Source organism: Periplaneta americana, chromosome 15 (assembly GCF_040183065.1).
Source record: "Periplaneta americana isolate PAMFEO1 chromosome 15, P.americana_PAMFEO1_priV1, whole genome shotgun sequence".
Classification (NCBI taxonomy): Eukaryota; Metazoa; Arthropoda; class Insecta; order Blattodea; family Blattidae; genus Periplaneta; species Periplaneta americana.
This window is the reverse complement of record NC_091131.1, coordinates 104546555-104690733: the sequence shown is the minus strand read 5'-3', so window position 1 is coordinate 104690733 and position 144179 is coordinate 104546555. Positions and strand designations below refer to the sequence as shown.

The window sequence follows — 144179 nt, the reverse complement described above, 5'->3', positions numbered from 1 at the left end:
CTCATGGGGAGACTTCGAATATATATTCTAAAGTTGTCAGAAATTAAACAGCTAGTGTCGTGCAGTGGGATGTAATGCAATTATAATGCTGTATTCCAGACTCTGCATTTCCAGACATATATTCACAAGAACTTTTTTCTTTCTTTTCCTTCCAGGAATCACTTCCTGAAGTTTGCCCCTATAGTTCTTATTCAGTCTGTATTATAGAAGTGATATTCCGTAAAAGTAAATTTATTTGGTGTAGGCCTATATCGGTGACAAGACAAAAGTGACAATATGTAATCGATAAAAATGCAGTGAACTGGTACACGAGCGAAACAATCTGCAAGATTTAACAACATTTAAATTGCTATCTAAGTTAGATTGCAGGGCTATATTAATTATTTATTTTACATGAATTCTTCTGCTTATGTACAAGAATTTGAATGATATTGTGTGGGTAACACTGGTCTAAGTGCAATTCGACAAGTCCAGGAGAGGTAGGTAATGTAAATTGCCTCCATGTTTACCTTTTTATAAATACGTAAATTGCCTCCTATTTGCATAGAAAGTCGTATAATCAAATCCGCCTTGAGTGTAACTCACACAGTAGGGGCCTACTACTTATTCCTCCGCCGAAATGACGTCATTCCATAGAAAACCTAACAGTCTTTTCAACGCCAACCATCCGAACATTTTTATCACTTCATTGAAGTTTTAAAACAAATATAGAGCAACGCCCATGTGTCGCTTAGAAGCCTGGATGAAATAAATAAATCTGTTTTGCACACAAAATTATTTTCACGAAATAAAATTACTTGCACTTCGACAAAAACAGATTACTCGACTTGAGTTTGTAAGGGCTATTTCCATTTTCAATTTTATGACGAAGTTTCTCTAACCGAAGAAGTAAAACATTATAATCATACTGAACTACATTTTCAACCTTGCCAGTAATATGTGCGCATTATGCACGTAAACGTATATTACTGACAGTTCTAAGTCTGCAATTGGGAAAGAAAATGTAGGTTATAGTGGCGTATTTACAAATGGGAAGCACGTTAGCTTTCTCATGTAAAGAGGAGGCAATTTACGTACCGCAAGCGCATGTAATTAGGAGGAAATTTACGTAATATTTGACCTGGGAGGCAATTTACCGTATCCGGTCCAGGACAATGCTATTTTGAAGTGTTTTCCAAACGACTGGCTCATGGAAGAGAATATGAAATATTGGTATACTTACTTCTTATTGAACAACGGAATGTAAGGCGACTCCTTGTCTACAAGTACGCTTCCATATGTTGTCACACCGATCTGAGGTATTTCTACAATCTCACAAGTTAAATCATTTCTGTACACCTTCACGAAGAAGTCAGCAGTCATGAACGCGTACTTCTCAGTGCCGCATAGACGTAATAAGCCTTCCTTCTCTGTTTTTGGAAAGTTTTGAATGTCGTCTTTAATCAGCTTGTCATACACATTTTGCAAATTCCTGTCTGAAGCTTCCTGGAGGAAAAAAATGAAACATATAATATGCATATCTACTCGCTGAAAGAAAAACGTGCAAAGAGGCGTACATTAATCAGAACCAAACTACAAGGGTCATCGAAAATTGGTGGCAACACTTTAATTAAGAACAAATGCTTATTTATTCACGATTGGCATACTTGTGATATTGAAAGTAATCTCCTCCATTATCACGTACCCGCCGTCGCGTCTCTGGAAGGTGACGAATACCATCCAAAGCGTAATTTTCCTCTAAGCTTCTAATTGACTACTTTACAACTGTTATAATGACCTGTCTATTTCTAAAACTTATCCCTGTCAGTGGTTCTTTCATCGTAGAGAAAAAAGTCGTAGGCGCTGGGACTCATAACCAGAGAATTCGGAAGATACTCCAGAATTATCAAATTCTATCTGATAGTAAATTAATCACTTGAGCAGTCACGTGACAACGAACACCATTGCGAAGGATAATGGGATGGGTATTCAATGGGTTCTGCTCATGTCTACATTTTTTGCCTTAGGTCACTACAGATGACAGTCTTATTATTGCAATCATTGCATATGAAGTATAAATGTGATTTTTACCTTACAACTTACAAATAACATATGTCAGACACCACTACATCTCATATTACCAACTCACATTTGTCACTGCTAGGAGAGCTGAATACTAGGAATGTTGCCACTAATTTTCGAATGACCCATGTATTTGATTTGAAATTTCTGCTGGCATTTGCTTTTCATTAATTTATAGTATAGATATGCGTAACACAATATTCGTAATATAAATTATGGACTTCAGGAAATGTCAAAACGAGGAAAGTATGAAAGTTGGGAAGAAGGAATGATGAAGAGAACAATAACGGTCTTACTAATAAAAACTCTATATACAGACGTTTAACTGTGTTGTACTTATACAATGAGTAGCTCATTTATACGTAGTGTGTAAATTCCTTACTAATAATCACTACATACGTCGCGTATAACAGTACAACTGTTACACAGCTACGTCATAGTTTCGTCATTACTTCGTTACGAAAGATAATAGAATATCTGAGGTTCTCTATTGCATCCGGTAGAGCGCTTTAGTGTGGCGTGTTAAGTATCGTTAGTACAACTGGCTCTAATCGATTACCATACTATATTTTGGTCAAAGAGTATACAAGCTACAGTAATATTATTCTAATTATTCTCTGCTCTTTGGTTTGTTCTTCTTTGGTTACTAGGCAACCATCATCATAAAGTGACAGTCGATACGAACAGCTGTTAGAGGGGCGACCATTTTTTTCTCTATATACAACGCTTAAACAAGGGGTTTCGTGTATATAACTACTGCAAAGCAATTCCCATTGTATAGTTACAGGCTGTTTATACGTCCCTCGCTTCTGCATGGTTTATTAGTAAAGTTTTCTGTCTCAACTCTGCATAAGTCTGGTATAAAAATTATACACGGTTTATTAGTAAGACTGTAATAGTATATAGGAATGAAGTTCCCGGCCTCAATGCTGCTACGAAAACGTAAAACGTACCAAAAGGCGCAATGAAAAGAAGATTGGATGGCACTAACATGAATTTTGTTCACCACATTCGGGCTTTCGGTAGGACTTTAGACCTTCCGAAAGAAATTGAGGACGAACTGGCCAAGCACGCACTTCTTCTAGAAGAAAGATCTTCCGGCTTGACAAGAAATGACTTAAAACGCTTAGCATACCAGATTGCGGAAGCAAATAATATACTATATCCTTTCAATAGAGAAAATAAAATGGCAGGAGATAAGTGGTATTATGAATTTATATATCGTCATTCAGAAATCTATGGCAGCCTGAAGCTACTTCCATAGCAAGGGCTCAGGGCTTCGATAGAGAAGGTGTGACAACATTTTTTAAGTTATTGCAGATGTTGTTGACAGCAATCATTTGGATGGCACAAGAATATTCAGTATGGACGAGACCGTCCTGTCAACGATCCAGAAACCCAGAAAATCCTAGGGATGAAAGAAAAACACCAGATTGGAGGAATAACAAGTGGAGAAAGAGAAACAAACACCATCTGCGTGTGTTGTATGAGAACGTCAGGAATATATGTTTCACCGGTGTTAATTTTCAAGAGGCTGCGATTTAAGCAGACACTTTCTGAAGGCGCTTCTCCAGGTACCAAATTTGCTTGTATCGAAAATGGATGGATAACATCTAAAGTGTTTGTACAATGGTTGCAACGTTTTATTGATTATGCACAACCAAAAAGAGAGGAAAGTTTTCTTTTGATATTGGAGCGTCATTCTACCCACACAAAAATCTAGAGGCATTTAATTAACCAAGAATAATGGTCTGATAATGATATCGATCCCAGTTCATACCACACATAAACGCTAGCCTCTGGATGTTGGCTTCTTCAAACCTTTATCGATAGATTTCTACCAGAAGTGTAACAAGTGGATACGCACTCACCCTGAAATGACATTACCAAACTCTTTTGCATATGTAAGATCGTCAAGCATATAAGTTGCCATTAACAGTTTCAAGTAGTGCGGAATTTGACCAGTTGATCCAGAAGTCTTCAACGACAATGGCTTTTCAGCATCGGAAGCAGTCTCCAGTATGCAGAATTGAAGTGAAGACGCCGAAGACCCTCAAACAGACAGTTCCGGAAAGTAATATGACTCCTGGACCTTCACTGAAAACAGGACACTTCACGTCTGTAAAGACATAATATCACCTCCTCCTAAAGGAGAAAGAAAGAGGAGAATAGTTTCAACACCTGCTGCTCTGTTCTGACAAGTTCTCCTTACAAGGAAACTCTTAAGCAGAAACAAAATGTTCAGAAGCTCAAAAAAATAAAGAAGCTTATTGTAGTCCCAGAAGAAGAAGAAGAAGAAGAAGAAGAAGAAGAAGAAGAAGAAAAAGAAGAAGAAGCAACATAGTATTGCAAAAACTGCAAATTAAGTGTGGCGCCAGAGATATGATTCACTGCACGAAATACAAACAGTGGGTCCATACAGACTGTGCCAAAGTGCGACCATTCGAAAAAAATTACTATACCGGTACTGTAAAGATTGTATCTAGAATTAGTTGTTGTTTAGTCAACTGTCCGAAGACAGATCTGAACCTCACAAGTGATATCAACAAGGCATCACTTATGAGACAACTAGACCAAGAGATAATGGGGTGGGGTGACTAGTTCCTTTCCCCCCTCCATTGCATACATCGCCGACTAGTTATATATTATACTAGTCAGACTTCAGGCGTTTTTATCTGATGCTTTTCCAATTCACTGAGGTCTAAAGCAAGGAGATGCACTATCACCTTTGCTTTTTAACTTCGCTCTACAATATACCATTAGGAAAGTTCAGGATAACAGAGAGGGTTTGGAATTGAACGGATTACATCAGATTCTTGTCTATGCGGATGACGTGAATATGTTAGGAGAAAATCCATGAACGATTAGGGAAAACACGGAAATTCTACTTGAAGCAAGTATTTAAAGCAATAGGTTTGGAAGTAAATCCCGAAAAAAAAGTATATGATTATGTCTTGTGACCAGAATATTGTACGAAATGGAACTATAAAAATTGGAGATTTATCCTTCGAACAGATGGAAAAATTCAAATTCCTTGGAGCAACGGTAACAAATATAAATGACACTCGGGAGGAAATTAAACGCAGGATAAATATGGGCAATGACTGTTATTATTCGGTTGAGAAGCTATTATCATCTAGTCTGTTGTCAAAAAATCTGAAAGTTGGAATTTATAAAACAAGTTATGTTGGTTGTGTATGGTTGTGAAACTTGGTCTCTCACTTTGAGAGATGAACAGAGATTAAGAGTGTTTGAGAATAAGGTTCTTAGGAAAATATTTGGGCGCTAAGAGGGATGAAGTTACAGGAGAATGGAGAAAGTTATGCAACACAGAACTGCACGCATTGTATTCTTCACCTGACATAATTAGGAACATTAAATCCAGACGTTTGAGATGGGCAGGGCATGTAGCACGTATGGACGAATCTAGAAATGCATATAGAGTGTCAGTTGGGAGGCCGGAGGGAATAACACCTTTGGGGAGACCGAGACGTAGATGGGAGGATAATATTAAAATGGATTTTAGGGAGGTGGGATATGATGCTAAGGACTGAATTAATCTTTCTCAGGATAGGGACCGATGGCGGGCTTATGTGAGAGCGGCAATGAACCTTCGGGTTCCTTAAAAGCCATAAGTAAGTAAGTAAGTAAGTAAGTAAGTAAGTAAGTAAGTAAGTAAGTAAGTAAGTAAGTAAGTAAGTAAGTCAGGCTTCAGATGCATACAAACAATTGTTCTTCCCCTGACACATATCGTCAAGCGAAATATCCTACTGCCTGATAGATGTAGGTACTAGTTTTAGTATATGTAAATTGGCATGTTTAAGTTTTTAGTGCAAAAATGTCTAGATTTCTTTGTCTTCTTTCCATATGGTCCAATATAATCACATAGTGATCCAAATTAAGACCATAATATATTCCTAAATTGGACTTTTGTAATAGTAGCCTATAGCGAAACACTTTTTTTTTTTTACTTTTGTACTACATATTAAGAATTGTTAGCGTTGTTACATGTTTGTAATGGAACAAAGAGTTGTATTCAAATACAATTATGTATAAACAATTTTATTACTGTTACGTATAAAAGTGTTTAAAAATTAGGTAGTCCATATAGGAGGTCTTCTCCTTTATAAGTTGTGAGAAAATACAAATAATCGTTAAACATTCTGCTTTTACAAAATATTGAGCTTATAGTTACCCGAAATAAAATGATGTTGTAAGCAGCGACTCCAAACTTATACTCTCCACCTATAAGACCTTCGAAATCTGTGAACGGCAGTTGGATTCTGTTGACTGTCAGAAAAGAGATAATGATGGCTGAATAGGCTTCGAGCACTATAACAGCAGTGAGAAGTGCCACCAAGTTCACTATCCGGCCTGCCTTGGAGTGAGGGGTGGCATTAATACCTGCGAAGTAAGTTATCAGATTCTGTAAATAATCGATAGAGTTCTCTTATGCAGAAAATAGTTCGCTTTAAATTTTGAGTAAACATTAAGGAAGTTATGTTTCCCTCTCTAAACAGGAAGTTAATATGAGTATCTGTTACTAAGATAACACATACTTCATCATTTATATTTTTAAATGCTTTTTAGCAGCAATGAATTATTCTTTTATCATGTTGTGAATGATATTGCTGTATATAGTTTTTTTTTTAATGTTAGGCCTATTCAAAAACATACATAGATACGTGAAATCATTTCATACACCGAAATAGGAAGATGCTGCCAAACTTTTTAGGCTCTCGGATCGTGGGCAATGCCACTATTACTAAATAAGAGGGAGAACTTTCGTTGTCGCAATTGCAAACGGAAGGCATTCTTTATAGTTAATAAAATTAAGACGTTTAACTTCAGTTATACGGTTTGAATAGATATGTGCAATAAAGGTATCGCATAGTCGTGCATATATTGTAATTATTCATATTTGCGAGAATTTAGGATGATCAGCAACATATGACACCATTCAGAAATCTTGAATTATCATCAGCCTAAGTATAATTTTCGTCTACAAGTGAAATGTTAATGTAACGAAGTTAAGCTTCACGGACAAAATTATTTTCTGTGCTAAAATGCGACGTTTACTTTCCGACGACAATAGAGAGTTTTTGCCCAGCTTACTAGCATTTACGGTAAACGTTAACGTCAGTTGACTGATGTTATACGCATGCGTCACTTTTCTGTAACGATAAACTAAGAAGGTGACACGCAAAAAGTCCAGGTGGACTGACGTCTGGTGATCGCGGTGCCCAAGGAATTGGGCCTCCTCATCCAATCCAACGTTGAAACAAATAACCTATAATCGTACAGCATACTGACCGTCTTTATTCTACTTAGGAACTGAAGTCTTCTCCATCTGAACGGCAGATATCGAATCTGCACACGACTCGTGGTTGCCATGGAGCTCACCTTGCTTGCAGAATATAGCGAAAACGTAGAACCAGGAGTGAGTGAGGCTGAAGCTGTCTGGACCCGTGCCCTCCAAGCCTCCGTGCTTGCAGCCCACGTGCCACGTGGCGACCAGCGCAACGACCAGCACGCACATGGACAGTATCACGGCCAGCCACATACCACGCGAGTACGGCGCCACCACAGCCTCCCCCATCGAGCCGAAGATGGATGGCTTCTTAATGTACGTCGACAGCCTGCAATAGTGCCAACAACAGTAACCTTCCTCGTATAAAATCTCAGTGGATACAACCAGGGCCTCTTCCACAAAAGTAAAACCTGAGACACTCCGCGAGACGGAAGAGCTTTGCATACTGACTAAAGCGCCAGGCGTTCAATAGCAATATATAATTTCTATTTTTCGTAATCGGTTGTGCACGACTCTACGACCTACACCCCGCCAACCCAGAGCACTAGCTGCCGATTCTCAAGTGAGCAAAACTGTTCGTAGGAATGACATCACGGAGCACGAACCCTGCCGACTAGAGATGAACAACGCTCGAGAAAACGAGACTAACAGCGCCCGCAAAACCGAAAACCGCACGACAATGTTGTATTACGTCGCGTCCTTGACGTAAAGACTGGTTGTGAGTTTTTCGAGACTCGATGTTGTCTGACTCATCAATATCATATTGATATTGATATATTGCTATATCAATATCATATTGATGAGTCCCGACATCCCGAAGTTAAGTAGTCTTGAATCGTCACAGTTCTTTATGTCTGACTGAACTTTTATCTACTTTGGCAACTGTTATATGTGTATAAACAATTACGTAGCCTATTTGAAACATCAGCTCTACCTTTCAGTGTATAATAATCCGTTCCCCAGTCTTTATTTAATTACTACGCCCTTACTAAAAGGCTACGAATTTTCTTTTCATATGTTTAAGATCAAGTGTGCAATCTCAAGTAAAAATATATTCATGTCATGTTTTATGTTTCTTATAAATGCAAATTTATTTGAGAATTGTTTTTTTTTCTATTTATATAACCATAGGTAATATCATATAATAGAACCAGAACATTTTGATAACTAAGATGCTGTTCTGTTTTGTCTTTTTATCTCATTTAAACATTTATGTTATTTATTTCAAAGGTGCATGTTATTCAAAGTTACGAAATCTTTCCACGCCGACCAAATGCTATTTCGAGAATGACGAGCGAGACTCGAAGCGCACGAGAATGTCGAGCCGAGACTCGAAAGGCAAATGCAGCGAACACAGCGAGCGAGAGCGGCAGTTAGTTTTGTTCATCTCTACTGCCGACTACTGCGATAAAGATTCCAGAGGAAGTTGAAAATATTTATACCATGCGAATACCTGAAGCTCCAAGTTGGGTATAAGAAACTGATGTATGGTAGATAATTCGGATTTATAGTTGTTGTCTCGAGTCCAATCTGTACTTCTTTCTTCAGAACCATCTCGAATATTCCTGTTGCTGACCCGTTCTTCTCGATCCGGCCTAAACTTTGATCAGGAGTGAAGAAACTTTCTGTACTGAAACATTAAAATCAGAGCGATTTGAGTGAAATACATACTGTATAACATATAGAAGTCTTAAAACAATGAACAAATGAATAAGTAGATGAGTGGATAAATGAATGAATGAATGAGTGAATGAATGAACGAACGAACGAAAGAATGACTGAATGAATGAAAGAATGAATGAATTAATTAATTAATTGATAAAAGAGTAAGCATTAGTTAATAGTAAAATGAAAGTTCTTTGAATTATTTTATGGTATGCATTAGAAATGTATAAAACATCAATACATAAACCAGTGGGTAACAATAAACTGATACAATCTTACCGAAAATTTGCAGCTTTTTGTACAACCGTCCAAATATCTCCTGTGTATCCTGCAAGACCCGAAGCCTTTGTTCTGTTGCCAACTTTTATACTTCCCAAACCCTAAAACATAACATTGAACAAGGCATATAGTTTCATATTTTCATATAAATACAGGTTTTAAACATCTTTCGTTCAAATATACGCTTTTAGAGATTTTTTTCAGTATCCCTGATTCGAAAAAGTAGTTTTTGGCTTCCTTTCTGTTATTTATAGCTTTGTGTAGAACTATTGTGGAAATTTTTGTTAATATTCAAAATGCATTAATCAATTAACATGGAAGATGTGCACACGGAATATGATAATAATAATAGTAATAATAATAATAATAATAATAAGAATAATAATAATAGCAATAAGGACAATAATCATCATCATCAACCACAGGGATTAGGCCTATTGGCCTGTTCCATCTTCAAAGTTTATGTCGTCTATCCATCTTGTTCTTGATCTACCAACATTTCTGTGTCCTCTTGGTTCATAGTTCAGTATTACTTTAGGTAACCGGTCGTCATTCATTCTTCTTATATGTTGGTACCAATTATGTTTTTGTCATTGTATTATATCAGTCAAATTAAAAATATTTAATTGTTGTCGTATATTTTTGTTCTTTTGATGATCTAAAAGAGTGAGACCAGCAACACTTCGAAGGGATTTCATTTCGCTGGTTTCAATTTTCTTTTTAGTTGCTCGGTTTACAGACCAATTTTCTGAACCATAGGTTAATAGTAGGACAGCTAACGTTGTATAAAATTTTAGCTGTGTTGAACGTTGTGTTTTATTTTTTAAGGTCCTTCGTATTGTTCCACACATCTGGTGGAATTTACTCATTTTATTTTTGACATCTTGTTCTTTTACGTATGATATATTGCAGCCTAAATAGTTAAATGAGGATACCTGTTCTATGATTTCATGATTTAAAACTATTTTACATCTTCTGTGATCAACTCCTTCAAATGCCATTGTTTTTGTTTTATGATTAGAAATTTTAAGATTATATTTTTCCATTATTAATTGTAGTTGATAAGCTGCCACCTGTAAGTCATCCTCCGATTCTGCCATCAAGATCTGATCGTCAGCAAAAAGCATGGACTTCAATAATGTCGTGCCTATATTTATGCCGGTTGTTATTTTATTCTGCCATTCTTCTGTGGCTTTATCTATGTATATATTGAATAATGTTGGAGATAATGGGCAGCCTTGCTTAACGCCTTGATTTACAATTATTGTATCACTCGTTTTGTTTCCTATTCTTACTGATATTCTTGTCTCGTATAAGCTTTTAACCATTTTCACTAGGTGTGTTGGATATCCTTCTTTGGACAATATATTCCATAACTTATTTCTTAAAACCTTGTCAAAGGCTTTTTCGTAATCCACGGGGGAGATTAAATTCTCTTCTTTTCTGGATTATTTGTTGCATCACAAACACACAATCGGCACAGGACCGTCCTTTCCTAAATCCACATTGTATTTCGTCTAATTTTGTTTCACTAATGGTGTTCAAACGGCGAGTAATTATTTTAGCGTAGAGTTTGTAAGTGGTGTTCAATAGACTAATGCCTCGATAATTGTTGGGATTTTCGCGGTCACCTTTTTTATATATTAGGATTACTATTGCTTTTGTCCATTCTTCTGGTATTTTATATGTTATCCAACAGTTGTTTAATATATTCAGTAAGCGTTGTTTTATTCCAACTGGGGCATATTTCAAAAGTTCTATATTCAGATCGTCGCTACCTGGAGATTTATTATTAGACAAAGACTGTAGAATTTGTTCCATTTCTTCATATTCTATAAGATCAATATCACTTACAGGTACAGAAGTATCTTTGTCGACATGTAAATTTTCCTCATAATGTTGAGTTGTCCATAATAAGGACAATAATAATAATAATAATAATAATAATAATAATAATAATAATAATAATAATAATAATAATAATACCCGTGTGGAGTTGCTGATCTCCCATCGGGCGCCTCCCCAGGTGGCGGATAGGGGAATGTTCACCAGATATGGTGGGTACTGGGGAAATAAAATACCCAGGGTGGACCAAAATCAGCACTGCTGCCATGCAGTTAGTAGTTGTCTCTACAAAGGCTAGGGGAAGAAAACCCTGATGACAAACTACCTGGCCCTCCAGGTTGGGGGTTGATCATAGGGCCGACTACCCTATATCGGAAAACAAAAATTGTTGAGAATCCTCATGAAAGTAGAAGCCGGATGGATAAATGGAAACGACCTAGGCATAGAAATGGACTGATGGAAATGGCAATATGGAATGTAAGAAGTTTACTCCAGCCAGGAGCAAGTAGAGATCTGGAACAAGTATTAGTTAAATATAAAGTGGATATACTTGCGCTTCAAGAAATAAGGTGGAGAACTATGGAAGTGGTTAAATTAAAGGTATATACAATATTTAATAGTGGTAGTAAGGAAAATAGGAGAGGTACAGGTTTTATGGTCAGAAATAGAATAAAAAGCTCTGTAATAGGTTATAGACCGGTTAACGACAGGATATGTTTGCTGAGAATGAAAGGTAAAGTCTTCAATATGTCTCTAATTAGTGTACATGCCCCAATTGAAGATGCTACTGAAGAAGAAAAGATATTTTCTATGGGGAACTTGAAAGAACGTATGATCAGATACAAAAACATGACGTGAAAATGGTGCTAGGAGACTTCAATGCGAAAATTGGTAAAGGGAACTCACTACGACCAGTAATAGGAAAATATAGTAAACATAACATGACAACAGAAAATGGGATGAGATTGGTAGATTTTGCAGCCGCAAGAAGTATGGTAATAAGCAGCACTTGCTTTGATCATAGAGAAATACATAAAGAAGCTTGGATATCCCCAGACGGAAATACTAGAAATTAGATCGACCACATAATTATGGACAAGAGACACGCAACGGACATAATTGATGTTAGGAGCTACAGAGGAGCACAGTGCGGATCCGATCATTTTTTAGTAAGAGTAGCTTACCAGCAGAAGATAATGTCAAGAACAAATCACATAAAGGATAAAATTAATCCATATAACATGGGAAAGTTAGAGGAAGAAGAAATTAAGGATAAGATTAGTAAGAAAATAACTGATAAGATAAAAGAAAAGAGTGGAAATGACATCGAAGAAAAATGGAAGAATTTGAAAGACTCATTGCAATCTGTTGCAGAAGAGATCTTAGGTTGGAAACAGATGGAAGTAAAAAATGAGTGGTTTGATGAGGATTGTAAGCAAGCTATAGAAGAAAGAAATCAAGCACGCATAAAAATGTTACAAAGGACCACTAGGGCAACATCAGAAGACTATTCACTGAAGAGGAATATGGCAAAGAAAATGTGCAGAAAGAAAAAGAGGCAATATGAACTAGATAAATTGACAGAAATACAACACCATTATGAAGCTAGAAACACAAGGAAATTTTAAAAGGAAATAAAACAGATTAAGATTGGTTTTAACAGCATAGTTAACATTATAAAAGACAAGGAGGGAAACATTTTGGCTGGTCAAAAGCCAATATTAGATAGATGGATGGAACATTTCAAGGAAACTCTTAATAAGGAGAGAAATAGAAATGATGAAAAGAGCTGGATAAGTTTTGAAGATGATGAAAATGATGAAGAAACTCAACCACCAACTAAAGAAGAAATTGGAGGACGATAAAATGCTTGAAAAACAATAAGTCACCTGGGTGTGATAGTATTCCAGCAGATATGTTTAAGTATGGTGAGCAAGGAGTTATAGAAAGCCTACATGAGTTGATTTCTGAAGTGTGGGAAAAAGAAGAAATGCCACGTGAGTGGTCTAAAGCTATTCTGTGCCCAATATACAAAAAGGGGGATAAGTTTGACTGTTCCAACTACAGGGGGATTGCACTGCTCCCAGTAGCTTATAAAATTCTGTCTATAAAGATCTATGATAGATTAATGAAATGGGTTGAAAAGATTATTGGAGAATACCAAAGTGGATTTAGACCTGGTAAATCAACAATTGGCCACATCTTTTATCTTAGAATGGTTTTGGAGAAATTTTATGAAAATGATATAGACCTGCATCATCTATATATTGATTTTAGACAAGCATATGATACCATAATAAGAGAAGAAGTCTTGGAAGCAATGTACTGGCTGGGAATACCTAAAAAGTTAATACGGTTAATAAAAATGACGTGGAAGAGCACTACATGTCAAGTGAAAATAGGGAGAGATTTATCGGAAGAGTTTTATGTGTATAATGGTTTACGACAAGGTGATCCACTCTCCCCAGTCATATTTAACTTGGCTCTCGAAAAAGCAATTAGAGCCATCAAAACAAACCCTGGAGGTACGATATACAATCGCTTAACCCAACATCTAGCATATGCAGATGATGTGGCCATAATTGCAAGAACAAAGGCAGCACTATCAGGGTCACTACAAGAATTTGAGGAAGAAGCGAAAAAGCTTGGTTTGGAAATAAATGAAAGGAAAACCAAGTATATGAAAACATCCAGAAGAGAGGTACAGAAGCAGGACAATGTGGTCTTTCATCACCATAATTTTGAAAATTGTACAAGTTTTAAATATTTAGGTACTATGATTACAAACAATAATGATACATCCTCAGAAATAAAGACAAGAATAATGGCCGGTAATAGGTGCCTGTTTGGGCTTGGAAAACTATTTAAACTCAGTTCATTATCCAGATGTGCAAAGAAAATAATTTATAAAACCATTCTAAGACCAGTGGTTACATATGCTAGCGAAGCTTGGGTTTTAACAATAAATAATGAAAATATGCTAGCAGTTTGGGAAAGAAAAGTTCTGAGAAAGATATATGGTCCCCATTTTGAAAATGGTCAGTTTAGAAGTAGAACAAATAAAGAACTAATGGAACTGTATGGAGAACCGAGTATAGTTTCCTTCATTAAGAAAGGCAGACTAAGATGGTTGGGACATCTTGAACGTATGCCAGAAGACCGATTACCTAAACGGGCATTATATGGACACCCAGGAGGATTAAGGAAGAGAGGAAGACCAAGGCTGAGGTGGCTTCAGGATGTGGAGGATGATCTGCGGAGAGTTGGATGCAAGAGATGGAGACAACGGGCTCAAGATAGAGATGAATGGTTTCTACTGATTAAGGAAACCCAGGCCCTTCATGGGCTGTAGTGCTAATAATAATAATAATAATAATAATAATAATAATAATAATAATAATAATAATAATAATAATAATAATAATAATTTATTTTTTTGTTCTCTAGTATTATAATCAGTTTTTGTCGTTAGTGAAAATCGTTCATAATATGTCACATTATTGTACCAGAGCCACCTTGCCAACTAAAACGTCGTGACTTCTATTATGACGGCATAACTCGTGTCATAAAGTTAACATTATGAAACCATTTATCATGCTATAATATTTAGTACATCTCTTCCTTCATAAAACTACCCATCAATACAAATCTGATGTTATATTTTCTTTAGTAATTGTTTTATAATGCTGTCGTACAAAAAATAACGTACCGTATCTATGAAACACGTTTAAAATGTTATACAGTTATTGCATTAGTCAAAATTAGAAAACTCGCTTCGCTCGTTCCCTAAAATTTGATTAATGCCATAAAGTATAACATTATAAACGTGTTTCATAATTAGAGCCAGGAATTTTAGGTGCTAAAAGTTAATATTGTTCCTCGCTATAGTTTATAAATATAGAAGCCATGCCCCCACTTCTGTGATATGTCATTCTTGTCATTCAATATTTTCTCTTTGGTACCGTTAATGGTCTTTAATCCTCGCAACTACCACTTAAAAATTAGCGCAGGGTTTACAAGATCCATTGCCCAGTCCTTGTGATTCTCTTGTCGATTATTATTACATATCGAACTCTTGTGAACTAGACTGTCACGGGCACTACATCTTTTCATCTACACCCAATGTCATTCTTAACTTTTAGCACCTAAAATTCCGGGCTCTATTCATAATATACTATTATGTAATTATTATTTATGTATTATTAATATTAATGTGGTAACCAACAGCGCTTATTTGATGGCACATGAATTACAATAATAACACAACAATATTAATAAAAATGATAAAAACTAAATTAATAAAAGGCCTAATTATGATGAATATTTTATAAATATGTAAATTATGCTGTAACTTTGAAATACTGGTGTGTAATAATTGTTATTCTGCTGTATAATATGCACAATGACACATTTAATGCGTCATTTTTAAGAGAAATAGTATCAGCCCGTCGGGGCAAGATAGCCTAATGGTTGCCATCAATTGGTCTTCAGCATAAACTTAGGTTGTCGTTAACCTATTAATAAGTAAATTTAAGAATGATAATTGATATATGTTTTACCACTAACTTTTAGTTATCAAACAATTTCTGAACATAAAGTTTGTTTACTCTTGTTGCAAAAGCACTTTAAAAAGCATGCTGAAGTAGAAAGTGGGTTACCATTATCTTGCCCCAGTGGACCGTCCATTTATATTTCACTTGATATCTAATTTCACAATGTACAGAGTCTACATTTGAAAGAAGTGGATAGTTACGCTTGACACAACAGCTGCCGTTAACTGGATACCCTGTAAGTCGTCTCTCATCTCATTCTGTGGCCTGATGGTCCAAAAGAATCCTTGGTGCTGACTCCACCTTCCCAGTCGATGCACTTGCAGAGGTAGAGAGGGGTGGATGTAATAAATCTCGGTGAGGACTACTTCCAAATCGGCTTTTCCAGATTCAGATAATTCGGCCACAAGAAACTCGCAGTTGTAGAGAACGCTGATATTGCGGAAGAACTCTTTCATTGGTGATACTGGGTTCATGAACATCAGCCACCTTCCGTAAGAGAGACTGGACTTCGACGGAAGCTGTAAATATATCACCCTTAAAAAGTGATAATCGCTAATGTACGAGGCGCTTCCATAAAGTAACTTGCCCACTCGTCCCACAGCTAGCAAACCCTATATTGCGCGAAGCGACTGCGTGTACGTGGTAGAGTAATGTCCTGGCATGGCTCATGCGCTAGTGGAACTTCCTGAGTGCTCTCAGTAGCTTCGTTGCATTGGTTGAAGATGGACGTTCCTATTCCAGCTCCCGCCGCCTGTGAAGTGCGGTCAGTGATAAAGTTTTTGAATGCACAGGGCATAGCGCCAATTGAAATTGATCATCAGCTGTGCCAGGTCTATGGGCCTAACGCCATGAGCAAGCAGGTGCTGCGTTGCTCCACAAGGTCGTCTGTGATTATGGTTGGCCTCCCACTGCGCTCTTCGTTATGCACATTTTGGCGTCCTGCTGATAATTGTCTATAGCAGCAACGCACCATCTGCTTGCTCATAGATCTGGCACAGTTGATGATCAATTTCAATCAGTGCTATGCCCTGTGCATTCAAAAACTTTATCACTGACCGCACTTCACAGGCGGCGGGAGCTGGAATAGGAACGTCCATCGTCAACCAATGCAACGAAGCTACTGAGAGCACTCGGGAAGTTCCGCTAGCGCATGCGCCATACCAGGGCATTACTCTATCACGTACACGCAGTCGCTTTGCGCAACATGGTTTGCTAGCTGTGAGGCGAGTGGAAAAGTTACTTTATGGACGCGCCTCGTATGTCGTATGTGCTGTATAAACCTGTCAAATTGGTGCAAGTGGTACATTGTTGGAATAAAAGAAGTCTGATAAAGTTTTCTTGTAGGCCTAACACTCACTTTAATTATTTTCATTATCATCATCATCATCATTATCATCATCATCATCATCACCATCACCATCACCATCACCATCACCATCACCATCACCATCACCATCACCACCATCTACTGCATGGTAGATCTCCTGGCCAGTCACAACTCAGAAGTCATCTTGCAATCAGCGTCGTGTTACCTTATATCGAGTCTCGTCTTCTTTGTGGCTCGCATTGTTGTAGGGAAATGTAGGCCTATAACTTTCGTGCTATCAGAAGTCATACCTGAAACGTGTTATATTTAGTCATTTTTTAATTTAAGGTAACAATTTTGAGTTGCTTCCATAATATCGTTTATGACGTTTATGTGATCATAACGGGTACACCCAGCCAGGGTGCGAATTAAGATTTCTGATGGGGGGATAGAATCCTAGATAGAGAATACCATACATAAAATTATTATTATCCTCATTCTATACGGCTCAACCCTTGGTCGCACTGAGTTGCTTGTCTTGCATCTTGATCATAATAATGATAATTATATCCGTGTGCAGGCTTAAGATAAGATGTGTAATTCCTAAGTTATTGGTTGTTGTCAGCTTGCCAGTGATGATAATACAGAAATATTATTTTCTTTGCTTACTTTGTACTTCATAAAGTACATATACTCATATACATATACTCTTATACTCGTATTAAAACAATTATATTTTGTGAGGGGGGATAGAAGTTATCCCTGGCAGGGATGTTCATATGAATTTATGAGGGGATAACTTCCAACAGGGGGGAAATCCCCCATCCCTCGTTAATTCGCACTGTGCACCAAGCAATGTATTCCAGAAACTTCATTTCAGCTGTTTCTTTTATCAGCCAACTCTGTTTCTTTTCCAATTTTCTGAACCGTACTTCAAATAAGTATGGCCATTGACTATGGAACTACAACATTGTTTCTTTTCTTGTATTGTTTTTCTTAGGATACGTTTTATTGTTTCTCATAGGGTAATATACTTCGAAATTTGGCCTTTTTTATACCGTGTGACACAAAGTTATATAATGGAGAAAACAATGTTGTTCTGAAATGACAGATGTAAGTAGCAAATTATTTTCTTCGGAATAAATCTCTTAATCTCTTAGTAATCAGTAATCTACCATGAAATATCATACAGCATAATATTACTACATTACTGAATTGCATTACCCTCAGCTAAACTTGACTACCAGTAGGTTTGCATGTGTCAATGAAATCGTGGATGTGTTTCCCTCTATTTGTGAAAATCTAGTGTAAGTTTAAGTTCAAATTTCTATTAACAGCAAATAACTGGCAGAATGCTTTCCTTAAAGTGGTTGATGATGATGATGATGATGATGATGATTTTTTAGTTGGTTATTTAGTGACACCGTATCAACTACGTGGTTATTTAGCTTCGATGGGATTGGTGATAACGAGATGGTACTTAGCGAAATGAGATCTAGGATTCGCCATGGATTACCTTACTGTTGAGATAAACCTCGGAAAAAACCAAACCAGGTAATCAGCCCAAACCGAAATCAAACCCGCGCCCGAACTCAACTCCGGATTGGAAGGCAAGCGCCTCAGCCGATTGAGTTACGCCGGTGATGATGATGATGCTGATGATTATGATGATGATGAATAAGAAGAATAACTTAAAGAATGAAAAATTCACCTGCTCCAGAGATTTCTTCACTTGATTGCTACTTGAGAGAATTATGAAGAGAGGACTGTAGCATTCATCTGCGACCAGTGTTGCATTCAGACCTTGGAGGGGCTGCGTTATCACAGTGATGAGGCGATTCACGACTGTTTTTGCAACGTGGAATTCAAGTTCACGATTTCTGGTTTCTATAACGAATAACATGTTATCAACAGTAGGCCTAATCTCATTAGAGGTTTTGATTTATCTAGAGAAAATCAAAACTCGAGTGAGATTTAATTGACTATTACACGATTAGAAGAAATTATATAAAAATTAAAAGAAATAAAGTACTCTAATACAATAAAATATTAATTGACTTACTAAAATTCTATTTCACTGATGTTAGCTTCACCAAAACGTTTGAACGGAGCTGCCATTTACAGTTGACTATCTATGCAGTGAACAAATGATGATCGCAAAGCATGTTTTATAGTACCGTCAACGCGGGATACTTTGACCCTTAAGGTGTCAACCCAGAAGAAAAAAATGTTTTCGTCGATGTAAAATAACAAATGTAATCTTCATCTTACGATGTTTGGTGACGTATACACGTCCGTTGATGTGACATATTAATGAATTTAAATACTATTATAGTCACAATCATGCCATGGTATGAAATTTTTCTTTCATACCATGGCATGATTGTGACTATAATAGTATTTAAATTCAGTAAAATAACAGTTTGGTGTCGAAAGTTGTGTTTTTTTTCTCTGCAAACTTTCATCTGTACAAATATTTTCACCTAAGTTACTCCAATGATAAGTAAACATTTTTTTCTTCTGGGTTCAAGTAATACCTTAAGGGTCCAAGTAGCCCGCGTTGACGGTACCGTAAAGAATTTGCAGTCTGAAATGTTGACAAACAAAGAAACAGGTGGTAGGGAGCTGATAAAAACAGAAGAAAGTATAATAAAGATTAGAAGAAATGAAGTAGTCTAATACAATGAAATAGATAGGTATTAATTGACTTATTAAATTATATTTTACTAATGTTAGCTTCACAAAAACGTTTGAATGGAGCCGTCATTTTCAAGTGACTATCTACGCGGGAAACAAATGACGATCGCAAAGCATGTTTTATAGTACCGTAAAGAATTCGCAGTTTGAAATTTTGGCAAAAAAATGCCAGGAAAAATGATAAAAACAAATGCTAGGGAAGTGATAAAAACAAACGCTAGGGATGTGATAAAATTGTAGCGATAAACAGCCATTATTGGTTGAAACACGTCCTTTCCAATCCGTTTTATTGCTCAAAAGTAGTATGACATAGTAAAGGTGTAATAGTCACATTAAAAGCCGTATGTTGTGAGTTAAAATATTAAATAGCAGTAATACACACAATGCCAGTTGTAAGCTATGCAAACAGGAAAGTTGTGTACTGGCAAAAGTCGGTTTATTATTAATATAAATCTATTAACAACAGTTTTCTTCAGTTCTCTCCCTGCATATAGGTATAACTGATTCCTGAGGAGTGTATTTAATCTAATATATATTTATCTACAAATACATGTAATCAATATTTACATTACTGTTTGTGGATAAAAAATAGTGAATGAACTAAGAAAGAAAGAAAGAAAAAAGAAAGGAAGGAAGAAAGAAAGAAAGAGGAAAATAAGACAGAAAGAAAGAAGAAAGAAAGGAAAAAGAAAGAAAGAAGAAATGAGAAAGAAAGAAAAAATAATAAAGAAAGAAATAAAGGAGAAAGAAGGAAAAAGAGTATAAATAAAGATAGGAAGACGAAAGAAAAAACAAAGAAAGAAAGAAAGAAAGAAAGAAAGAAAGAAAGAAAGAGAAAATTTGGGCCTGTGGGGAAGAATTTATATGAGCTCCAAGTCTGTTGACTTCTTGTGTCACTCCGTAAGAGAAGGGTAAAAGCCGCAAATGGACGTAACATAATAGCTACTACATAAGGAATAGGAATGTCATACTTATAAGCAAGATCAGCAGCACTACTGAATAGCAGCAGGACAGAATAACGCAAAGAAGATATTAAAAGCCCAAACAGAGCGATTGGTGAGAGGGAGCGTTGCTATCTTTGCTGTACAAGGGATCTGTGACATTAGTCTCTGCGAGTAACAATGGAGTAAGCTCGCCCTGAAGTACCCAGGCTGGCACACGAAAATTAAGGCTCCGATTTTTATGGAAAACCTCGAGGCACATTAGGCCTAAATAGAGAATTAAACGAGACAGGTCGCGAGAAAAACCACGATGCACGAAGTCCATCTCTTTCACTTATTTTTTCATGGTACCACGAGTGACGTCAGAGTAAACGTTTTCTGTAAAAATGTGTTACAATTTTTCCCTCTTTGTACATTGTATATATGTGTATATATATATATATATATATATATATATATATATATATATATATAGGTGTTCCAAATAAAAAAATGCTCCTCATGCCTTCCCTTACTGTATTACTGTATTATCTGAATATGCCACTAAGCTGCCACCTATCCTTATACATTTTTTTCAGACACATGTATATAATTCGAGACAATGCACCGTGTGTTGTGAAGGATTTTACTTTCTCATGACGTATAAAACAGAAGTACGAAAAGTAAAGACACTAGTAATCAAATATCAAGATGTAATCGTGCTTAAATATTAGCAGAACACAAAAACAAAAAGTGAAATCCCTTGGATTGTGTGCAACATCTTTATTCTTGATATGCAGGGTTTTTAAAAAATACGGGGCATAATTTCAGGTATGTATTTCCCACATGTAGACAATCAAAATAGTTCATTACAACATGTGTCCGGAAATGCTTTATTTCCGAGTTATGGCCTTCACAACATTGAAATTCACCGGAACGTTTTTCTTTCCGCAGGTCGTTGCCGTCAAAGGAGACATTAAGAGGGCACTCTGACAGTTCATTCCGAGGCGAAGGTTACTTTCAGTGTTGTGTAGGCGTTTGACTGTGCGACATGTATTCAAATCAAGACTTGGCAGAGATACACTTAATGTATAGTAAGGCGGACGGCAATGCTGCGCTGGCTCGTCGTTTGTACCAGGAGAGGTACCCACAGCGACAATGTCCAGATCGGAAGACATTTGTACGTCTCCATTACCGTCTGTGCGTGTATGGAAAATTTAATTCTCCTGGCTTGGGAAGGGGACGACCAAGATCTACAACTCCAGAAGTACAGGAGGAGATTCTGGAGGCTGTGAACATGACTCCTTCTATCAGCACACGAAGGGTAGCATTGCAAGTCAATGTTCCTCATACGACTGTCTGGAGACTGTTGAAAGAGTATCAATTGTATCCTTATCATTTGCAACGTGTACAGGCCATGTCACCAGCAGATTACCCTGCACGAGTTAGGTTCTATCAGTGGTTCTTGCAGCAGTGTGGAGTAAATCCGAACTTTCCTGCCTTAGTATTATTTACAGATGAAGCACAGTTCACACGAGATGGCATAACAAATTTCCACAATCAGCATGTATGGGCGTATGAAAACCCACGTGCAACTGTTCCATCTCATCACTAGGTGCGGTTCTCCCTCAACATGTGGGCCGGTATCATTGGTGATCGATTAGTTGGACCCCATGTACTTGTAAACAGACTTACGGGGCAGGCGTACACAAACTTCCTGGAAAACACCATACCTCATGTTTTAGAAGACACTCACTCCACTGATCAATCGTCAACACATTCACTTCTTGCATGATGGCGCTCCTGCACACTTCAGTCGTACGGCTCGCCGGTACTTGGATCGAAGGTTTCCTGATCGATGCGATGGATAGGTAGAGGTGGCCCAATTGCTTGGCCTCCACGCTCACCTGATCTGAACCCTCTCGATTTCTACTTGTGTGGCCATTTAAAATCATTGGTTTATTCGTCTCCGGTGCCTGATTTGGAATCCCTTCGGAATTGAATTGTGGCATGTTTTGAGGACATACGCAGTACTCCTGGACTTTGGGATCGTGGTCGCAGGTCAATGAGACATCGATGTGAGGTCTGTATTCAAGCAGGAGGTGGACATTTTGAACATCTTCTGTAATGACAACGACCTGCGGAAAGAAAAACTTTCCGGTGAATTTCAATGTTGTAAAGGCCATATCTCGGAAATGAAGCATTTCCTGACACATGTTGTAATGAACTATTTTGATTGTCTACATGTGGGAAATACATACCTAAATTATGCCCCGTATTTTTTAACACCCTGTATAGTTTTAGATTGGTAAAGATCAAAGAATTTAATAAATACCACCACAGGCAGGATAAGTACACCCTAACCAATAATTAGATTACGGAGTGAAAAGGACCACGTGGAAAACCTCGAGGCACATTAAAAAGAAAATAGAGCGAAGCGGAGAACTTGGAAATCCATTAATTCATTTTACACTTACAGGTTTCCATGGCGTACCACGAGTGACATTAAAGTTTATTGTCAAAACGTTACATTACATCTCTCCTTGTAAGTATCTATGCGTTTCTTGTCAAAAATGAAACAATTGTAGAGGCACAAATCAAATTTTATAAAACGACGACCATCAGCACGTGTTTATATAGAAGTAGAAATGGGTTTTAAAAGAATCGGTTAGATAAAGACTACAATTCGCAGAGACTACTGTAAATAACTATAGCAAAAATTGACGTTAACGTACACTGTGTCCTAAAAGTCATGGTGGAGTTTCAGAGGATTATATTGTATTTTTTAATGAATAGTGGTAAAAATGTAATATTGGTGCCAGATGATAATAAAACTCTCAAAGTTTTTCGTCTGTAAGTTTGAAACACTGAAGGAAACAAAAGAGGGTAACAATCTAATAAATGTAATAATTTTCAATCTTACAATATATTATACAAGATGGCTGTCCGAAGAAAAGTGCAATGTGTTTTGTGGCTGTAAAAATTAGAATCTGTGACTCGTGTACGACATGTCCAGAAACGTGATAAGTGGCCTCATCGCTGAACAGCACACCATCTGAAACTGTTCGTCGTTGTTAATTTCATTAAACATATCCACATCAAACTTATACCTTTTGTGATAATCATCTGAAGTGCATCTAAGAATTGAAATTTATAAGGAGTCAGATGAAGATGTTTCTTTAAAGCTCTATGAACTGTTATAGGACGTCCTAATTGTCGGGAACATTTCCAAATCGTTTTCTATGGAATCTGAACAGATGCTCTTCGGATGGCTTCTAATATTTCATCATATTTGTCGATAGTCTTCCAGTACGTTTTTTCTCCAATAGGCTTCCAGTCTCTTTTAACTGTCTAATTCCAACGACGAATGTTATTCTTGTGTGGTGTTTCTTTATTAAATACGCGACGACATTCACTCTTCTTTGGACATCCATCTTGTATAATTAATTATAACCATAAAAATGATTACATTTGTTTGATTGTTACCGTCTTCTGTTTCCTTCAGTGCCTTAAATTTACAGACGAAAAACTTTGAGAGTTTTGTTTTCATCTGGCACCAATATTACATTTTTACTTCCATTCATTCAGAAAATATATTTCTCTGACACCTCACCATGACTTTTGGGACACAGTGTACTTTAAAAATGAACCAAAACAGACTTACAAAATACATTAATACATTAGGAAAGATAAGCTGAAAACAAGTAAATTCTATAGAGTGACCAAGGAAAAATTGGAATGGTCCAGTGGTGCCGTAAAAGGTTTAGTCAAGACTAATACGTGAAGAGGGAAACGCGTTAACATGTAATGTGAAAATGTAGCTTCTTCAAGCCACAGATTTTTAATAATTTAGCTATGAAGCCGGAAGCAAAGTAGCCTACTGTATAACGTCAATCACGAAAGTGAGGCCTGAAAGCGTTGGGTTACGTAGCAGAAACTTCAAGTTCAGCTATTAGCCCAGATCACATATAGATTGATCATTCCTATGTTAAAATCGGTTGCACTTTGAAGAGAACAACCGCCAGGATCGCCACCCGTCCGCCGTAAACGAACACGAGATGTCAGTACAGTTGCTAATGCAATTCAAATGGGAGTTATGACGCGACTCCTTATGTTACAACTAGATGGCAGCATAGTATTCCTGACAAAAGTTGTTACCGTCAAAACCTATAACGCCGAGCAATCTGGGTATATATGATCTAGGCTATTAGTTACAAAATGAAAAATGTACAACTGTATAACCATACCTTCCTGTTCAGTACACAGAATGACACAAGTGGATTGGAACCTATACAGTACACCTATGCTAACTTCTGTAAATATTATAGACTTCTGTTTAACAGAAATGAATTGACTAGCGGTCACAGGCATCAGTAGTATGACTAACCAATACATTGCGAACTAACACAAATCTATATCTATAATAGACTAGCACTACTTACCTACGTTAGGATAACAGAATTATGTTATTGTTTGTATCGTTGGTAGTAGGAGTGATCGATGGCATTAACGTTTGTTTACTACAAACCGGCACAGATACTTATCGCATGTCTCCACGTGTATGCGCCTCATCTGATTATCTAGTCATGTTTGTCACTATTGTTCGCATTGATTTTCTATTAATAGAAAACCATAGTCTCTTGCTAGTGATGAGATAAACTGCCCTTTTGTGATCAATGTTCGACCTGTGATTGCTCATTTATGATCACGGTGAACTTAGACAGTGATAAACAGCGAACTTGTTCGAGGTGAACACTGAACAGTTCTTTCTTCCCTGCTCATCAAAGCATCTCACTGCGATATTTCAATGCTCTCGATATTTCGCACATGATAGGAGAGGGCGAGAAAATGTTGAGGTTATGTGTTTGTACTTCACAGAAGTCAAATATAAGCACAATTCTGAGACGTAAATATAGGTGTTTCATCATTTTAAAAACATATTAAAGATTTAAAAGTCAAATGACATCATGTGCGTCAGGAATCACACCGACAGCTGAATTGCCACGAGAGGTGACTGACCAGTAGTGTGTGATTTCATAATCAGAGTGCACGGTGTATCACAGTAGCAATGCCCAAGAAAATCGAGCCTTTTTAGGAGGGGTACATAACAACTCTTTCCGATGCCAAGTACAGTTACGTGAAAATCATAGGAGCCTGCAAAACACGTGGTTTCATTATATCCAAGAAAGGCATCTTATGTGTACCTAATAAGACTGGCGAAAGCTCGGATGCGATTAATTCCAGAGTGGAAAAAGCAAGCAAAGGCGCCGCATCCCGCGAGATGATACAAATTAATTCCATTCGAGCTTTACCATTCTTATTAAGTACACAGAAGATGCCGTTCTTGGAAATAACGAAACCACGTGTTTTGCAGGCTCCTATGATTTTCACGTAACTGTACTTGGCATCGGAAAGAGTTGTTATGTACCCCTCCTAAAAAGGCTCGATTTTCTTGGGCATTGCTACTGTGATACACCGTGCACTCTGATTATGAAATCACTCACTACTGATCTGTCACCTCGCGCCACAGTTCAGCTGCCGTGTGACTCCTGACGCACATGATGTCATTCAAATTCGTTATCAGAGATCGGAAACAACTCGGTATAAGTTTGAATGAATAAATATATTGATAATTAGTAAAAAAAGGATATTAATATTAAAGAATTTGCTTAATTTTGTTCTTAAATTTATCAAAATTGAAATTACCTACGTCTGGATTTATTATTATCAATATGGAGTTGTATAACCTTGGTCCGAATATCTGATTGTGCTTTAGTCCAATGCTTGTGTAACATAAGGACATGTCAAATTTCTTCTGGTGAAATACACATGCGGTTCTTCTTTATATTTCTGACGATTTTATGATAATATTTTAATCATGTAGATTTATGTATTTCTTTAATTTGAAAAGCATTAAATTCTGGCTCAATCAAATTTTTGGATAACCAATTGACTTCTTTAAGTAAATTTTAATTATCCACTTTTGAGAAAGTGTAAACTTTTGTTGTTCCTCCCATCTGATTATACTATACTGAATTATATATTTAACCAAACCTACATAAACTAATCGCAGAATATTTGTGGGGTCTTAAGAACGAAAAATAGCAAAGTTTTAATTTTTTTTTAGTCTGTTACATAAAGAAGAAACACATTTATGTCACCTAAAATGCTGGTCCTAATTGTATCTCACTTGAGTAGATTCCTTCAATATAGGTCATTTGCAATCATCAAATCAGCATTATGAATTATGACATTTAATTTATCACAAGATTGTAATTGTTATAAACAACTGCCAGTTAAGACAAATGGAATCAAAGTAGTCTCGGAAACATTATTTAGCTTTGTTCCAAAACATTGCTTTGAAATACAATTTTTAATCTCATTGGATAAAGCGCTACAACTCGTACTCTAAATATTTGTTCACAGTTGCTCCTTGATCGCATAATGATTAGATTCAAATGCTAGAGGATATAATTATAATTGTAAACAAGTAGTGCCTGTAGGCTACCTTTCCTAATGTTGTTTACAACGTTGGATGTCGTGCAGCCGCATGAGCGTGTCTGACGTATGCGACAAGTAATATTTCATTTTATTGAGTATTGACTTGGAGCTACTGTAGAACAATTTAGTACTATAAGTTATTGTTCTGCTGCACAATTTCTAGTCGTGTCGCCATTTCGACATACAGTAAAACTTCATTTAGGCCCTATACGTTTTTACGAAGTCTAAAGAAAAAAAAGTAGGCCTATAAGCTAAGTGAGAAAAATATTCTAACTGAAATTATATTTAATAACATCTGAAATAGCATTCGAAGACTATATGGGCAGAATAAGTTACGTCAATTTAGTAAAATTTTCACAAGAGAAATTTAGAACTTCACAGATAGGCTATTTGAGTCTATAACACAGTACTCAATTTTATAACACACATTCTTGAAGAATTTAAGATTACTTGTAGGAAATCTTAGCTGCTGACTGATATGCAGGGTTGTTTCCGATCTCTGATAACGAATTTGAATGACATCATGTGCGTCAGGAGTCACACGACAGCTGAACTGTGGCGCGAGGTGACAGACCATTAGTGAGTGATCTCATAGTCAGAGTGCACGGCGACTCACAGCAGAAATTCCCAAGAAAATCGAGTCTTTTTGGGGGGTACGTAACAACCCTTTCCAATGTCAAGTACAGTTAAGTGAAAATAAGAGAAGCCTGCAGTAAACGAGGTTTCGTTATTTCCAAGAAAGGCATCTTCTGTGTAGTTAATAAGATTGGTAAAGCTCGAATGGAATTAATTTGTATCATTTCGTGGGATGCAGCGACTTGTACGGGAGGTGGATTTGCTTGCTTTTTCCACTCTGGAATTAATCTCATCCGAGCTTTGCCAGTCTTATTAGGTACACACAAGATGCCTTTCTTGGAAATAACGAAACCACGTTTTTTGCAGGCTTATATGATTTTCACGTAATTGTACTTGGCATCGAAAAGAGTTGTTATGTACCACTCCCAAAAACGTTCGATTTTCTTGGGCATTGCTACTGTGAAATACCGTGCACTCTGATTTTGAAATCACTCACTACTGGTCTGTCACCTCTCACCGCAATTCAGCTATCGGTGTGATTCCTGACGCACATAACATCATTCAAATTCGTTATCAGAGATCGGAAACAACCCTGTATTACATTTCAAACTCCAATCCAGAACCTTTAAGACATTGACTTACCTTGTTCTTTCAATGTGATTTTCGCTTAGAAATATGTAATTTTTTTTTTACAAAAAGTTAATTATTTTTTGTTTGCTCTTAAGAAATAATTTATTCCTCAAATTGTAATAACTGTTCCATAATTTATTAAATTACATCATGCTGTGTTACAAAATATTTCATTGTTCCTAAAATCGTAATAATGTCATTGAAGGTACAATATTGGTGCAGGAAAGCATGTGTAGTTTCGAATTCTTACGGATACCACAGTGGCCCGAATCTTAACAATTAACATGTAGGTGCGGTATTACATATTCACGACAAACGTAATTTCTAGCAAAATTGGTTCAGAACATATAAACAAAGTTTCGTATTTCCTGGGGTTTAAAATACGATTATGTAAGTGTAAAAAATGTATAAACGAAAAACGTATAACCGAAATAAATTAACATGAAACGTAGCCTATAGGAATTTTGCCGGGACTTCAAAAAAATATTGTAAATTTTATTACTGAACAACAATGTAATTTTATTATTTCAACAATTACTCTTCACTTTCTACAATTTAATTCCACTCCCGTCAACAATGGGATTTGCTCTCCACACAGTAACACAGTATTCGTTAGTGCACTCCACAGACGACAATGTCAATTTACTTGGACTATTACGAACAACAATGAACTGTTAATCTTAACTAATATTCACAAAGCACTGTTTACAACACAGAACTGTCAGTTCTCAGTTCACAGCTCGTTTGACTCGGCTAGTTCTTCTAGCTCAGTCACTCGCGTTCACAGAATCTCGAACCCCAGACCTTCAGAGACGATCCGCTGAACTTCGAACTCAGGTCCCCCAACTGCGGTCCACTGCACTCGAACTCCAGGCTTCAGGCTCCACAGTTACGGACACAACTCAAGTCGCGCTCTGGTCTCGAAGCTGGCTTCACTGCTACACAAGACTAACTCGCTTACTGTCCAAATCTGTCTGTAACAACACTGGCTTACTGACTGACTTTCACTTGCGTCTTCTCTTTTATAACTAAAAACCATAGTTTCTGGAGAGTTCGCGATCTCGCTTCCCCTCTCTCCCGCGGCCCAGAATGCCGCCGTTTCTCCTCTCCATGCCGCCCCCCCCCAGTGCTCCGTGGAGCCCGTGTCGACTCCCGCGCGACTCTTGCGGGACGCGTGTTCGAATCTCGAGGTGGCTGTCACAATATATATATATAAATGTGAAAAACGTGCAAGTATGAAATAAGTAAAATAATTTTTACTTTATTACTTAGAGAACCCTTGATACGTCATTCTCAGTGGTCCAGTTGTTAACATGCTTGTCATTACATCCGGGTTCAATCCCCAGCGTGGAAAAAATTATTTTTAAGCACAATAAACATATTTGTCATAGCTTCCTTTATAAGGTATAATATTAAGTTGAGAGTTCATCTTCATCCCTGACCTACATAAACAGAGTGTTAAAGAAAGCATTCAATTTTATGAGAGCCGGTAGTATTCATCAAAACAAGAAAAAAAGACGTGTCCTAAAATTAATATATTCCAAGATATGAGTAGTTGTTCAATGTCCAATGTAATTTCCATTAAAAAAACATTCCATTTCCTCAGAGACGGTAGAATTCCTCAGAACATAAAAGAAGTGTAATAAATAAGATTTGGATAAAGTAGCTGTATCAGCATAGGCTGTATAGCTGTATAGGATAGGGCCTTGATTGCTTCAGACTAGTAAACATTACCCCCTCCCACAAGCTAAAACTCTACCTGTTGGGAAGAGCGCTCCCCACCCCCTAGCTGAAACATCAGTGGATGGACAGTACAGCCCAACGAGCACAGGTACAGCCGATAGGAACTGAATATACGTCGTCACTACTGTCGGCTGGAGAACACGAGACAACTAGTTAATGTTTGTAAACAAAACGCACGACCAAGGATACCTATCTTGATACAGCTACTTTATCCGAACCTTAGTACCGGTAATAGGCCTAAACAAGGATCCTATAGTCCCGTCGCTCTAATTTCCGGCAGCCAATCGCGTTGCAGGTTGGCTACATTTAAACGTGTGCGTCTTGTGATTCGCTTACGAAGACGTTATTCATTTCTTAAGGCTCGATAAATACTTAATATAATCGCCCGCCATTTTGGCTCTTTCGTTGGCGTTCGCAGAAAGCACACGAACACGTTATTTGCCGCTCAATTATTTTCTGAATTACATAGGAGCTACGACATGATAATGTTTAACCGTGTGGCAAATAGATTTCTCTTATGGTAGCTCGGTAACGAAAGAATAAAAATGGCGAACGATACTACCTACCTAGACTTTATAGAGCCTTCACTTCCTAAGACGTAAGCAAAGAGGCGGAGTCACTCCGGAAATAACAGCGTCGCGACTATTAAATTAAATTTTGTACGAAACAAGCGCTTTGAAATTGGTATTGTATTTATTTATTTTATTGGGTTATTTTACGACGCTGTATCAACATCTAGGTTATTTAGCGTCTGAATGTTATGAAGGTGATAATGCCGGTGAAATGAGTCCGGGGTCTAACACCGAAAGTTACCCAGCATTTGCTCGTATCGGGTTGAGGGAAAACCCCGGAAAAAATCTCAACCGGGTAACTTGCCCCGACCGGGATTCGAACCCGGGCCACCTGGTTTCACAGCCAGACGCGTTGACCGTTACTCCACAGGTGTGGACTTGGTATTGTAAGAACAGCATATTTTCTAATGTGAGCTCTTTGCTTATTTCTTATTGGGTATATAGTATCATATCGGAAATGCAGTAAACAAAAGGGTAACAACGTCTGAGTCCTTAAGACATAGGGCAGAAGGCTGCGTTATACAAATTAAAATTATTTTGAGCATATCATTTGATGTTAATGAACACATATTCGTGTCTGGGAAGATATCAATTTTAGGACCCATGTTTATTAGACTTTGGTTTCTTGTTTTTTGAATACTACCATCTCTCAAAATATTGAATTTTTTAAAATACTATATTTAACGGGTTGTTGTACAGTAACTTTTACCTATTACTCTTTCCCCGTGTTCAGACTCCATATTCCTCTGTTAAAAGTTTCTTCTTCTGTGAAATTCCACTGTGACACAACTTGTTTTTCTTTGTCTACTCCTCTTTCTTCTTCTTGATGGTATTCTGTGGTAAAATTTTCTAGATCAGCGATAATTTCTTCTTCATCAGTAAATTACTAACACTAAAGGCAAAATTTACTGGTTATTTATCTCTATCTACTAGACATTTGAACAAAACACAAATCCGTTGAGCGACAACCCATGGAAGGCCAAGGCCTACCACCCGACTACTGGCCTCACGTTCACATCCCTCAGTACAAGTGATCGATGATCCAACTAGTACGGGATTAAACGTGTGGTTAGCACGATGATTCCCCAACCGTTATAGCTGATTTTCACTACCTATCGTAGATCCCCAAATTCATCACGATGCTGGGTGGGAACCGGTTCCATGCACTGGCCAAAAATTCACGAGAAAATTTCTTTCCCCATGAAGATTCGAACCATCGTTTATTCTATAAAGTGAGTCCAAAGGATAACACCTAAGGCCCCTCACTTACGACGCTAGACCTAATCCACATTTCAGCTGATGAAAATACCGTCTTTTAGCAATAAATAAGCGTTTAACAATTTACACCTTCCTTAGGCCTACAGGGTTTTGATGTAGAACGAAATAAGCACAGTTGTTTCTAGATGTTGACTATCATCTTGGTAGAGATATGGATGCGTTCCTTTTGTCATTTTTAGAAACACTCTGCCATCACAGATTTTACTCTGGTTAAATGAGATGTCGGCTGATCATAATATGTAAGCATCCGTTGATTACATTATAGACGTGTGAGTTACACTGTTAACTGGTACGGATATAAGAAGTATATGAAACTAATATGAGCTTCTAGGTGCCCAAATTTAAGTTTACTCTTTTGAAAAAATAATTTTATTCTAATGCTACTTGCTGTACATTTTCTTCAAATACTACTACAGTGAAATCTCGATACAACGATACCGCGTGGACTAGAAAAAAAAATATATTGTCGTACAGGAATTTATTGTTATATAGAGAATTTACGAAGAAAAAAAAATGCATGCCATTTGGAAGGTATAGTACCGTTTAAGGAGCCACTCCTATAATTGATGTACATTAAATTATTTAAGAATTTATAGTATTTAATAAAATTGCGATGAACACTTGTGTTTGTTAGCATAAAAAACAAAATATTATAGAGAAAAATAATGCAATTGTGTTTTAACATTACATTAACAGAATTAATGCTGAGACTACAATATTTTAACATTATAGAGGGTATTATTGTTATATCGGTAATCGTTGTATGAAGATTTCACTGTATTTTTGTTGCGATCATAATTTTGCAATTGCACAATTTTATTCACAGAGTCATTTACCACATGTGATTGTGTTTAACTATCCTGAAAGTTTTCCCGTATCCATGGAATATAACATTTTAGCATCAGGCTCAGATCTGAAGAACGTAATTGCGCAGCCGTACGCGCTTGTGGTGACTGTGAACCAGTCGTTCCGCGCAGAGACACAGCACGGCCACTGCGATTCCGGCAACCAGAATCATGAAGATGGGCGTCACAATCTCCAGAGACACTCTGGTCACCTCCATCTCTTCCATCTCCCGCATCATTGACGGTGCGTCGTCCTCAGCCACTCTCTTGATGATCCCAAAAGCAGTCATATCTTTCAATCTGTGGATTACAGCGAAACCTGAATTTATTCTCACAGAAATATTAGCTACTCTAACAAGATGTAATGTCAACCCATTAGAAGAATTATAAGAAGATAAACAGCATTTATCGGAAGCAAAGGCAGTTTAAGGGGCGCAAACCAGCGTCGCGGTTGAGGTGCTGCTATGTAGAGCCTCGGTTTTCCTGAACCTACATATTCGAGTTGCGAGATGCGAGGCCCGTCTCTCACAAATCCGGACTGCACGAGAGATAATGAGTGGTTTCTATAACTGCGAGGTGCGAAGTCTGCGTACCTCGCAACTACACTGCGTGTTCAATTCAAAGTGTGTCATGGCTCGCTGTATGCCGTCATGTGGCTAGTCGATGAGCCTAGAGAATTCAATCTTCCTACACTTCCACAGAGGCGTATTACTTATATGCCAAAGAAGTTGCCTTGCAAGTACGGCGTTCATTCTGAAGAGTACTTACCGATACGTACGGTAACACCTGTAGTGGCAGGAATGTGAATTGTTTGGAAACACGTACTGAGGTGAGTTTTTTCTTACTGTCGGGATATGAGGAGAGGGTTAAGACGATTACTTACGTATTTGTTGACATTAACTTCGACGGTCAACATGGACACGGAGCATTTGATTTGTATTGTGGAATGTTCCCGTACGCAACCGATGATAACAAATACCCTGCGTACGACTTGCACACAGTTCGAAAGAGGTTATGGTAGCACACAGACTTTACAGACCGCCATCTGTTGCTACGGACGTTCAAGTTATACCATACACGTACACGTTCTCAAGTTCAGATTGAACTCCTTGATTAATAGGCAACTTCTCTGACATAAAAGCTGAAACTCGCTTCAAATCGCTGACTCACAACAGTGACGTCATGACACACTTTGAAATGAACACCCAGTAGAAACCACTCACTATCCATCGTATAGTCCGGATTTGTGGGAGACGGGCCTTGCACCTTGCAACTCGCATGCGCAGGTTCAGAAAAAGCAAGACTAAGCGGAAAGTCACGGCTTCGATTCCCTTTGGGTCATTGATTTCCTCTATTAATTTAATTCTTCTAACCGCACTTTGGCCCTGGGGTTCTCTTAGTCTCTAACCATCCTGCCACCTTAAGAGTCTTTCAGGGCCTGCAATGGGATAACGTTGATTTTCCTTTTTTGATGAAGTTTAAATTGTTCATATATTCGCTACCTAATTTTTATGCAATACCAAAATCCTGGACATTGTATCTTAAGAATGTGTTTCTAATACAATCTTCAGTTGTCAAAGTTTTAACGGATCGCTATTATCGACGACAGGTGGCAAGCTTCGTTTGGCTCAAAGAAGGTCGACAGGCGTTTAAGTTCTCCCGCGCCAATCACATTGTTTTCCAACGGTCAAAGTCGAAATATTGTATGTTGCCGCTTTTTTCACTCAGTTTTATACATTATAATGTCTTGTGATACTGCTTGTATAGAGCAAAAATGTAGTAGCTAGGTTATTCTTATTCTTAGAAGACGTGCCAGCTCTTACCGAAAATAATACGACAGTTTCTTTTCTTCTCAACTGTCGCTCATCATACCGAGGCAATAATAACTTGTTTTTTTTTTATATACAGTTGACTGAATTATTGTGAATTTATTTTCCTTGCAATTGCGTTTTATCAATTTTTATATAAGCTACTGTAAGGAATTGAAACTGCACGGGCTAACACTCTAACTTTTAAACTATTACAGCTACTCAACTCTCAAAAAGAGGTGGAAAGTCTCCAGTTCCGAAGGCTAATATTGCAGACTCTAGTAGGCTTATTGTGTCCTCATCATCATCATCATCCTTCATGCATTAGGAAATTGATTCCTGTAGCAGCTACTGAAATTGGTCCATCCATCTTTTGGCTGGTCTTCCAATATTTCTTCTTCCCCGAGGTTTATATTTCCAAAACTTATATGGTATCCTGTCCTCCTGCATCCTTGAAATGTGAGACATCCATGTATTTCTATATTCTTCTATTTTGTTGTTTAATTCATATATCTCAAGTTCTTCTCTTATTTCTTCGTTTCTTTTATGTTCTATTTTCCTGTAACCTGCTACGTTTCTCAAAAATTTCATCTCATTTGTTTGTAATCTAGAGGCATCTCTCTTTTTCATAACCCATGTTTCGCTTCCATATAGTAAACTGGGCACTGACATCACCTTATAAAATTTTAACAATGTATCTTTTCTAGCTTTTGATTTCAGAGTTCTTCTTATTGTTCCATTTATGTAATTAAAATTTTCTATTTTTTCTTTTTGATCATAGTCTCCTTTATAAGATAAGGTAACACCCAAAAATTTAAATTTATTTACCTGTTCTATGATACAGTTTCCTATTACTATTTTAGATCTTACAGGAGATTTGCCACAAAATGCCATAGTTTTAGTCTTATGTACAGATATCTCCATATTATAGTTCTTATTTATTTTCCATAACTCATGTACTGCTCTCTGTAGGTTATTTTCATTATTTGCTATTACTACCTGATCGTCAGCGAATAGCATCGTCATTATGAAATTATCTTCATTAAAATTCTGTGTATAGTTCTTTATTTTTATTTTCCATTTTCTTAATATTTCGTCCATATATATATTGAATAGAATCGGCGACATACTGCAGGCTTGTCTCAAACCTAAGTTAACTTCCTCTACTCTTATCTGTGTATCACCAGCTATTTGTATTTTAGAATTAATATATATGTTTCTAATCACTTCAACTAGATGCAATGGAATACCTCTATTATATAATATTCTCCATAATTCATTTCTATTCATTCTATCGAACGCCTTAATATAATCAATAAATGTTAAATGTGTTTCTCTATTAAATTCTTTATGCTTTTCTATTATTTGTTGTAATACAAATATGTTATCTATACAGCTTCTTCCTTTCCGAAAGCCTGCTTGTTCTTCCATTATTATCGCTTCACTTATAGGTTTTAGCCTTTCTGTTATTATTTTGGAGTAAATTTTATACGCTGCATTTAGTAAAGATATTCCTCTATAGTTTTGGCATTTAGATTTGTCTCCTTTTTTGAATATTGGTTGTATAATTGTCATTTTCCATTCTTCAGGTATTTGTCTTATTGTGTCCTACCGCTCCTATTGTAGGTCTCTAGATTTTGTAGATATCGTGATTCAGCTGTGTGGTGCCATCTTTCGATTTAACTTGCACATCTTTACGGTTCCGATGGAGTCTCACTGCAGTGCTTTCCACTTCCGGAGTTTTCTTCTCTGACACTGCAGGAATTATAATATTTTGAAGGCAGAAAAGTCCCTCCAAAAAATTCACATACTGGGTTAACATTTGAGGAGTAAAGTTGAAGAATGTTACTAGAGGCAAAGTTAACAGCATCAGAGCCGGGCGCCCGAGAATGCCAGTCGCTATAAAGCTAGTGGTGAGCATGACAATCCATGGCCCGGAATATTAAGTCCTTATAACCTATATGAATATCGGAAACCCGTACTAACATCAGCCTGGGGTATTTGGGAGATTGGGCCAGAACTTCGAAGATGCAATGCCTGCACTGAATGTGATGGTCGCCAGTTCGAATAACATTTGGTGTAATACAAAATAAATTAAGTTCTTGCAAACTTTGTCTACTTAATTTTTACACAAATTACTATTACTTTATTGGTATGTTATTCGCCATGTAGTTCCTGACATTCGAAGACTTATACTGACTCAAAATTATTTCCTAGAGCATGAGTTCGTTATAAAATTGTTATATTTCAACCCTTCAGTTTCAGCGCAACCTTTTGAATCACTCTGTATATCTTATTGTTTCTCTATGAGGCCGGGAGGGGAACATCCCTATGCACCGCGACCTGAGGTCTATTGTGCGCCCCTGGGATGAGTTGTAGCCCAACGACCGCACCCACGCCGAACAGACCTAACCCAACACCCTAACGACCAGTTCTGCCATACCTCTAAGTCCGTGTACCATTCCACCCCAACAGCCCCCCCCCACATTCCCCCCTCAAACGGTCTGAGGTGAAGGCCACCCCTCTCGTCGTGAGTGGGGTGGGTTCCGGTGCTGGGTCACCAACTACCATGCTTTGGCATATCCATGGAGGCCGGCCGAGAGCGTCAGCAGTTTCGGAGGGCCGCCGCAGGCGCGATCTGAAAACTAAGAAAGACAATCGGAATGATAAGGAAAGGATGATGAGGGGCGGAAGGAAGTGGCGAGAATGAGTGGGGTTCCATACTCCTGATAAAGTTACCTGATATTCATCCATAGGAGTGAGGGAAAAACCCCGAAGAAACCTTATCCAGGCAACTCGTCCCAAACGGGGAATCGAACCCTGTCCCGCTAGGTTCGGGAGCGAATATGCTACCATGAGACTACAGCGGTGGACGTATATCTTAGCCCTTAAATTCGCAAAGTATCCTATAGGATACAACAGGTTAATAGGCTATAATATGCTATAACTTTAATAGAACAATAGAAAAAAAAACTGATAGGAAAATTAAAATTTTACAATACTATAATACTGTACAACATATAAAATATGTACATTGTGATAGTTGTTTTCTTTACAGTCCGACACGGTTTAATGAACTAGTGTGAGAAATGAAGTTTTGCCAATTTAAGGGTTAAGATCGGAGTGTATTCCTTGCCGTCCTTGTTGAATCTGTCAGGCTATTCCTTTGAAGATTATCTGCAAGATGAGGTTCCCCTGGCCGCGTTGCGGGCGCTGCGCAGGGTAAGAACAGTGAAGTCGGAACAGGCCTTGAGGCCTATACCCTGAAGAAGAAGAAGAAGAAGAAGAAGAAGAAGAAGAAGAAGAAGAAGAAGAAGAAGAAGAAGAAGAAGAAGATCGGAGTGTAGAAAATCTCCGATCCGTTTCCCAACGAGAAATAAAGCATGTGAAGGTGAAATGTTGAAATGTCACAACAGTCTAGTACGTAGTCACGAAGCTTGAGTTGTGAGGGTACTAGGAACAATAGACTGTGCAGGTACTATTTCGCATTGTCTGTAATGAGGCGATATTAGCGATCCTAGTGGTTAGCAACTATCTATGGATGCATATTTACTATGTATTGAGCTTCGTGACTGTATATAGGCTACTAGACTGTGATGCTACTCACTTCTTATTGAATGTTTTGATGTACGGAATGGACTTGTTCACGACGATGCTTCCATATGTAACGACGCTGATCTGCGGGATTTCAACAATCTCGCATGTGATGACGTGTCTGAAAATCCTTACGAAGAAGTCAGCAGTCATGAAAGCGTATTTGTCCGACGTGCACAAACGCCTGAGTCCCTCCTCTTCTGTATCCGGAATTCTGTCTTTGCCATTTCTTATCAACTTTTTGTGCATTTTAAGTAACATTTCGTCGGAGGCTTCCTGTAAACAATAAATTAATTTTCAGTCAGTTTGGAGGAATTAAATAGCCATCTTGTTCGGCCTAACAAACGTTTCTTTGTGCAGCAAACATTCGATCCTATTCCATTTTCTTTGATTAATGCGCAGTTTATATTCTTTTAAACATTCTTAAATAGGCCTATACAGGTGCATTTTAGCAATGAAATGTAACAAAATTAAACTAAACAGAAATGGATTTTTGGAAACAATCAGCTAGGATTTCTAGGAAGGACAAAAGTAAAAATACAATAAAATTAATAAAAAAATCAACGTAATTGGTTCGTTTGGACGATATTAAAACAAAACAATAAAAATGGAATGAACATATCAAAAGAATGGAAGTGGGCAGTTACCAAAGAAATTATGGAATGGTATCCACCAGGAAGTTGGAAACGAGGCAGTCCCAAACGTAGGCTACTTGGTTGCAAGGAATTGGCGGAATGATAAGAAAGGATTAACAGAGGGAGTTTGGGAGGATGAATACTTATAGGCCTAATCTAAGTAGAAGCAGAAAAATGTTATAACATTGTACAATCAGCAGAATAACAATAATAATAATAATAATAATAATAATAATAATAATAATAATAACCCTTATTACAATGGGGGAGGATAAAATTTTCTTACCCTTGACAGAGTCTAAAGGAAGATATTAATTTCTTTGCGGGTATACTGACCGCCATACTATACTCCGTTTCTGAAATCTGTAGAGTAGTCTATAGGAGACGAAATAAGTCCTTTGCACAAGTGGTGAATGGAGTGGGCCAGTCCAATGACCACTTTGGGGGAAAGCACTGCTTGAAAACGAGCATCTAAAATCTGTCACCTTCTGTCATGCGCATCTTACCCCTTAGCGACCGTGAGACGATGCAGCCCGCAATGTACTTCCGCACTGATAGGCTCCGCCCAGTCGTTTGTCATCGGCTTCACCCAAATGCGTCGACTTACTTCACAGATTTCAGAAACAGAGTGTACCTGCAGCAGTGTATAGGGACTAGAAGATCACAGTGTACAATTCTCCCATTATACGCTGTTATTTATGTATACATTTAGCTCGGTCACACTGTATTATTACTTTTCTATAAACTTAGTTCTTAACAAAGTTAGAGTAATTTCAAATGTTTCTATGGCCCGTCCCAGGAATCTATAGAGTGACTTGGCGCATATGAGGGCGGAGTCTATCTGTGCCGGAGTGTATTGCGGGCAGTATCAGCTCGAGGCCGTTATGGGGTGAGAAGAGTTCAGATAGAAATGACCCCCTCTCTGCAAGCGATTGGTAGCTTCGTTCAACCAATGCCTCCCCTCAGAGCGGTCATTGGTCCTCGTCCTCCCACATACCACATGCGCACAAATCTTATTTCGTCTTTCTACTCCACAGATTCCTGAGACGGACCATAGACTTTTGAATAGCCCTATTTCAACAAAATAAAATTAACTACACTATAAACATTTTTACCTTGAATATGACTTCATTGTAAGCCGCTACTCCGAATTCATAAGAATTGTCGTCTACGAAAGTCTGAAAATTTGTGAAAGGCAGCTGGAATTGTTCCACAGAGAGGTAGGAAATGATGATGGCAGAATAGGATTGCGTGAGGATCACAGCTGTGAGGAGGCTTACGAGGTAGACGACTCGGCATGAGAGACTGATGGGCGTGACATCCGCACCTGCGCAATACAACATTATACTATTAATATCAGTCACATACATTCTTTCACAGTCAGGTAAAATAACTTCACTTAGGGCCTACTATTCAAATAGCCAGTAACAACAAACTCAAGAGTGTCTTCTTGAAGTGAATGAAAATGAATCGGTTATTTGAGAAACCACACAAGTCCACTTTTAGCCAAAACAAATTTATTATGTTTCTGGCATTAATACATTGGCACGTCTGTAGCAGAAAATAGAATATGTCCGCCTTATTTTAAGTGATGATGTTATGATAGTATTTCCTTGAAGAGGATGAAATCAAAAGATTTTATGAAGATACAGTATATATATTCCTGGCCTAGTCGTAACAAGAGATGACGCACCTGAGGAGCTGTGGTGTGGGACTTCAATAAGATATCAGTGTTTTCATTTTAAAACGTTTTAAGGATTTTCTTTTAATTTCGTATACGAAAGATAAAATACATTATGTATTAAATTTGTACTTATATAACTTTTGTTCTCACTTGCTTACATACAAAACAAATTCAAACTATTTTATAGCAAATATTTCTGGTATTTGAGAAACAACATATGCCCAAGAATTTTAGGGCATTCTAATATCACCTAACAGTGTTGAGATATTGCTATCGTACCGTATAGCGGAAGTGTTCGATATTCGCCTATTCTCGCTCTGCAGGAGGAAACCTGTCTTGTGTGTTCGAACATGTTATGAAAATATTTTCTGTCCTCTTCTCCCATCCCTTCATGTTTTAAGCCGTTTAAGGATCTGAGCACATATCTTGCGAAGTTTGTAATGTCTTGGTTTCCTCTCTCATGTTTCAACATCGCACGATACCTAGGAGTCGGTACTATGAACAAATGCATTTTTTTAAATATATTTTCTTTTGATTTACTTGTACTTATATTTATGTGAATTATTAGTCATATTGATAATAAAAATTACCTGTACTCATTACTGTACATTACTTCGTAAGATATGTAACTGACATCCTTATGCAGCTAAAGCATAAAGGGACAAGAGTGGAGGAATTAATGAGAAAGGCAGCGAAGAGTCAACAGAAACTCGGCAAATATGAATTGAATATACGGCCTTTTATTGCCTTCTAACGAATTCGGTTATTTTTATTTACATGCTTCACTTCTACGTATTGTTGGATGCCTATGCAGTAGGTGAAGTTTGTAATATCTTAATAGTCTCTCTCATGCCCAAACAATGCAGGGCACTATACTGCGTACCATAATGTCTGACAGGCGACGTAAACATTGCCGCAGAGAAAGAAAGAAGTATAATTGCTATTCAACCAATGACAAGAGATCTCATTTCAAGCTTGAAGTTGGGAGGAGGTAGAATGCTTCAGACCGCTCAACTTCAAGATCCTTTCGAATGAGATCTCTATAATGGGTTCAATAACAATTTTCCTTCTCTCTTTGCCGGCAATGTAGTTGATCACTCCAATACTACAAATTTTGCTTATTGACTTCACCATTAATGTAAAAATTGGCTTCATCGCTGAACAGAATGGAAGAAAGAAAACGGAAAATTTTCCTATGTAACCTGACTTCTGCCTCACAATGTAGGCTATATTAATATAATAATAATAATAACAATAATAATAATAATGATAATAATAATAATAATAATAATAATGGCTTTATTTAACCTGGCAGAGTTAAGGCCGTAAGGCCTTCTCTTACACTCAACCAGGATTAAAACTTGCTTACATAGTTGAACAACAACTGGATCGGAATTAAGTAATTACATACTGATACGATTTAGGTACATAATGAGATCAAAAAAGGTAGTTACATAATTTATCTCATAAAATAAAAATAAACATAGTGGTATACATATTAATGTTGTTAGAATCAAATAAGAATCACACAAAAACAGAAGCCGATAATTCAATAAAAAATGTACACAGTAAAAATAAAAATAAACACATTGGAATACATATTAGTATTAGATTACAAGAAAGTAGGATTCACATAATTAAACCGGAAACAGACAACTAAATAAAAAGTACACAATAAAATAATAGATTAATAATAATGAAAGAAAACACAGTAGGATACATATTGGTGTTACATATTGTTACCAGAAAATGACTTACCCTGGGAACAGAAAACCCCAAAAATATAAAACCACGTATCCTTGAGGCACAATCTTTGCTTGCCCTTCTCTCCGCAGACACGCCCAATGTACCAGGTGCCGGTGAGGACAAGCGCGAGCATTATCATTGCCGACAACACTGCGAACCACATTCCGCGAGAAAATGGCGCTGCTACGGCGTCCCACAACGAGTTGTAAATTGAAGGCTTCTTGATGAACATCGATAACCTGAAAATCAACCATCAGTCGATAAATATTTCATACCATCCATGTTTATCCGACCTATGATATCTTCTTTTGTGTTAGAGCAGGTCTAGTACCGTGCTCACCCCAGATGACGAGCATCTCACCTTGTGTCTCTCCAACATAGGTCGGAAAGAGAAACAAAGTATAGTTCTTGAGGAAAATCCTCTAGGAGTATTAAAACCTCTCAATATCCGAATAAGTTTAGGTAAATAATGGCGTATGCTTTTTTTGCAACACGCCGTAGTTGCAAATGCATCCAACGTTTCGGAATAACATGTCGAAACCGTTATTAGAGAAGACAAAGAAGGTGAAATCTTTCTGTTAAGTCGTGCTGCAGACTAGCCCCTTAGTAACTAATTGAATATAACAAAGTTTTCAAAAGTAACGATTAGGCCTATTTGCAAAAAATTGAATAAGGGGACTTTTAACAAAAAGCTAAGAGACGCTTTATATTTAGAAAGGAATATTTTTATAGAAACATACTTTTGCGACTATTGTTGTACGAGTTACGACTAAATCTCAGATTTTAGGCTAAATGCATTTCTTTTCTATAGGCCTACAGATAATGTAACTTACAACTATTACATTTCGTTCAATTTCACGTAAAATATGAACGTTTAAAAGGGATTTTGTGGTGCCTAAAATGCCTATTTTGCCCATTGTGACCTATTTTAAGGTATCAGAGCCTAAAAATGCCTAGACTATTTATATTTTATATTATTACGATGTACCGAAGTACATATGATATATCCGTGCAGAAATTCTGCGTCATCATATGATGAAGGATGAGTGGAACAGAGAAAAATTCTCTCCGGCACTGGGATCTGAAGACCCGGTTTCAGATCCCGGTGCGGGAGAGAATTTTTCTCTGTTCCACTCATCCTTCATCATATTTATATTTTGTCAATATGTTTTTAATTTTTTCGTGTAACTATGAAAGAGAAAGTTTTGAATATCATGGGGTAAATACTTTGTAATAGTTCGGTTATAGGAATTAAGAAATTGCTGGGAAGTAATACAATGTTAAAATTGAAATATACCGTCTATACTTATCACACAGTTCATGTGCACCTATTTGAACATGTAATTAGGCAAATTTTCATACATTTGAAAATGGCACATTGGTGCCGAAAACGTTTATGTTATAATTAATCATATAATACTAGATAAGTATAGACGGTATATTTCAATTTTAACATTGTATTACAACCTGCTTATCGGATAAATCATACAACATGAAATTGCTGGGAAGTGGTTTTGTTGACCACTTGAACATGCAGTAGGAATGTAATGAAAGGGCTGGATGTACTTCTCCATTACGAAATCGGCATGGAAAATGCTGCTAGATTTAAATATTCACCCATTACTTCGGTAGTCTATCATTAAAATAACTTTTTTCCACCTGTAAAATGGTTCTGACTAAGAAAAGGAAAAGTTTCACAACAAAGAAATTTAGAAATAAAACTTGTTATAATAAGTATTGCAGTGCCAATTATGAATAATGTGTTCATTGTAAATTCATTGATAAATCAATTAATTATAATATTAACACTTGTGTATCAGCAGTCATAGGGCAATGAGATCGATTAATTCATTAATAATTATTCGTAATTTAACACATAGGCCTAACAAAAATAAAGTTTCTAACCACAATACCTTTTTATGAGTAGGCCACTGTTTTTGTCACTGTACACCGTAATGCTTAATATTCACCAATTAATTGCATTTTTATAGTTATTGTAGTTTGAGTGGATAGAAAAACACTTTGAGTGCAAGAAACAGTATTTTTAGCTGTCTAAAATCATATTTTTAGGTGCCTAAACTGTATTTTCAGTGCCTACTTTGATAATTTTAAAGCCTATTTTAGGTGCCTAGAACTTAGTATCAAGGGCCTAAAAATCCGAGGTCTAGTTTTGACGATATAGAGAACTTTTTAAAATGGCACTTTATATTCCTAATTATCATCTCAAAGAGCATAATTTTCTATGCAGCACTTCATTTGTTTTATACAGAAGCACTATAATCATAGTCTAGTATATACAGCCACGAAGCTCAATATGTAGTAAATATGCATCCATAGATAGTTGCTAACCACTAGGATCGCTACTGTCGCCTCATTACAGACAATGCGAAATAGTAGGCCTATCTGCACAGTCTATTGTTCCTAGTACCCTCATAAACTCAAGCTTCGTGGCTGTATGTACTAGACTGTGCTATAATTATGGTTACTGTGGTAACAGTTTTATTGCTGGTTCATTCTGTTAGTCCTTGTATTATAAAAGCAGTTTTAAAGTACAACAAAATGTTAACAGAACATGAGAGAATTGAGATCCTGATGATGTCAGAATTTGGTGACAGAAGACATACTTTCACAACAGAATATATGCAGAATTTTTAACGAAACTCGTCCAAATCAGTAACCTTTTTCTCAGTCAACTATCTAACAAGCGCAATTCAGAGAAAATTATCATCAATCTTCTTAATGTATCCAGCTGTTTGCTGACAACATAAAGTCCACTATAGTCCATTGTAGTCTTTTCAGTTCTTGTTTTTCATGAGAAATGATCATGTCAGAGATATAAAAATAATCTGGTAGATCTTCCACTGACAATGATTTGAAACTTGCCGTTGTGCTGATGTTCAAAGAAAAACCACATTCTCCTCTCCGTGAAATAGAATTTACATGAGATATCTCGAAAGTATCTGTCTGGAGAATAGGCCTATTGCACAGTAATAAATAACACCAAGTCCAGCCATTGCAGGGATTAATTAAAGACGATTCTCTTAATTTCCACTCCCTATACGATACGTACTTAAATCAATGTCTTATTTTAAGTTGAATTTTAGATACAGGATAAATCTATATCAAAAGGAACGTACCTGTAGCACCAGGTTGGGAACAGGAAATTCACGTACGGCAAGTAATCTGTATTAATTGTTGACGTTTCTAAGCCGATTTCCACATCGTTGTCGAGCACCATTCTGAATATCCCGGTCGCAGTGCCATTGTTGCCGATGAAGCCCACAGTGTTGTCGCTGGTGTAAAAATACTCTGTTCTGAAATCGAAAAAAAAAAAAAAAATGCTTCATTATATTTGCGAATAATTCTCTGATCAGTTTATTGGTAGATTTTGAGTGTAAAGAAAATCGATTCAATAGTTTAGTGGACAAACATTTTAACAGATACACAAAATACCATAATCAATTTACCGGGAAAATGTGTATTCCCACAAGGACATTAAAATAGGTGTTTGTAACGTCATAATACTTTCCTTATGCTTCGTAAAATGAGAAAATTAAAGAATGTTTTATATTCTGTTCATATAGATAGGCTAATCATCGTTTTGATATGATAATTTAATCCTAAGAATAAATCTTGAATACTTACTTGAAGTTAGAAGCTTCTTCCACAACCTTCCAAATGTTGCCAGTATATCCAGCAATTCCAGACGCCCTCCTCTCTTTGCCAGTAGATTCACCTCGTCCCTGAAAAATATGTAACAGGGAAATAATGTATCAAGTAAATAAAATTTTGATTGCTCCCTAATTATGCCTGCTTCTTATATTCTTATCATAAACACCTTATCGTATCATCGTGTTACTATACTGCCGAAATCGAGTAACCTAATGTCCCACTCCTTCCTAATGTGCTCGAAATCGTATGCAGCTGGTGAAGGAATACAAGATACAGGAAGACTGGTACAAATTTAAGCAAGAAAACAAAACACCACAAGAGAGTTCATAATCAGACAGGTATACTTTTTTAATCCTTAGCGCTACAGCTTATGAAGGGCCAAGGCCGACCAACCGACTACTAGCCACACCTCCACATGTCTCAGCAGAGGTGATGGTTTCCGAAACCGCATTTCGCTATTTAACATTGCTTCTGAAATCTATTGCGATACTGAGTGGGCATCGATTCCATACACTGGACAAAATTTCATGAGGCATATCTTACAGCGTATTCCGAATCTCATTGGACCAGTGGACAACAATGACGTCACGCTGCAGCGAAATAGGAACAAAACTGCTGGAAGGATCGATGGCTGTCATGGCGACTGTATAAGTTGTTGTCTGTGCTACGCTAGCAAAATTTTGCGAAATTTCCGTACTGCCATCTCGTTCAAAGAAAAGAGAGCATAAACAATTTATTTCTTCAACCAGTAGTAATAACTGGTCCGTTGACATGTTTGCTCATAAGCCATTAACATATTGTTTTTACGTTGTGCTCATTACAAGCAATACAGCAGAACTAAAGCAGAACACACCGCCATTACACAACAGTGCACGATGTCATTCGTCTGCTAATTCCTGCCCTATATAAGAACCATTCAGATTCACTGATGGCGGCTGATGGAGACTGCCCCCCCCAAACTTGTCAGAACTCTTTTTTTATTAACATTAGAAAATATTGAATTCAAAAGATTTTTCTTGCTTCTGTTTACGATTAAGTTTCTGTGCTCAAATTGACGAATTAATGTCTTCAGATCATGTGTCTGGACTATAACATTTATTTTAAATTTCTGAATGTATAAGAATTTCTATACCTAAGTTAATTTGAGGAAAGGAAGCACTGTAATGTTTCTTTTGTAATAGCCTGTATTCATGTGTTAGAAGTCTGCTGGTGTTCAGGCCGTCACTTGGAGAAATATGAATAATATACTGCAGAACAATGAAAAAAAGAGAAAAGTGATTCCGGTATAAAGTGTAAATTTAAAGATGAGAGATTAAGTAAAATAATTAGAATTTACATTTCAGGAAGGTAAGCTTCAGATAAAAAAGTTTTCTGTTAGCACTGTTACGCAGTGTTATTGATGTATACATGTGTTTGTATATGAGAGAGAAAAAATAGGGAGATAGTTTTAAGTGATGCCCTAGTATAATTTGTAGTAGACCTACAGTTCAAGCCCTATACAACTCGGTCCGAAACATAGCGGATATGGATGTAACACTGTAAGAAATATGCCCCCCCCCAAATAACTTAATTAAATGATCATTTTCCGATATAATGTACCACGGTCAAGCTATAACGGGGGGAGGAGGTAAATAATGTCCCCCATAAATTGTTACATCGGGATTCTATGGTTTTGTTTGCCCCCCCCCCAAGGAAACTGTTCTCCCTCCACCTATGGGTTTGCCCAACACAAGTTTACAACAACAACAACAATAATAATAATAATAATAATAATAATAATAATAATATGATCCGTCCATCAATTTGCCATAAATCTTCTTCAGTTTCTCCGGCCCTTTGCAGTAAGACATACGTAAATGAAGAACCTGATAAAGGTATCGCATCATAATTACATACATTTCAACTAATGGACAGAGTATAACAACAGCAACAAAACTGGCTGAAATATACAGGGTGTATCCGGGCTGGTGTTAAAAACTTTCAGGGATGATGGGGAAGGGCACATGTATCAATTTGAGATAAGGAACCCTGGTCCGGAAATGACTGAGTCGAAAGTTATAAGCAAAAATAGTTGTGTGGAAATGGAATTGTAATTTCGCACCATGTGCCCTCCTTCCCTTAACCTTTGGAACAGTCGTGGAAAGATGGTATGGGCCTGATGTCTCCTACGTGGGAAGTTGGCCCGATACAATCTGTAAGCTTGTCTACTGTTCCCATTGGCTCATCCGTATTCGAAAGTCATGTCTGCTTATTCCGCTCTCGTGTACTCCTCCATTTCACTAGGACTGATCGACTGGACACTGCTGTCTACAGACGTGCATATCAGGACCGACCATGTCCGTTACACATTACGCTATCTGCATTGCTTTAGTGTAGTTTCCTTTCCCCACCTCTCAGACAGCGCACTGAATGGAATACTGTAAGTAGACAACGTAAACGTCAGATGAATACAGTATGTGTAAGATGTATACAGATAAATATACATAAATAAGGTGTACAGAAGAATAAAATTATTTCATTTCCACACAACTATTTTTGCTTATAACTTTCGACTCAGTCATTTCCAGACCAGGGTTGCTTATCTCAAATTGATATATGTGCCCTTCACCATCATCCTTGAAAGTTTGTAACAGTAGCCCGGAAACAATGTGTATAATAACATGAGAAACAGTCTGACAAAAGGTAGACCGATGGAACGCTGGAATCAAAAGCTCCACTCTTCATGAAATCTGCAGTGCTAGTGGTAATGACAGAGATAGTGATAGTTTTTATTTTTTTATTTTATTCGGTTATTTTACGACGCTGTATCAACATCTAGGTTATTTAGCGTCTGAATGATATGAAGGTGATAATGCCGGTGAAATGAGTCCGGAGTCTAGCACCGAAAGTTACCCAGCATTTGCTCGTATTGGGTTGAGGAAAAACCCCGGAAAAAACCTCAACCAGGTAACTTGCCCCGACCGGGATTCGAATCCGGGCCACCTGGTTTCGCAGCCAGACGCGCTGACCGTTACTCCACAGGTGTGGACTAGATAGTAGTAGTAGTAGTAGTAGTAGTAGTAGTAGTAGTAGTAGTAGTAGTAGTAGTAGTAGTAGTAGTACTAGTAGTAGCAGTAGCAGCAGCAGTAGCAGCAACAGCAGTTTGTTTACTACCATATTAAAAGTAGCTATTTCCTAAACAGTTTTGAGTATGAAATGTAGACTTAGCCGAATAGCACAGCATAATCAGCACGCAACCCACTTCATAATGGGTACATAAAGGTCATACTTGGGCAGTAGTGTAAATTACAGAGATTATCCCATCCCGCCCGGTGATATAAATACCAATGGGCCAATGGCTTATTTATAACTCACATGAAACTTGCACATGTTTTTCGCCTTAATCGCAGTAATTTTTAGTGTTTATATCAGTAATTTCCAGCTGACCAACCTGTAACGTCGGAGTGCGTTTTCTCTCTATGGTCCGTCCCAGGAATCTGTAGAGTAACTTCACGCATTTGGGGGCGGAGCCTATCTGTGCCGGAGTGTTTTGCGGGCAGCATCAGCTCGGGGCCGCTAAGGGGTAGGATCTCGTGGTAGAAGTATTGATTATTCAATCTATCTTAAATAAGAAGCAATTAATTACAATCAGTTTCGACCTGATATTTAGATAAATAAGGATAATATTTATCTAAATATCAGGTCGAAACTGATTGCAATTAATTGCTTCTTATTTAAGATAGACTGAATAATAAATACTTGTGTTCAGATAGAAGTAATTCTCTCCCTGCAAGCGATTGTTGGCTTCGTTCAACCAACATTTCCCCCCTGAACGATCGTTGGCCCTTGCTCTCCCACATACCACTTGCGCAGACGTCTTGTTTCGTTTTTCTTCTCTACAGATTTCTCGGACGGACCATAGAAGCAGATCTTATAGAGCACGTGAGAGAAGGTAATGTTGTGTCTCCGCTATTTAAACATCTGCATCCCTTCCACCGCCACCGCCTTTACTTTGCTCTTTCACCTATGCTTCCCCTCTCGAAGAGCACGAGAGCAGAGACTTGTTATGTCACAGAGCCAGCAGTTGGAAATGTCTGGTTTATATTAAAAATTCGGCTAGTTGATGATGATGACGATGATGATGATGATGATGATGACGACGACGACGACGACGACTACTTACACTTGTCACGACAGCGCCCTTGAGAGTGACACCGTGCAAGTCGCCTCTTCGGAGCAAGAAGGGGATGGAAGTCCACGTGAGTCCGACTCGAGGGCTCCACACTCCCGCGTGAAGCATTTGCATCTGATGAGTTGGGTGCATGTGGTACACTTCAGTCAACAAGACCCGCAAGCCATCAGACGACGTGTCGCTCTGCGCCACCAGAAATTCGCAGTCGAAAGGAATATAGACATCCCTGAAGAACTGGTCCATTGGCCTCGCGTCCAGGAACATCAGCCACCTTCCAAATGTCAGACTCGTTCTCCATGACAACTAGAAGAGAACACACATGTGCAAATTTGTTGTATTCAGTGAGCGAGAATTGACTCTAGATTAAATTAAGAAAATAGATTTAATGAACCAATAAAGTGTTTCTTCATAATTCTAACTCCCAACAACTTGTTTTAGTTTTGTATATAACAGGGTGATTCAGACCACCCGTAACAGTAATTTATTTCGGAAACTAGTGCATTAAAATTTTCGAGAAAAAAATATTTATGACTAAAGCACATGTGGACTTTCACTTGAGCTTAATTTCATCAATCAGCTCTGACAGGAAGTAGGGTCAGTAGCGTATCACTTTAAAATTTCAAATGGGAGTCTGGGTCAAATATGGTACCATTTGATAGAGCTCTTCAAAACAAACAACTTTAATAGGAAACGTTTTATTGATTCCTATTCTTTCAATGAGAAAACGTACGAAAGGCAATGGATGATTCGGACCACACATCTAGTGCACACATCGGAATCTAGTGCATTAAAATTTTCGAAAAAAAAAAAAAACTGTATAACCAAACCACATGTGACCTTTCACTTGAGCTTGATTTCATTAATCAGCTCTAACAGGAAGTAGGGTCAGTGACATATTACTTTAAAATTTCAAATGGGAGTCGGGGTCAAATAGGATACTATTTGACAGAGCTCTTCAAAACAAAACTTTCATAGGAAACGTTTTTACCAATTCCTAGTCTTTCATTGAGAAAACGTACAAAAAGACAATGTCATCAATATTAAGAAATGTTAAAAGACGAAAATGTTGACATTTTACTGAAAGACTGGACAATTCCATTAATTTTTATAAATGTTCAAACTGTCTGCTGTTCTGAGCAGCACACACCCGTATCTTCTAACACTATCAATGACTCATAACACTTCGGCGTGGTCAGGTGACTGGCAAGTCTCTCGGATTCGCTGTTTTATGTCATCTCTTATTGTGGGACAGTCTTGATAAACGATGTTTTTAACCGTCCCCAAAAATAGAATTAATTGTCAGGTAAAATCTGTCGGTTTCATCGCTATATTCTTTGCACAGATGAAGCGACATTCAAGAGCAATGGCGATGTCAATATCCATAATGGTCACTACTGGTCTAAAGGTCAGTCCTGTCTGGCTGAGAGAAGTGGACAGCCAGCATAGGTAGAGTGTCAACGTCTAGTGTGACATCTTCGGACACCGAATGATTGGACCTTATTTCTTTGAAGGCACTCTGAATAGTGTCATGTATTAGTGGCGGTTTCTCGGGGGAGGGAAGGGAGGAACGTCCTCCTCACATTTTTCTTCTTTTGAAAGTAAATACCAAATGAAATATATGCTTTGAAATTCAAGGAAGATTCGATAATTTTTAAGTTCACAGCTATAAGAAAACCTCGGTTGATCGAGTTTTAAACGACGCGCACTCATGTGCTGCTAGAAAACTGTGAGAAAGATGCGAGTTGTTTGTGTGGAGGAAAGTCAATCCTTTCCTCCTTTTTTACTGCAGTTAACACACATAGACAACAGCCCATTAGCGGCGAGAGACAGAAGCAGAGTTTTAAAGCAAGTACATGAACGGAGAGGGAGGAGATCCTCCTCTGAATCAGCGCATGGGCTATCTAACGATGCTGCATTCAACCAGACTATAACACATCTAGGAGGAGGCACAATAAAAACAGTTTTAACGCAAAGCTATGAAAGATACTATATAAACTTTTTTTTTTAAATTATAAAACAAAATATATTATTCATTGCACTTTATATAAGCTACTATTCATGGTTTGAAACTTTCGAGAATATCTGAAAGTTGAAGTTAGATTTATATAAAACAAAGAGGAAATAGTTCTACGTTAGCATCGCAGATCTTTTTGACCCCTAAAATTCACTTCCATTCATTGTCTACTAGACAGGACAACAGCCAAGTTGTCAGTTTTGTACAAATATATTTGAAATTGAAAGTACTCCAAACTACATTATTTTTAACATAAAAAATTAATCGGCTGCTTTGAACAAATGGTAGTATGACTTTACAAGAACTGACATTCTTCAAAAGCATGTGATACTGAACTTGTAAAATGTACATGTGGCAACACAGACCACGTAAGTGGGTGCAGTGTTCTCGCTTTCCTAACAGATTATTTCCCATACAAAAGAGAAGACCAACTCTAACACTATCTGGTCTTACATGTATGCATGTAGGCTAATTTGTAGTAGGCCTATGTTTCTCTCAAGAATGTGTCATTTTGCGCTGTTAACTTCTTTCCTCCTCTTAAGAAATATGCAAGAGCCGTCACTGTCATGTATGCTGACTTCCTGAAGATCATCCTCAACCAACTTTTGGAGGACGTACCACTGGCAACACGAGCAGTAATGTGGCTTCAGCAGGATGGTTGCACAGCTCATTTCTCTTTGGTGGCGCGTGATACAGCCAATCAGCTCTTCGCTGGGCGATAGATTGGGAAATGCGGTTCTGTGGCATGGCCAGCACTATCTCCTGACTTGAATCCTTTGGATTTCTATTCTTGGGGACGGTTAAAAAACATCGCCTATCAAGATTGTCCCACAATAACAGATGACAGAAAACAGCGAATCCGGGAGACCTGCCAGTCACTTGGCCACGCCGAAATGTTACCAGTCACTGACAGTGTTAGAAGAAGAGTACGGGTGTGTGCTGCTCAGAACGGCAGACAGTTTGAACATTTATAAAAATTAATGAAATTGTCCAGTCTTTCAGTAAAATGTCAACATTAATTGTCTTGTTTACATTTTCGTCTTGTAACATTTCTCAATATTGATAGGATTATCTTTTTGTACGTTTTCGCATTGGAAGAGTATGAAAGTTGTTTGTTTTGAAGAGCTATTTGACCCCGACTCCCATTTGAAATTTTAAATTGATACGCCACTGACCCTACTTCCTGTTAGAGCTGATTAATGAAATCAAGCTCAAGTGAAAGTTCACATGTGGTTTAGTTATAAATATTTTTTTCTCGAAAATTTTAATACACTAGATTCCGAAATAAATGGCTTAGGTGTGGTCCGAATCATCCATTGCCTTTCGTACGTTTTCTCATTGAAAGAATAGGAATTAATAAAACGTTTCCTATGAAAGTTGTTTGTTTTGAAGAGCTCTATCAAATGGTACCTTATTTGACCCAGACTCCCATTTGAAATTTTAAAGTGATACTCCATTGACCCTACTTCCTTTTAGAGCTGATTGATGAAATTAAGCTCAAGCTCGAATAATACCTGCTCCACTGCTTGTTGAGTGTGCTCGTCACAGGACAGGATAATGTAGAGAGGACTAATGCAGTGCTTCCCCACCAGAGTTCCGTTCAGCGTCCACAGCGAGTGTCGGGTGACGCTTATTAAGAGGCCAGCAAAAGTCTTTTCCAAATTCAGTTCATGAACATGTTTCCTCATTCCTGCAGCAAAGAGGCATTTTCGTGATGAACTTGTTAAAATTGAGGTACACGAGATAGAAATATCACTGAGAATTACAAGCACGAATTCAAGTGTTTTGTATAAATATTATAACAATCTAAACAATAATTATCATCATTACGACAGGGGCGGTTATTCAGGTGGAGTAGGTGAAGTGTCACTTCACCTATTAACATGTAAAACACAATTTTGTCTCTTATTAATAATTAATTCTAGTTATTACCGGTACCGTATTTATAAAATAAAAAAAAAGATTTTTTTTTCAGTCGTTATGAACAATGTTTAGATGTTTAAATAGCACCTGTAACCGTCCGCTGAATAGAATAATGCCAACACTGTTACGAGCGCCGAGCGATGTCTATTGGAACTTACAATACTGCAGAGGTGACATTATTTGGGCTTCCATTCTCATACAGCACTTGGTTTCCATGGTAACGTCACGTCACGCACTAAAGAAAGATTGTAAGAGTGAAGTGCGTTTCTGAGTCTTTCAGTTATGGCGGTCAGCTATCAGACTTGTAGGTGGAGTAACCAGTTTACAGATCTGACGGTACTAATAATGGAGAAGGTTTGAAGCTGGTCTCCAAGGCTGTCGGCTATTGTTTAAGGGCTGTGAAATTTTACAGTATATATCTACTACCTGACTCGAGAATAGTATCCTTATTACTTGTGTCCAAGCAGCCATCACTGCAGCGGTAAATTAGCTGGCTCTATATTATTTTATCAGGAATACACCCCACATACATTCGTGAAGTTTAATGCCCACGTGCATCAACGTCGGTTAGTGTAACCACTAGTTAAAATTGTCATCTAACCCCTGGTTAAGGATTTTTACGGTGGATCGACCTCGGTTACGACTTAAATAGGAGGTTAACCACAGTAATCTCTAACCGGCCATATGCGAGCGGTTAAAGGAGATAACCAGTGATTAGTAGAGCAAGTAAAGCAAAATGGCGGCCAGAGGCACAGATGTTTATTTCGAAGACGATTGTTATTGTACAGTACTTGAATTACTTGGATAGGTCTAGAGCGTGAGTGTGAAGTTTCTTTAGTGGAAAGAGAGGATTCTTACGTGGAATTAGGTGACAGAACATTTCAGGAGGGATTTCGTTTATCAAAATCTACAAATGGCTCACTTGAAATAACACAAAAAGTCATATTTCTTCTATTACGATTCTATATAACTTATTTTCTATATTTTAAGAGGGAATACTTGAATATCTCTTTCTCTATGTCACTGGCTGAACAAAGAGAGGTTATGGATGGATCTTAGGATAATAAACAGTAACCTGGTGTAAATGAGGTCCTGGATCGTACACACATTCCTACTAATCTTCTGCATCCTTTTCCTTTATGGATATTCCTTCTTTTTTATATAATATATTTAAATCTAGTAAGTAAGTCTATCGATACTTTAACCTCATATTGGAATATAATCATTTTTGCATTCAATTTTCTATTTTGTACGATTTTAACCTAACAGCACTGAAAAACAAAGAAATGCAACTCGCAAATATAACAGCGCCCAAAGACAAACAAATGCAACGCGAAAATGTAGGACACGTTCATTTCGATGTAGAATGGAGTGAGCGCAGTCGTTTTTAGACGTTGACTATTATCTTTGCAGCGGTATGGATGCTTTCCTTTTGTCATTTTGTAGAAACAGTGTACCGTCATAGACTTTACTCTGGTTAAATGAGGTGTCAGCTAACCATGTTTAAGTAATCGGTGATTATGAATGGTGCACAGAAATTACATTTTAACCACGGTTACTGTATAACCGTCGTTTCGTAATCTATGATTACTGCGTTTTTAACCGATGTTCATGCACTTCGCCAATAGTGTATTAATCATACTTCATAGTGTATGTTATATGTTTAATCATTATAGTGCTATTACACAAATAGCCTATTTAGGTACCAGTACATAGAAAATTTTGAAAAATGAGTGCGAAATATGTATCCCGAAAATGATACAGTTTGTAATTTATTAGAAATACCATTTTGTAGACTTAAATATGAGAATAAAAAAAAATGTTTAAATTCTGCACGACCTACAGTGTTTTTGTTCTTTGTTTTATAAAGTGTTAAGAAAATACAGAAGTTGTATAAAATAACTTTAAAAAATTCTTTCGATAAAAGAAGCTGTTCTGTTTTATAATATGGAAAATTTCACTCGGAATGTTACATCACAGGAGCGACTTTCGTAATTAACCCCATGGCATTGCATAGAGATATACTATCCACTCTCAGTTAAACTCAGACATTTTATAAAGACATCCTCGACAGGTTTGCTGCTTTAAAAGATAGGAGGATTGACTTGGTAAGAAAGAAATTGGGTGAGTCCTGAAATAAATTAATTCTCCTGTTTGCATGTGTTCTAGAACTAGTAAAATTGTGCGTAGTTTATGAATAGTAGGCCTACTCATTATATTGGTAAAACTGTTCATGGATTTGTGTATGTGAACAGCACTTCACCTATTTTTTACGGCGAGCCGCTACTGCATTACGAACACGATATCGTGGCCTCACAATGCCTATACCAAGGAAATTATATATGCCTATCTTTAGCCAATAAATTCTTTTCTTTTAATCTTGATCCTGGAAGTTCTGCTAACCTCTAGGCAAATTTAAGTCCACCGCCAAATTATTAATCTCATTTTGTTTAAAAGTATTTTATCATCATCGATTTCTGTCCATAAGTATGATCCATTGGAGAATCAGTTTCCGAGCTTCTGGATTTTGATGGTAACACATTTGACGGAGAAAATACAAGAATATCAGAACTATGAGGTATGGGCCTAATGCCAGGCCGGAATGTAATGTACATGTTTTTCTTACTTTTAGCATTACGTTCAGATATGTCATCTGTACAAAAATAACAATCATATCCGTGATTTTTTTTAGTTTCCCTTCATATCATAGGTATGGAGTTGACTTCCTTTTTCCATTTTTCTAATTCCTCAGCCCTTCCACACAAGAGCGATACATTTTGCGAAGAGCTCAAGACCTGTGTTGTAATATTAATGTTCTCCTCATGTGACATAGAGCATATTTACTGTTACTATATGGGGATTTTCGGAACTCCAAATTCGCACATTGTAGTGATTGACTTTTCCTGAAAGATGAAAGGTGGCCTAGTCTGAAAACATTAAGCGCGGTAAAAAGTTATCGTCATCAGCAATGCATCCGACATATAGATTGCAAATGAAGGGTTCGAGCCATATTGGGCCAAGCGCCATATATTAAAAACGGAGAAAACAAGGCTTAAAATTAAGTGGTTACCATAACTTAATGAAACATATAGGCCTAGCAAGTAATATAAAGTGTGCACATTATAAAGTATGCAATTAAAACTAAATTATATATCAATCTTCATTAAACTATGGCATTAACTTAACTTTAACTCTTGCTTTCTCTGTTTTAATAAATGGCGCTTGGCCCACTGTGGCTCTGAATCCTTCAAATGATCCTCGCTTTGGCCGGTCGTCGGGTTTGATTTTCTGCAAAATCTGTACTTTGTAGGCATGAAAATGTAATCGTTGGTGAAGAATTTTGTGTACCGTTGAGAGTTTCGTCCCAAGTTCTCTCGCTGCTTGTTTGACTTCTTTGAATTCTTTCAAACGATCTCGGCACATTTTCAATAGCCTCTTTCTAGATACCGGGATTCCCGCCTCCGTGTCCATTCAACATATTACCGTTGGCCAAAAACTTACCACATCACTCCTTGATAGTCTTAAATGTCGGTGGGTCCTTATTGTATTCACTACAGAAGTTTCTTTGCACTTTAATAACTGATTTTGTCTCTGCACACCACCAAACAAGTCCACACCTGTGGAGTAACAGCGCGTCTGGCCGCGAAACCAAGTGGCCCCGGTTCGAATCCCGGTCGGGACAAGTTACCTGGTTAAGGTTTTTCCCGGGGTTTTCCCTCAACCCAATATGAGGAAATGCTGGGTAACTATCGGTGCTGTACCTCGAACTCATTTCACCGGCATTATCACCTTCATCTCATTCACACGCTAAATAACCTAAGATGTTGATACAGCGTCGTAAAATAACCTACTACTAACCACTAAACAACATGGGCACCCTCGCTAGATTCATTATTGCAGCGTTACTATGGCTCTGGCGTTACTGCAAAATAGCTACATAAACGTTTTGAGTCTGCGATTATTTCCGATCAGAATCACAGCTATATACCCTGATGTTAAATTAAAAATTAACTTTCAAAATGTCGGATGATGTGGTAGACATTCTGTATAATTCATGTAAATCTATAGCTCTAGCAAACATCATATTAGTGCAGGGCTGGGCACATTACGTGATTCTGAGAAATGAGCGCTGTGTGCTTTAAAGAGCGCGCTTGCGAGCGCTTACTGGACGTCATTCAGTGTCGGTGCAGTGGTGACTCTGCAGTATGATGAACTTAGAAGACGGAGCTTCCGCTCATACACTAAACCGTCCCGCTATTCCCAATGCGTTTAATGTATCATGAGAGGAGTTCTTTTTGGTAGAGAGCAGTGGATTAGCAAAGTGTTTAATTTGGCATAAAACATCCCAACTGATTAAGAGGTTCAATATCCAACGACATTATTCTTTACAACATGCTACTGAATATGACAAATATGTTGGTAATGAACGCCATAAATTAATACAACTTAAATAAAATGTTTCTCAGATACATTATATTAGAGTATCTATTTGATATTTACATTGCATTATAGGTTATTATACATTTAGTAACATATAATTTTTAATTATACAGATATTATGATATATAGTAGTATATTGGAGTTCATGATATATCATATTATATATCATGAACTGTAATATACTATACTATGATATATCATAATATTTGTATAATTTAAAATTATATATTACTAAATGTACTATAATAACTTATAATGCAATATAAATATCGAATAAATACTCTAATATAATGTACCTGAGAAACATTTTCTTTAAGTTGTATTAATTTATGTTCATATCATATCATATCATATCATATCATATCATATCATATCATATCATATCATATCATATATCGTATCGTATCGTATCATATCATATCATATCATATCATATCATATCATATCATATCATATCATATCATATATCATATCATATCATATATTATATTACATTATATATTATATTATATTATATTATATTATATTATATTATATTATATTATATTATATATTAACAGAATGACAATAATGCATTTAACGAATCGGCTATGAGAATTAGCTACAAAATTTGCCACGAAATTGCACAGGAATTGAAAACATTCAACGAACGTCATTTCATCAAGCGATGTTTAATTATATTGGCAGATGAACTCTGTCCACAGCAAGTAAGGGAAGTGGAAGCCATACGCCTTCTTGTAGAACCGTGGTGAGGAGATTGCAGTATGTGCGTATGGGTTATGTAAATAAGCCTAATGATTTCTGTGTGTGCATAGAGCGAAGTTTATTTCATTAAATTAATAAGAGTGTTATACTCGTAAATTCTGTACAATGGATTGATGTAATATCCTTATAAACTATTATGTACTGACAGACTGAATGACTAGAACAACCGTGGCTCTTGTTATATTAATGCAGGGAAGTTAGCTCTGGCAGACTAAATGGAGCCGCTCTCATGCCCGCCCTGTATTCGTGCAAGAATTTGCATGTGGTAGTCTGCTCACGCATCCATCGTATATCTACGTAAGTTCCCTCATTTAACTTAATAAAACTTTAACATCACATCATATGTAAATTTGGAATGTAATTCATATACTCTTCACTTCCCCTTTTTTCAGATTAATATGACATCATAGTAAATAATTCCTTTTCTTCTCCCAAAAATTAGAAAAATCATCGAAATATAAGATGTAAGTTTGTTAACAGTTTACATTAATATTATGTTTTTCAACATCAAACTAACTAATTATATTTTATTTCTTAAGTTATATCCCGTTTAAACACACGTATATTTTACAAATTATAGAGCAATCTGAAAAACAAGTAACTGCAATAACATATGAAACAAATACAAATAGAACTTTAACCTACATTCAAACATAGGCCTAATTGAGGGGTGTTTAACGAAAATGTCAGTTGTCCAAAATCTGGTAATTTTAGTTAGCGCGACCTTCTGATGCTCCTCTGGGACATGTATGAACACATGTATTTAGTTCTTTGAAAACGTCAATAGTAGGCCTACAGTGTCGAATGGCTTCTAAAAAATTCTGTTTCTGTTAAAAACAATATTTCTTGTAAGAATGTCAGTTGTCCATGTTTCATTGATCTACACATCGCACCAAACTAGCAGCTGCAGGCGCTAGTGTTCTTTGTTGCATTTTGCAATCTGCATTGTGAATGTGGAACTTTCAAAGTAAAAATGTCATTTGTCCAAAGAATTTTTTGCTCCAATTATCAAAATATTGTGCGGTATGTGTAAACATACTGCAGATAATCCAATAACTAAGAAGTGTGTTCATACAAATCACCAACGTGAAATGCGAATACTGTTTATGCTGTGAGTTTTTTTTCAAGATTCTCACAAAAATATGGTTTTGGACAACTGACGTGTTTGCTAAACACCCCTCAATTGTATGTACGTACGTATGTATGTATTTATGTATGTATGTATGTATGTATGTATGTGTGTATTATGTATGTGTATATATACAATATATATATATATATATATATATATATATATATATATATATATATAATATATATCACAACAACAAGAAATTATCTCTAAAGCTACAAAATGGCATGCTATTTTACACATCTCTATTACGACCTCTATTACTTTACGCCTGTCCTGTCTGGGAAGGAGCTGCAATAAGTGAAATTAAACACATCCAATCATTTCAAAATAAAGCCCTATGAATTTCACTCAATTTTCCTTGGTTTGTCCGTAACAGCCAATTACACAGAGAATCTGGTATTGACACAATCAATTTATTCATTCACAAGGTAAGAAGTTCTATAACAACCTATAAAATGTTCCAGACGCCATCCATTACTCTCTCGGAAGAAAGTCCACATTTCCCACCAGAATCAAGAGCCAAATTCCAGTGGACCTCATATTATAATCAAAATTTATCATCACACCAACCTATATATATATATATATATATATATATATATATATATATATAATTTTAGTATCATTTTTTGTACACTGAGGAACCCAATCTAGGCTGTTCTCAATTCTATGTCACGTATTGTATTTGTATTTTATTTAATAAGTACAGTAGTCTGTATTGCGCGAAATGCGCTGATCGATCAATAAATTGTTAAAAAAAACTTTTAACAGTTATTTCAACACACACATGTAACATAATATGTAACATGAGTTTTATATGTAAATATACCATATCACATATGAATCTGGCAAAAATTAGTATTTCAAATGCAAATCATTAAATTGAAATTAACACAATCCCTTTTGAATTACATTAAGCACTTATTACGAGGATATAGCCCCATACTATAAGAGTGAACACATTCCACATTGTAACCTATGTTAGATATTGCAAAAACAACCATGTAGCCTATCTCATGATGCCGTAGGCCTATAGGCGAAAACGTTTATACATTTCTTCATATTAACATGTATTAGGAAATGTTAATTTGTAATAAGAATGATAAGACATATGATTGAAAATTTAAATAAATACCGTACATTTTTGTAATGGTATATAATGTAATTTTAGCTTAAATGACACCCAAGTTCGGGAATGTGTGTATCTATTTTGTTCTTTTATGATTTTTTTTTCACTATAGTTTTATATTTCTATTCATCTAAAACATCCTTCGCAAAATTTGTATGTCTGTGTATATTTAAGTATAAACGTGTGCATGTATTATGTATGTACGAGTATGTATATATAATACACATCATTTTATATTCAAACTTTGATAGTTTCAAGTTCTAAGTTTCGAACGATGTATTATTTCTGTTGCCACGTGAGTTATTTTTAAAATATGCGATGCGTTGTGCAGCTCGCGAAAACAAATTCAGTAACATTGGTACAAAGGTTGTTTCGTAGACCTTTCCGAATTGATCATCTACTACATTGTTAGATTGGATGTGCTATCGCCGCTGATCTGGTCTATCGCTCTTGGTCTCCCAGATCACCAGACTTGACACAATGTCGCTTCTTTCTTTGGGAGTGTGAAGGATGCAGTTTATGTACAACCTCTACCCAAAGACTTTAAAGAAGGAAGGCATCATATCATTGCTGCGATTACATCCATAAACAGAGATATGTTAGAGAAAGTGTGGCAAGAATTAGATTATTGTGTTGATGTATGCCGTGTAACAAGAAATTCTCAAATTGAGTGTTTACAACGTGCCAATAAAATGTTTGAGAGTTTCTTAAATAAGTAATATGCACCAAGTTATTGCATGATTAATAATAATAATAATAATAATAATAATAATAATAATAATAATAATAATAACATGAAAATTATAACTTTGTAATGATCCCATTGTTGTCGATGCTTAATACCTGATGATATCTTTCCTGTCTATATGGTGATACATATTATGATCTCAAGAAACAAACAACACAATTTCTGTCACACTTCTCCTTTACCTTGTTCATCGCTATACAGAAGAATGACACATGTTGATTGATATTGTCTCTGTACAGCTAGACTGACTTCTTTTATTATCGTCGGTGTAAGTTCTTCAGACGAGGCACTTCCTGCAGCTATAAACATCGTCACCATTAAGACATACATACCGAACTAACTCCGAAGACTCAGCAAAAAGCGTATCATACTCCATCATGTTTACAATACAAGGAAGCAACTAATTGGTATTTTGTTGTGCTGGCTCGGGTACGTTTTGATTAGTAATGTGAATGATGGATGAGGTACGTATACCAGATAAATAAATGGGCGTTCATGACATGCACAAACACTGCCACCTCACGTGCAAACATCAACCCATACTAATTAAACCTGACTTTCCGAGTTTAAGCGCTAAACAACATGGAATTTGTAGCTTTGCTAGAAGGGTATACCAGCTCATTAAAGCTCTACATATTAGCCTATGTAAAATAGGCTACATTTCTGGACTTTTCGTTATTGGTTTTGTGAGCTACATAAATATTGAGTGAAATGATTTCCTTCGTACATTTCTAAAGTACTATCTTAAAACACATGAAAAATTAAGCGTATATACGTAGGTTTCTTATTCTTCTTGTGATGCTACATCATCATTTAGATAAGTGATTCCCAAAGTGAGGGTCGCGACCACCAGCGGGTTAGTGTAAGAAGATGAAGGGGGTTGCGAGATGATCTACAAAAAATACAAAAAAAGTTTTGTTAACATACATTTATTTTGTATTTATAAACATAAACAACGTTGAACATAAGAATAAAAAAGTGTATACCGGCTCATTAAAGTTCTAGTTATAGATTAAAAAATGATTAATGTAATAAATGAGTCTGTTTTCAGAACACAGCTTCTCAAATATGGACTCCATATTCTACACACTGTGATATTATTTTCAAATTCAAGGAAATCTCTCGCTTTCGTTTTGATGATGATCATAGACAAGAAATTTATTTTGCATAAAGACGAGGTTGCAAAGATTACCAAAAACTTAAGAATTGCGTACTTTTGCAAGCTCGAGTTATTCTTGCATTCTTTTGATACAAAACTGCCCTACGCTCCTCGGGGGGGGGGCGGAAAAAAACTAGTTTAAACTTTCCAACAGTAGGCTCATATTTGAATGCGTTTTCCCTTCATATTTTCAGGGATTACAGTCACTTCAACGAAAATGTCTAAAAACAGATTCACTGTTTTGAGCTTTTTTCGAAAAATATTTCAACATTTGTTTAAAATTGTGGAACCTTAATTGCTTATCGGCAAAAACAAACTCAGTATTTGTCTATCATATATAGCTAAACTTTAATGAGTTCTTTAATACATGGGAATCAATAAAATTTCTTTTGGTCAAATGATATGGACCAGAAATCAAGTTTCTTCATAAATTCGCTGGCTGTTATTATATTAACACCTTGACCTCGCAAACTACTATTAAAAGTGTCTAAGTGTTCGAAATATGAGCAGGGAAGACCAATCTAAGAAGCCAAAGAGAATTGGGAAATAGGTTTACATATTCCGATTTCTCCTCTTGAACTTACAGGTACAATAAAAGTAAACTGTAAAACACTTTTCAACACATTACTTCACGAAAGCTGTCTTACTTTTGTATGATAAAGAATATTTTCATATAAAGAATCCTGTCTTAACAAATTTTCCTGAAAAATATGAGTTCGTGAAGCTCTTCTTTTGATGAAATTTACCATTAGTTTGAAGTATTAGCAATGATGTTTACTTAATATTTCATGCCATTGTTACACCATATACACCACCCTACTTCTATTTTTGTCATTCTTTGGTGGTATACAATGGTTTTGAGTAAAATTATCGTTATTTTCGATTTTACAAGGATTTGTATTTTTCGGATTGGGTTAAGTAGTCTATCGGTACGGTAGTGGGGGGGGGGTCGCAAAAGAAAATCTCATAAAAAAATGGGTTCCGCCTTCAAAAAGTTTGGGAACCACTGATCTAGATAATTTGGTTTTTTTTTAAGACAAACCTTTTAGTTTAGTGAGAACGATGCGAAGATGGACTACCTCAAAGACCTCACAGAACAAATAGAAGACAAGGGACAAAAACTCAGTCCCGTAGAATGGACCACCACTGTGGAGTGACAGCATGTGTGACGAGCAAGCCCGGGTTCAAATCCTGGTTGGTACAAGTCAACTGGCTGAGATTTTATCTCAGGTTTTCCCTCAACCTAATTGAAGCAGAATTGCTGAGTAACTTTACCGTGGACTCTCCTGTGGCCTCGTGGTAGCTCGTGGAACCAGAGTTAAGGAACCACTGTGATACCTAAGCGGAAAGGTAAAAGGATTCTGGATTCTATAGGCTGTAAGGTGTTCGGAGGCGGCACGAGGGAGAATCCGTAGCGCGGGAGGCCTTAGGCCCCTTAGGGCATGCACACCATTCCATTCCATGTAGTACAATGGACGCACACAAGCGGTTTATATGCGAGGGCAATTCCTAGTCCGTTCCCCTTCTCTCAAGGAGTCGCGTAGAATTGACATAAATATTCACCCATGGACCGCTTCATGGAGAGTGCAGACCGATTATTTAGACCTGACAGCTCGGCGACGCGAAAGAGAAGAAGTAATAGGAGTAGTGGGGAGAGCTCCGAGTAGAGATAAGGGCGAGCGGTTGGTAAAGGAATGCAGTACAGCTTAACTGTACTAGAAACATACTGCTCTACAGCATGCATGGCATCTGATCGCTCTGAAGGCATGCGACTGACTAATCTAAACACCCTTTGACGTAACTAAATGGACTCACATGACCCAGGCGCACAATGCCGGCGACTGTCAGGACTAAATAATCGCACTGTACACGCGCCATCCAGTGAGTCATAGCGGCGGATTGCCGTACAGTATTAATTTATTTAAACGTTTTGTTCTATACTTCGTAAAACGGAAACTTTTCATTATGACGTTTCCCTGTGAAAATATTGTATTCCAGTAAATTTAATAAATTCCGTCACTATCGACTTATACCCAGTTCAGAGTATATAGCATCTATAATAAAATCAGGCTATTTAGTAGTGGTAGCTTAGTTGGCTTACGACGACCGCGGATCCAAGATCAAATCTCAGCGATGACGGAGTCGTATTTGTGCTGAACAGAGACAAAGTTGTGAGGGGATTTTCATGGAATATTCCCGTTTTTTCCTCTTCATTCTAACAACATTCTCCACAATTCTCTTCCATTATCACTTCCTTTTCGAAAAATCACTTTATAATAGTCTTTATTAAACAGCCATAAAGGGTGAGGGGAAACGGGAAAACCCGGAAAAAAATTTCCCGCTTTGTCCAAAACAAGTTAACTTCAGAATCTAGACGGGAATAGAACCCGGATCACCACGATGAAACGGGAGAGCTATTTCGCCCCAAAACAGCCGTTCGCCCATGATATAGGTAAGGTACATAGGCCTACTTAACTAGATAGGTGGATAAACAGACACCAGGCAAGTTGGTAGGTGGGTAGATTGGTGGGTGGTTGTTCTAGTGAATGGATGAGCGGACATATAAACAAAAATATACATAGAACAAATAGCGATACACTTAGGATACTATAATGGAACGGATGCCTTTGATTGAGGTTCTGACTGATATGTACATCTATTATCAGGCAGTACAGCTCACTTGACGATTTGTGTCAGAGGAAGAACAATAATATATATATATATATATATATATATATATATATATATATATACAGTGCATCTGAAGTCTGATTAGTGTATTATATAACTAATCGGCGAGGTATGGCATGGAGGGGGAAAAAACTGACCACCCTATCCCATTGTCTCCTGGCCTAGTTGCCTTAAGTGGTGCATTGTTGGTATCACTTATGAGGTTCAGACCTCTCTTCGGACAGTTGACTAAACAACAATGGAATGAGGGAACTAATCCGCTCCGAATCAGCTGTTCGCCATGGTTAAATTGTTTTATTTTGCGACACTTTATCAACTTCGATTACTATCCAGAGTCTCAGTAAAACGAAGATGATAATACCTACGAAATGAATCCAGGGTGCAGCTCCGAAAGTTACCCAATATTTCCTCTTGATGGATTGAGGGAAAACCCAGGGAAAAACCTCAACTAAGTAATTTGTACCAACCAGGATTTGAACCCGAGCCCCGCTCGTTGCAGGGGCAGACATGCTAACCGCTACTCCACTGTGGTGGACTCTTAACAGAGAATTTCTATGCAAACGGTCCCACTCCAACGCCTAACTAACAAAATCTATTGGAGGGCGGTGAGTGGTTTGTATGTCAGCGTACGGAGAGGTCTGTGTACGCTTCCCTATGCAGACCAGTCTCACTCCACCCCTTACTTCTTAGATCTACCTCGGGTCGGGCGCTCCGCTCTACAGTTATTAAGTCGAATGAGCATTATTACCTGTGACTGGTGTGCAAAAAAACTGTCTGTACATAGCTAGATAGGTAAATAAGCACAAAAACAGGTAGGTAGGTACTGTAGGTGGATGGATTGGTGGATGGTTGTCCTGATTAAAGATTAGATTAGCTCTCGCTCGCTCTGTTCGTTGCATTTGTCTTTCGAGTCTCGTCTCGTCATTCTCGTGCGCTTCGAGTCTCGTCATTCTCGAAATAGCATTTGGTCGGCGTGGAAAGATTTCGTAACTTTGAATAACATACATAATTGAAATAAATAACATTATAAATGTTTCAATTAGATAAAGAGACAAAACAAAACAGTATCTTAGTTATCAAAATGTTCTGGTTCTATTATATGATATTACCTATGGTTATATAAATAGAAAAAAAATTCTCAAATAAATTTGCATTTCTGAGAAACATAAAACATAACGTTAATATCTTTTTACTTGAGATTGCACACTTGACCTCAAACATATGAAAAGAAAATTCCTAGCCTTTTAATAAGGGCTTGGTAATTAAATAAAGACTGGGGAACGTATTATTATACACCGAAAGATAGAGCTGATGTTTCAAATAGGTTACTTGATTGTTTGTACTTATATAACAGTTGTCAAAGTAGATAAAAGTTCAGTCAGGTATAAAAAATTGTGGCGATTCAAGGCTGCTTGACGTTCGGGACTTTGGGAGTGATCAATCTCGACGTCTCGAAGCACTCACGACGCGACGTATACAACATTGTCGTGCGGGTTTTCGGCTTTGCGAGTGCTGTTAGTCTTGCTTTCTCGATCATTGTTCATCTCTAGTCTTGATGTATGGATGAGCGGATGGACGGACGGACGGACGGACGGACAGACAAACAAAAATATTGATAGAACAAATCGCGCTGTTAGGATAGTATGATTGTTTATAATTTGAATCATGATCTTTAATATTTTCTCAGGAGAAAGAATATTTTTCATTTCATTTATAGTTTTTTAACTGTCGACATTCTTGTTGATATACTGAAGTGCTGCAAACTGTAGACACATTTGCGAACCACTGTGCCATTTAATGGACATCTGGAGACATAATGACCGTATACAATCAGTAGTGATTAATGTCTTGCGAAATATTATCTGTAGATTTGTAGTGGAAATAGAAATCAATAGGCTACATCATAAATAACTAACTATACACTTCCTAGTTATTTTACTGCAAGATAGAGGAAACCATTAAAACTCCGATTAGATTGTTTGGCCATGAACCCGGGACCCCGCATGCAAGTCCAGTGAGTCACTGAACCACGTTGTGATGATGCAAAGAATTGGTTTCGAGATTTTCGCAGAAATAGGCCTACACGTTTCTAATATCTCTGGTACCGAAAAGTGATTCTTGCATGCTGTTTGTTTTTTATTCATCCCTCTATGTACGGAAATTTCTCAGCTATTGAAACGTATTTGTATTTTGTTCATGTTCAGTACCTGCGAGTCAATGTTTCTATGAATGATGAACGTGAAGCATCATGTAGGGTTATTCAAATGTCAAGAAAGATTTTGAAATCTTCTAACTTTCTTAACAAAATAATAATAATAATAATAATAATAATAATACAATATTGTTTTGTTCATAAAAGTACTGGGTTTTCTGCCTTCCTCTTAATCTCCGTAATGATCCGAGTATCTTAATGTCGTCTATCATCTGATATCTTCTGTCCCGAACTCTTCTCCCGTTCACCATTTCTTCCAGTGCATCCTTTAGTAGGGAGTTTCTTCTTCGCCAGTGACCCAATCAATTCTTTTTTCTCTTTCTGATCAGTTTCAGCATCTTCACACAAAAAATCTCTGATTGAGGTTCTGGCTGATACATCTATTATCAAGGCAATATATTTCACTTGACAATATGTGTCAGAACAAGAATAATCATTGCATATATTTTAAGGCGGGGACTATAGTGAAATATAAATTTTCCACATTTTTTGGGCTAGAGACTTGATTTTTGGTACATACAATCCTCTTAGTATCTCAATACATTCCCTAAAGTTTCATCTTCCTAACACAAATAGTTTTTGAGATATTATTATTATTATTATTATTATTATTATTATTATTATTATTATTATTATTATTATTATTATTTAAATTCCCTTTTGCAAAACCCTACTCCTCATATAATTTTTTTTGTAGGTTATTTTACGACACTTTATAACATCTTAGTATTTAGCGTCTGAATGAGATGAAAGTGATAATGCCAGTGAAATGAGTCTGGGGTCCAGCACCGAAAGTTACCCAGCATTTGCTCATATTGGGTTGAGGAAAAACCCCGGAGAAAACCTCAACCAGGTAACTTGCCCCGACCGGGAATCGAACCCGGGCCACCTGGTTTTGCGGCCAGATGTGCTAACCGTTATTCCACAGATATGGACCTCATGTAAAAATGTAGAACTGTACATGGAAAAAATATACATACTACCTGTCTTATGTATAAAAAGGGCCACCATTCCACATTTTGTGAATAGGGCCTCGTTTCAAAAATAAAATGTAATGAAACTTCAAAATTTTTCAATTTCTTGTGTTGGATACATAGGCCTATATATGAAATAATTACTTTTTGAAAATTTTAGAATACAAAAAAATCTACAATGACTAAGTGATTCAGCATAGTATATTAAACAAGTAAGCACTAAATTTGTGGAATCTTTAGCATTTTACATGCAAGAAAATGTACAAAAAATAGAAACAGAGGAAAATGTGGTTAAAGTTTTATATGCATATTAGACTGAAAATCATCATACATAGTCCTATAGTATCAGAAACACCCAGCTTCATATGCAGGACCATCCTGGAGCTTACCTGTCTCCTCTAGTCTGGGTAACTTCACAGCATGTCGATACTGTTGGAACTTCTGAACTGCTCGACGTTTTGCCTTTTTTACAAGACAGGTATCCCTTCGAATCCCTAATTCCATTGTCCTGTTGCCTGGTGAGAGTCCTACAGCTTTCTGAGTTTCAATTACACTTCTTTTAGTGCCAGAATTAAACTCATTCACTGCTAGTCCAACAGCAGTATCAACTGGATCCTTGGACCCAAAAGTCCCCTTTGGAAAGCACTTCCAATTTTACTATGGAGATTTTCATTTGCGTTCTGGGTCTTTCTCTGTGGCCATCTCTTCAGCAAATCATCAGATGCCAGTCTTTGATATACCAGCGTAATTTTTACAAGGTATTCTTTCAATGGTATCCCATCATGTTCTCTATATGCCCCAGGTTTTTCCCCCTTAGCTATAGCTAAGTTGAAAAAACACCAAGAATTCTTTCCTTTAGATTAGAACATTTCATATGCTGTGGTTTCTGATCAGTGGAGATACTGCAGTATAACGTGGCATAAACTGCAGTTTCAAACTTTGTAGATCTGTACAGTTATTTCTTATTGCATTCTGGTGGTATGAGGTTAATTTTGTTATGGTGGTGGTTTTTGAATACCGATACCACAGTCTCGACCACCCAAAGTCATATATTTCGTTCTCCATTCACTTACTGCATTCCTAAGAACAGTTCCCAGTCTCTTCACAACATGATCTTCACTGCCCATATATTTGCAGCAATGTCCATTAAAATACTCAAAATACAACAATTTATAAAGGATACAGATAATACACCCATGCCACGCTCACCAAGAGATTGCAGGCATTTCACTTATGGCGTCAATTAAAGTACTTCCAAGCGCCGTAGGACTTTAAAACTTTGTAGATATACAGAGTGTTTCCAGGCTAGTGTTACAAACTTTCAGGGATGATGGGGAAGGGCACATGTATCAATTTGAGATAAGGAACCCTGGTCCGGAAATGACTGAGTCGAAAGATACAAGCAGAAATAGTTGTGAGTCCAGTTTTTTAGTACAATCTTATTACCGGTATTTACTTTTCAGGACACGGCCATCATACTCTGTACCGGTATGTCTCCATAGATATTCATGCAGTAGTGCGTGATATCTTATATACGTTAGGTTGTTTAGTTCGCACGCGAGAACAATATCTTATTTAATAAATCTCCAAAATAGTACTTTCACAAGTCTGTGCATACCGGCAGTAGGCTAATTTATTTCAAATTCGACCACTGGATAATTGTATGAAGAAAATATATAGTTGGACTGGTAGCTACAATATCTGTGGTTATAGGACCTATGCAATGGTTAAGACATTGACTTTTCTTTCGTAGAGTGTAGAAGTACATTGTTATTTATTCAAGTGTCCGAAGATAGATAGATAGATAGATAGATAGATAGATAGATAGATAGATAGATAGATAGATAGATAGATAGATAGATAGATAGATAGATAGATAGATAGATAGATAGATAGATAGATAGATAGATAGATAGATAGATAGATAGATAGATAGATAGATAGATAGATAGATAGATAGATAGATAGATAGATAGATAGACAGACAGACAGACAGACAGACAGATAGATAGATAGATAGATAGATAGATAGATAGATAGATAGATAGATAGATAGATAGATAGATAGATAAGGTTTAAACCTCATAAGTAACACCAATAAGGCATCACTCATGAGACATCTAAGCCAGGAGATATGAACTCAACTTGTGCTAATGCACCCAGGTCTATACGTTGCTCTTGGGTGTGTTTTTTTTTATTTATTTCATCGGTCATATTTACACTCCAGCATTCGGCTGACACGTGCTTGGTGCTTCTATTAAAAAAAAAAAAAGATCGTAGCGTCACTCCTTCATGGGAACCTTCCAAGTTCACTGTTACTGCGCGCCAAAGAACTGAGTCTGTAATACACCATTTAACGACACCATTTGGTACATCATCGTGCTGAATGTATGACGCAGTTCTGTTTTAACTTTGTAAGAGAGATGTCCCCAATATTTCTTAATTTGTCAATGGACTCAATACACCTAGTTTATCTTAAATTTTGGTGTCCGAATACCTATATAAATAATTCATTACAGTGTTACCAATTCTACTTAGTTGAAATGCAAGATAATATTTGACAAGTTACGCTTTCAAAAAGGTTCAACAGATTTATTTCAGCAATGGTTAGATAATTGCAAAGCCCACAATAAAGACAGCGGTAAGGATGTAGAGTTAAAACTGTTCGTACAATTTCATATTTTTCAAATCGTAATTAAAATTATAGAACTATTAGGAACCATAACGTGTAAAAATTTATGACACTTTTTGTGTCTGCTAGACGAGAAATTCCACCATAAGTTGCAGCATTTAACTCGTGAATGAAAAATTCATGTACTTTGCGTTGTATGATTTTACCTAGTATTTAAATTGGCGGAATTTTAATTTAATCACAGACAATCTAGGAAGAGGATATCAAAATAATCATCTACATCGTTTTGGGAGAAGTTGAAGTTCCTCCTAAACTAGAGCCATGCTGCATTCAAGGAGGCCGTGATTGTCACTGATGTATTCGTTTGAAGTTCGTTAATTACGAAGTATAATTGTGATCGTTGCTGATGTATTCATTTGGAGTTCATTAATTACCAAGTTTAATTTTTTACTTCCCCACGTACTTATCAACAAAACAGGGCAACGACCTGTAGCAGCACATGGTATAGTTGCTATGTTGTACAATGGCTAATATTGGCTTACTTTTGTTGTAGCAGTTTTGAGCGATACAGTTCTTACATTGAGGTTATGTCGGATTCTGTACCCTTTTTTACGTTGAATACAAAGGAACGGCTGTAAATAAATTATTATACACGTTATATAGCATAATTTAAAGTTTTTAAAACGGATATGATCGTGTGAATAAGGCGTGCAACACGGTTAGAATTGTAGTACTTACAAATTCATAATGAGGTTGTCAAGACACAATGTAAATTTTCTGCTGTCAGGTAGGATATAAGCACAAGAGTGGAAATGTGTATATGAATGATATATAATGTTAAATTATTGATGTTACTTAACTTTTCAATTTCAAGAACTTCTGATAAGTAGGAAGAATCATCTGCACCTTTATGTCATCAACACATACACATTGCCCTAGTAATACGTGCAATACACAAATTCTTCATTTGAACTTGAAATTGATGAAAGTGTGATACTTGGAAACTATTATGCATTATTATAATGTATTAAAAAGAAAGACATATGTACGTAATACCCAATAGACTTTTGTTGTTATTAGTGTCAAGTGTTCAGAAGTGAGTAGATTGTCTGAATGTGGCCGTCTTGGAGGAGTATGTGATTTGTTAATAGTCATACATATTTCCATCAAACTTAAGGTTTAAAAAGTGTGGTTACAGAATTGTGGGCTATAAATATAATTTGTACACAAATAGGTACGAAAATGTGTATTGAGAATAGATACTGTTTAGTGTGCAGTAGGATCCTATGTAAGATATAACAAGAGTGGCAGATTATTCTGCGTACGTATGTTTCAAGAACCAGTTTTGTTGTGAATCAAGTTATTTATAGGCCTATCCACGTAAAAACTATTTACAGTACAATGGTACCTACCCACTTCTAAAATGTACTGACAAAACAACAAACGCTACTTTACATAAAATATCAATATAAGTTAAGTAACTCTTCGGAAAAACATTCTTCCACACACATTTATTATTTTGATAATAATATTCTTTTTCTTTTTTTAGGAATTTCTCTTGTGTAAAGGTGGTTTTTGACCCTCTTACTATTCCGGATCCTGCTAACCATCCCAGACTGTTTTGTGCAATAAATGTTGTTCTTCTGCAATAAAGTTTATGGAAGCAGGAGTAATTTCTTTAGTGAATTGAACGAATTATGCTCTGTGTTGGTTAGTGCATAGTATCATTGGTTTTACTGTCTGCGCTGTCCACGCTGTCCAATGTTGATGCATCAGCAAGAGATCTTACGTAGTTTTGTAAAGATGAGATCTGTTTCTTCCAGTCTTATAGTTCTATTGCTGACACAGACTCTCCATCATCTTTTGGAAGTAATTTCCTGCTTCTACAGCAGTCCTATGGCAATCCCGTCAAACTTTAAATCAAGATACTGATAGTTCCTGACGAATATTTCTCTTCTGACGTTTGTTCCAGACCTTCTAGAGGAAACAAAATTCTCTGCATATTTAGAATATTCTGTGGACAGCAAAAGCATTGAGGTCAAGCACCCAACTAAATAGGCCTAGTGCATACTTCGCATTTCATTGTAAAGTTTCTTCTGGACTTTTTAAAACATGTTTCGGTACCAGTATGTAACAAAATTAAGATTTAAACTGACTGAAAAACTAAAATAGTCGCCATTTTACCAAACAATAACAATGGATATGGCCAGGTTTAAGAAAGAAGCTGATAGTACACCATGTCCCAAAATGATTATCGGTACTTTGATTTCATCTGTTTATAACTTTATAATTAATACCGATCTGTACAGATTTTGCCAAGAATTACAAATAGGCATAATGTTAAGTTTTCATATCTATTTTATGCACTCAATATGGGCACCTCCAGTGACAAGCAAAATGTCCAATCTGACCCTATTTCCAGCCATATAGCCTGTTTTGCAACATTTGGAGAGTGATATTTTAACTGTGCACTTGTTTTGGTGTTCATGCAAAGTGTACATATCTGACACAGATGTCGCATTACATTCTATCCTTGATGTATCCCCAGAGGAAAAAAGTCTAATGGAGTAATGTTAGGTGATTTTGGAGGCCATGGACTATCTCTTTCAATTCATTGATTGGGAAATGCTTCGTTCAGACATTTCTACACAAACATTGTCCAATGAGGTGGAGCTCCATCTTGTTGTAAGAATGACATGGGGCTGCATGTGGGTGTGACATAATTCTGAAATGCATATCCTCTTATACATTAGCATTAATAGATATTTCTCTAAAAAGAAAGGCCCATTGATTCTGTCATGTATTAACACAACTACACATTAATCTTGGGTCTGTTCTGGATATGCACCCTCACAATATTCGAATTTTTGGAACCGTAAATACTCACGTTGTACCTGTTCACAACACCACTAACAGAAATGCGGCTTACTGCAAGAAATGTTCATTTTCATCCATTCAGTTGAACATGTTTGCATGTTGTTCCTGTTCACAACACCACTAACAGAAATGCTGCTTACTGTAAGAAATGTTCATTTTCATCCATTCAATTGAATATGTTGGCAAATTGTTCACGTTGTCCAAAGCCCTCTAGTTTAAATTCCTATACAGTCTGAACTTATATGCATCCACTTTCAAACTATTTCGTAATACTCTGTGCTCTATAGTCTTAGGTACGTGGAGCTGATGTGCAGCTTGTTGAGCTGATTTGTTCAATGATCAGGTGAAGGGTGCGTGAATGTTTTCCATAGTCTGTTCACTTTCAGATGTTGAAGCGTTTGCAATTGTACCTATTTCTAAAAACTTTTCCATCAATAACTTATCAATTTTACATCTGGTGGTTGCCTTCCATACCGAGTTCTATAGTTCCATTGCACCATTGTTGACGATTTTGTCTCAGTCTGCTACACTACATTGTGCCTTTTACTCTACAGAAATTATTTCGCAGATTCAGTAGCTGCAGCACTCCTAATGGCAGAATTGGAAACTGAAACACGCTGCCACCAAAGCTGTAAGAGTGCACCAATTCACCTACGAAGAAAATCTGAAATCAGGATAATCATTTCCAGACACTCTATAGGTCATAAACTTTATTGCTGGGACATAGATTGCACAGAACTGTCTAGGATGGTATTGGAGGATAGATGGGTTGTGAGCCACCATTTGACAAGAGAACTTCTTCAAGAGGCCGAAAAATGTGCACGCAATATAAATGTGTGTGAGAACAGTTGGGGAAAAAATGTTGCGGCAATATTCATACTTAATGTAGTGTTGCATTCTCCACCTTCCCTGCTCATGTCAATGTATCTATGTGCCGGTTGGAATTTCATAACAAGTAATATGGAATTGGAAAAGCACCTTAATTTTTTTTTTATTTCTTCGTTTTTATTTAACGTTTTCATGGTTAGGTCTACTCTGTCTTTGATGTTTTTAATCTTAAGTTTTTTGTCCCTATTTTTGCATATTGTTTTGTTGCTCAGTTTGTAGACCTCTGCATGCAGACCTAATGCAGTCTTGAATTTCATAGAAATTAATATATAGTGGCAGTTCCATTCATTGTGCACATGCTTTTAACATTTTTCGACATTTCTGTCCTGTTGCTGCTCTGTCATGCTTCTCCTTCCAGTCATGTGGTTATGTCCATTTTCGGCTTTCAAAGTACTTTAAAGTTCTTCAGTGGAACGGCGAAACTCAAAATGAGACAAGTGGCCAACAGGCTTGAAGGTCACATATTCGGTTTTTCTCAGCCCCAAACTCCCTTGTAAGGATGCTTACTTGTGTACCTTTTAAATATTTCTCCCCTCATTTCCCCCGATTGTCTTTGACTTGAGATACTGATATTTCTATTTTTAATTCAGTAAAATTTATTCACTTATTCAATTGTGATACATCAAGCATTAAAATTATCCCACGGTAATAAAGTTTTATATTCATGACCTGCCGTTGGGCAGAACATTATGAATGAATGAATGAATATGATATGACCAGCACAAAAGCAAAACACTTCATCTTTCTTACTTTTCATTATAAGACCTAAGTGAATGCTATTGATAACCATATCTACAAAAAATATTTTGGTTACCACAATAATGTACCAAAATTTTGTTTAATTAACAATTTCGAAGAATTTCGATAGAAATTTGCTCTGCCAGCATCTCTGAGGGATGAAATTGTGATAACTATGTTAAAAAATCCTGTCAAATCCTGATTAATCACACCATGTCACATTAATAGCAACTGTAATTTTTCATGCTCTTTCCTTTGTTTTTTTTTTTTTTAATCTAAATATCTATATTTACATAGGTATGTGTATATATATATATATATATATATATATATATATATATATATATTTTTTTTTTTTTGAGGATATACCGAGTCCATAAGGGCTACCCTTAATGGGAGGGGGCAGTTTGTAATTAAATTGAATCTGCTCGCAATCATACAACCACTTGTACATCCACCTTAAAAAAAAAGGAAAGAATTTGAAGTGTTTCGCCTTTTTGTGTCAGTGAATGTATATATATTTAAAATTTCAACTTCAAATTTTTATCATATACATTGCTTTTTTTTTATGCCTCCACATAGTGTGGAAATATTTTATCATAGACAGACTTTTTTAATATAATTGGATTTGATTTTACATTCTCTGTTTTTTTACATAGGCATCGGACATAGCTAACTGAAAACAACAAACTGTGAATAAATAATGTCTCTTTTTCTCCACCTCTACTAAGCCAAAACTTTGCTACTTTGCTTTTATAATCACTGCTATTATTGTCTCTTGCACATTTTGTGGGATTGGTTCATAGCTTGAAGTGGGCGATGTACACAAAGATTCCCTGATAGTGTGACTAGATTCCTTAGGTAAAGCATCATCTGGAGAGGGCTGGTAATTAATTCTTCAGATGAAGTGCTCTTGTCACTTCCTTCATCATTGATTCATTTTCCATTTCTTCATCTTGAGCATTTGGAGATGTTTCAATTGAGAGATTCGCTCCTAGAGGGTGAACCTCTAAAACATTATGTACTACACCAATTCCGTTTCTTCCTATTGATTTCACTTGATACAGAAATACTTTTTCCACGAAAATAGTTAATTGCAAATAACAGAATGTTTAGGAACACATGTTTTAAATACCTACTTGCACCAATCATTGTTGCACTAATACGCGGAAATAAAAGGAAATCCGTACTCTTAATCATGCGGGACAAGGTCAGCAAACGGGGTATGTCATCTGCTGTTACTTAAGATTAGAGTTACTTAATTTTGCAATAATGTTTTGACATTGACTTATATCCTGTTGTTCCTAGGTGACACATAGGGCAGCAGTGAAGTTCCTCCAGCATACTCTGTTGCCAGCCATGCATTTCACCTCTTTCCAGCTTTTCCCACATCTCTCTACTTCCTCCTCTATTGATCATTTCCATGTTTTTCTAGGCCGTCCTCTCTTCCTTACTCCTTGTGGATTCCGGTCAATTGCAGTCTTCTCAATAGTTCCATCTGGCTTTCTCAGCGTGTGGCCTATCCAATTCCATTGCCTTTGTTTTATTTGGTAGCATATTTGTGATTGGTTAGTTCTTCTCCACAGTTCTTCATTTGCTATTGTTTCCGGCCATCTTACATTTAGAATACACCTCAGACATCTGTTGGCGAACGTCTGTATCTTTTTATTTATTACATCCGTAATTTTCCATGTTTCACAACCATAGAGGAGGACTGATTTTACATTTGTGTTAAACAGTCTGAACTTTGTCTTCAATGAGATGTTACTATTCCGCCATATGGGATATAGCTGTACAAATGCTCCATTTGCTAGCCGAATACGTCTTTTCACATCTTCTTCCGCACCACCTGTTTTTGTAACCACACTTCCCAGGTATAGAAAAGTATCCACTTCTTCTATTTCTATATCATTTACTGTCAATTTATTTTTATGATCACAATTTACCCTCATCTGTTTTGTCTTAGAGGAGTTTATCTTTAATCCAACATTTCCTACTTCTTCTTGTAATTTCTCAACTTTAGCTTCCATATCCCTAAATCTCTGTGGTAGCAAACATATATCATCTGCAAAATCAAGGTCTTCCATACGATTGTTAATATCCTATTGAATTCCTCTTTTCCTTTTTCCTATAGCCCTTCTCATAGTTCTCTCTAACACCATCAGAAATAATGTTAGGGAGAGAATACACCCTTGTCTTACTCCAGATTTTGTTTCTATAGATTCTGAGAGATTACCTTCATGTATTATCTGTGCTTTGGAGCCTTGGTGCATGTCTTTAATCATATTAATAATTTTTGGTGGAATGCCATATTCCATTAGGGTTTGCCAAATAACATGTCTACTGACAGAGTCAAATACTCTTTCAAAGTCTATGAATGTTAAGTAGAGCGTATTTTGCCATTCTGCAGTTTGTTCCAAAATTATACGAAGTGTATTTATTAGATCTGTACAGCTACGTTATTGTCTAAAACCTGCTTGTTTTTTCCTAAGTTTTGTTTCTGTGACATCTTTGAGCCTATTCAATATAATTCTTGATAAAATCTTGCTAGGGACTGATTGCAAGGTAATACCTCTCCTGTTTTTACACATTGTCAAATCACTTTTTTTTTTTTTGATAACTTTACAGTAAGTCCTTTTTTCCACTCTCCTGGAACTTTTTCCTCATTCCAAATCTTCTTCATTAATGGATAATGTTTTATTCAGGCTTTAATTTTTCAACCTTACAATTAATATATCAACTAATTTTTGTATTTCCCTAGTTGCTGTGAGATGTATGTAATCTGTTTGAGTGGAGGTTTCGACATGAACTCATTAAAATTTGCTTTATAAGTTTCAAATACATATTATAGGGATTAACTTCAACCACAGTCTACTATATACAGTCACGAAGCTTGGGGTGATTTTTTGCAAATCTCGCGATAGTTGCTAGCCGCTTGGAGTGCTGTGAGTACTAGGAACAATTATAAAACGTCTTTGGGAACAATAGCCTGTGCCACAGCCATTGTGATCTAATACAGGCCGTAAGGCAGACCATGTAACCACAGACTGTGATGTAACTCGCTTAATCCGATCACGAAGGGCGGCGTTTCAACCATATAAATTAGTTGGAATGCATAAACAGTAACATATGTTTCTCTAAAATGTAGTGTAATTCCATTAATAAAATTTAAAACAATGATTATGAGACACTTCAGACATAATTCACTTGCGAGTTAAGATGCAATATTATTTATTGTGTGAAAGTTATGTTGTTCGTATGTGTAATACCTGCCTTTATTTCGATTAAATATTGCAAAATTCTTGTACATTCATTTATGCACGATTCAATAATTTTCATTTGCACCGCACGGATATTTAGATATGTTGAAATTATAGGTTATGTTTACTGTACCAGTTCCCCCTTTCTGTCTAAATTTAGAAATCTCCAATGCCTTGCCATTCATAAGAATATTATAGGTTATGTTTACTATATTTAACTTATATTCCTAAATTCGGAATCATACATTATAATTAAGCACAATGTCATGTATGATACCCCGGACATTCAATTTGTCTGTATTTTAATACTACAATTGAGTACCGGTACTGAATTATTGTATTTATCTACTACTTAAGAGATGAAGTAACACAATTGTACGTACACTAATTTCATAGGAGTGGTATGGTAAATGTTTTGTCTAAAATTAAGGAATGTAGATGTGCTAAATTGAAATCACAATAGAAATTCTTTTGTATTAAACCTCAAAATAGCTTCCATTCTAAACTTGAAATGTTGACACAAACAGATTATGTTAACATGTAAAATTCTCTTCACATTAAAATAACATAGTTTTGTAATTATTTCTGCAACATATTATGCAACAAGAAGTGAACGGAACTTATGGACACATTACACTAAATAAAGCTTAGCAATGATAAGCAATAAAGTTATAATATAATATTTCGCTGAGCTACATACACTGAAATAGAAACCCCGAACAAACATTACGGCCTGGTCTAGATCGAAAAAGTATTGACTGTGCCGTATTTCACATTTTAGTGAAAAGCTATGTAAACTGTGAAATGTTCGTTATCAGTTGCAGTAAATGTAAATGGCTAAAATACAATAATTTGAATAATAATATGGGACAAGGAGACGTTTGTAGTACTATAAATTGTAAGAAAAATAGGTTAGAGTTATCCTTCTTCCGAAAGATCCAGGAAGGTGAGTTTATAGAATATAATATATATTTTATGAAAATAATATATAAACCTTATGATTTTTCATATTTCAATAGTGGAAGGAAGGTGTTAATTTTTTCAAAACAACACAATATCGAAAGTACAATACATTTTATGGTCTGCTAGGGAAAGTCTCTGTGATGAGGCGATAGTAGTGATCCTGGTGGTGAGTAACTATCTATGGATGCATATTTCAACTGTTTATGTTTGCATATTTAGTATTAAGCTTCGTGACTGTATATACTAGACTGTGCTTCAACTTTGACATCTAGTCTTTGAATTCAATATTAACTGTGATGCATATTTTATGGATATGTTGTACTGCAAGTCAAAGAAACATTTCAAAATATTAATTTTTAGTAATTGAAATAGCAGTGGATAGTACTAATTTTAAATTGTGATATTTATAATTGTACTTAAATGCTACATTTGATAAATCATAACTCTGGTATTTTCATAAATGCAGTGGTACTTGGAATTATTGACAAATATTAAAGAAGCTGGAGAAAAATGAGAAAGATTGGGTAATGTTGGTTTTAAAAACTTTAGTGGGGTAAGGAAGAACATGAAGTTGTTTTAAGTTTTAACTATGCTTCCATTGAGCTTTGGCAGGTATATACAAAATATTATTTTTAAAACATTTACAGTGCGAATTCGTTCCCAGTAATTTTCCCCTAGGCGTTTTTTCCTAAAATGTTTCCTTCCTATACAATTTTTCCCTCCAACAATTATTCCCTAATACTGTCTTTCCCTAGCAATTTTTTTTCCCAAAACCCTTTTTTCCCTTATAGGTACCATTTATCCCCTCAAGTAATTTACACAATTTTATAACAATTACATTTCTTTCCATGGAAATAGTTGTAAGCGTTATACCATTTATACCCTCAAGTAATTTATATAATTTTATAACAATTACATTTCTTTCCATGGAAACAGTGTAAGCAGTTATAACTTTTCAAGTGGAATATCAAATGCTCTTATAAATTATGAAGTAGAATGCCTAACTTTCCTCAAATTATAACGCCATCTCAGGGTGGAAAAAAACTACTTTACAATGGGTACGTATATCACAGGAGAGATTCTAGAAGGGAGAAGGAGTATTCGACATGTTACAAGAAACCGGAATGCAGAACATTTGCCATAACCAAAGGGTCTGGGAATGCAATTATAATAGTTACAGAAGGTAATCATGCCATGCACCTGATCAGGAGAAAGTTCAGGCAGAAATAACTTACCATTGTTTAAAGAGAGCAGATAAGAAACATCCCAAGGTAACTCCATCACAATTGATTTGAACAGAATTGCCGAGAGTTACATCTGGTGTCTTATGTCATTACTAGAAAGAGAAAACTTAATCCTGGAAAGGATACATAAACTTCACACTCAGTAATGGATACATGGGGTATTCGCTTACCCCAAAAGAAATGTTGAAGTAGGCCTACATGATTGTCAGAAAGCAATATATTTTATTTTGTCAATTTATTGTTGATAGGCGTATCAGTTTACAGCTATGTTTCCTTCCACATATGATACACATCCAATCAATGATCTTGACATACAGGCCTATTACATTTGGAGCACACACTTTTTTTTTTTTTTTTTTTTTTTTTTTGCTCTTGGGCAGAGGTGACACCTGGCACTCCTGTTGATTTTATTCGGCAGTTCTGGCTCATTCTCATCCTCTTCAATGTGTAATATTCCTTGAATATTTGAGTGAAGATCTGCAGGCAAGGTTAGAGTAAGAAATAATACGTACATAGTTGGATACAGGGGTATTTGATGACCCCAACATGCCTGATTCTCAGTAGAATTGTGATGAAATCACATGCTACCACTAGCAATAATCTCAGCACAACCTAAAATCAGTATACACAAAGTACTGTCATTTCCCATAACTATGGTCCTGGAACACAACTATGGTCCACGATACAACTATTCAAATTTTGCACTCCATAATGTAATACCTCGTTTATCTATATTTTTACTGTACTGTAGTTTGAAGTCAAGTCACTGCAGCTATCTACGAATGGTCTATATTACTTCTACAATGTTCTTTGAATGGTTGTATCATGGACCATAGTTGTGTTCCAGGACCATAGTTGTGGGAAATGATGGTATCAAATTTGCCAACATTAAAACGAAAAAAACGGTATAAAAATAAAAACAGATATGGGGTAACAGGTTATCCTGTAACCATTCCACAGTTAAAAAAGGACTCATAGATGGGAGCATAGGAGAGATCAATTACCTGAACCAAAAGCATTGAGTAATTTAAGGAAATTACCTGAAAGGTATAAGAAAACATTGAAGGGATAATTTTTTTATATACAGTATGATTTCAATGAAGCTGAAGATTTTGAAACTGACGATGAGCAAGTTTTGGTGTTTGGAACAAGAAGAAATGTGGAGCTTCTACTGAAATCAGGGATTTGGTACATTGATGATACCTTTAAAACTGCCCCAAGATATTTACACAAATTTTCACTATTTTAGGAGTGGTATCCACAAGGAATAAGGATCTTAACATTTATTTCCCGTTTCTTTACTCTCTCAGTCCCTAGGGGTTGCATGACCTTAGCAGTGATGGGAGTGTTTGCATGGTCTGGTGATCCTTTGGGCTGTTTCGGTGGTAGCGTAGCTACTGGCAGGGTCTCCCATGCCGAAGAGGTCAAAGGTGAAGACCCAGACAAAGAAGCAACCCAGAAGAGGAGATCCAACGGCTCTGAAGGCAGATGAGGAGTGAGAGTCCCAATGGCGGAAGAGGTGGAAGAGATCCCTCAATGTAGGGAGGGGCAGATCAGGCTCTGTAGCTGTAGAGAAAGCAACAGATGTAGGAGATGGAAACTCCGAAATAAAAGGACCTGACCCTCCAGGTTGGGGGTTGGGCGTAGGGCCAACAACCCTACCCCATAAAAAAGTAATCTGTTCAGAAAGCTGAAGCAAATGAAGCTGGACAGATAATTAATAGACGATTAAGACATAAGAACAAATGTGTTGGGAGACCTAGGAAGAAATGGATTGAAGGCGTTGAAGAAGATATAAAGCAGATGGGTACAAGGGCATGGAGGAGAAGAACTCAGGACAGAAGAGAATGGGCTTCTATTTCTAGGCAGGCTCTGTTCCTTCAAGGAATATAATTGCCATGGAGTAAGTAAGTTATTTACTCTCTTTTGTCGTAAAAAAAATCAAATTGCATATTTAAAGGTTTTCCAGGCAGTGAAAAGTGCAGCTGACTGTTTGGAATGCAGTTTACCCTTCCCCCAGCAGAGTTATGTCCGATTTTGAGGTTGCCATTATAAACTCCGCACTTACAGCTTTTCCTAATACTAACATCTCCTCTTGTTGTTTAGTCAACTGTGGAAATCAACTGGTCACTCTACCCCATTATCTCCTGGCCTAGTTAGCTCATAAGTGGTGCCTTGTTGGTATCACTTCTGAGGTACAGGCCTGTCTTTGAACAGTTGACTAAACAACAACATCTCCTGCTGTTTTTCCACTTGTGGCAGTCAGCATTCTGTAAAATACAAAGTGAAGTATTACAAGGCGTGTACAATGATCCTAATGACAGATCATTAAGAATAGGAATGCATTCAATGCTAGCTCTTGCCTTAATACCAATTGAAGATGTTTTAGATGCTTCTGAAAAATTGTTGAATAAACTAAAGTCGCGATGCTGTTATTCCTGGTGTGACTCCTCCTCTTTGCTTAGGTCTTAGGAAGTGAAGACTCTCTAAAGTCTAGGTAGGTAGTATCGTTCGCCATTTTTGTTCTTTCGTTGCCAAGCTACCATACGAGGAATCTATTTGCTACACCGTTAAACATTATCATGTCATAGCTCCTATGATAATAAATCAAATGCACTGTAATTGAGCGGCAAATAACGTCTTCATGTGCTTTCTGCGAATGCCAACGAAAGAGCCAAAATGGCGGGCGATTATATTAAGCATTTATCGAGCCTTAAGAAATGAATAACGTCTTCATAAGCGAATCACAAGATGCACACGTTTAAATATAGCTGACCTGCAACGCGATTGGCTGCCGGAAATTAGAGCGACGGGACTATAGCTGAAGAACTTGGTGAAATTGTAGCATACTTCAAAACTACATACATCTCTGGTACATCAAGAAGAGGAAGAAAATGTCATGTCCAATCGAAATAACCTCCAGAACAGTGAAATTGTTATTGTGCAACAATTCATGATTAACATCATCTTTCCTTACATGTAACTTGCAGAGATTCAAAAAGAACAAAGCGAGGACTAACAGTAAGAGGAAAACCGATAAGGAAATGGCTACAAGTACAGCAAAGAATACATTCCATTGTTGTTGATTACAATACTTATAAAGAGGAAGACAGGATTTTAGAATATTTAAGAATGCTGGTCATCATTTCACACTATATGTTAAAACTTTTTATATTTGGTAATAAATTTTAATGAAAATAACGTACCCTGATTTTTTTTTTTTTGGGTTACGAAACAAGAAACATATGTATAAGGGGGGGAAAAAATTGGGTAAAGTGGTTTTAGAGAAAAGGGTCTGGGGGAGGAAAAATTATTTTCGAAATATATGTTCAGGGAAAATTTCCTACGGAAAAATGACCGTGATCCATTTGAATTTAATGGAATATGAGCTACATCGAAATATAATAAAAAAAAAAAATTAACTTCAGAATGTTCCTTTAAGTGAAGTTCATAGTTTTGTGTTTTATTATATCAACCATGACATTTGAAACACCATATTTTTTAGTATGCTTAACTTGAAACAGAACTTCATTTTGTGCTGTGCCATGTACTGATTGAAACTGTACTGAACATCTAATATTTCTCTATATATTCATTATTTCACTAAAATGAATTTCATAATATGTGTTCGTTCTTTTAACAGTTGACAAAGATGGCAACTGGTGGTAGGATGGAACAGTCTCAGCTGCTCTCTGCTATAGGTGATATGGGCAAGAGAATACCAGTGGTAAAACTAGAGAGAGTGGAGGACCTGTATCCAACATTCCATAAAGTTGCTCAGAAACCTGTGGTGAGTAATGTTAGTAAAATGTGCCAAGTATTATATACAGGATGGATGGTAACCTCTGCATCAAAATTTAAGAGGTGACCCTACATGTTAAATGTCACAAAACTTTTATTACATTTTTCCTTTGCTGAAACACCGTTAAGCAGGAAAAAAAATAGTCTTTGCCCAGTGTTTGCAGTGCTCTATTGCGGTAATCGCCCGAGACAAATATCAGACTTCTATATAAACAGATAGGTAAAAATAATCTGAACAGTTAATGTCTTGAATTTTTTTTTGCAAATTAAACCATTTAGTCATGAATTTAAACTGAATAATAGCGAAAATTGTTGAAATAAATCTTGCAACGCAGCACACATCGCATATTACCAGCTGAGTACAGCAGATGGAGAGGGGAAGATAAAGAGTGCAGGCTGCGTTTGCTTAGTTATTGCAGCAGCCATGATGTTGCCAAATGCTTCGTAGAAACATAACGATTTTCTCTAAAACAGTGAATGTTAGAGAAAACCTTACTTAGATTTTCAAATCTCTCATGATCTATTATCAGTTTCATTTTGGTGCAGAGGTTACCATCCACCCTGTATATAAATAATTAGTGAGAGTCAATAGGTTATGAGTCCTTATCCTAAGCAAGATTAATCCAGTCTCTATTATCATATTTCACCTCCCTTAAATCCATTTTAATATCCTCCCATCTACGTCTCGGCCTCCCCAAAGATCTTATTCCCTCCTGCCTCCCAACTAACACTCTATATGCATTTCTGGGTTCGCCCATATGTGCTACACATGCCCTGCCCATCTCAAATGCCTGGTTAAATAATTAATAGGTAAACTAAATGTCTTAACTCTATATAAAGTGAAAAGGGTGCAAGAGTAAGATTGTTTACAACTTGCAAAGTATAATAAGATATTTCATATAAGCATTAAATGATCTATGTGTGTTTTGAGTATAATAAAATGTCATACACTTTTTGTAACAAAACTTCAATATGTACAGTATATACAAGGAAAAAAGTCATACTAAACTGCAAAAATGGGCATTCAATGTTAAATAACGTCCACTAGTCCTCACAGTATTCGTCAAAAACTTAATACTGGTGTCTCATTGTTTTTAATTTCTTTTGAAATGGGTTACTGGTTCTAGTTCCAGTATTTCACAGGTCTTCTTCAGATTTTAACATTTGAGTGTAATAAAGTTGGAAAAAAGAAGCAATTACTTGTATATATATTAACTTCCCTTAAAAATACAGTACTATATGTATTTGCGTTGTTAGTGGTGTGTTTAGCTTGTTTCTCAGTTTATAAATTAGAACTGTTGCTATTTAATATAACAATTCTGAATGGAAAAGCAATTTCATATCCTGTTAATAGTGTACCAACATTAAATTCTTTGTTTTACTTGGGAAAAGTCATTTATAAATTTATTTCATTAGTCAGATCTGTGGGTGAAAATTCACTGCGAAGATTTGCAATTTTTAAATGGTGAAAACACTAAAACAATGGTAAAATGAATGTGAAAGATACCTTGTACTGGTAGGTTTAGAGCCTCTTCAGATGAGGTCATTTAGCATGCCACTAGTGGTTTGTTGGTGGCACTGTGAACATGCATCTGAAGTGCTGCAAACATACATCTGAGGTGTTACGAATAGATGTCTGAAGCACATAGAATGGCATTTAAAGCACTGCTTGATACTAAATTTTTGTAGAAAATTTTTCAGTCTTCCAATGAACATGGACAGAGATGGAGATATAGCCTACTTTTGATGATCTTGCTCATATGGAGAAAGAGTAGACAAAGAAATAGAAGAATCATCAGAGTCCATCCATTAGTTTTGGAAAGACTGAATCAAGGTCTATTACAAATTTTGATGATTTACATCAAGGCTAAAATGTTTTTCTTTTTTTTTATCTCTCCGTATTTTTGCATGTTAAAGAAATCATTTCAAGAGCCTCTAGCTGAAAAAAAAAAAAAAAAAAAAACACTGTGGCATACTAGATTGTATACTGTCATGGCAGTGTAAGGAATTGGTGGCCCAACAGTCACACCACTAAAATAGTGGCGTGGTGTGGCCCCATGTGAAACCTACAATTTAAACTATTTTATACTACAATTTAATGCCTGATATCGCGACGGGAAGTGCCAATTTAGGTGGCTGCCACCAGCGAAGCCAACTACTCATACCTTCTTCAGCACCACTATTCTGTAGCTGTGGCTGCATGTGAAATCCCCCATATATATCCATTTTTCACAAGTGGCAGTGCTTCTGAAAGTGGCCTCATCGGAAAGGACACTTAATTCCGCAGTTAACAGATGAAAATGTAGAGAGAGTACAAGAGTTAATGGTAGAAAACAGAAAATTATTGTTACAAGTAGGAAATGTATGCGTCTGTAAAGACTGTCAGGAGAGAGGGCTCATAATATTGTAATCAAATGTCTTAAAATGAGGCATGTTTGTATAAAGTAGATGCTGTACGATTTCACTGAAGACCAGGAGGGAAGATGAGTTGAAATCTGTCATCATAAAGCATTACATATTGATTCACAATCTTTCAGCAGCATAATCACATTTTATGAGAAATCGATGAGATATTTTATTCTTGAAACAAGACAGTAGTCTTCAATATAGAAATGCACAGATTTTACTTCATCAAAAAATATTAGCATCAATTGTGGTTAAACTATACATGTATACTTTCCAGAGAGATTGTGCATGACTGGTTTGTATGGGAACAATATATCAATGGTTGATACTATGCAACTCTTCTCAGAACGTTGATTATGTCTTCTAATGGATGGGCATAGTGAATGGTTAATGGAAAAAAAAAAACAAATAATCCATATTATAAATTTTTATGAACTTAAATCTATCTGACTCAATTTAAGATGCTTTAAAATGTATTTTTCTTTTTTCTACCCTTTCCCTCAACTGATTTCCTTTTTATATCTATTCTATGTTTGCTAATTAGTAATAAATATTCGAGCAAGTAAGTGCAAAGTGAAATTTTTATGATGACCCAAAGGGAGTGAAAGTATTATTTTATTTAAACTTGACACAGAAATTAACGAAAGTTGTGCTGAAAGTTAAACATTCAACGAAGTTACGTTGATCATGGTAGGCACAATTTAGAAAATAGGAATGAGCAGTAACACAGTAAGCCTTTACTGTATACTGCTTTAAAAACGCACTCTTTGGTGACATATCTCCAGAATGGATAATCGAAGTTCTACAATATAGGCAGAAACAAGACATTTCGAAGTATGTAAATTTAGTTGTCAAGGAATAGATTCCAAAATAGGACAGGTTGAAAACTGTTTTTAGCTATGTTATTGAAGCTAGTGAAAAAATATCTATGGTATGTATTTCAGAAGTGGATAGAGAGCATTGTAAGATGTTTTGCTTTTCATGGAATTTACTTTTAAAAAAGAAAAAAATCATCATGCCAACACCAACTTTTGATTTTGAAGAATAGAGTCAATGAGCTTTTAAAACAATACTTGCAGATCATTGGAAGAATTTTGGGTTTCCATTATCTTTGTTGCTTATGAGACCAATCATCAGACCTAAAAGATTATCTATTCTATTAGGTTTTTTATGCCTGGCTAGCCGAGCTACTTCTTTATGTACCCATATGCAGTGTAGCTACCTGGCATAACTGGAGTCAAACGAACATATTAATGTCTAATTTAAACAACTGTAGCATTAGAAATGAAGAAGCATATACTGTACTCCAACTAGGAGAAAGTCTCAGGGGAATGAGACGCAGCGAGGTTATGCTATGAATGAATGTTGATATCATAAGGTCACACATGTGGGTACACGCATCTCCATTGGCTAACTCTCGAAGCACAAACGATAACATGATACACACATATTTATACTACCCTAGTTACAAAATTAGATCACGGTTAATTTCCTGGTCTTTTAATCCCTCCATACAGGAAATAACATATGCAGGAGAGCACATGTTTTTTAAACTGACGTTATAACTGTAATATTTTATATCTAATAGATGACGCAATAGTAAGCACATTCCTTTCACGGTTAATCTCCTGGTTGGAGAACAGTATGATCTGTGACATAACATACTGGTCTTGGGTAGTTGTATCTTAATGATGGGATGGAACCTTCAAGTAATTCAGAAATGTCAGAGAATAAAATCTCAACACAAACATATCAGACCACAGAGTCATAACCACAACCAGCACCACCATTTCTATTGGGAGCTGAAACCAGAACAACTTGCTTGACACAAATGCTCTAAAAATATTCGTCTCCTTACAGTATTGATAAAATAATAGTGCAGCATCTTTCATATAAACCTATGAAGCATATAGCAGATATTAGTTGTGTCCTGACAATCCATCACTATTCCACGCCATGAAAAGGGGCTGATACCGTTTTTCTCTAAACCTGGCAAAGATAAGAGTTGTTGCTTAGTCAACTGTCTGAAGACAGGTTGGAACCTCATAGGACACCACTCATGAGGCAACTAAGCCAGGAGATAGTGGGTTAGGGTAGCCAGTTCCTTCCCCCCTCCATTGCATATATTGCTGACTAGTAACATATTTCACTAATCAGGCTTAAGATTTATACAAACAATTGATCTTCTTGTGACACATATCATGAAGTGAGATGTACTCCTGGTAATACAGTGCAATCAGTTTTGCTTTCCGCCGGAGTGTTTTGTCTATGGGTGAGTGCACCGCTTGTTAGCCAGTTTGCCGGGTCTCGGTGATTAGCGGGAGGGTAAAACAATAAAACAAACCAACAATACAACAATACACAAACAAATTTAAGAGGCTCATTACTTACTAAATTATCAAATGAGGTGTTGAAACTGCCCACCTTCACTCTCCACACATTCTTTGCATCTCTTTAGGAAATTATTCATTACATTTTTCAGAATCCACTCACAAAATGTATGCCTATGTACTGGGTCACCTGGCTGAAGAGCATGTGACACAGTTACTTTATACAGCTTGAAGTGCAATAATTTAGTAGTCTTTTGCACGGATCCATATGAAAGTTCCACTTGTGCAAAACGACGAAGATATTTTTAGGAGAATTTTCTAAATTATTAGGAATGTCATGTAATTTTTCTTCGGTTAGAATCTGACACTGCTTTTTTGGTTTCTTAGGCTGGACACTTCCAGTTTCCTGAAATTTATGATAAAGATTATGGAATGTTTTACGATCTGGAGCATCTACACCTGGGAATCTTTCTTGAAACCATCTTCGAATTTCATGAACTGAGTAAACACATAAGAATCATAAATAAAGGCACGCTGTGTCATTGAAAAACTCACGAGGCATAATACACTTTATGTATACTGTCGAATTAAGAAACGAACAACACAACACAACACACACCTTGGTACAGGTGCGCTACGACTGCAAGCAAGCGGGGAGACAGGCAGGCTTGCTACTCCCTCCAGTGCGCGGCAAATGAGTGGGAGCTTGCTAATAGGTGAAACCCCACTCTGTGGGGGAAAGAATAACTGATCGCACTTTAACCTCAGTTAAAGATAAAAGATGAGAGGAACCCAAGAAAGTACTGGCCTTTTAGTCTCACTTTTCCTCAACAAACTAATGGAGCATTTATCTATAGATTCCTCATGGCCCAAATTAGGAATGGAAAGTTTGACTTTCACCCTGGCCATTCCATTATGCTCCAGGTCCTTCATTATGATGGAATTTAAGTATTGGACGAATTAATTGTGTCACATCATAATACCACAATCTCGAGTGGATCTTTAGTAAGATCTGGACAGAGTAACTCTTGGCAAAGTAACTGTTACATAGCATTCTCTTACATAATGTAGGTCGACCGGGCAGAGTGTGATTGGCACAAAGGCCATGCAACATGCGGCAAACCGTCTCCCGCACAGTCCAGTTAGTCTCTCTGTAAGAGTGGTTGTGTTGATGTTAGATTGCGTGTTATTCTTCGGATTGTGCTAGTGAAGTGTTTAGATTTAGATTTAGGAGTGATCTTTTGCTTCTGTTGCTATGTGGAACAGTAACATTAGAACATTTTTTTGCAAATCATCTTCTTATCTTTCAACAATCACTCTTTTTCAGGTTAGTCTCTACCATGAAAATCCTTTGCTGTAATGAAAATTTCTGTGGTGCCATGTGAGCAAGCTAATCTAAACACTTCACTAACACAATCAGAAGAATAACACGCATCTAATGCCAACACAACCACTCCTAAATCTAAACATTTGGCTAACAAAATCAGAAGAATAACATGGTGACTGTACTATTGCCTTTATTTAACATACTGCACAAAATTAATGCACAGATTACTTCTGTTAAAACATGTGTTCATTTCAACTAATGCTGTGTGTGTTTACAGACATCATTCAGTGATTTAAAATATACAACTGGTAGTAGTCTGATTCAAATTAGAAATGGTGTGATATTTTAACCACATATCAATAGCAAATTCAGTTTCAAATATAATAAACTGTCTAATAATAGAAACAGAACTTGATTAGGGATCGATGTTATCCGGGCTAAATGGCCATGGTCTGTTGGCACTGTTGCTACCATACGTTTCGTCTGCTGCTCTGACAACAGCGAGCCACAATCCATCTCGACCTTAAATACCACAAGGCAACCAGCCACAGTCCCAGTCGTTCCCAGCACGCTAAGAAGATCTTTGTGCTCCCATGTGCCACACCACTGACAATGTATGGTAGCAACAGCGCAAACAGACGAAGGCCCTTTAGCCCGGATAACATCGATCCCTATGATGCCGGCCATGAAAGCCTACATTCCAAGAACTTGATTAGCCTACATCAATGTACAGTACACACTGAACATGCATGTTTGTGTGAATGTGTGAATAATATATGCTATTTAACGTTTTTTGTCTGTAAGAGCACTGAAGGCTCAACAGTTGTTTATGGTGATTAACTGTTTGCCTGATTTGCAAACTGATCAACCACAAGTTGTACATTGCTTTTTTTCTTTATCATTGATCCTGGTGAAATGCGAGAGTAGTACCCATTTCGATGTCTTCAACTGTGTAACTTCGCTGTCTAAAATTCGGGGCCTATTTCTCAATTCTTTGTCTCAATATGTCTATGTACTTTGTTTGATCACTTGCCCTCATTTGTGAGTACTTCTCAGCAAACAGTGCACTGCTGCCATGCCTCATCTTCATTTTAAAAGATTTTATTTTTAAACAATCATACTTTCTCTCTTTTTTTTAAGTTCTGACTACTTGGCTCTTCTTTGTCGACTTTATTTTACTTTGTTTGACCATTTCATCTACCATAGTTCCATTTTTGTTCAATTTCAGTATTGTGTGTTGTTGGCTTCTTTGTGTCTTAAGTATCCACAATGAAGATAAACTCAGATGAAACAACAATTAACAGAAATAAACAATGTGAGTAACACTTTTTTTAACTAACTCCGTTTACAAGACTCTTTGGCTTAGATCACTTTTGGAATTAATGCACACACTGTTATAAGACATAGCCCTGCATTTGGACACTAGAGTCTCCAAGCAGTCCAACAGTGTAGGTATGTACAGAGTGGGATCCGGAATTTTCGTCACCGATTTTTCATCACCTGGTGATTTCGTCACATTACATTTTGCCACTGCAAAATTTTGTCGCCAATTTATTTTTGTCACCATATTTTGTCACAAAATCACTCTGCCACCACCATATTTAGTCACCAATTTAATTTCCTCATCACTATTCGCTACCACAATTTTTCCCCCTTTTATGTCGCTTCCTTTGATGATACCTATATAAAATAATATACAATATAAAAGCTCTTAGTTCATTGTGTTCATATTGTTCATTTCGTTTCCAAGGATACATTCATTTTTTGGATTCGAAACCTTCAAGTACAGGATTCCTTGGTTTCAAAATCTTCAAATTAAGGTATGGCAGAATTATTTCGATTTGTAAAAAGTAATAGAGCAAGAGATAAATTAATGTATAATGGACATGTGTATACAAAGCACAAAATTACAAAGACCGGGATTGTATGGAGATTTGATCAGCACGACATTTGTAATTCACTGATGACTATTTTCTCAGATAAGAAAACCATTATAAAAGAACCTACAGAGCATTCAAACCACTCAGCAAATTGGGGTAGAATTGGAGCTGCAGAATGTGTAGAAGCAATGAAAACTGAAGCTGGAACTTCAGCGGAAGCTATGTCATCTATTTTACGACATACAATTATTATTTTGGTGACGAAATCCTCTCAGTATAAAAATAGATGACAAAATGTATATGATGACCACATAATATCTTCGGTGACAAACTCTCCTCAGTGACAAAAAACATGACAAAATGTATTTGATGACCAAAAAAGTAATGACGAAAAATAGGTGACAAACTATAATGGTGACGAAATTTCTGGTTACGAAATGCCGTATATCTATACAGAGTGTAACTCGACAGCATCCAATCTTAGTTACACAGTTCAGGTCTGCTGTTCATTGAACATACGAAAACAAAACAAAGCAGGTGGTTGGAGATCAATGTTTCAATAAAATTTGGTTGCAAGCACTTCATGAGATTTTTTTTTTCAGAAAGAAGGAGACATTCTTCATTTTGAAACACTTGAAATGTTTACAGTCATTCATTGCAATGTGTAGAGACTTCTGAAGCATGCACTCAAAAAATATTTTATTTCATGTTGTATTGACATTTATGTTTTTTCATTTGTTAATTCTAACCTTTAATTAGACCTAAAGTATCGAGATACATTTTACTTATTATAAAATCCTGGGCGCAAATAGCCATGGTGACTAAAAATTTTTATGGCATCTGAATTTTTTTTTTTTTTTTTGTAGAGTTCAAAATTTTTAAAGACTTTGATTTCTTTTATGTTACTAAGACTAATCAATATTGTAAACAAAAGCAGTTGCAGGAAGAAATTCGAATGTGCTTTTTAGATTAAAATTGTTACATTTCTTGTGCATCTTGTCTATCCCTAGTAATAATAATCTTTTATTACATATAAGCTGCCTTTAAATAGATACTTTGTTATAATTGTTATTAAATCCAAGTGGTATTTTGTACACGAGTACTATTTCTGTTGTTCAACATATATAAAGACACACATGAATAAACAGATGTAAGCACACAGTACCGGAGTGTGCAGGGAGACTGCTTCACTATAGATTGAACTGCTTTGACTCACAGAGCTCTTTGTATCAAGCGAGGCTATTATGATCGCTATACACGTAACTTGTATTCAAAATGACTGGACGTAGGGCTCTAGTTATAAGTGGACTGAGCTCAGTAGAAGTTAGTCGTGCTTATGTTAGCATTGAACTATTTTTTAAGTGTGATAAAAATTTATTGCTTTAATGAGATGAGTATTTAAACAATATAATAGTTCATTTTGTACTTTTAGATTTTGTTTATTTATATAATTGGAATTAAAAAAAAATAAATAACTAAAATGCTCTCTCAATCAATAACACTCAATAAAAGAATTGTATTCTAATGGATACCATCCCATTGTGGAATCCTGGGAAACGAGTATGCGGATGCTTTAGCAAAGAAGGGCAGCACTGCTACTTACAGGCCTGTTACTAAATCTACGTATTACTCTGTGAAAAGATTTATTAAATCTACATACTTAGACATCAACAAACAAAATTTGATAACAGAATCTCAAGGGAAAAAATGGAACTCTCTGCGTGATAATGCACAGTTAATTCCCGATTTACCACGAAAATCGTCTGTAACTACATTTAGTTGGCAACAGGCCATGACTGTTTGACCAAACACCTGCATAGAATTGGAATATATCAGTCCCCTAACTGCCCATTGTGCAACTCAAACCAAGAAATGGATTTGGAATGCCTCAAAATCTGTGCTTCAGTGGCTGACCATGATATCTTAGAAAAATATTGGAGTGCAAGAGGTCAAATGACTTTGTCAAATGCCTGGCGTTGGAAAACAACAACATATTCATTTTAACAAAAGTTCTAACCAACTTCTTCACCAGAGTGAAGAATGGTATGTTACTATTTGCTATATTGTTTCCATTTTGTTAGTTGATGGTTTCTACCATTCTTAGAGTTCCCTTAATAATGGATTAGGATGGGTTCTCAGAAAATTGATGAACGTTTGTCTAATTTTGGACATAATCACTAAACTGGATGATTCCCAAGTCTCCATGAAGTTGGTCGTTTCGAGTATGATAGTCTGAACCTGTTATTGTTTGACATACAGAACATTGTATCCCATCTAGACGTTTCAAGTAACATGTATGAGCTGTTGCCTAAATTTCATGCATAGATCACTAAGGATCGAATTAGGTATGTATACAGCAGTAGTTTCGTCTTCATTGGGATGTGGCTCTTGAGTACAGGATAAAGTGATATGTATTACTGGAATATTTTATCTCTAGTAGTGACATTATTTTGTCTAAATGTCAGTCTTTTATCCAGATGAACACCAAGGTATTTTGCAGATGTGCTGAATGAAATTTCTTGATCTTGTATATACAACATTTCTGTTACACTTTGGGGACCTTTTCGTGAAATTTTGTGATTTCCTCCTCTTTATCTTAAGCCTCCGTGTTGTGGACCATTGAGTTAGTAGAATAAGTAAACTTTGCATCTGCATACAGTCCAAAGTGGCACGTTGGATGAATTTGTAAATCTTGTACATATATAGAATACAATATTGGAGATAGTACAGCTTCTTGTGGGACTTCTGAAGAAAACACCCTCTATCTCACATACTTTTACAGGCTTTGCAGAGGTTCTTTCCCATATGCATCAGCTCTCAATCTAGTGATATTACATGGCCATACATTGACCTGATTTGACAGCTCCAGATTTTTTATTATATGGATATCTGAAACAGGATGTTTCTCCCAGGAGCAACTTTAGCAGTCTATTACATTGCAAATGGAGGAGATTACCTGAAAGATATAGTTTTTAAAAAATAGCTTCAATTGTGTAAAAAAAAGAAATGCAAAAGTAAGTTATTAGGTTTAAATGCATATTTGAATTTACTCCATAAAATTTTTTTGCACTTTAAGATAGTTATTTGAAAATGTCCCGCCTTGTAGTACGTGTTAAATGAGCACACTGTTGCCACATTTCAGATGATAATCCATTGAGCTTTTATATGCGAACAACATTTGGCTAACTATAAGAGAGCATTATGTTACGTTATATTATGTTTAATTGGATAAATTTAAATTGAAGTAAATTAAGAGTGTTTTCATTGTAGAGAAATACATTTTTTAACGAATCTGTTCTCTTATGTGCATATCATCATCATCATCATCTGTGGTCATACAGCCCTTTTAGTTTAGCCTTGACCTCCTTAAGAATTGCCGCCCAATCTTCCCTCTCTAGGGCTTTCCGTCTCCATCTCTTAATTCCTGCTTTAACTAGATCATCCTGAACATCATCCAACCATCGTAGTTTAGGTCTTCCTGTTCTTCTTTTACCACTTAACGTGGCATCTAGTAATCTTTTAGGAATATTATTGTCCATTCTGATAATGTGGCCCAGCCACTCCAGCCGTCTAATTTTTATATCAGTGACAATACTTGAATCTTTATATAGTTTTTGTAGTTCAGAATTGGTCCTAATTCTCCACTCTCCCTTATCATAAATAGGGCCATAAATTTTTCTTAAAATTTTCCTTTCCCACGTATTTAAGATGGTTATTGCCTTATGCGCATATATAAAGGTAAATTGGGTTCATGAGTTTTTTTGTTGTTTCAGTCTCTGACACATACTTTAACAATCACGTGGGGAACACTTTTCACTTTGATATTTTTCCAATAAAGTTATTGCACCATGTCTGGCAGTTATCTTAAATATATTATAGCTTTGCCTCGGATTCTGAATTCTATGACACCACTTAGTAATATTACAGCAAAAGCGTTTTTGTTGCTTCTATACTGATTCTGAAAACTTGTCATATAAAAATACGTGTAAGGTAGAACATAAAACACTTAAAAAATAATTAACTACATTGACCTCTGACAAAATGCTGTTGAGGGTTGCTGATATTTTACAAACTTCATAGAATGAAAGATGCGACACATACACACAACATGTGAACTCATATGGACTCTGTGTAACATTCTTTTTTTAATTGGCTTCTTGTTTCTGTTTGAATGAATTGTTACCTCATAACATTTCATAGTGTGAGGTGACATGTTTCTTTAAATGCATTTATTCCATTCATTACATTTGGGAAATATTGAAAGATATCGAGTGATGCAATCAGCATTTGACTGCTATGCAGTATATGTGCTTTGGTGGGAAGCCAGTACATGCTGGCACCTGCTACACAGCACTGACACTGATAATAGTGGGCCAAAATATGGCCAGTCTGTACATGTGCAGGCCAATGGCTATTCACTTGAGCACCGTGATGTTTCTGACCTTTTTTCTATGCTTACCTGAATTTTGGATAAAATATTATGGCTCAATTTAATTACTCCATTCCACAAAGAGTTTTCATATATGATTCACATGTGTTAATAGAGTTGGCATGCGAAGTTAGAAATAGTTCAGAGTTCAGTTGTCTAGTGTTAGGGTTTCACACTGTTCCACGGTTTACAACTTGGTGAACAAATTGCGGGATACAGGAAGTGTTAAAGATAAAAAAACCTAAATAAGACCAAAAAGTACTTAACCAACGAGACTTTGAATGGCAATAGCTTTTTTGACTGGAAACTTTTCCCTACCAAATAACAGTATCATATCTTGCAACTAATGGGTGTTTCGTATGGCTGTGTACAAAGGGCTGCAAGGGTATTTAAGTTAAAATCTTATAAAATTGCTGTGACGCAGGAACTACGACCTGATGAACCTGAACAGAGGGGCAGCTTTTGTGAGTGGTTTCTAAATAATATGCATGCTGGAGATATAGACCAAACGATTTCCTTGATGGAAATTCAGCAAGTGATGCTTAGTTTCATCAGCAGGTGCCAAAAATGTTGGAATAGGAGGGTCGATACTTTCAGCATCTACTTGCTTAGTAGGGGTGAGTACATAAATCTTAAAATGTCTATATTTAATAATTTAATATAATGTATTAAGCCACTTGCGTAGCTCAGGTGGTAAATGCATTTCCCTACTGATCTGGAGCTGTGCTCAGATGCAGGTTCGATTCCCACATGGGCTGATCACTTGGTTGGTTATATTTTTCTGAGGTTTTCCCCAATAGTAAACCAAATGTTAGGTAATTCTATTGTGAATCCTTGACCTCATCTCCTCAAATGCCATCTCACTATCACCAATTTGATTGACACTGAAGAAGGTAGTAGTTGATACAGCATCGTTGAATAACTTAGGACTAAAATAATTTGTTGCAGATTCAGTTTCTCTCGCATTATATTAACGAGAATTAGGAGCTTGCATTGCCGGCATATACTGCATTGCAGTCAATGGATCACTGAGTATTTATCAGTCTGGTACTTTTTTACTGTAGATTCATCTTAGTTTCTGTTTCCACATTAATTGCTTTAAATGTTGGGACACTATTGAACTTGGAATCATTATACAAGCGAACACATCATAATGTAGTAAATTATTAGTGAACAACTTGGAAGAAATGTTATGGACAGACACTTTCAACATGGATCAAGTAAAGTATAGGAAATAGTGGCCACTAGGGATGCCAATAGAACAAGACAAAACAATGAACACATTATTGGGACCATGCACTGATAAATATTAGTATAAAAGATACATAATTAGTTTCTTATCAAAATGCAAAAAAAGTTCCTAATTGATAACCTGTTTTCCCAATTTTCTAAATATGTATCTCAAACTTCAAGTGCACATTACTTCCTACAATCTTCACTCACATGCCTTCTAATTTTTTAGGTTATCAAGTAATGTATATTGTACATTCTAAATTCAGTTAAGTATATCACCGTTACTGAAAGAGAAAAAAAATATTGAACTTTGATTAACAGTTGTTCACATACCACTGAATTTGGAAGGTTTTTTTTTTTTTTGTATCGCCATGGTAATTTTTATTCCACTCTAAACACTAAAAACCTAGAAATATTGAACTAAACTTTTGTACTGAAATTCTTTAATCATAAAGGCATCACTACCCACTCCCCTTAACGATATACACGAAATATGTTAAATACTTAATTTTATGTATGGAAGATGCAAATGCCTTAATGAAAGTCCAAAATTAAGTGAGATACAATCTGCGAATTTTCGCATAATTGATATAAGTTTACGAAATTACTTATAACCACGATATTTTCATGGAAAATTCGCACAAAGAATAACTCTTTTCCAAATAAAAAGTGAAAATTTTCTTTGTTATAAAATATACATGAACATTTCTACATAGTTGATTGTTCAGCATTACATACGTATGGTACCTGGCAACAGTGTATTCATAGTTTTAGGGTCTACTTCCAGAGAGCAGTGCAAGCAGACAACAGTTATTTCTCTTTCCCGCAACAACTGCCTTCATGTGATCAAGAAGGTAGTGCTGTCATCCCCTCAGGGTTGAATGAAATTGAATTATGAATTTAATTAATGTTATTATATAATTTTTAAAATTTCGTTAGAATGTAAATATGTACAAAATTGCTTGTCTTTTTTTTTTCGAAATATTCACCGAAATCAAACCATTTTAATCACCTAAATCTGGGTAAAAGAATCATCATAAAATCACACTCCTGTCCAGAAGTCACATGGTGCTAAATCTGGTAAATTAGTGGATGCAAACAGCACACAGATTTTTTTGCTGGCTAAAAACTCCCTTGCAATGAGAGCCCTATGATCTGATGTCTTGTCATGCAGCAAGAAACAAATGCTCTCTTGTCAGTATTGAGACCATATGTGATAGGTTCTTTGGAATAAACGTTGGAAAATGTTTAGCTAATAGGAGGCAGTAACGTCTGGCCACTAGATACGAATTCTTTGTGCAAAAATTCCTTACTATTGTAAAAAATTATTGGCATTGTTTTGATTCTTATTTGGGAAGAGTTTTCTGACTTTTGTACCACATTTTCTAGTTTTGTTTCCAGATTATACTGGAAATATGAGATGATGTGACCCATAACAACTTAATTGAGAAAGTTGGGTTTTCCTTGCAGTGTTTAACCAGGAAGGCGTCAGCACTGATGATGAACATTATTTGAATTTTCGCTGTCATCGTTGTTGTTGTGGTGATTGTTGCTGTCAGTGTTGTGGTTGTTATAGTGATAATTCCATATTTCCAGTATTGAGTTTTTTGAAAATGCTATAAGACCAGGGCAATAAACACAAGAAATTTGACGAGATATATTGAATCTCCACGATGTTTCCTGTTGTTAGACCACTCATAAATAGTCAATAACTCTTGCAGCCAAAAGCTGGCAGCACTAGTATGGAAATTTTCCATTTTAAGGGATAGACCATTTTGATGCACATGTACTGAGTTGTTCATATGAATTGATGATGATAGTGATTTAAGAGTGCTATTGTGGAATTCTGGCAGAAAAATTGGAGTGATTGCAGTCTATGTCAACCACAAATTTCACTTGGAATCACATTGTAAGTTTAACCCAGATTTCCAGCATGAGACACACTAGCTGTTGGCTGACGGTATGCCAATTTGAATAACTTACTCGTATAATGTATAATTTAGTGAAGTAGGCCGCTGAAAAGAATAAGAAGGGGTTTCTCCTATAGGGATTCTTCAAGTATGGACAAGTTAATTATCTTCCTTATTTTCATGTATGTCTTTCCAAGGTGTCTTCAGTCCTCAGATTTAAACCAGTAGCATCAGGGGCATAGATGGATGTGGTGGAAACATTGGTTGCCTTTTCATTTTTAAAAGAACGATTTTTTATTTGTATATGGATGAATTAATAATTATTCGCCTTTTCTTATATTTCGTTATTTTGTGTTTATACTGTATAATGTTTCACTCGGGATGAATTGGAGCATACGAGATGTTAGCTTCCGACTGCTTATGGTAATAGGTTGCTGAAAAGAAAAAAGAAGGCAGAGAGAGACAGAAGCATAACGCTTTTCTTCTCTTTAAATCTCTCACAGTATGTAAGTTGTGAATCACATCCAGTCCTGTTTCTGACATTTCTCCGCTACTCCATATTAACAACAAGTAACAGCAAGCATTATGGTATCTACTCTTCAAAATGCAATAATGTGTAGTGTTTAGCTATTAAATTACTACGATATTATTAGTAGTTATATAATAATATGTTAATACTACACTATAAAATATAACATTAAACATTACTAGTATATAATAATAATAATAATAATAATAATAATAATAATATTATTATTATTATTATTATTATTATTATTATTATTATTATTATTATATCATCATAAGTTGTTTTCGTGATTTTCGCCCATAGCATCAAAATTTATTCAACGATTTTGTTCATATTTATGAGTATGCTGTGGACATTGTAACTCTAAAAATAGCACGTTAATTTAACTAAAATAAATTTTAAACTATTAAAATAGGCTCTAAAATACTCTTTCAGGCATTTTATATGTATATCAGAAGGGGACAGTAATATTAGAATTAAGATATGGATAACTAAACCTATGTACCGAAAGATAAATGAAGACCTCTCCGGAAGAAGGCTGTAACATCAGATTCTTGAAATTTGTGATATAGGTGATAAAAGCAATTTTAGAGCATTTATTTATAACAATAAATTATTGCATTCAATGGCTGAATATTACTTATATCCTTGTTTAGTCAAATGGTTGTGATAGTAAATGTAGGCCTAATGAAATCTGCCCCTAAAATTATTTTTCTTTCTCCTGAAACATGAATTGCAGTTTTGTTTATTACAGCCTTATTCCGGGAAGTTTTTCTATTATCTATGCACATTTGATTTCATTATAGGTACGTACTTTAGAAGCAGACAACTGTGTTAGAATTAAGATATTAACAGTTAAAATTATATACTTAATTTAATTATATAAATTTGATGTCACATATATTAGGTATTTTAGAAGAGGACAGCAATTTTTAAATTAAAATCCCTGTAATTGCATAGAACATGGCTGCTCAAGCCAGTAGTAATGCATGAATGTAATGCATATACAATAATAATATTCAAACTTAATTTATTTTTGCAATGATATCTTATGGATTGCATCAGCCTGGTGCCGCTAAGGAGCAATGATATGTTGTGGGTTGTATTGGCTTCACTAAGGAGTGAGAAGTGCGTAGAGAGTTACAGAAATGACAACGGATTTTCTTTCCAAATAGGTGTCCACTTAAGGGAAGAGGATGGTATTTTTTGGTGAAAAATGAGTAAATTTTCAAAAAAACAATTTTTTTCCTTAAAATACTCTGTGATATGTGTAGAATACATTGTATAATATTTTGTGGGTATTTGTGCCCTTATCAGTTGTTGAGACGCCATTTTTAAACTTCCTGCGCTCTGGATTTTTAAATCACACCGCCCTTTTTTTTGTTGTTTCCGGAACTTCATTTTTTTTTCAAAACCAAATTTTTCTTTAAAATACTCTGTGATGTGTGTGGAATACATTGTATAACATTGTGTGGGTATCTGTGCCCTTATTGGATGTTGAGACGCCATTTTTCAAGTTCCTGCGCTCTGGATTATTAAATCACACCCCCTTTGATTGCTGTTTCTGGAACTTTACTTTTTTCGCTACATAGCCAGACAAAAATCGATATAATTTTTGAATTATTAAAGATGTATGAATGAAATTTAGAATGCACATTCTCTAGACTACTAGGAAACTTTTCTCTGTAACGGAATTTCCCTAATTGATTTCATTTTAAAAATAAGTCTCTCTGTTTGCAAGAAAGAAAATAAAAAGAATGTTATTAAATTTTAATTGTATATTTTACAAATGTAGGAACTAATATCAAATTTCTGTTACAGACAGTTTGTAGAGCGTGCTTTTACAAATAAATTGTAACACAGTGTTTGAATTTATCTTTAAAAATGGCTTAGATATATCGAGTTTAGTAAAATCCTGCATTGGGTACATTTTTTTTTTCAAATCTGCCTCCCAAATAATTTATTCAAAATATTTATATTTTGTTGAGTTGCTATAGCCATGAGCTCTCTACATACAAAAAATTAATATTTTACACCAAATAAGAAAAAAGTTTTAAAAATTACTATCCTCTCCCCTTAAACATTGCAGGTTAATAAAGAAAACTAAAATGATATACCTCACTTTAAATAAAATAATATTATATTTGAAAAGAAGCTATATGTAACTATACAGAGTGCTTCACGAAGTTTTACCGCCAGTAACAGAGCATGTTCCTGACGTTATTTGGAACAACTTTTCCTAATAAAATCTTTACCTATATCAAATAATTACGGAGTATTGTAGATTTGTATGAAAGTTGCAGTGTGAGCAGAGCTCAACGCACGTTGCTCGCATCCCCACATTGTATTGGCATCCAGAGCCATCCGCAGCTAGTTTAGTTGACTATCATGCAGTGTAGAGTGAACAGCTGACTGCATGTTGTTACTGTTTGTTGTCTAAACATGCCGTTCAACTATCATGCAGTGTAGCGTGAACAGCTGACTGTGTGTTGTTACTGTTTGTTGTCTAAACATGCCGTTCAACTATCATGCAGTGTAGCGTGAACAGCTGACTGTGTGTTGTTACTGTTTGTTGTCTAAACATGCCGTTCAACTATCATGCAGTGTAGCGTGAACAGCTGACTGTGTGTTGTTACTGTTTGTTGTCTAAACATGCCGTTCAAATTTACAATGGAGGAATATGCCGATATGGTATGGTGAAGAGTTACTTGTGCGCATTATGAACGCTGCAGTAATAATACGAAGCAGTCCTGATAAATTACGGAACGTGACGCTCTCTGTTCATACCCGCGCGACGAAGTGCTTGGAAGTAGGGGGAGGCATCTTTGGAAATCTGATGGCAAACTGAAATAAAGAGTGCAGTGTATGTTAAGTATGTGAATTAAACCCATTTTGTTTGTTACTTTCAATTTCTACACCGATTTATTGCTATGTTGTCAGTCACGAATTTGTATACTTCAAACACCTACAACAATGTAGCTGAAAGTCAGATCAAATTTTTTTATTTACAATTTGTGTTTCAAGTAATCTCAAGAATGAACTCAGAGAGTAGCGGTAAAACTTCGTGAAACACTCTGTATTACAAAAATAATGAAAATATTAAAAATGTATTGATATTATATTGCATTAAAGAACCTAGTAAGAAACTACATATGTAACTATTGCAGTGTAAGAAAACTCATTTCGATGGATATTATGACTTTATAACATAATAATTAGAAAGAAAAATACACCTACCTAACTTTTAAGCAAAACATTTAAACATGACACACTGCATTATAAACGATAAGGTAAGGCTGTTAGCAGAGTATTCTTTTTACGTATTCAAACATATGATTCTTAATTATTAGTGCGAAATTGTATACTTTTCTTCAGTTAACTTAACAGTTAACTGCATTAACACCAACACAGTCCCACTATATTTTTCACTGCTTATGATATATGGAGTCCCTCAGTGTAAAATTCTCCGGAGGTAAAATAGTCCCTCAATCGGATCTCCGGATAGGGACTGCACTGAGAGAAGCCAAGAATCGTACTAAAGTACTTATTTGGAACACCAAAAGTCACACTGTCCAGTCAAACAGAGCCAAGTTTTCAGTTAGCTTTAAGACTAATTTACTAACTTAATCTTGATTGCTTCCCTTGTTTCGAAAGTCATGCTATGCCACTGAGTAGCATCCATGTAGTCGAGGTGGTCTTTGACTTTCCTCCCTTGTTCTTGCCTGACTGCCTTCATTCAGACAGTTTTTTGGCTGTCTGTCTCCTCCTATTCTTACCACGTTTCCTAACCATCTTAAACTTCTCTCTTTTATTCCATTTTCCTTTCTTCTGCATTAATTAGGTTACGAATTACTTCATTAGGGACTTCATCCTTTCTTGAGATCGTGGCTGTTTTCAGATTTAATCCTTTTCCAATGTGTTGTATTTATTGTTTATGCTTTCTTTTATAGTTCAAGTTTCGTATTAGAAAGGATTTCATTTCATTTAATGTACGTTAATTCGAAAAATGCTCCGAGAGAAATGTAATTGACTGTAATGAGATCTCACTTATGTAATTTAAAATGTTTTATATTAAGTGAATTTTTATGAACAAGTGTATGAATTTTTATTACATTCATTATTTTTTGTGCTTGTAGTTTTTCGTAGTTTTCTTACTGGTTGTGATACTAATTAAAATAAATTGTGTAAGAACTTTGTAATAATTATCGCTTTTATTATACAAATAAGTAGTAGTAAAGTCCTTTCACTCCTCCGGGAAGCATAGGGCCCTTGTGAAAACATGCCATCTTACTCTATTTTTAGCCATAGCTTTGACTTCATTCCAACGCCATCCAAGTTGTTCTGCTTCTCTTCTAACAGTGTTACTCCAGGTGACTCTAGGCCTACCAACTTTCCTGTTTGCCCCATGTGAAGTCCATTCAAAAGCTGTCCTAATGATATTAGCCTCTTCTCTCCGCAACACATGCCCAATCCATCTCCACTTCCTATACTTGATCTCTTTCCATATTTCTTGCTGATCAGTAATTTTAAGAAGATTTTTATTGAGATGGTCTTAGGCCACTATATTCCCATTATGATCCTCAGACATCTCCTCGTGAATACTTGTAAATACAAAAATAAGACATTACAAATATTCGTATCTCGAATTGTAAATCTCTTTGTAATCATCACAATGTGTACTCATTATCCAAAATAAATTTAAATAGAGTGCGTAAATCCTAATAGTTATTACTTAATGTTATTTCATATATTTGAAAATATTGTATGAAAAAGTGTAATTACATTATTTATAAAGAATTCTGTGTTTAATTTTAGTTATAACTTTCGTGTAATTCACAGTTTGGTTGTACAGAATGTGGCATTTAACATTTTCTGTTTCCAAAATGTCATAACACAGTTATTGTACAAAGAAATTAATGACACTGAATAATTTTAGGCACGTTAGACTCTTGAATTTGCAATACTGGTCTGACTTTCTGATTATAATGTCCTTGAGGTGTCCTCCATTAACGTCAATGCATTGCTGCAATCTCTCTCTTGTACACTAGCCACTAGGCTTCATAGAGTGTCTGGCGTAACGTCAATTTCTTGATGAATTGCATTTTTAAGGCTGTTTATCTCGGATAGTGTGTGAGCAGAAACTTTAGGCTTCAAGTCTTTCCTATTAAAAAAATGTGTGTAGTAGGTCGGGGAATCTGGAGAGCCATCGAAATTCCTCTAACCTATAGAAAATTCACACAGGGAAAACAGTATGCTGCATGTTCATTGAAATATTTGTCCTATGTGCTATGGCGCTGTTGAAACCACAATGTCTCCATGTTCCAGTTATGATGAGTCAACTCAGGCAGGAAGAAGGTCGTCAGCATACAGTTGTAATGTTTGGAGTTGATGGTCACTGAAGCACCGTTATCAGCCTTGAAAAAGTAAGGATTGATAATTCCCTGTGCTGCAATGGCACACCAAACAACGACCTTAGGACTTGCAGTGGATGCTTGTGGATTTGCAGGAGCCCAATAAGGAAAGTTCTTATTTACGGAGCTGTTGAGACAGAAAATTGCTTCGTCACTCAGGAAGTCATGGTGATTGAGATACAGCTGCATCATCTGTTGGCAACAATGGTCGTGCAAAGCTGTGTTCACAGCTGTTAATTCCTATGGAAATGCAAATTAGTGTGCAGAACTCTTCGCATGTTTCTGTCTTCCAGATTAAAAACTCAGGTATGCTAACATCACTTCACTGATCCAAGTGGACTCCTCTGCAGGGCCGTTCTCACATGCTCGACATTTTTTAGGTGACTGCACTGCTTTCTGATGAGCATAAGGTTTATCTTGAATTGATCCAGTGTCTCAGTGCACCCACTGCCTATTTTTTGTGATGGTCCAACTCTGTGTTCCTGATTATCACCAAATGTCTGTTGAAACTTGTGCTGGAGAGACACAGTCAACTAACTTGACAGATATTGTCCCATACAACAACACGCTGCTGCACAAACCAACATCCTGTTGATATGGTAACTAAATCCAAGACCCTCTAATTCCAATCACCAAGCTCAAAACTCCTTCCAACCACGCACACAGTGTCAGATGAAAAGAGGAAACGTTAAATGCTGCACTCTGTATATGTGTGTGTGTCTCTGCTTTTGTCTAATGTTTTGTGCTTTTGAAGTCAGTTACTTCATGTCTATCATTCTTCATATCAGCATATTCTCATTCTCTTCTACTGCATCCAGGAGACAAGAGTTCATCACAGAATGTGTAGTCATGTGAATTTAGTATCTAGTTTGTGGTGTTGGAATGAGGAAATATATGAAAAGAAACCTGTAGAAGCATTCTTTTTCTTATTCTCTGTCATTTCCTTCTGCAATCAATCATTGGGGTCACATTCTGAACTCAGTTCTATCCTGGGAGAGATGTTTTACTTTCAGTTAAATTCATAGAATCATAAAATATAAAAATATGATTAATATTATTTTTCTTAATCACATCCATTGACGGTGTTTTCTAGTTTCTAATTCCGAAAGTTGTAGAGTGGTTCACTTGCTGTAAAGTATGGAGATTAAATTCCCTATAGATAGGAGATGTACAGTAGATAAAAAAAATTCTGAGTAGATTTCATATGATTACTCCAGTTTTCACGAAACTGATAAGAGGTTAGATTGTCATTTCAGCTGTGAAAATTACGAAGAAACATTTTGAAGGCGCATTTTATTGCATTCCGATTAAATGTACTTCAGAGTGAGAAAATTACTTCATATGTCCACTGAAATCAGTGAAATTTAAATATCAAAAGTAATTATTTTAAAGGCTAAAATAGAATAAAATAACATTATGTATACTGGATGAATCTGGCATAAGAATGATGTTTGTGTATTTTAGTATTCTTTTGTCCCTAGTTGTCGAGTGATTATCACATTTTACTTTAGATCCAAGATTCAGAAGTGAAAATTTAGAATAGAATGTACATCTTGATTACATAACTTTTAACACTATATCAGTTCGGAATATGTATCATATGTCTTTCTCGTGTTAAATTCTATCGTACCTGGTTAACATGTTTCGGTCTGTTATTGACCTTCTTCAGAACAGGCTGTTGCTGGTCTTGGCGCCTTTTGTTTTGTTTCCTGTGAGGGTATATTTGTGTAGTGTAATGTGGAGTCAAAGAGTGTGTGTGTTCTGAAATTGAGTTGTGTATTGAGAATTTCATTTGGATGTATTTTTGTGTGTCTGTATATTTCGTATTGTTCTAGTGTGTTTAGTTTCTGGCTTTTTGGTTGGATGTGTAGAATTTCCATGTCTGTGTTGATGTCTCTGTAGGTGTGGTTAGCATTTGTGTTGTGTTCTGCATATGTGGAAGTGTTTTGTAATTTTGTTATGGCTGTGATGTGTTCTTTGTAACGTGTTTGAAATGATCTACCTGTCTGTCCTATGTAGAAGTTGTTGCAGGTGTTACATTTGAATTTGTACACGCCTGTGTGATTGTATTTGTTTGTTTGTGTTGAGATATTTTTGTAGAGTATTATTTGTTCTGTATGCGATGTTAAATTTAATTTCTTGAATGAGGTTGCAATCTTGTGTGTGTTCTTGTTTTCGTATGTTAGTGTGGTGTATTTTTTGTGTTCTTGTGTTTGTGTTGTATTCTTATGGTTTTTGTGATTATGTTTTGTCTTTCGTATTATGTTGTCTATTATGTTAGGGTTGTATCCGTTTTCTTGTGCTATGTATTTGATTGTGTTTAGCTCTTTGTAATAATGTTGGTTCATTGATATGTTGAGTAGTCTGTGTACCATTGTTCGGAATGCAGCTTGTTTGTGTTGTGTTGGGTGGTTGGATGTGTTGTGTATGTGTGTTGTTGTTGTTGTTGTTGTTGTTGTGGGTTTTCTGTAGACTTTGAATGTGTGTTTGTTGCCGACTTTTGTTATTGTGATGTCTAGGAAATTTATGGATTTGTTTCTTTCAGTTTCTAATGTGTAGTGTAGCTTTGGGTGTATTTTGTTTAAGTGTTGATGTAGGTTTTGGATCTGTCTTTTGTTTCCTTTGTATAGTATTAGTATGTCATCTACGTATCTGTGCCAATATATGATGATGTCTGCGTCTTTGTTGCTGTCTTTGTTTAGTATGTATGTCTGTTCTATGTGGTGTATGAATATTTCTGCTAGTATGCTGGAAATGGGTGATCCCATGGGTAGGCCTTCGGTTTGAGTGTAATATTTGTTATTGTATGTGAAGTAGTTTTGTTTTGTGATGTCTGTGATGTGGCTGATTTCTTTCATGTGTTCTTGTGGTGTGTTGTTGTTTTTGAGCATTTGTTCTAGTATCTGTAGTGTGTCTTTTATGAGTATGTTTGTGTATAGTTAGTTATGTCGAAAGTTGCTAATGTTGTACTGTGTGGGATATGTTTGTTTTTTATTTTATTCACTAGGTCTATGTTGTATTTTATTGTTATCTGTTTTTCGAATTTTATGTTGTTTCTTATGATTTTGTCCATGTATACAACCCCAACATAATAGACAACATAATACGAAAGCAAACCATAATCACAAAAAACATAAGAATACATACAAACACAAGAACACAAAAAATACATCACACTAACATACGAAAACAAAAACACACACAAGATTGTAACCTCGTTCAAAAAATTAAATTACAACATCGCATACAGAACAAATAATACTCTACAAAAACATCTCAACACACAAAAACACAAACAAACAAATACAATCACACAAGGCATATACAAAATCAAATGTAACACCTGCAACAACTTCTACATAGTACAGACAGGCAGATCATTTCAAACACGTTACAAAGAACACATCACAGCCATAACAAAATTACAAAACACTTCCACATATGCAGAACAATCACAAATGCTAACCACACCTACAGAGACATCAACACAGACATGGAAATTCTACACATCCAACCAAAAAGTCAGAAACTAAACACACTATAGTCGTGTCGCTATTATTTCCGGTGTGACTTCTCCCCTTTGCTTACGTCTTAGGAAGTGAAGGCTCTATAAAGTCTAGGTAGGTAGTATCTTTCGCCATTTTTGTTCTTTCATTGCCGAACTACCAGATGAGGAATCTATTTGCTTTACCGTTAAACATTATCATGTCGTAGCTCCTATGATAATAAATCAAAGGCACTGTAATTGAGCAAATAATTGAGTGGCAAATAACGTCCTCATGTGATTTCTGCAAACACCAACGAAAGAGCCAAAATGGCGGGTGATTATATTAAGTATTTATCGAGCCTTAGGAAATTCATTACATCATCAATAGCGAATGACAAGACGCACACGTTTAAATGTAGCCGACCTGCAACGTGATTGGCTGCCGGAAATAAGACCGACGGGACTATAGAACAATATGAAATATACAGACACACAAAAACACATCCAAATGAAATTCTCAACACATAACTCAATTTCAGAACACACACACTCTTTGACTCCACATTACACTACACAAACACATCCTCACAGGAAACAAAACAAAAGGCGCCAAGACCAGCAACAGCCAGTTCTGAAGAAGGTCAATAAAGACCGAAACATGTTAACCAGGTATGATAGAATTTAACACGAGAAAGACATATAATGCATATTCCGAAGAATAGAATGTTTTATTTTCGCTCAACCAGCCTTAATCAATACAATACATATTTAAATTACGAATATTTACACTACCGTACACTTAAAAGATTCTCCAGCAATATTCTTCAGTTAAGTTTTAACGACTAGTACAATTTAGCTGAAAGCAATGAATTTTTAAGGTCAATAAGAATTCTTATCATGATTTCCTTTGGAGAGGAACTACAGCCAAGAAGTGTATGTCGTAGATTTATGGCATATGAAAAGTTTTGTCTCTTTAGAGACGGCTTCAGGCAAAATTAACCATCATTTCTCAACCATGTGAAAATTAATTTCTGCTTTAACCTGTTTTGTATACAGAGGGAAAGTTCTTGCTGTGTGTTTTTAAAACTTCCATAGTCATCTTTTGACGTTGTCCTGAATTCTTTGAAGTCCATTATATCCTGCCTGCTGCTGTATGTCTGTGGAGACAGTAGGCCCTGCAATCAACCAACTTACATTTAGTGCTTATTGTTCTAGAGACTTAATTTTCCTGGTATATAAAACACTATTAACTAAGATAATATGTATTACTGTTTCAGGTTCCTTCTTACAAGATAGATAAAGTTAAGAAGAAACAAGGAGTCGTCAAGATATCTAAAGACGTTAAAAAAATAGTGACTGATGGTTGTGTGGGAGCAATGTTTCCAGACAGCTCTAAAGATGAATCTCGAAGTGTTGCAGTATCATCTTCAGAACCTCCAAAGAAACAGCATAAATTAGAGGAAGAACCTGAACAGAGTACCAGTGGGTTGCCAGGCTCTTCAGTACCTGACAAATTACGTGCTACTGAGGAAAGGAAATCTGTAGACGAGAATTTAGTTGAGAAAGTAGAAGTAGTGAATGTTGATTGTGACCCAACTGCCTTAACTTTCTCAAGAACTGATGACCCTCCTACAGACCCATTGTCAACTGAAAATAATGGTTTGAGAGTGAAAACACAAGCATATCTTACAAACAATACATGTGGCGTATTTCCACAATCATTTAATGAAATAGGAGATAATAAAGTGAATCCACCTGCATTCTGGGAAAGAAATAGGCCACAAACAGAATCTTTGCCATTTCCAAATGTTAGTGGGGGAGGAATAAGAATGCCGACATATTCTGAAAATCTTGAACCTAGATTAGACAATAGACAGCTAGCTTTCTCTAGTAATTCATTAGCTTATTCTAGGGATAACAGACCTGGGATAAGTCCACCAACATATTCAGGAGTTATCAGGCCACACTTGAATAACACATCTGGAATGAATCCACCACTTTTCCCTGGTCCTTCAATTAATCCTTCAACATATCCTGGACACAGTGATTCTGGAATAAATACACAATCTTACTCAGGAAATAATAGGCATGAAATAAGTTCATTGTCTTATTCTGGGTATGATAGGCAAGTCTGCTCTGGAAGTAACCAGACGACATTAAATTCGTTAGCTTACATTGCCAATAATAGATCTGTACTATCGCCAATATATTATGGGGATAATGGGCATGGGTTAACACCTCAAACCTTCTCTGGTAGTAACACAACCCGGGTAAATACTCCATCATATTCAGGGAATAATGGACCGGGAATAACCTCACAAACATATTCAGGTAGTAATGAATCTGGTGTAAATACTCTTGCATATTCTGGTAACAGTGGACATGCAATTAATTCATCAACATATTGTGGGAACAAAGGACGAGGAATAAATACTCTAACTTATACAGGTAGTAGTGGTGTTGGGATGAATTCACAGACATATGCACAGGGCAGTGGATCTTCGTATTCTGGAGACAGTGTGCTTGGAATGAACTCTCATGCTTTCCGTGCAAATAGTAGACCTGCTGTTGACCCCAGTAACTACTCTGCGAACAGTGGAACCACTATGAGCTCACCAGGCTATGCTGTAAGCAGCGGGTCTGCAGTAAACACGTCGGGTTACTCCAGCAGTAGTGGGTCTGGAATAAATTCAGTCACCAGAGAAATTGGATATACAGGGAACAGCTCGTTTACTGGAAATGAAATGACGCAGCAGTACCAAGTTTTGCAGAACTATTGTGCAAATGGCGATTCCGGGATTGATAACACGTAAGTAAAGTCTACTGAATACTTGTTCGATTCATAATTCTTTGGGCAGTTCCATTGAAACAGTTATTGAATAGATAATTAAAAAATATTAAGTATTATATAGAGTGACTCACGAAGATCGTGCAATACTTTTATTTTTATTTTAGTAGGTTATTGTCCGATGCTTTATCAACATCTTAGGTTATTTAGCATCTGAATGAGATGAAGGTGATAATGCCAGTGAAATGAGTCCGGGGTCCAGCACCGAAAGTTACCCAGCATTTGCTCATATTGGATTGAGGGAAAACCCCGGAAAAAACCTCAACCTGGTAACTTGCCCCAACCGGGAATCGAACCTGGGCCACCTGGTTTCGCGGCCAGACCGCTAACCATTACTCCACAGGTGTGGACTCGTGCAATATTCTAGGAGTTCATTCCTGATATCATTGTAAAGAAAAAAGTTCATATACATGTTTCCAATTTTGAATAGTTTTATAAATAGTGACGATTCATGCTTCTGTAACACAGGTTCTTGTGAACTTCACTCGAATGTTTAGAATCATACAGTGTTGAATTCAGACTTTTTCCCCTGGAGAGGATTTATACTATACCGGGAGGGGGGAAGAGTTAGAACCAACATAAAAGAAACTATAATTCAGATGCAAAACGAGCTTTCAAGTATAACTCGATTTGCATAATACACGTCACTGTTCGTTAACAGAAAACCACAATTTAAGTCACACAGAGTTTGTGTGCACTCAATGTTGGTTGCTTGACGGTTATCAGCCCACTTTGAGGTCTGTGGATATAGAGGGAAAAATTGGATTGGTGTCTGGTAGAGTTCCTGGGTAGCTCAGCTGTAGAGTGTTGGTATGTTTAACCAAAGGTCCCGGGTTTGATACCCGGCCCTGGAACAATTTTTCCCTCGAAATTAGTCAATAATTCAGATCTTACCTAGCAACATCAGAGGCAGTCTATGTAAAAGGGAACCTAGAAAAATGAGATCAATTAAAGAAATAATGTCTTCATTCACTTAGAGTTGTTTCAAATAGTACTAAATGTTAGTACAGACATTAACTTAAAATGTTAATACTATTACTTAAAACATGATGAATATGAATAAGTAACTATCCTTCTGTGTTAAATTGTATATAAACCGGTGTTAAGTGTTCTTTTGTGTAAATTATATTAAGTTAAGTTCCAACAGACATCACATTCACTATAGTACTCACTTTTGATGGCATTCTTAGGTTTCAGTGCTTGCATTTCCTAACCTTATTCATCAGTGAGTGAGAAGACATATCTTCACTGCACCTTCAAAACCTGCTACGTGTTTTTAAAAAGATTTTGCAAGAGAAAGAAACAAGCATTGTCACTTTTAATTCCTTTGATTTTCAAAGCTGCTTTCTACTGGGTGTTCATTTCAAAGTATGTCATGACGTCACTGTTGTGAGTCAGCGATTTGAAGTGAGTTTAAGCTTTTATGTCACAGAAGTTGCCTATTAATCAAGGCGTTCAATCTGAACTTGAGAACATGTATGGTATAACTTGAAAGTCGTATCAACAGATGGCTGTCTGTAAAGTCTGTGTGCTATCATAACCTCTTTCGAACTGTGTTTTGCGTGGGCAAGTTATACGCAGGGTATTTGTTATCATCGGTTGTGTACGGCAACATTCCACGATAAAAATCAAATGCTCCATGTCCATGTTGACCGTCCAAGTTAATGTCAACAAATACGTAAGTAATCGTCTTAACCCTTTCCCATATCCCGACAGTAAAAAAAAAAACTCACCTTTACTGAGTTTCCAAACAGTTTACATTCCTGCCACTACAGGCGTTACCATACGTATCGGTAAGTACTCTTCAGAATGAACGCCGTACTTGCTAGGCAACTTCTCTGGCATATAGGTAATATGCCTCTGTGGAAGTGTAGGAAGATTGAATTCTCTATGCTCATCGACTAGCCACATGACGGCATACAGCGAGCCATGACACATTTTGAACTGAACACGCAGTATATAATTTCATAATTTTTCTTGTAATTATTGAAATTTTACTGAAAGTTGCTTTGAGAACTAAGGAAGTTAAAAGTGACAATGCTTTTTTTCTTCCTCGTGCAAAATCTTTTTAAAAACACAGCGATGATATTCTTCTTCTTTTCCTCCATCTCACCTGCCTGCTTCTCCTGTTCTTTCTCATCATTGTTGTTATTATTGTTATCATCATCATCTTCTGTACTGTCTATTATAATTGGAGCTTTGCCCTGTTACACAGAAATAAACAAACAAACATCTTTATATTTTCTTTATCATTACCATGCCTTAGCTTGAGAATCATGTCTTGCATGCTTCTCAGGTTCTACAGTAGTTTAATCTTACAAAATGTTTTAAAAATGAAATCTTTTGTGAAATAGCCTATTATTTATGTTGTAACAGGAGCTGTCAAGACACCTGGAGCAATGACTACATTACCCTGAATAGTCTTCCAACTAATGGTTATCAACTGGCAGATTGCACGCAAGACTTCTCATTCATGTTCACGTGCCAGGTCTGTGGGAACATGGTGACTGTTGCAGACGAGCTCGTCAAACATTGGAGACAGCATAACGGTGTCGATTCGCTTACATGCACGGCCTGTTACGTGTCTTTCACAGACGTCCTCTTTCTGCAGGCACATTGGAAAGCAATTCATATGGGAGGTGTGTGTTCTGATTCAGGGGTAGTGTTGAGAAATGATCAGAAGATAGCACCTCAACTTGTTTGTGAGGCTTGTGGCTTTGCATTTTCTCAGTTCACTTCACTAGAACAACACGTGATGTCCACTCACGTTAACCATAGAGATAGTGTGTCCTGGAGATCTAGTAACATGGGAGACGCGTTGTATGGTATTGGAAACACAAATAATGTGATCAGTAATAAAAATCCTCAGAGTGTTCCCATTATGAACAATCATGCCTTAACAAAGCAGACAACATTACAAAATAGCATTGTAAGGAGTGATGATCAAGATCATTCAATTATTCAACTAGAAAACAGCATGCATTCCATGATCAAACAGTCAACAGTAGTTAATGCTACAGAATCAGACGACGAGATGAGTGATGATGGGTCAAGGCATGGCATGAATATTGAAACTCTTGAGAGTTCTTCAGGAATGCAAACTAACACCATGAAGTCTGAAGCTGATGATGTTGAAGAGGATTCCTCATTGGCAGATAGTGAGAATCAGAATGGGAAACTGTTGAAGTGTAACATCTGTGGAAGTAAATCGTATGGTGTGAATGAACTGATGAAACACTGGAGAATTCATATAGGAGCAAACTCCATGACCTGTACTCTCTGCAAAAAGACATTTTCTGACTTACCTTTTCTCCAGGCTCATTGGAGAAGATCACACATGCAAGGCAATTCAGTTCCAAATTCGGTAAGCAGGAGTCATTTATTGCAAAATGAACCGTCATATTTATGTGAAACTTGTGGCTATGCTTTTAGTGACTTGCTGCTGCTTGAACAGCATTTAATATCAACGCATGTTGTCCCTGGATCCACTGACGGCCCGCCTATGAGGACTTTAGTGGAAACTAGACATAAACAACTTGGTAGTGTCAATAAAATTAGGTCTTTCAATTGTGCATCTCCTAAAATTCAATTATTAGATCAAGGAACTAAGGAAGCAAGTGATAAACAAAAAGAAGTGAGTGTAAAAACGAAATGTGTTAGCTTAGGTGTAAAACGGACTAAAAATCGAGATGGTTGCTTGGTTTGTGGAGAGACCTCGCAAGACATGATAAAACATTTGGTGACACACACGGGAGTTTTGTCGTTGCAGTGTTGCCTGTGTGGAAAGGATTTTGTAGATGTACCATTTTTGCAAGCACATTGGAGAGCTACTCACATGAATGGTGAGGTTCGTCATACCAATAATGGTATTTACGTAGGAAGTTACAAAGAAAATATTAGTGGTAAGGAAAAACTGCTTTGTGAAACGTGTGGTTGTTACGTGCCTAAATTTTCTGCCTTAGAGAAACATATAATATTGGCTCATACTGTTATAAGACCACCATACGAATGTAAGTGCGATGATGTGTTTGCATCCGAGGATGAACTAAAAACACACATATCAACTTGTAATTGGTGAGTCAAGTTCCTACAAATTTCACCTCTGTACATATAGATAAGGAGTAAATATTTTATGGAATAAAAGGTCAAATGGAACAGTGTATTTAACACACCTATTTTGTAAATAATAGTAATTATACAAGGTATCACTGCCAAAAAAAAAAAGAGGAGTAACAAAACTGATAACTGAGTACCTGTCTTCTGTCTCTTAGATTTATTGCTTTACATTGTTTAATGAACAATTGAGCATAATTACCATTGACCTATGCAGGACAATGCATATTTTATTGGTTTGTATGAAGCTTACTCAAGTGTTGATTAAATTGTTTCATTTATATAGGAGTTGACATCCTATGCGTAATGTTTTCCATCCATATGAGTTCATATTTTATGTCATATTTGTAGGAAAATAAATAGCTTGAAAATGATTGGAGTGACATAATTTGACTTCATTGTCCTCAGTGATCTAGTGGTTAACTGGTACCAGAGTGCTGCATTGGAGTTAAATCGCTCGCTTGAACTCGGTCGAATGTCGTACCCTTAAGTGAGGTAAGATCAGTCGTGATGCGCTCGTAATAAATAGAAGCACGGTACAAGGTCATCTCACCGACATGTCTTATCTTGTATGGAAGGCGACAGATAAGATACAGATATGTTTTGCTCACACGATAAAAGTAAGGCTTTATTTTCTGCATTTATGACAAATGTTTAGTGGAACAGTCTAATGGAACGTACCAAAACAGGAACATGAAGTTATAAATAAAATAATGTGAAAAACTTCGATATACAGTTATTATTGCTAATTAATAATTATTCAATATTTGATTTACCACATATATAATATGATAGGTCCATATATAGTGTTCCGCCTATATACTGCGACAATTTATAAACGTTTTACAAAATATTATTGATATAGCAGTAGATTAATAACAATATTAGTACAGAGATAACGTCACAGAAAATATAACAAAACGAATAATCATGCTGCACAACTGTTACAGACGCAAAGATTGATGCACTAATTATTAGAGATTATTATTATTACTAGAAAACTTGATACGGTTCTTGCATTATCGTGATTGTGTTCTCCGTTTATAATAATTACATTTACATCCAATAACATCTATCAGATGTGGCAAAAACAAAATAACTCCTGTGTGGGGGGAAAAAAAAACATTTACCTACAACATTTATATTACATTTTAAAGCAAGTTTTGTAGTTGTACTATGGAGAGGTTAGTTAAACACTGCAAAGTTTTGAAATGATAAACATCTATGATGTTACTACACAGTTCATCACTGTAACAAGAATGAATGTCTAACGCTCGGCTTACACTGTTTGAGGATTTATCGCTCGCGACAATTTTACCCATCATGCATGTGCGCTACCTATCGGATTATGCTATGAACTACTTGACGCTCGAGCGAAAACGTCCGATGCAGACCTCTGACTGGTACCGTAGATGTAATGTTCACAGTTTCCAATCTTGGAGAGAGCAAAGGATTTGTATAGGCAATAAAATCATTAATATCCCTTCCTTTGAAAGGGAACTAAAGTCAAAACCCAAGTCATAGATTTAGGGTGTATAAAAGAATCTTGCACCTGAATGAGACACCATCAAGCAAAATTATCATTACCATTTTCACACCTAAGTTTCTTTCTTTACAGACAGATGTCTCTGCAGGACTTTTGACATTGCTGTAGTATTGGATACTCTAATTACTTATACAGGGCTACTACAAAAGAATCATTCATTTTCAAACTGCTATATTTTCCAAAGTATTACTCGTACAACAATTAGTGATATATCAAAAGAACCATACACACAACACATTTATTCTCACATTCTACAAATGTTCTATGTGTGCCCCTCGGGTGACACGACATACATCCAGGCGGTAGTCCAGTTCGTTCCACACATTGTGTAGCGTCCTTTCAATGGCCATTACTGCATTATTGATGCGCTCCCTCAGCTGTACCAGTGTTTGTGGCAGTGGAGGTACGTAGACGCGGTCCTTAATGTACCTCCAAAGGTAGAAGTCACATGGCGTTAGGTCGGTGACCTAGGGGGCCTAGGGAACAGAGCTTGGTCATCTGCACCAACACGCCCTTGAATTGCTTATACCACTGCAAAATATTCTGTTTACATGGCAGTTCGTGTCCATATTTTCGTCTGAATGCACGTTGCACTGTTATAACAGACGTACATCTCGCATATTCCAACACACAAAAACTCTTTTCTTATTTTGTCACCATTTTGTGCAGGCACTACACTCGTGTTGCCAACTGGTGTACACAATGCAAACCAGGTGCGTTTCCGATTCTTTTGATGTATCACTCATTGTTGTACAAGTAATACTTTGGAGAATATAGCAGTTTGAAAACGAATGATTCGTTTGTAGTAGCCCTGTATATAAAAATAGTATCATAACATTGTTACAAAGGTTCTGACTTCTGCATTTCGTTAAAGTGTGGAAAATTGGATCATGGTGTTATGAATCTTTCGTTATAAAATGAGTTAGGCTGAAGTGTTTTAGGACTACCTAACCTACCACTAGATTTAATCTAATCAATTGTATTCTGTACTATCCTTGATCACATATGGAATCATGTTGCAATGGCAACATATAAAAGAGAACAACCACTAGGATCTCCACTGTCGAAAATGAATTTTTTGGTAACGAGCACTAGATGGAAGTACTATTGCAAACTATTACTCCATGCAATTTCATCAGGGTTATAACGTAACTTCTTTTGCAGTTGCTAGATGGGAGCATAGTGAAATTGATAAAAAATTGTCTCGAAAGTGCATTAGGCTAGTCAATGTGTTATATGTGATCAGGGATACTGCTCATTACAATAACAATGCTCCAGAAGCACATAATTCGAGAATTAAGGACCTCCACCACCCGTCCTGACTACCTGCCATTACCTGGACCTTTTCCCATATGAGCATTTAGTCAGTTTGCTGTTTCCTCTCTCAGGCTTAGTTACCATGTTCCTCTCAGTTGTCCTCATCTTCAGGTTTCATGTAGATATCTCTCTTTTTGGAATGTGTGTACAAGCCAGCTTCATTTCTCCCCCGAATCTCCAGTCCACAGGCCATTGGTGGTACCACCAATGAAGTTGCACCTTAGATATGCAGTTATTTGGCCAACAAATACGTAGAATATTCTACAAGCATCAGTTGACAGAAGTCTGAAGCATCCTATTTTATAATATCCGACAATATCAATGATGTTTATGCTCGACCATGCCGAACTGTAGTAATTATACACCTGGTAGCAGCCCTTTAATGGACCTCATTAAAGTAATAATAATAATAATAATAATAATAATAATAATAATAAAAATAATGGCTTTATTTAACCTGGCAGAGTTAAGGCTGTAAGGCCTTCTCTTACACTCAACCAGGATTAAAACTTGCTTACACAGTTGAACATAAAACTGTACTAAAAGTACACCTATTCATTAAAGTTCAGGTGTTCCACCAATCAGAACACACCATTGTAGCAATATGAAAGCGCAAGTATCAATTATTCTCGGATATGCAATTGAAAGACAACTAGCGAAATGTCATGGAGGCTGGAAATCCAATACTGTCGCAGAAGGTTATGGTCTGTTACTATAATAATTAGCGTTAATTGTAAATAATATTCAGATAAATTCAATGTGTCATCTCGTTTTTCAATGTCTAAATCAATTTCAAGGTTATATCAAGATTAATCTTTATTTTACTCTCTAGATTATATCAAGGTCAATGACATTTGTTCTTCGGAAAAAATCAATACTTTCGCGTCTGCGCACATCTCACAATTTACGAGATATTGCACAAGGTCAGTTCCGCTCCCCAGTCAGATAAGAATAACATGAATACTTACGAATAATTTCAAGTTAGAAATATGGTCGAGCATAAAAAGTCGTATGAAACTTGCCTATAATGGTAATTAAGACGCTCGTTTCATAAACATCCTCGTGTCTTAATTACTACCATTATAGGCTCGTTGCATAATGTACTATTATGTTGAAAATTTGCAATTTGGCCTTAATGCTTATCTGGTTGTATTGTCATATTGAGTCCCATGCTCTGGTGTCGTGGTCTAAAGCATCCTGCCTAGGGCTCGTGTTACAGAATGCGCGCTGCTTCGAGTCCCTATAGGGGAAGAAATTTTCTCATGAAATTTCAGCCAATGTATGGGACCAGTGTCCACCCAGCATCGTGATGCACTTTGGGAGCTATGATAGGTAGCGAAAATCCGGTTTCGCAAACCAGCTATAACGACTGGGGGGGATCATCGTGCTAACCACATGATACCTCCATTCTGGTTGGATGATTGTCCACCTCTGCTTCAGCATGTGGACATGAGGCCAGCAGATGACTGGTCGGTCTTGGCCCTTCATGGGCTGTAGCGCCACGGATTTACTTTTTTTTTTACTAATGTATTGAATGGAGACACGCAAAGGCTCTTCTTACCTTGGTTATTCTAATGGTTACATCTGTCCAGGCCCCGTACAACCATTTTAGATAACGGCTTCTACTTCCTTGAGTTATTTGTCTTTTCACATGGGTTTTATTGAAATGAGTGTAGTTGAGATTTAGTCAGTACATCTCTGTGGAGTGTTGTGTAATGGTTTCCAGATACATTATAAAGAGTAGCATAAATATTGGATACCGGTACTGTCAAAGTACTTACCAAGGTAACAGAAGTGTTCAAAAAGGCTGTTGGGCTTGTATGCATTCCTGACGTAGTTGTAGTTGCCTTTCTCCTACAAATGACCTTGCTCTGCGTTAGGAAGTAACTTTTTCCTCTCTCTTGGTAAATGTACATTCAGGAAAGTCTTCAACAGTGGATCTTTTTTTGAAGGTCCATCCACTATTCATTTCCAGATATCCTGCAGTCCGTTGGCTTATTGCGTTCGTCTTCGTATTTTACACTTTGTTTTCAGTTTTGCCAGGCAAATGCATCCATGATTTCACTGTTATTGTACTGCAGTCTCAGTTGATATGTTGGTCCCTAGAGACATCTGTCCACAAAGTTGGCAACTTAACAGAATGAGAACAGCTAACCTATAATATTTTCATGATTCATGTCAGACAAGGACAGTGTATTTTACATGTGTTTTGTAGGTGCACCAGCAGCATGGATTGCAGTTTCCCACATAGGTTCATATCTTGGCAAAGCTGAAGAGGAATATTTGGTGGCCAAAGATAACTTCGATAGGCACATTTTCTTCTGTTTCCTTTGCTGTCACTCCAGTTTTATATCATTCACATGATGCATAAAAAGACTTAATTGAGCAAAGTTGTATTGCCACTGTAATTTGTAATTACATAAGTGATTAGTAGTTATTTTGCTTTCATGTATGTGGTTTAAATATAATTTAATGGACATATTTTCATTTTGTGCATTAGGTATGTTTTAGCAGATAGGGTGCTGTTGCATCTGGTTGTAGTAGTAATAGATTTGATCACTTCTGTGTATGGTCCGTTGCATCTTGGTTTCCCCTAGTGCTGTCATCTGTAAAGACTTGTGGCTGGGCTGTCTTATCTATTTCCTGCAAACATTTGCTATTCGGAAATGAACATCTACATAATATATCTGTTTAAAATAACTTAAAGAAAAGGGCCCCGTTAAGTAACTGTCAACGTGATTTCGCCCCTTTCGATGATCCTGCGACATAACACTCAGACAGACATTAGCACAGTAGTAGGTATGCAGAAAGGAAATAGGTACGAATTGAACCCTACACGGATAAATAAGTATCCTCATTTTCGGTAGCAAACACTAAGCAGCTCTGATATAAGAGGTGCCAGACTATCTCTAACACCCTTTCCCCCAAATTAGCATGTTCTTTCTGTCTCATATATCTTTCTTTTCTTATTGCTTCACATTCATTATAATGTATTAAATTATTGTTTTTAATACATGCCATGATGCCATTTGTTCCTGCTCTTAAAAACTCTATTCTGTTATTGGTGCTATTGCGAAATTGTGTTTTATACAAGCATGTTTTTTTTCTTATTATTTAGTAGGGTGAATTGAACACCATCTGAGTTCTTTTCAAGCTTGTTTGTTGTTCGCATCAGTGTGTTTATTTTGTGAGTGGAGTCAACATGTCGAATGTTGCTTAGATTTGCTTTGTACATATAAGCGTGATATGAATTATTTTCAAGCTTATTTGTAGTATAGTTCAATCAGGCGCGGCTCTTTAAGGCTGTAGCAAGTTTGCGCTACACCTAAAAAATTTACGGATATTTTGGTTTAAAATACAAGTTAAAAGTACACGATTGGTATGATCAGCTATAGTAAGTTTCTCATCCAACTATAATCGTTTGTAGGAGCCTCATCGTTGACTTGCCAAAGTAAACGACTGTATTTAGGAGACTGGCTTTATCTTGGGCATCTCTTCGAGGCGAGGGGATGAGAGGGATGTTGTCCAGTGTGGATTTTAAGTTGTTGATAAACGAACAGGGAGGTAAACGAGCTTTGAAAATGGAAACAGATGGAAGTAGCTCACAGAGTTACTGAAGAGTGACAATGAATGAGTCACAGAAATGCCCGCCCTTCGACTGCAGTTTGGCGCGAAAACAAGTTTTTCTTAGGGTAGAGGGTGAGCTTGTATTTATTGGTGTTTTTGCTTTCCGTTTCACAGCAGTTACTTGAGTCGAGTTGGTTGAGAGGACGTGGTGGCGCGTAAGAAACTGTTTTAATAAATTGTGTTTGTGTTATTCTACTATATTAAATAGACTCTAGTTAAGACGAATACAATTCAGTCTTTAATAGAACATCCATTTTCATTGCGCAACTTAGAAGACAAATGTGAGATTAAGCGTTGTGGTAGATCGCCTCCGAACCTTGAAATTTCGCAGTGCGTTAAAACCAAAACCGGGTCGTTTAACAGAAAATTCAATTCTGACGCGTACGAGAAGTTTCAGTGGTTATGTGACTGAAGTGTTCTGTTTTCCTTGTGTTTTGTTCGGAGGAGAAGAGGCGTGGACAAAGGTTGGTGACATCCAGCATCTCCAGGATCGCTCTAAAAACACGAAGGCTCACAAGAAAAATGGCCTGAAGTTAGCCATGTTCGGCAATGCCAGTATAGCATAGCAAGTGGATAACGTCTATAGACGTTCCATAGAATCCCACAATGAACAAGTGACCCAAAACAGATACGTGCTTAATATAATAATTAACTGTATACGGTTTTGTGGCGCTTTTGAGCTAGCCTTAAGAGGTCACGATGGGTCCGATATGCCGGATAATCCCGGAATATTTCGGGGACTCGTAAATTTCAGTGCCGAGTTGGATAGTGCCATGAAAGCAACTGTATTTAAAGGCACTTCCAAAACAATACAGAACGAACTTCTGCAATGCATGCTAGAAGTTTGTCAAGAAGAGATTTTTAAAGAGTTGCAAGAATCTGATTTCCTGGCCGTCATTGCTGACGAAACTAGAGATGTGTCATCGAAATATCAGATGGTTATTATATTCAGATATTTGGTAAATTCAAAATCACTTGAAAGATTCTGGAAATGTGTTAACCCTGAAGGCCAAAATGCTGCATCATTAGCTACATGTATTACTGAAGAGCTTGATCTTCATTTTGAGAGCTATCCTGAAAAAGTGATAGCACAAACATACGATGGTGCCTCTGTCATGGCTGGTTCCAAAAGTGGGATTCAAGCTATCATAAAGGAGAAGTATGCTTCAGCTCAGTAGGCTAAATCCACTGCCATGCACATCAATTGAATCTAATCATGCTACATGCTGCTTCAATTAATAGAAATGTTACGGTATTTTTTGTTAATTTGCAAGGCATATGTACTTTCTTCTCCAACTCTCCACAGAGAATGGCTATTTTAAACGAAGTTGTGGATAAAAGACTTCCAGATCTGTGAACACAGTATATGAGTACAGACTTGAATTACTAGAATGTATAGAAGTTATTGAAACAGGAGATCGGATAACTAACGATAAGACAATTCTTCTAGCTTCTGGCTACAAGGGTGTATTGTCTGAGGAAACTTTCATTCATTAGTTATCCTTTCTTCATAAAATCATGCCTCGTGTGGACATATTATTCAATCAACTTCAAACATGAGACACTAATCCAAATTTAGTTGAAACTCATATTCAGGCATTTGAAAGAAAAATTAAAAAAAATCGAGAGAATATCTGTACAGAAAGTTACGGTGAAGAGATGACAAAAAGAAGAGTCGAGTCTCTTGTTGAGACAAAGAAACACATGAAATTTGTAATGTAATCCTCAGGGAAATAAAGGACAGGTTTAGTTTCAAGGGGCATCTAGGAGCATCAACTTTGTTTAGGCCAGATAAATTAGAAGATTTCCACAATGTTTTCCCAGAAGAGTCTCTTTGTAGTGTCATTAGAGAATATCCGTTCATAAATGAAAGGAATATTGTTATTTATGGCACTGACGAATTCAGAAAGATTTCAGGCTGTCTCTCCAATGGAATTTTTCAGAGACAATTTATGTTCAACTTTCGGCGAGTGTACAGAATTACTAGAAATTTTATTAACGATCCCTATGACGACTTCAGTGGCTGAAAGGTGTTTTCCTACTCTCAGAAGAGTAAAAACATTTCTGAGGAGCACAATGTCTGAAAATCGATTGTTGGCCCTTGCAATGCTGTCAATAGAACGTCACTTCATCTTGAGCATTATTGACTTCAATCAGCGGGTCATCGAGAAGTTCGCGAGGAGTAAGGAGAGACGAGCCAGTTTTCTACATAAATAGCTGAGTTTTTGCAAATTATTACGACTGTAGCATGGTAGGCCTAATATTTTGTAGTAAGAAAGTAAACGGACAAAATGTTGAAGCACCAGCCGCCACTGAGTTCAATTTAATTGTTAGTGTAAGCAGAACACGTGAATTTGCTTTGGAGTGTTTGTATTCTGTTTATGTGAGCTTATTTTGTTAGCATGAGCAAAATACTAATATTGTTTACAAGTTTGCTGTTTGGCGGGTGTTTGCATATGTTTTTTTTGACGTAAAATGAACATTTGATTTAGTCGAAAGTGTGCTGTTTATATTAGGACATGTGAGCTTGAACCCAAGGTATGAATTATTCTGAAGCATTTGCTTGAAATTTGTGTTAAATTTATTACGCGAACTGAACATGTGCATTATTCTCAACCTTGCTTTTTATCAGTAATTTGTTGGCATGAACTGAAATTGTGAATTGTTTTCAACCATGTTTGCTTTTTACATTAGTTTATTTACTAGCCTCAAATGGGCAGCATACAAATTGTTACAAGCGTTATTTTTTTTTTAGTGTGAAGAAAACATTTGAATTAATTTCAACTGTGCATACCGTTTACATCAGTTTGTTATCTTAAACTGAATATGTATGAATTGTTTCAAGCATTGTTTGTTAGCGTGAACAGAACATGTGATTTTTTTTTCAACTGTTTGCTTTGCATCTGTTTATTATTGAGAACTGATCACGTGAATTGTTTCAAGCGTTATTTGTTAGCGTGAACTGATCACGTGAATTGCTTCAATCATTATATCGCACCCCTGGTGGAAGACTGCCACAAGTAAAAAAACATTAATTTTGAGTTATTTTGCGCATATAAATGCCTGTGATCAAGCCCGTGTCTTGTAAAAAAACCACAACTCGAAACGTATTCTACTGCACGTAATTTAGTTTTTTTCTCATAGAATTTTTACAACTCAAATAGTAGAAGACTGCAACATCTCAGTTGTGGCAGTTTTACGTAAAACAGCCACATCTCGAGATATGGCAGTGTTCTTAGCCGACAGTGGCAGACATGTGTTGCTGCTCAAATCAGCTGTTTACACGTGCTGTGATCGTTGCATACAAGTGTAGGTAGGTAATTTGATTAAAAATGTCCTCAAGAGGTGCTGTGATGGTTTCATCGACACTTGAAAGAATAAACGTTGCAAGAAGGAGCGATGGAAGCGTGGAAAGTAGTGGAAAACTGAAAGAACCTGGAGTTGAAGTAAGTGAATGTGAAATATTGATTATGTTTGGTGTAAATTCGGAATATATTTTGCTGTAAAATAGTGTTAATAAATACTTTTTACTCTATATTTTGGCATTACTAACTAAAAAAAAAAGTTACGTTATATCATATTAAAAACTTAAAAAACTAATTAATTTCAGGTTATCGATCATAGATGCCACAGTCCAACTAGGCCAATACTTAGAGATGTATTACAGGAAATAGAGTACTAGGTCATGGTCGTTCCAGACATGAGGAGGCAAGCAAAGCGACACTTCCCTTTTACCTTTGGGGGGGTATTTCTTTTATAAAAGTTATTTCTATGCACAATAATAAATCCAGAACAGATTCCACTACACTATCAGAAATTTTATCAAATGTGTCTTCAGCATGGTCCAGTGGTAGGCTTACGAAAGGTACCTATGACCATTAGCTTCCGTCATTTCGTACTTTGTCATTTTCCTTATAGTTGTAATCAGCCTTTAGAGCCAGCTAAACAATATACGAGAGATGTCTGGCAAAAATGGAAGAGACAGTCCTTAATGTCTGCATTGGAAAACTATGTGCAAGTCTTATAGACTATAGTAGAAGGAACACTTACATTTCATCGCAAATATTGAGATCCTGTTGTCTTCAACTCCTGAATCATATTGGAAGAATTGCTCGCCGAGTAGAGTTTTGTTATATGACTCTTCTAAAGAGCCTTCTTTTAAAAAGCGAGGCATTACTGGACGATGTCTGTTCTGTTGTCTATTCACCATGCTTAATAAAGCTTGTGTCTCTGGAAGAAAGACTTGTGTAGCCTCGTCTTGTACATTATGAATTTCTTCACGAATTATTGAATTTTCATTTGGCTGATCCTGTCCTTCGTTTTAATCCTTGGATTTCAGAGGGCAGAGTTTCATGCTCATGTCGCCCAACTTTATAAATGGTTATTGCTTCCTCAACATTCACATTGACATTAGAACTATCTCGCTTTATACATTTTCAACAAATTCTGGTTTCATTCTCGGTTCTAGAATGTTAATGATAGAGTTTACTATCATGAACAAGAATTTCTTTCCTTTTTTTAAGGAATACCTAATATATAGGCCTATACCGGTCATTTGAAAACTTGAGTAGAGAATTGTTTTATTTCTATGCTTATTTCCATGGAAACTTTCCTATAATGGGATCATTATAATGTAAACTAAGAGAACAGAAGGAACTATGACATCTTGTGACATAAGATGTAATGTGGACAATTAATTCTTATGGAGATAATGTACGTGGACAATGAAAGCCATTGGACATAATGTAGCCTATATGAACCAAAGTTTCTTGTAGACACGTTCCTTTGTGGACGTTATACTGAGTGGACAGACATTCCGGACATGACGTTTATGGACACGGTTCTTTGAATTAATTGAAAATGGATATTAAATCAGTAGACCTATCATCCTGGAACCTCGACTACAAATACAGCTGACTTGAGATATATTAACTCTTAAAATTTAATGTAATATACTCACATCATCCTTGAATATGTGCATTGCAGTGAAGAGTTACGTACATTTTGAGCGACTGCAAAGTAACCTCCTCTGATGGTCACTTAAACAGTTTTTATATTGAGTATATGTACGTTCAACAACACACGATGTAATACGTGCATATTTGAAGAACGGAAAGTCACTACTTTTTAGTACACCAACATCAGACGTCTTGTCGTGACCTGATAGTACATCATTTTTAATACGAAGTTGTGAATAGGCACAATTTTTTGTAATAATGTTTCTCAACTTACATTTCACTTTTTCTGAAATTAGTGAATTGTTATTTTGGATAACGGTTTGTGATACTTTATACACTATATTAAGGGCTTCTGAGAGTTGTAGATTAGACAGTTCTAACAGGGTGATGCTTTTGGACACGATTTTAAAATTAGAATCAATGAACAAAATATCTTCCAATAGCTGTTCGGAAGGCAATGATTTTACAGCTGCAACAGCGGAACTGTCTGTGCTATCCAATGCATCAATTACCTCCATTATTTTGCTGTAATGTTCTGCATAATAATTAACAGCATCCAACCACGTTCCCCAATGGGTCAAGACTGGCAGCGGGGATAAGGGTATTCCAGGGGCAATTATTTGGAACAGCAACACTCTCATTGTAGTATGTTTGATTGAATTCTTGTCTGCACTGGACAAATGTTAAGCTTTGACTATTCCAACCATAGTAATGCAAAAACAAGTGCTTACATAGGTATACGTTAGCTGTAGCTGCTCTATCTATTTGGACCGGTCACAACTCTTAACATGAACTGCTTATACTACGAGACCGGGCGGCCGCTCATCTCCTCTATACTACCGTACATCGGCAACCTGATAGCATGCCGCGGTTGCCAATTCAACGAAGTCTAAACAAAATAATAGTTGATTAATTTCTTGAACATCCCAATAGTAGACCTAATACTCGGTAAATCATTAAGAGGCCTACATTAATTCCACTGTTTCAGAATATTAGGTGGGTCGAAAAGGACGTCTTCAGATATGTAATCGTCCACCACACGAAGTTAGGGAGAATCTCTTTTGGTCTGTGAACAGTACTCGCCTCCAATACTGAAATTACCAAATTAATTGTTTCAAGGCGAATTTTAGCTGTGCTTGCTTGTGAGGAACCTCTAAACGAAGGGTATGTAGAGGCCTTCTAGCTCTCAGATTACGTTCAATCAATCTATTCCTGACTCTCTGGTCAGTTATTGCTACTCCATGTGCTAACCTGAGGCCGTTTCGCAGGTCATGGGCAGTGGACGTGCGCCGACGCAGAACAGAAAGAACCAAAATTCTGCCTTGATTTCTTGTTATCGTTTACTTCCTTGACCATGTCTTCTCTTGTACTGCTCTGTAACGTTTGACAGCTTTGTACTCTACTGATACAGAGTAATTGATATTATTTTAATGTACCGAAGTACATATGATATTTCCATGCAGATATTCTGCGTCATCATACGATGAAAGGGTAATGGAAATATCATATGTACTTCGGTACATTAAAATAATGTATATGATATGCGTAAATCACTTCGTGATTTAAGACGGCGCTTATTCCGTCGGATCCCGGCCAACTAGTCACTCATAACGAGTGCACCTCAGCACATGTGTGGACTTCAGTCCTACGTTCATAGACATCTATGACGTAGTGCAGAGGGCGGCCACTGGAGGGAACCCAAGAGTTGGAATTTAAACTGAGACGATTCTGTCCGACACCGGGATGGGTATCCGGTGTGGCTTAGTGGATAAAGCATCAGCACGTAGAGCTGAAAACCCGGGTTCAAATCCCGGTGCCGGAGAGAATTTTTCTCCGTTCCATTACTCTTTCATCGTCAGAGTAATTGAGGTCATCTGCGATCTGACGATAAGTCCATCCCTGTTGAATTAAGGTGACAGCTCTTGCGACTTCAACTTCACTGATATTAGCCATTTTGTGATTCCTTTGGAATAACATTTGAATAAAATCACAACAGTGCACATAGGCGTCAAATCTTTGAAAATGGTCATTGTCATACCAAGAAAATCAAGCTAAATCATAGGCTATTGATTTTCAATATGGATGAATTACCTAGGCCTACTGTCCGTTTTGCTTGGACTGCGATGAAGATGTGAACCAAATTTTATGTTTCCTGAATAGAGAAGATGTTACCACATAGATAGCTATGGTAGGTAAATGTCATCACAAAAGAGCTCTAATAGGCTTATATCTAATTCATAACGGGGTTTCCTTTAAAAGTATGAATAAAGTAATTTAAATTAGAAAATGCAATGTACACGCTTATTTGGACTATTATAAAGAAAACATATTTCACAGATTCGTCTGTCGTAGGCCTATTAATTCACATGTTACGTCTCATACACACACACTTAACAATAATTGTTGCAAGCATTACAAGACTTTGTTCATAACTTTAACTACCGTTAAAATATAAAACTTTAAAACTGTTAAACAAGGTAATATACTTTGTACAGCGGACGGCACCGTTTCGACACTGGTTTCGTCTCTTCGTCAGCTTCTGGTGAACAGCCGTTGTACAAGATATAGATCCATTCTTTTCTTAACAGTTTTAACACTTTTAAAGTTTCAAGTTTTATATTTTATATTTTAATAACAAGTGTTATAGTGAACGTCAAGAGGAATTAATTACCGCATTCACAATGTTGATCCTTCGTAGAAAAGAGGAGGCCCACATCTAGATGGAATAACATTCTGAGATTTAAATTGGTGCGACAAAATGTAAAATGCAGAATATTCTCAAGCCTTACTATTGGATTGTCATGGTTATGTTTACAATGCTGAGACAGGATAACAATATACCTTAGTGAGGTCTTGTTGCCTTCCGCCATAGTAACGGCGAGGTAATTTTATAAAACATTTACCGAATTAGAATGTCTGCGATTTACACAACGACTATGCAACGCTGAAGATATACAGTGTATACATCTAAAGTCCCGTTCACACGGTGCGGGAATTTATCGAAATGGGTTTTTTTCGAAGCGGTTTTGTGCGGGCAGCAGTGTAAACACGGTTCGATTTTTTCCCTGCATTATGAAATTTAAGTTATATAGGCTATGACTGAGGATCTGGCTGATATGTACTGTACATCTATTATCAAGCAGTACATTTCGGTTGTTAATATGTGTCAGAGGAAGAACAATTGTTTGTATGCGTCTGAAGTCTGATTATTATTATTATTATTATTATTATTATTATTATTATTATTATTATTATTGTCCCAATATGTTAATAGTCAGCGATGTATGCAATGGAGGGGGAAAGAAACTGGCCAACCCACCTAATTATCTCCTGGTTTAGTTGTCTAATGAGTGATACTTTATTGGTGTCACATGAGGTTCAGATCTGTCTTCGAACAGTCGACTAAACAACAACAATACGGGGAAAAAAATATCGAACCGTATGTATAGTAGTGCCAAAAAAAACCGGACCTACCCTTGTAGCTGATTTCAGAGCCTTGTTCACTCCAGAGCACGATAGACTGGTAACTAAGACTTTCGTGGTTCGAATCCTGTCTGGGAAGGAAACTTTTTTTTGTTCCTTATTCGAATTTATTCCCATTGCTTTTCGATTGCAGCGATATTTTCCTACTTAATTAACTTATTATTCCCAGAACATGAATTTTACCAGTTTATTTTCTAATGACTTTCGAAATGGGCTACGTCAGCAGTCGAAACTACAACAATTTCAGTAGATTACTCGCTATCTTGTGAATGATGCGGGGTGGCATGCGCAGTGGCTCATTTCGGGGACTTTGATTATTCCGTCGGTCCGGGTTTTTTTTGCCACTACTGTACACTGCTGACCGCAAGAAATCAATTCGCGTAAATGTCCGTTTCGAGAAATTCTCTCACTGTGCAAACGGGCCCTTAGAAAATAACTGTCACGAAGTTGATGTATTATAGGCTCTTTTCTCATATGTTTCGTTTCTTTCGTAACAATTCAGTTCCTTTATCATGTTGCGAATTCATTCATTCATAGTGTTCTGCCCAAGGGCAGGTCTTTCACTGCAAACCTAGCATTCTCCAGTCTTTCCTATTATCTGCCTTCCTCTTTGTCTCCGCATATGATCCATATATCTTAATGTCGCCTATCATTTGATATCTTCTTCTACACCGAACTCTTTTCCCGTTCACCATTCCTTCCAATGCATCCTTCGGTAGGCAGTTTCTTCTCAACCAGTGGCCCAACCAATTCCTTTTCCTCTTCCTGATCAGTTTCAGCATCATTCTTTCTTCATCTACTCTTTCCAACACAGCTTCGTTTCTTACTCTGTCTATTTCACACGCTCCATCTTTCCCCATATCCACATTTCAAATGCTTCTATTCGTTTCTCTTCACTTCGTCGTAATGTTCATGTTTCTGTCCCCATACAATGCTACACTCCACACAAAGTACGTCACTAGTCTATTTCTTAGTTCTTTTTCCAGAGGTTCGCAGAATATGCTCCTTTTTCTATTAAAAGCTTCATTTGCCATTGCTATTCTCCTTTTGATTCTTGGCAGCAGCTCATGTGATTGCTTATAATAGCCTACACCCCAACTATTTGAGCGGGTAGAAGAGGCGGAGGTGTAGCGGTGTTCGTTCGTTCTTCGATCGCGCACTGTGAGTATCTCCTTCCTCAGCTAGCGGCATTAGAGGCAGTGGCTGTTAGAGCCTACATCGGCAGACTCCCCTTTCTGCTTATGGCTGCCTACAGTCCTCCGGGCACGCTTAATGAACGCGATTTAGATATAGTGACAAGTCTATCCGATAGATTCGTAGTCGCCGGCGACCTCAACGCGAAGCACGCTAGCTGGAACTGTCAACGCCCCAATCGGCAGGGCGATAGGCTTTTTCTAAATTCTACAGGAAACGGATACGTCGTGATGGCCCCAGGGAACCCACACACTTACCGGATGCTGCGAATCAACTCCCTGACATTTTGGACTAACAACCCTGGATGATCTTCCGTCCGACCACCTACCGGTGATAATGGAGATCATGCACCCAGTCGAACTCTCCCCAACAGCTGAGAAATTCAACTACAAGGCGGTAGACTGGGTGTTCTTCCAAGACCAGGTAGCCGCTACGCTTCCACCACTCCCCCCTGAAGTCACTCCGGCAGGGTCAGTTAGCGACCTGACGGAGTGCAATGGTTGCTGCAATACCGAAACGGTCTTCACAACCGGGACGAGTGCAGCTCCCAGCCTATATTAGAGACCTAAAAATCGCCCGCAATAGAGCAAGAACATTGTGGAAGCGTACTAGGTTAGATGAACATAGAATAGAAATGAACCGCTTGCGCAGGCGGATCAGTGAGGCGGTCCACGAAACGGTCGTGGATGCTTGGAAATCCAAGGTTGAGACGATGGACAGCAGAAACATGTCAGATGTCTGGCGTGTATCTCGAACTCTGTCCAATCCGTCTCAATCTATACACCCATTAGTAGTCGGTCCAGATGTCACGGCCTTTACTCCTGAGGAGAAGGCTACCGCACTGGCAGACGTTCTAGAGACCACTTTTCAACCCGTGGAACAAAATTTAAACTTGCCCCATATCAGAGCTGTTGAGGAATCGGTTCGAGACCTCCTTAGCAGGGAGCCGGAAAATGGGATACGACCTACGAACACCCACGAGGTCGCCCATTTCATTCGTCGCCTCGGCCCTCATAAGATCGCAGGAGCCGACACTATCCAAGGAATTATATTGCAGCATCTCCCAAGGTCAGCTATGAAGCGCATAGCAGAGATAATTAATAACATCTTGGCTTCCGGTCACTATCCCATTCCCTGGAAAGAGGCTCACGTAGTTCTCTTTCCAAAGCCCGGAAAGGATAAGACGAATCCAATAGGCCTATTAGTCTCCTCAGTTGTCTCAGCAAACTGGCTGAGCGGGTCATCATAGACGCCTCACTGAAGTAGTGTTGCCCCAAATCAGGAACGAGCAGTTCGGTTTCCACCCTGGTCGTTCCACTACACTCCAGGCACTCCGCATGACGGAGGACATTACCTGGGCTATGAGCACGAAGCGTGTAATAGCTGCAGCTTACCTGGACATCGAGCGAGCATTCGACAAGGTTTGGCATGAGGGACTCCTCGTTAAGTTACTGGGCATGGGAGTCCCAGATGGAATGATACTCCTCATTTCTAACTACCTCCGAGGCCGTACATTCAAAACCCGTGTAGGCACTAGTTTCTCAACCCCTGTGAAATTCACGCAGGAGTCCCACAGGGTTCCATTATCGGGCCCATACTTTTCAATATATTCATTAATGACCTCCCGTTTCGCTATATCCACGGCAGAAGTAGTCATCTGTATATCTATGCAGACGACACTGCCCTCTTGGCGATGGGCAAAACCTATAAATTAGCGTCCCGTAGATTGCAGTCGATCTTAGATCACCTCCAGCCGTGGTTCCACGACTGGAGAATCAAGGTCAATGTAGAGAAATGTCAGGCCATACTCTTTTCACTAAAAGCGAGGCTCGAAGACATACCACCACCCACACTTTTCGGACAAGAAATGCCGTGGATGAACCAAATTAAATATTTAGGGATCATTATGGACTCTCATCTCACTTTCCGAGATCACATCCAATCCCTTCTTCGTAAGGCCAACGGGCTGATAGACACTATCCCATTCTGGCGGCCTTAACTCCTGACAACCTGGGGGTAGGACTTACCATTTATAAGGCCCTCATTCGCTCTGTCATTACCTATGCCGCACCCGCATGGGGGTTTGCGGCAGAGTCCCATCTCTGTAAACTCCAAGTTATCCAAAACCAGGTGATTCGACTCATTACCCATCTCCCCCGAGTCGCCTCGAGAAGAAAGTTCCATGATGAACTAGAGTTGCCAACCATAGACGAGTTCATTGCTCGACTGGCTAGGAACCTGTATGCGGAAGCTCGTGCTAACCCCAACCCGCTCATATCTGGCCTCGGCCAGTATGATCCTAGGTTACGGCGTAGGCACCAGACAGGTCCATTAGCTATACTCTTGAGACAGGAGGACAGGGAGGCTGGCGTTACTCCCAGGTTTTGGTAGCCACGACTCAACTCCATGAGACTCCTTGGATAGTGCAACCGCTTTAAAATGACCTTGTCTTAACTGGGCTAAACAAATTCCCTCCCTAACAATATCTACATTTGTTGATCGATGGAACTATCATAAAGCCAATGGGCTAGTATATATCCATCGATTCATAGAGTCATCCTACCTAAGAGCCAACTGGCTAGTCTCTGAAATTGAGACAACTCATCCTGCCTAAGGTTTTTCCGTGGTTTTCCTAAGGCGCTAAGACAAATGTCGGGATGAGCCCTAAAAGAAATGGGCCACGGACCTGCACTCATCTCCTCATGAATCTCCCTAATTACTCTAAATTAATTAATAATTACATCTCTCCCCTCTCTTCGTAATTGAGCCACCATAAAGCCAAATGGCTGGTCTCTAAATTGAGACGATTCAACAAGGCTCATGACAACAATCACCTTCTGCATAATAGCCAAATTGGCTAGTCTCTTATATGAGACAACTCATCCTGCTTAAGATATTCCGTGGTTTTCCTAAGGCGTAAGACAAATGTCGGGATGACCCCTATAAGAAATGGGCCACGGACCTATATGCCCTTCCCCATATATACGAGTATTCCCCTTTTCTTGTAAACGACGTATGCCCTAGTTCAGAACCTCTAAATTGTCTATTAAATGTACGAGGTCACTCAATTAGTCGCAATTTGAAAGGACAGGGACCTCTCAAATTGCAGATTTAGAATTCACGGCGCCTCTTCGGACAGCCTTCACATGCCTTGTCATCGAACAACAGATGACAGCGTCTTGCCATCCTAACGGCAAACAACAGCCAACTCCTCCCCGCCCCGTCCCGTGATCACTTGATCAAATCTCCGTCCCCCTCGCGTATGTGGTACCTAAGAGGTTACGTCCAATTTCGGCATCCCCTTCAAAATTTTCTAGAGCTCCTTCAGTGGAGCAGCGTATTCCGATGTGAGACTAGTGGCCAACAGTTTTGTACAGACCCCAACCCCTTGCAAGGACGCGTTTTGCGTACCTTTTCAATTTGTCCTCCCAATTCTCTTTCGATTTTTCGATTTTCGATTTTCGATTTTTCGAGTATTTGAAGCTGTCCACTTGCTCTACTGCCTCATTTAGAATTCGCAAGTTTACCTTCTTTAGTTTTCTTCCTATGACCATGGTCTTCGTCTTATTTGCATTTATCTTCATTCCATACTGCTCACAGCTGTCATTTAGCTCCTGTAGCATATCCCTTATTATCATCTCCTCTTCTGCTAACAACGCCGTATCATCAGAATGACATTACTTTTGTACACCTACTTTATTGTCTTAAACTGTAATTTAAGGCACTCAACTACCCTTAATTTTTAATTTTCCTTTAAACATTTTTTTTTTATTTGTATGTCATCTGAAAGCTTGAACTATCTAGTTTTCAAAAAATATATATCAGTTTTGTCTCTATGATGTTTGGTTAATTAATTAGCTGAGTTTTTATTGACCGGAAACACCCTTTCTTTAAACCGGAAGTGCAGTTCTGCAAGTGTTAATCCGTTACATTCTGTCAATTTTATATATTTTTCGTGTAATAACAATTAGAATTTTGCGGTAGGGTTCGACTGTATTATTTCTCATACAGTCAGGAAGCTATGTGTTTGGTTTTACAGTTTTTCATACCCTCAGGATGTAGATGATTTTTCTCCATGTTCAGTTTTACAGCATTTTACAACACTAATGTTAACACAAAGTGCACTTAGAATTGAGATATTTTCATAATTCTTGCACCAAAATGAAACTGATTAACTTAGCTTAGTGCCAAACTACAATTAGTGTCCTAATGCTTAAGAAAGTTAATTTAAACTCCAAGAGCTTAAATTTTTATTTTTATTTCTGAAATTAAAAAAAAAATAAAATGACGTTTTTCCTTAATGGGATAAGATAGGAAAAAACTGTTTTCACAGCTTATTCTGTGTTCTTTTAGGAGTAGGACAGTGAAAGAAATTTTGTTCCAAAAATATTTGAAGGATTTATTTTGTGTGAAAATCCTTAATTATGTGTCAAGTAATCAGGGAAAAACGAATTTTTAAAATTAGGATAAAAACTACAAATTTTTCTTCCAAGGCTACAGTAGTTAAATAGGCTACTTTAAAAGCCATGTATAAATGAAATAATTTATTCGCCAATATAAAAAAAATACAGTTTCGTTTTCTCGATTGCAAATAAAAGGTTAATTCGAATAATAAAATAGACCTATTGGACTTCGTTTAGAAATTCTACGGTTTAAGTGTTCTGTAAACGATATTGTTATTCAAACATTTAATTGCCTCTCTTGAAAATAGGGGATGTACAAGTAATTTATTATTTTGAACTACCATTTTAAAACATATGTGCGGTACATGAAATCATTACTCTTTATCAATAAAAGAAGTTACACTTTCATTTTATTTCACTGGTTAATCGGGCGTAAATCACAACTATCAGCTGCAAACAAATTAACTCTGTGTAGTGCCACTCTCACTTGACGATATGTATCAGAGGAAGAACATATTGTTTATATGCATTTGCAGTCTGATTAATGTAATAATATATGTTACTAGTCAGTGATGTATTCAATGGAGGGGGGAAAGGAATTGGGCACACTACCTCATTATCTCCTGGCTTAGTTGTCTCATGAGTCATGCCTTATTGGTGTCACTTATGAAGTTCAAACTGTCTTCGGACAGTTGATTAGCAAAGCCACTCTGTAATCTGTTTGGACAAACGGAATTCAACTTTGCAAGCAACTAGCAACTCGAATTCGAGATAGTGGAGCGCTTCCAATCAAACACACTGCAAACAATTGCATATCCCTTGGTACATTAACAACGGATACATCTGTCGTGATTTTCGCATCCCAACGGTCGTGTACGGCCTGGCTGGTTTGCGCAACCACCACCTTTATGGAATTATTTTAATTGGATTGACATTTAATTATTACTTCCAATTTTAATTAATTCTTTCTGAGCAGCGATTCGTTTAACAGCAGCGCAAACATTAGTTTTAATTCACTTTTGCGAGTTTTGTCAATTGCTGTGCAACCCAGTTGACGATTGGAATTCTCACTGGTTTTTTTTTTTTTTCGTGCGCGCATATCTAGCATGGAAATTTCACAAATGTGGCCGTTAAGTTGTGTATTAAGAATGGTAGTGGAAAACGGCGTGCAACCTAATAATAGTTGATCATTTGATATTGTACATAGTTCTATTTATAATTTAATTTTAAAAAGGAACTCATTCACATTTCGTGACATTTCTTTCTGTCGAAGTTGAATCTATGTTGTGTGTTTGAAGGCTATTTTCAGGATGTGAAATTTATGGAGGTAAGTTAACTACAACCGTCTATAAATTACATCACGAAGCGCCACTGTTTTAATTATAAATTTTACAGTTTATGTAGATTTTGTAAGTGATGCTATATTTCCGACAGATCTATTATAATATTGTATTACTTTTGTGAAAATTCACTAAACATAAAAAATAATAACATAAAATTTACTCTGTCACACGTTAAAAGTGTTAAAATTGTTAAAAAGGTATTTACCTTCGACAGACGGCCCGTTTCGACGCTATTTGTCGTCGTCTTCAGTGTCTCTTGAACCACTCAGAACGCTCTAAAGGGGAAAAAGACAAAATGACAAAAGTGTCTATAGTTTGCTGAGGTGCTGTAAATATGTTTGTTCCACTCATTCTGCAAAAACAATCATATGCACCAATTGTGAAAATGAAAGTGAAAGTGAGTGAAAAAAAAAAGCTATTGACAATTGAGCAATTTGTGACTTTGATTTTTAGTTTTGTTATTTGTGGTCTACAATAGTTTTGTTGATTACTTAGTACAGAAAAGCCTGAAGTTTAAAAAGTCAAAGCATTAGCCTATATGAGAAATATACGTTTTTATAAAACTATTTTCAAAAACTCATATACTGTATGTGTCTTTTAGAATGTTCCTGATATAGACAATTGTGTAGTAGGCTAAATATTAAAATAATGTTTTGTTCATTACTTAGTACAGAAAAATCTGAAGTTTAAATATCCAAAGCATTAGCCTATATGAGAAATATACGTTTTTATAAGACTATTTTCAAAAACTCATATACTGTATGTGTCTTTTAGAATATTCCTGATATAGACAATTGTGTAGTAGGCTAAATATTAAAATAATGTTTTGTTCATTACTTAGTACAGAAAAATCTGAAGTTTAAATATCCAAAGCATTAGCCTATGTGAGAAATATACGTTTTTATAAGACTATTTTCATAAATACTTATATGTGTGTCTTTTTTTAATGTTCCTGATATAGAAAATCGTGTAGTAACATAGTAAAGTAATTCTTAGTCTATTAAAAAATCAAAACAAAGCGCGGGCAATTTTTGCCCCCCTTAGCCATCCATGTGACAGATCGAAGCTTAGTAGTGCTAGGGTTAATTAGGTGCTGAGGGGATCATCGTGCTAACCACACGATACCTCTATACTGGTTGAATGATCGTCCACCTCTGCTTCGGCATGTGGACGTGAGGCCAGCAACCGGCTGGTCGGTCTTGCCCCTTCTTGGGCTGTAGCGCCATGGATTTACTTTTTTTACTTTTACCGTTTAATTAGGTTGTATGAGCAATACTAACATTCAAACAAACTTTTGTAAAAGATCTACCTAATCGCTTCTGTGAAAATTCGCCAATCATAATAAAAAGGTTTTACAACCAGTAACCATCAATTTTTTTAGTCTGGGGATTCCCTAACTCTGAAATCATCTGATCGGAGGGAGTAAAAACTTGGAGTTTGCAACTTAGAGCAGACAGATATAATTCTGTATTTAGTAATTAATTTCTCTCTTTTCTTTATCTGTAGATTTTTTTTGACTAGATAGCCATTTACTTACAAATGGCTTTTAAGGAACCCGCAGGTTCATTGTCGCCCTCACATAAGCCCGCCATCGGTCCCTATCCTGTGCAAGACTAATCCAGTTTCTATCATCATATCCCACTTCCCTGAAATCCATTTCAATATTATCCTCCCATTTACGTCTCGGCCTCCCCAAAGGTCTTTTTCCTTCCGGTCTCCCAACTAATACTCTATATGCATTTCTGGATACGTCCATACGTGCTACATGCCCTGCCCATCTCAAAAGTCTGGATTTAATGTTTCTAATTATGTCAGATGAAGAAAACAATGCGTGCAGTTCTGTGTTCTGTAACTTCCTTCATTCTCTTGTAACTTCATCCCTCTTAGCTCCACATATTTTCCTAAGAACCTTATTCTCAAACACTCTTAATCTCTGTTCCTCTCTCAAAATGAGAGTCCAAGTTTCACAACCATACAGAACAACCGGTAATATAACTGTTTTAAAAATTCTAACTTTCCGGTTTTTTGACAGAAGACTAGATGACAAAAGCTTCTCAACCGAATTAGAACAGGCATTTTCCGTATATATTCTGCGTTTAATCTCCTCCCGAGTGTCATTTAAGATAGCCATTGCAGATTTTAATTTCAAGTGAAATCGATTTTTTTTTTGAAAATCTTTTCTTTACATTATCGATGTATTATTCATACAATCCGATACAAAGCACAAAAAATTCTGATGTATTTTACCCAACAGTTTTCTAGCAATTTTAACGCAACTTTTCCGTTCCCCTCTCCCTCATAAAACGAGCCCGTTCTCACTTACCACAGCTAAATTTAAAGGGATCAAGAGAAGCTTGTTAATGTGAGGGTTTTCCTCGTGGCGTCAGGGACGCCACAACAGAGGGATCAAGTGACACTTTAGAGCTGTCAAAACGCCACGACTACATTACCGGAACGTCATGTAACACTCCGAGTCTCTCCTCCGAGATACGCGCCCGGCTCTCCCAGGGGACTGTAATCACAGACACATCATCAGCACTTAGTGGCTCTCTGTTCACTTGAATCCACTTCGTAAGTACAACAGCACGAGGCATTCTTACCCACTGTCATTTCTGTGTCATGCCGTCACACAACATGGGTAATTGCTACACCTCTTTTTTTTCGTATAAAAAAGTAAAAACAAAGTAGAGACAATTTTATGTCTTCACATGAATGTTACAGCGATCTGTCTTTTTCATTCGAGATGACAAAATGCGTGGAAAACTGTTTCAACTCCGTATGCGGGTATATTCGTTGTAGGCCTGAATCAAAGACAAAACATACGAAGTACAGCCATTTGAAGACAGGAAAACGTAAAAGGTAAGCGCGATCCCACGTCCTTGTAAATGGTATCGAAGCTATAAAACAATTTTGTGAATTCTAAGCCTGACGAGACTTAGATAATTATACTAATATATAGACTATTACGTCTAAAGGATAGTAGCCCACGCACTTGTATACAAAATACAGCTTTCTCAACTAAAGATCTCAGCAACCCTTACAGTAGATGATAAATAAGGTTGTGATTGACACTGCTTGGGCGAATTCGCAAGTGTGGAGGGTCGGCGTTATTTTGCTGAATAACAATTCATGATTTATAATGTAGGTGAGAAAGTAGAAAAATTAGTGAATACTAGTTAGAGATGAAAAGGTTTTTAAGATAAATAGAAAAATAGGAATAACGTAATGAAAGATGACAATGACAGTAGTAGAGATGGATGAGTAGATGTAGAGGAGAATGCTTCTATATGAGAAAGGTAGACAGTATCTGGACAGTATTGCATAGTATTCGGGAATGAGATTGAGAAGGGGAGGTAAAGAAGGTGAAGAGTGGAAAATACTGTAGGTTACATCAGAAACGATGGAGGAAGAAATAGACAGAAATAGGGTTTAACTTTAGGTAATTGGAAGATATGGCGAGATATAGATGATAGGAGAAATATATTAGGTTATTAGGATATGTGATTGAATGTAATCAAATGTAGTGGTGGACCGTATGCAGAAATGTGAGGGAAACCACTACCTGAAAGCCGTATGATGATAATAAATATGAACATGAATTCATGATACAAGTTTGGCTTAAGGGGGTCACGAATTTGTAACTGGGCAAGATAACGCCGAGCCTCCACACATGTGAGTTCGCGTACGCAGTGTCAATCACAACCTTATTTCTCCCTTCTATTAGTCTCCCTTCAGGGAAGGGCACGGAACTGGGACTGTCTTCGCACGCAGGCCGCTCGGATGGGCCCATTGTATGGAATAGCGTGTATACGTTACAGATTCCTCTGTGCGCCGCTTCCCAACTACCCTACAGCCTACATGATCCCTTTACCATCATCTCTAGTCCCACGAGCTGTCACAAGCCCAGTGGAGAGTCCACGGTAGCCTACATAGCACTACCACCAACAACGAATGACCACATATCCACAGAGTTCAAGTTCGGTGGCGGCACTGTGCCAACCTATATCGAAGTAAGTCCGAAATATATGAAAGAAAAGGAGATGATGATGAAAGAGGGGAAGTGTAATTATGATGGCGAAATGAGTCCGAGGTTCACTGCTGAAAGTTACCGAGCAAACTCTGCTTTAACTGATGGAAAACCTCGGAAAAAATCTCAACAAGGTAATTTGTCCCAATCTGGACTTGAAACGGGGTCAGTTCGTTTCACGGTCAGACGTGCTAACCTTCACTCCACAGTGGTGGACCTTATTTCTCTCTTACTGTAGAAAATTCGTCTGTGGATAGTGCCACACATCCGAAATCGAGCCCGAAGCTTAAATGATGAGCTGCGTCCTTCACGAATCAGAATTTTAATCGCGATTTCTGCTCTAATAGGGTTGGGCCAGACATAATATGTCCAATAGGACAATTCTTGGAGTCAGTCAAATGCGTTTCTTTACATTTCGTACAAAGCAATTAGGTGACATTTTTGTGACCACACAGAATGCGTATCTCTTATCAGTCTTTTCCGTCGAATCCAACATGCGTCGACTTTCAAAACAGTTTGATCTAATATTACAGAAGACGGTTAGGTTTCTGAAGATTCGGTACTTTCCAAATGAGATATTATTAACTTATGATGATGGTGATGATTTTTTAATTTGTTATTTTACGACGCTTCTTCAACTGCTACGGTTATATAGCGTCTGAAGATGATAATGGCAGCGAAATGAGTCCTGGA

General features: G+C 36.8%; 2 protein-coding genes across 12 annotated transcripts; one reads left to right on the top strand and one right to left on the bottom strand.

Annotated features, from left to right (window-relative positions):
• Positions 1-32321: 32321 nt before the first annotated feature.
• LOC138715660 (glutamate receptor U1-like) lies at positions 32322-62561 on the bottom strand. The gene is made up of 9 exons (XM_069848731.1): positions 62429-62561; positions 53621-53796; positions 50084-50395; positions 45895-45992; positions 45387-45563; positions 42262-42488; positions 39935-40146; positions 38198-38460; positions 32322-33082 (listed from the first exon to the last, which is right to left on the bottom strand). Exons 1-9 carry the CDS (start codon positions 62553-62555, stop codon positions 32845-32847), a joined length of 1830 nt encoding a protein of 609 aa, XP_069704832.1. The 5' UTR covers positions 62556-62561; the 3' UTR covers positions 32322-32844.
• Positions 62562-72220: 9659 nt separating this feature from the next.
• Positions 72221-117876, top strand: LOC138715243 (uncharacterized). 11 transcript variants are annotated; one of them, XM_069847951.1, is made up of 7 exons: positions 72221-72416; positions 85528-85674; positions 92977-93063; positions 98482-98674; positions 107055-107446; positions 111905-113436; positions 115852-117876. In XM_069847951.1, exons 5-7 carry the CDS (start codon positions 107417-107419, stop codon positions 117551-117553), a joined length of 3264 nt encoding a protein of 1087 aa, XP_069704052.1. In that variant the 5' UTR covers positions 72221-72416; positions 85528-85674; positions 92977-93063; positions 98482-98674; positions 107055-107416; the 3' UTR covers positions 117554-117876. The 11 variants fall into 11 exon arrangements, with proteins under 11 accessions (XP_069704052.1, XP_069704053.1, XP_069704055.1 ...); XM_069847957.1 differs by having other exon boundaries at positions 72222-72416; positions 107055-107152; XM_069847952.1 differs by lacking the exon at positions 92977-93063.
• The last annotated feature ends 26303 nt before the right edge of the window (positions 117877-144179 follow it).

Bases quoted from the DNA above. Each gene is read 5' to 3' on its own strand.
- LOC138715660 (XM_069848731.1), bottom strand. From the start codon at position 62,555: ATGTTTATAGCTGCAGGAAGTGCCTCGTCTGAAGAACTTACACCGACG. The intron at 42,489-45,386 runs GTACGTTCCTTT...GTTGATTTTCAG, and splicing joins TTCCCAACCTGGTGCTACAG to GTTATCGATGTTCATCAAGA. The intron at 40,147-42,261 runs GTAAGTCATTTT...TGTATTGCGCAG, and splicing joins TGGGGTTTTCTGTTCCCAGG to GTGCGGATGTCACGCCCATC.
- LOC138715243 (XM_069847949.1), top strand. The intron at 85,675-111,904 runs GTGAGTAATGTT...TTACTGTTTCAG, and splicing joins AAGTTGCTCAGAAACCTGTG to GTTCCTTCTTACAAGATAGA. The intron at 113,437-115,851 runs GTAAGTAAAGTC...ATGTTGTAACAG, and splicing joins GATTCCGGGATTGATAACAC to GAGCTGTCAAGACACCTGGA.